The 127,299-nt window shown below is 49.7% G+C and overlaps 3 protein-coding genes, 1 non-coding gene and 1 pseudogene across 11 annotated transcripts; 2 read left to right on the top strand and 3 right to left on the bottom strand.

Moving 5' to 3' along the window:
• Positions 1–6,465: 6,465 nt before the first annotated feature.
• Positions 6,466–43,429, top strand: FBXO21 (F-box protein 21). Of its 4 annotated transcripts, none has more exons than XM_043901780.1 (12): positions 6,472–6,779; positions 7,660–7,795; positions 9,695–9,789; positions 16,634–16,755; positions 19,667–19,813; positions 20,100–20,236; positions 21,215–21,351; positions 24,998–25,177; positions 26,656–26,788; positions 32,051–32,241; positions 33,595–33,752; positions 40,958–43,429. In XM_043901780.1, exons 1-12 carry the CDS (start codon positions 6,541–6,543, stop codon positions 41,143–41,145), a joined length of 1,863 nt encoding a protein of 620 aa, XP_043757715.1. In that variant the 5' UTR covers positions 6,472–6,540; the 3' UTR covers positions 41,146–43,429. The 4 variants fall into 4 exon arrangements, with proteins under 4 accessions (XP_043757716.1, XP_043757717.1, XP_043757715.1 ...); XM_043901779.1 differs by having other exon boundaries at positions 32,030–32,241; XM_043901782.1 differs by lacking the exons at positions 32,051–32,241; positions 33,595–33,752; positions 40,958–43,429 and adding exons at positions 28,635–28,762; positions 31,342–31,975 and having other exon boundaries at positions 6,467–6,779.
• Positions 43,430–54,565: 11,136 nt separating this feature from the next.
• LOC122693859 (protein LSM14 homolog A-like) lies at positions 54,566–56,853 on the bottom strand. 2 transcript variants are annotated; one of them, XM_043901777.1, is made up of 2 exons: positions 56,166–56,853; positions 54,566–55,988 (listed from the first exon to the last, which is right to left on the bottom strand). In XM_043901777.1, exons 1-2 carry the CDS (start codon positions 56,701–56,703, stop codon positions 55,312–55,314), a joined length of 1,215 nt encoding a protein of 404 aa, XP_043757712.1. In that variant the 5' UTR covers positions 56,704–56,853; the 3' UTR covers positions 54,566–55,311. The 2 variants fall into 2 exon arrangements, with proteins under 2 accessions (XP_043757712.1, XP_043757711.1); XM_043901776.1 differs by having other exon boundaries at positions 54,566–56,853.
• Positions 56,854–63,554: 6,701 nt separating this feature from the next.
• TESC (tescalcin) lies at positions 63,555–124,261 on the top strand. Of its 4 annotated transcripts, none has more exons than XM_043901772.1 (8): positions 63,555–63,809; positions 91,266–91,335; positions 109,268–109,348; positions 116,001–116,140; positions 117,824–117,885; positions 117,994–118,101; positions 121,775–121,822; positions 123,022–123,238. In XM_043901772.1, the coding sequence occupies exons 1-8, from the start codon at positions 63,752–63,754 to the stop codon at positions 123,211–123,213; spliced, it is 759 nt and encodes a 252-aa protein (XP_043757707.1). In that variant the 5' UTR covers positions 63,555–63,751; the 3' UTR covers positions 123,214–123,238. The 4 variants fall into 4 exon arrangements, with proteins under 4 accessions (XP_043757707.1, XP_043757710.1, XP_043757709.1 ...); XM_043901775.1 differs by lacking the exon at positions 123,022–123,238 and adding an exon at positions 124,010–124,261 and having other exon boundaries at positions 63,593–63,809; XM_043901774.1 differs by lacking the exon at positions 63,555–63,809 and adding an exon at positions 64,181–64,321 and having other exon boundaries at positions 123,022–123,246.
• LOC122695777 lies at positions 80,942–81,048 on the bottom strand. Its single transcript, XR_006341531.1, has one exon. It is a non-coding gene; the product is annotated as a U6 spliceosomal RNA (small nuclear RNA).
• LOC122695643 lies at positions 87,503–88,328 on the bottom strand (annotated as a pseudogene).
• Positions 124,262–127,299: the final 3,038 nt, after the last annotated feature.

Raw genomic sequence — 127,299 nt, 5'->3', positions numbered from 1 at the left:
CAGAGGGAAGGGGGGCTGGAGGTTGAATCAACTGTCAATGCCCAATGATTTAATCAGTCATTCCAATGGAGTGTTGTCGTTTAGTCACTAAGTCGTGTCTGACTCTTTGTGACCCCATGGACTGTAGCCCGCCAGGCTCCTCTGTCTATGGGGATTCTCCAGGCAAGAATACTGGAGCGGGTTGCCGTTTCCTACAGGCAATCTTCCCAACCCAGGGATCTAACCCCTGTCTCTCACATCTCCCATCTGTAGGCAGATTCTGTACCATCTGAGCCACCAAATAGTTGAGCAAATGGGACAGAGCCCCTGCTTACACGGAGGTTACCTTTTATAGGAAGAAATGTTTTCATTATCAAATTAATGATAAACCTTGCGACCCTCACCAAACGCCCCTTCTTCTCTCATTTTACATAAAGTTCCCCCAGTTGACTTACGAGTTTATCCTGTGTGTCCCTTTTCTAAAAGAGGGCCTCCAGGGAATTCCCCGACGGTCCAGTGGTTAGGACTCCGGGCTTTCACTGCCGAGTGCCTGTATTTGATCCCTGGTTCCATGCAGGCTGTGTGATGTGGCCAAAAAAAGAAATAATAATATAGGGCCCGTGGGACGTCCCTCGTGGTCCAGTGGTTAACACTTTGCCTTTCCACTGTAAGGGGTGCAAGCTCAATCCCTGATCAGGGAACTAAGATCCCACATGCCAAGCAGCACGGCCAGAAAAAAAATAAGAAAATAAGTAAAGTAAAATAGGACTCCAGACAATAAAACTTCAGGCTCCTTCTGACTGCAAAAAATGCACAACCTCAAAGCTTCAGTTCAGTTCAGTTGCTCAGTTGCGTCCAACTCTACGACCCCATGCATTGCAGCACGCCAGGCCTCTCTGTCCATCATTAACTCCCGGAGTTTAACTCAAACTCATGTCCATTGAGTCGGTGATGCCATCCAACCATCTCATCCTCTGTCGTCCCCTTCTCCTCCTGCCTTCAATCTTTCCCAGCATCTTTTCAAATGAGTCAGTTCTTTGCATCAGGTGGCCAAAGTATCAACTTACATTTTCTTTGGGGACCTTACTAAGGACTCTAGCCCAGGAAGTCAGCCTCTCAGAAAGCTCTGAGGAACTGTTCCAAAGTAAAAAGGGAGGAGCCAGGATACATAGGAGTTTTTGCTGGGTTGGGGCGGGGGGGGGGTACAAAAATTAGTCCAACATCAAAAGATTGCTGCTAATCACACACACACACACACGCACACACACACACACACACACAAACAACCAAAAACAGACATCTCAAGTTAATGATTTTAGTGCGTTTTTCTGTATGGAAAGATGCAAGAGGCCTGGCTCAAGGAAACCATCCCTTTGATAGGTATCTCTAACGATGTAGGGCCAACACCATGTTTTCTTCCATCCTGAATTCCCCTCAGGGTGCACCATCCAGGTGGTAGCTGGCTTGAGGGTGGCAGCATTCTTTGTTTACTGAAACAGGAGGCAATGTTCTTTGTCCACACCCCACAAAGCCTGAATTAGCTGGCGGGTGAATCCGATATGCCAATGTATGTATTACAGCCATTTAGGAGCACGTGTGTGCTCAGTTGCTCAGTCACATCTGACTCTTTGCAACCCCACAGACTGAAGCCAACCAGGTTCCTCTATCCATTGGGATTCTCCAGGCAAGAATACTGGAGTTGCCATGCCCTCTTCCAGGGGATCTTCTCCACACAGGGGTCACACCTAGATCTCTACCATTACAGGCAGATTCTTTACCGTCTGAGCCACCAGGGAAGCCCAAGAATACTGGAGTGGGTAGCCTGTCCCTTCCCCAGGGAATGTTCCCAACCCAGGAATCGAACCAGGGTTTCCTGCAGTGCAGGCAGATTCTTTACCACCTGAACTAAGTACCGAATGAATGAAAGGGGGTTCTGCGAGGGCAGGAGAGTGAAGCAGGCTTAGTCTGTGATCAGCAGGCTTGTGTTCCTGGAGGCAAGTTCTTGAGTTGGAGCTAAAGGATGAGTAGGAGCTGCAGACAGTCCAGGCAAGTGGCCCTGAATTAGCAGGTAGGAGAGAGAATCTAGGGCCTGGACCAGAAGAGAAAGGATGCGTTTATTTATTTTGAGAACAAGGAAAACCATAGAAGATTTATTTTGAGAACAAGGAAAACCATAGAAGATGTTGAGGGAGGTTGAGATATAGTCTCTCTAGCTGGACTGTGGTGGTCTCACGGGGAAGGAATTTTGAAGTCCTCCAGCCAAAGGTAACCAGAAATACACCTGATGGTCCAGGAAGATATTCTCTTGCTATAGAAGGGGAAGGGCACCCAGGAGGAACTCTGGGGAGCAGGTTAGTCAAGGATTGGGCTTGTGTGAGGGGGTTTTAAATAGGAACTCAGGTAGTGGGGGCGGGGTGTCTTCCCAGGTGGAGCTAATGGTAAAGAACCTGCATGCAATGCAGGAGACATAAGAGACATGGGTTAGATGCTGGGGTCAGAAAGATCCCCTGGAGGAGGGCATGGGAACCTACTCTAGTATTCATGCCTGGAGAATCCCATGGACAGAGGAGCCTGGCGGGTTACTGTCCATAGGGTGGCATAGAGTCAGACACAAGTGAAGTGATAGCATGCTCACCCAGGTAATGGGGATCATCTTTGGGTTAAATACAGTCAGCAGTTCAGCAGAAAGGTACATTAAAAACTTAGAATCTTCCCTGTCAGCAAAATGAAAAGAGACCCATTCCCTCTTTTCTTTCTTAGAGCATTTCCTTGATAAATTCTGTATGTGTAAATCTTTCTGCCATCTTTTTTTTTTTTGGCCACGCTGCAGGATATGTGGGATCTCAGTTCCTTGACCAGGGATCTAACCCGTGCTCCCTGCATTGGAAGCACAGAGTCTTTACCACTGGACCACCAGGGAAGTCCCTCCTCTGTCTCTTTCATAGGGATGTGAATCTTTTCTGTGGGTTCTTTTATTATTTTTAAATACTATGGCACACTATACACAACAGGAAATTTACAATTCAACTATTTTTAAGTATAAATTCAATGGCATGGAGGGCATTCATGCTGTGTAACTGTCAACCACTATCTCTTTCCAGAACTTTTTCATCACCCTAGACAGAAACTCTGTACCCATTCTGCAAGAACTCCCCATTCTCTCCTCCCTCTCAGCCCCTGGTAAACCTCTAATCTACATTCTGTCTCCAAGAATTTGCCTTTTTATATGTTTCATAGAAGTGTGATCATACAATAGCTGTCCTTTTGAGTGTTACTTCTTTTTTAAATTAATTAACTTGGCTGCACCAGGTCTTAGTTGCAGCATATGGGATCTTTAGTTGCGGCACGCGGAATCTAGTTCCCTGGCCAGGGTTTGAACCTGAGCCCCCTACGCATTGAGAGCACAGAGTCTTAGCCACTGGACCACCAGGGAAGTCCCTCACATGCATTCTTCCACTTAGCAGCATGTTCTCAGGGTTTACCCATGTTGTAGCACATACCAGTGCTTCATTCCTTTTTATGGCCGAGTATTACTCCACTGTGTGTCTATACTACGTTTTGCAAATTTTTTCAAAGGCTAAATAAATAAGCCTCTTGGCCAATATCACAACCCAGGACTGTTTCTTTTAAGGGCATGGGAGCCATCTCTTTGAAATGTAAATGTCAAGGAAAGTTGTGTCCTTGTCTCCCTGCCATTTGGGAGTTTGAGCACTTGTATTTATACTGTAACTGCCAGCTTATCACAAAGATGAGAAATTTTATTATTCCTTGAGACAAAGGCAGGTAGTATAATGTGTGCTCCACTTAGCAGGTGACTTTAGCATGACCTGGGCTAGGGAAAGTGTGATCAGACTCTTACCTTTTAGTGCTTTAAAAAAAAAAAACACTTTATTTATTTACGCTGTTCTGGGTCTTATTTGAGGCATGTGGGATCTAGTTCCCCAACCAGGGATCGAACCCAGGTCCCCTGCATTGGGAGCATGGAGTCTTAGCCACTAGGTCAACAGAGAAGTTTCAGATCCTCTTACTTCTTAAGTGAATGGTAATTTACAAGCCACCACTAATCTTGGGAGAGTCCCTTGGACTGCAAGGAGATCCAGACAGTCCATCCTAAATGAGATCAGTCCTGGGTGTTCATTGGAAGGACTGATGTTGAAGCTGAAACTCCCATACTTTGGCCACCTGATGCGAAGAGCTGACTCATTTGAAAAGACCCTGATGCTGGGAAAGATTGAGGTCAGGAAGAGAAGGGGACAACAGAGGATGAGGTGGTTGGATGGCATCACAAACTCGATGGACATGGGTTTGGGTGAACTCCGGGAGTTGGTGATGGACAGGGAGGCCTGGCGTGCTGCGATTCATGGGGTCGCAAAGAGTCAGACACGACTGAGCAACTGAACTGAACTCAACTGAGCTAATCTTGGGAGCATGTACATGACGCAATGTTTGGCTGTCTATAAAAAGGTGGGATTTCTCTCTGTGGTCTCATTAGCAGGTTACCTGTGATGTATATCACCATCTGGTTTAATGCATGTTCAACAATAAAAATGTTCTTCTTTCCTAGGACTTGGGGAGGATTCTCTGGATTGGCAGAGGAAAATTTAATTTTAATTTGTCATTGATCAGAAAGCAAGAGTCATTTGTAAAAAACAGCTTCTGTCTCACAGGCTGGAAACTTTGCCAAGATCTGAGTGTTACCAAGGCTGATGTTAACCTTCTCAGGGCCAGGGCTGGACTGTTAGGAGCCACAGTAGAGATAGGAACAGAGACAGTGGCTGAAGAGAGAGAAGAGACAGATTTGACGGATATTAAGAATGATCATTCAGACAAGAAATTGCTTCCCTATTTCCCCCCAGAAAAGCTTCTTTGAAGTAACTGAGGCACATAAATCTTAACCTGTATTGGGCATCCGAATAGAAATGGTGTATGCTAGCACATAGCTCCGGAGAAGGCAATGGCACCCCACTCCAGTACTCTTGCCTAGAAAATCCCATGGATGGAGGAGCCTGGTAGGCTGCGGTCCATGGGGTCCCTACGAGTCGGACACAATTGAGCGACTTCACTTTCACTTTTCACTTTCACACATTGGAGAAGGAAATGGCAGCCCACTCCAGTGTTCTTGCCTGGAGAATCCCAGGGACGAGGGAGCCTGGTGGGCTGCCGGCTATGGGGTCGCACAGAGTCAGACATGACTGAAGCGACTTAGCAGTAGCATCAGCAGCACACAGCTCAACCCTTTTTCCAGGTTATGGGATCTAACAGCGGTTAGCACGTTTAGTGGTTGAAAGCTTCGAATCTGGAGCCACCACCTGATTCTACCTCAAAGTTGCCCAGCTAAGCCCTTCACCATTTCCTGGCCTACAAAATCAAGAGCCCAGAAACAAGGTTGTTTCCATCTCCTAGGTTTTGGATTTATTTCTTACTCAGCGGCGGGAACTGATGTATATGCATTGTTTCATTTAATAGGAAGACCTATTGTTGTCCCCATTTCATAGATGTGAAAGCAGAGGCTTGGAGATGTTATGCTCTACTGGGCATTTGGACCCAGATGGTGAGGGAGAGAGAAGTAACAAGGATGGCAACAGGTTCCAGTTTTGCAGGAATGCATGGATGGGTAGCCCCTTCCAAGGCAGGAACCACTGGAAAAGAAACAAGGTAAACTTGGGGGGGAGGTGGGGGGGAGGACTCTGAACTCCTGGGAGGCAAGGACACTGTCTTATCCACCTCTGTGTCCCCAAGGCACCCAGTACAGGGCCTGGCACCAAACTGAGCTGAAAAACTGAAACAGGTGCAGGTGTGGAAAAAAGGAGAGTGCCTGCCCGGAGCTGAATGGGAACTCCTGTTTGGAGGATTCAAATCCAGGTTCCACCACTTTTTGTCTCTGTCACTTTTAATGAGTACGCCCACCTTTGTGAACTAGGTCTTCCTTATCTGTAGATCAAATATAAATATGGTACCTATCACAGCCGGGCTCACATAGGCCGCCGTGAAACACGTGCTTAAAATGCTTGGCACAGCACCCACTCATGAGTTTTATTATTACAGCAGTATGCTGTAATACTGGTTTAGCATCCAGTCAAGCAGAGTCAAGCAGATCTGGGTTATAATCTAGGACAAGGAACTCCCAACAAGTCCCTTTATCTCCCTGAACCTCAGTTTCCCCATCTGTAACTTGGGAAGAACAGTTCTTAGGGTTATTGCGGAGGATGGAAGCTACTAATACTGTCCCCTGACAGCTCCCAGGCCTACAGCGCCGTTATTTTCCAAGACGCATTTCCTTCCCTCGGCCAGGGGCGCAGCCCTCCCCGAGCAGTTGGGGCTGAGGGGGTGTGGCCACGGGCCTGAGCGGAGGAGGGGCGGGGGACCCCGGTTCCCGCCCCTCGAGGCGGGTGGGCGGGGCCAAGCGGGGCTGTGGCCACAGGCCTGGGCGGGGCGTGGGGAGCCGGGGGGCGGGGGAGGACCTCGACGCCCGGCCCTCGAACCGGGTGGGCGGGGCCAAGTGGGGCGCCCTGGCGCGAGCGAACGCGCGCGCGCGCGCGGGGCCCCAGGTACGCGGACAAGATGGCGGCGGCAGCGGTCGACAGCGCGATGGAAGTGGTGCCGGCGCTGGTGGAGGAGGCCGCGCCCGAGGCGGCGGGCCTCAGCTGCCTCGTCAACCTGCCGGGAGAGGTGCTAGAGTACATCCTGTGTAGCGGCTCGCTGACGGCCGCCGACATCGGCCGCGTCTCCAGCACCTGCCGGCGGCTGCGCGAGCTGTGCCAGGGTAGCGGGAAGGTGTGGAAGGAGCAGTTCCGGGTGAGGTGAGCCCGCGCTCCCCCGTCTCTCCCCGCGCCCCCCACCCCACCCCGGGGCCCCGGCCTGGCAGCTCCGAGCCGCCGCCGCCTCCCTGCCGGCTCGCGGACCCCACCCCCGGGAGGACCCCTTCCCGCGGACAGACAGACAAAGGCCTCCAGGCCGCTGGCCCCTCCGTCCACGCCAGGCGGACTCGCGGATACCGAGATTGCGTCTCGGGAAGCGCCCAGCTGCCCGGCCCTCCATCAAGGGTGACGACCGTGGTTATCACCGCTGATCCATCCTGCGCGCTTCTTTTGTGCCCGACTCCGTGCTAAAATGTTTACACGGACCCGGTGATGCAGTGATCCTAACGGCCGTTTGAGGGAAACGGGCGCAGCATCCCTTTGGCGGTTGGCCGAGAGCACAGATTTCGGTTAGGACCCGGGATAAAATCTGGCCCTGGCATACTCATCGTGTGACCTTGGGGGTAGCAGCTTCCCTTTTTGGAGCCTCATGTATCGACTTTAAATGGTGTTGTGATGAAGACCTATCTTTTACTGTGGTGGTTAGATGAGCTGATATATAGGGACCCTTACACAGGGCCCCGCTCTTAGGACGCGCACAATTAATGTTAACTGTGATTGCCATCACTGTGATTGTTGTTGCTACGACTGTCCCCATTTTATAAGTGGGGAGTGGAGACACAGTATTGATATTGCTAAGCCAAGGTCACGGTGTGTGGGAGTTCGTGCGCGCCGAGTGAAGATTTGAACTGGGTCCCTCACCAGGGCCGCCCCTGATGCCTAAACCCAACCGCTTTCGCTGTTTTCCAAAGCTGCTTTTGATTCATGTTTAATTCTGCCTTTGCGTCTCTGTTAAGCTGAGGGGGTGTTTTTCTCCTTGTAGGTGGCCTTCCCTTATGAAACACTACAGCCCCACCGACTACGTCAATTGGTTGGAGGAGTACAAAGTTCGACAAAAAGCTGGGTTGGAAGCCCGGAAGATTGTAGCCTCGTTCTCAAAGAGGTTCTTTTCAGAGCACGTAAGAATCTGTTGATGGAGCTCTAAGCATTTGCCTGCTAGCGGTGGTCTGCGTCTGGGTCTGTAGGCATTAGCTCATCCAGCTCTTTTTGCTATCTCCCTTTTCAATGCGCTCACAATCCCTTCCTCACTTAGATGGCTGCAAGAGTCATTGTGTCCTTTCCTCCTGTCCAACAACACGGAGCCATTTGTCCCTGCCAGCTTTACTTTTCTAAAGCCAGAGAGAATGGGGGGAGGGAGAGAGAGGGAGGGACCCGCAGTGCAATGTGGAGGGAATCCAGATCAGCACTATTTCTCTTTAAGGGGGTTGGACAGTATTTTTTGCAGTCTCTGCATGATTGGGGGTATCGTCTATGATCGAACACTACAAATTTCACCCAGTTGTTTTCCCAGAAGGGTTGACAAAATTAATAGGGTTCTCTCTGGCTTTGCAGGTTCAAACCAGTAGTGAATGCATTATTTGTTAAGGTAACAGAGGATTAAAAGCTACCCATAAAGCAAGAATTATTACTCCCTCAGTGATACCATCTCATATTCATTATTTCTGAAAAGTTGTGGGGTTTGTTTGTTTGTTTTTAATGTTGCTGAAATGCATGGGTTTGTTGCTTTCCCTTCCACAAAATGCCTCACAGAAGTTTCTGTATGAGGTCCTGATTCTTAACTTTTTGCACATTCTGGAAAAGAGACAGCACTAAGATTTTATTTCTGATTGGAGGTCCAGAAATGGAACCAGTCTGATTTATCCTGATTTACTGAATATTAATTCCGATTTCTAATTTTTAATTACTATTATTTAATGTTTCACACATTCCCTTTCAAGTTTTGAAAGGGAAAATTCTAACTTGGCACGCATTTGAATGTATCTCCCTATAAAGAATAAAACTAGGTGTTCCCCAGTGTAATTTGTTTCTATAAACAAATTTGTTTGTATAAACAAGTGTTTGTTAACGTCAGAATGACCAGAATTTGTGTCCTGTTTGGGATAAGCCATATGCTGGCTAAAAGCACTCATAGTCTCAGATATTCCACACTGGTTTAAGTATGTTTACACACACACGGGGGTGCTGGGTGTGTTTGATGCACTTGGACACGAGCTACTCGTTTGCAGCCTCTACTTACAGTCCAGCTGGTTTTGTGTGCGTATTTTAACAGCCTCAGCCTTTGTCTAGTAATGGTGCATCGTTGTGTTTCTCCCCCAGCTCCGTCTTTCCCTGTCCCTCTGCATGATTAGAAGTGTGTCAAGGACTTTGAACATAGCAGGACTATACTTAGGATTGATCTGTGGGTAGATGACTTTGGCTCAGGACCCTTGTGCTCCTGTGTTTTCCACATGCACACAGGCTGACAAGAAATTTCCTGCCTACTTTCAGAAAGAAAAGTGGGAAAAGGAATCAAATTTTTAAACCGAGGTCGGCGGGGGTGGGGGGGGGCGGGAATCTTACAGCTCATCGGCACCACCACCTCAGCTGACAGAGGAGAAAACATGCCTGGACCTTCAGAGTCACCTAAACCCCTAGACTTCTCTCTCTGGCCCTGGACTCCTAGTTGAATACAGTGTTGCCAGCACAGAATGGGTACTGTGAAAGATACCGTTTTTATATTTCTAGTTCTCCTTTCAGAGTTGTTTTTCCTTAGGTGAGAACTCTGGGTTATCACTTTCAGAAATTCCAGTCTATAAATTCCAAATATAATTCATTTGCAGCTAATAATATGATTTGAACAAATTACTGTTACCCCACAGGTTCCTTTTCTCCCCTAGTGGGTGGGTGGTGCCAGATAGTGTGGGAGAGGTGTTACCACTTCCTTGGAAGTGAACAGCTTTGCTTGTAACTTGCGTGTGTGAGAGACAACAGCATGGCTACTCCTCACTGAGGCCTCTGTGCATCTGTCTTCTTCGTAGGTCCCTTGTAACGGTTTCAGTGACATTGAGAATCTTGAGGGCCCAGAGATATTTTTTGAGGATGAGCTGGTGTGTATCCTAAATATGGAAGGAAGGTAAGCTGTATTTCCATCAGGAGTTTGTTTTATTAATAACCCCAGGATTAATTGCTGTAATAGGTGTGTGGCTGAACCAAGAGACATGTATTTCAAATGTTTCATGTTACATTCATGTCGCTGTAGTTATGTTTTTGAAATATTCCATGTATACAAGGTAAATATACCAAGACAATTAATATTTAAAGAAATGGTGCAGAAATCCTTGTGGGAGAATTAGTATGTATTCCTTCTGGGGGTCAAATACTGTGCTCTGGGTACTTGTGTCTGTTATGCCATTTGGGTAACATGAATTATCCTTTCTTTGTTGTCAACGCCAAATTTGCCTGTTGTGAGCTGAATTTAAAAAAATATTTTTCTTAGGCATGTCTTACTTAATGGATAATTTTTCATAGTTTCTGAATTCTGGTAAGACGTGATCTTACTTTAGCTGTGGACATTGTAGACATCTGGTAGAGTCGTTCATCGCTCCCGATCAAGAAGAACCCTTTGTCTCTTGGTTGTTACTTAAAGTTTTTTATGCTTTGTATTTTCTGCTGTGAAGGTTAATTTCTAGTTTACCTGAAAGATGACTTGGCTTCCAGCCTGACTTACCTATGAAAAATATTTTCTGCTCTAAAAGTTCTGGAAACTTGACTTGAGATGGAAGATAAGAATGCTATTTTAACATCTTCCTTAAGAGAGCTCATTGTGAAATAGCTCACAAACAAGGTGTAAGACATTGTTCTTTACTGTGGTCAAAGGGGTTTTAGGAGAGCAAAATATCTATCAATGGAACAACTGTGGGGAGAGGTAAAATGTGTCACTATTCTAGGCCTTGGATGAGTCCTGATGCAGAGGTCATTTTTCTGTTTCTATTTTGGTTTATCTATAAATGAATTGAAGTGTGATCTAATAGTCAGTATTGTGCAGCTTTAAAAATAAAAGTTGACCTCTCTTTTTTGCATATATAAACATAGACTTTTAAATACATAAATAGTCAATACATACTGAGTTTATTGGTTGGTTGGGTTTGGTTGGATGTTTAGTGCAGACTTTTTTTTTTTTTTCTTATTTATGTGGCTTTTCCTTCCTCTCTTCTCCCTCCATTTGCATTGGCCTTCCCTGCCCCCACTCCCATAATTTATGATGACAACCTAGATTGTAGGCTTCCATGCTAATATGATATACATGAAGATGAAGGGGGATCATTACTTTACAAAACTGAGATCATATAATAGGTACTTTTCAATAAATATCTTTTTTTTTCCTCATTCAACATTACCTTGTGGAAATCTGTCCTGATCAATTGGTAAAAATCAAATTCACCTTTAATAATGACTGCCTGCTTTTTTGTAGTATATACCATGACTTATTTAACCATCCCTCTATTGATAATAACCACTTTCTTCTCTATTTTGTGTTACTGTGGAGAGTGATGTTTTTAGTGCTTTCATTTCTAAGTGTTAGTTCCTAGGAGTGAGTTTCTTAAGTCAGACTATAGAATGTTATTTGAAAAACATAAGGCAGAGCATAGGAGACATAAGAGATGCAGTTTCTATCCCTGGGTCGGGAAGATCCCCTGGAGGAGGAAATGGCAACCCACTCTGGTATTCCTGCCTGGGAAATCCCATGGACACAGGAGCCTGGTCGGCTACAGTTCACAGGGTTGTAAAGAATTGGACACAGCTGAGTGACTCAGTGCACACGGCAGAGCGTCCTTGAATAAGAAGACTTATTACAAAAATGTCAGTTCTTCCAAAGTTAGTCTATAAACTTAGTACTGTTCCGTTTAGGATCCAACAAGAGTTTGTGTGTCTTAAATGGATATTATTGTCATAAAATATACACAGAAGAATAAATTCACAAGAAGAGCCAGAAAAAAACAGTTTTTAAATAATCACAATGGGAAGCTTCTGGAGTAGGAAACGGCAACCCACTCCAGTACTCTTGCCTGGGAAATCCCATGGACAGAGGAGCCTGGCGGGCTACAGTCCACGGGAATACAAAGAGTTGGGCACAAGTGAGTGACTGAACACATACACACAATAGGAAACTTCCACCACTTGATATTAGAACATATTATAATGCTGCCTGTTATCAAACATTACAAAATTTGAGTAAAAATGGATAGCTCCATCAGTGGCAGAGGATCATTCAAAGCCATGTCCCAGCATAAAAGATAACGTATTTAAACTCAGAGGGGAGAAGATGGATTATTTAATGAATGGTATTGGACATAACTGAATATCCACCTGGAAGAAAGTAAAACTTATATCATGTACAAAAATTAAATTCTAAGATTAAACAACCTAAAATTTTAAATTATCACATGAAAATACTTCAAGAAAACAGGAGACTTCATGTACAATCTACGAATTCCTTCTGAACCATGACTGGTAATGCAAAGGCACTTAAAAAAAAAGACAAATGATTTTGCAGTAAAAAAAATAGATTGGTATGACCAAAGAAACTGTAAACAAAGTCAGTAGAATACTTAAAATTTCTGAAAAGAAAATTTTAAATGTACAAAGGATAGGAGGATAACATTCTCAGGAAAGCAAGTCCAGGCACTGACAGTCTAGTAAAAATACCTTTAAATTCACTCAGATAAATGTTAAATAATAATGAAGTACTGCTTTTTTACTTATCAGATTGGTTACAAAAAGACTAAATATGAATTGCCAGCAAAAAAGTATATTATTATAGTTTTTTTAAGAAATAAGATATCATAAATATGTTACTTTTTAGCCTGACAAATATTTTTAACCTAAAGCAGGGTTGTTTTTTAATAACAGAATACTTGCATGTTTGTAGATATTTTGGGGTGCTGGTTTTCATAAATGACCCTATTTATATTCATTCTTGGCAAATGACTTGATGTTTGGATATGGAAAGCATAGGAAGGAAAAAGTGTAGTTTCCATAAATGCTGAGGCACTGATCCCTGGATATTTGAGAACAGTTTACATTTACATTCTTTGTGGTCTTAAAAAAGAGTAAATAAAGATTTGAAGCAGCATATTAGAAGAGCATACACCATAGCTAAGAAAACTGACCCAGAATGGCCAACACCGAAGCATATTTCAGTAAAACTATTGGACTTTAAAGACAGGAAAGTCCTTTGAGAATCCAAGCAAAAAAGATGAAGCCACTTACAAGGGAAGGTAAGTCAGAATATCATCAGACTTTCCAACAGGAGTAGTCTATGCCAGAGAAAAAGAGTTATACATTTAAGATATCCAAGGATGGAGAAAGACAGCCGAGGATTTTTATATCCAGCCAAATTGATTTCCAAGTGTAAAAGCTGTGGAGAAACCTATCCACTTGCAGTAATTCAGGGACTTTTGAGCTCTACCTGAAAAATGTGCTAGAAAATAAGCTTCAAACAACCGAAATAACCAGAGAGACCCTAATACAAGGACTGGTGGTGAGCATTAAGTAAAGGTTTACTTGTAGAATTAAATCCAAGTGACAGTTGATAGGGATGAAGGTATTGTATGTGGTGGCTGTAAGCTCTGTGTAGATACATACAGCTCTCCAAAAGAAATGAACAGACAGTAGGGGAGAGCATGAGCAAAATGTTTCCCTGTTTTCAGGAACCATCAAGGTGATGAGAGTATTGGTCTTGTTATTCCAAGACTGGTGTGTGTGTGTATGAAAGAGAGATGTGGAATAAGACAAGTAAGTGATCATGTGATATTCTGATTCATCCCTGGTATCCTGAAGAAACAGGATTCTCCTGGAGGAAAAAAGATATATATATATATATATATATATATATATATATATATATATATATAAAATAGAAGGTAAAAACTGTATAGTTGTGAGTTTAAATTAGATGTATCAGTATGAACTCATAAGATACTTGATACTGAAATATGTGTTAGGTATATATGTATGCATATGTACACACACTTACACACTAGACTCACTGAAAAGGTCTGGAAGCAAGAACCAACCCAGTAGAAATGATCATCAGTAGTCCTCAGATTGTGGTCTTCTGTCAGTACTTCCCACAAAAGCAGCCAGGGTTTCTGGAGAAATGGCTGATTCTAGGTCCAGAGCAGAAAATGTAAAAGATGACCCAGAAGCATCTTGGAAGCCTGGAGCCAGGTAGCAAGGAAAGTAACAGTATTTCATGTCAGAAGTATTCATGGACAGGAGGCTTGCTTTAGGCAAGTAAACTGTTTCACGTCAGAAGTGTTCATGGGCCAGCGTGAGGAGGCTTCCTTTGGTCCAAGATGTGATGATTCGATCATCCACATGGACAGTAACTAGAATGTGAACTCATAATACTTAACAACAACTAATTGGTCACCTTTGGAGGATAACAACAACCCAAATTATTGTTTTGGGATCTGATAAAAGTAGTGAGCATTTATTCTGCCTTTTCCTACATACGCTGCCCCTGGGGGACCAGGTGATAGATGAGGGGAAATTATTCTTTATAGTAAAATATTCTAACTAGTAATGAAAAGGGATAGTTGAATTAGAATATCACCACTTGAGGGCCTTTGGTGAATGAATGGACCTGGGCCTTTGAGTAGCAGTCATCGCTGACATCACAGAAAGAGACAACCGAGGCACAATTGCCTTCCTAGCTAACTCACTACCACCTGTGAAGGATAAACGGAATCTGAATCTGATCACGCCTCTACATCCAGTTTACAGGGATTTAGAAGACCGCATGTTAAGCTACGCCATGTGGATGCAATCAGCAAATTCCAGACTATGGGAAGGTACAGGTCAAACAACCAGGTTTCTTCAACAAATAAAATACGAGGGGGAAAAAAAAAGATGAAGGGGAAGCCTGTGAATTAAGTGACTTAGGAATCTTACCAGATTCAGTTCAGTTCAGTCGCTCAGTCGTGTCCAACTCTTTGCGACCCCATGAATCGCAGCACGCCAGGCCTCCCTGTCCATCACAAACTCCCGGAGTTTACTCAGACCCATGCCCATCGAGGCGGTGATGCCATCCAGCCATCTCATCCTCTGTCGTCCCTTTCTCCTCCTGCCCTCAATCTCTCCCAGCATCAGGGCTTACCAGATTAGTCTGGAGTTTTTAGGGATGCATGTTTGTGAAAGTTCTGGAGAAAAGCAAAGTAGTGATGACCATAGAACACGCATTGTGATGGTTGTCATGGGGTGGGGGTGGGGCAGGGGGAGAGGGGCCATGGAGGGCTTCCAGGGTTTCTTCAAAGTCCTGTTTCTTGGCCTGAGTGGTGGATCCAGGGGTGTTTCCCTTATAGTAATTAAGTTATTTATTTGATTCATGTGATTTTCTCAATTGCACTATTTTACAACCCAAAGATTAAAAAGCTGGTAAAACCTCTATTGATTTTCATTTACTCCCTGAAGATTGAAGAGTCCTTTATTTGTGAAGCTAGGCAGATAAGATAATCTTTGATTCCCTGTTACTTCCCATAATCCCTGTGTGTATTTGAGAGATCTGGTGGAGAATTCAGTTGCTCAGCAGTTATTTACTGAGCATCTGCTGTGTCAGACATTATTCTGGGTGCTGAGGCTACAGCATTGAGCCACACTTAAAAACCTTGCCCTCGGGGAGCTCACACTCTAGTGGAGAAGAGAGGTGTTGAACAAAGTGAAATACTTTTTAGGAAATGAGAAGTGTTCTAGAGAACTATTAACCGGGGAACAGGGTGAGGGAGTCGGCGGGGTGGGGTGGGGGTCCAGTTTTAAACAGAGTGGTTGGAGAGAGCCTTACTCAAAGTGACATTTGAATCAAAACCTGAAAGGAGATGAGGGCACAGATTGCAGATCTGCAGGGAAAGGATGTTCTAGTCAGGAGGAACCGAGTGCCTAAGGGTGAGGAGGCCTAATGTGAGATCCACCAGCTGTGATGAAGGGTCGGTCAGAAAGCCCCCATGGCCGGTGACTGGACTGAGTTGGGGGGGGTGATACAGGAACTGAGGGGTCAGATAGGTCACTGGGGCACGAGTGTAAAGGCCATTCCTGTCATCATGGGGACGTGGATTTTTACTTTGAGCAAGGTGGAAAACCGTTGGAGAATTTGGGGCAGAGGATTTTTGTGCTGACTTCACATGTCAGCTGGAATCCTCTGGCTACCCTGTTGAAGATTGACTGCGACTGTTCAAAGCAGAAGCTGCTATGAAACAGATGAAAGAGGATGGTGGTTTAGATAAGTTAGTGAGACTTGTTTATGTTTCTGATACATTTGGATGATAAGACTAATAACTATTGGCAGAGGGTTGAACATGACTGTGAGAAAAAGCAAGGAGTCAAGGATGACTCCAAGGGTTTGGCCCACCTGGAATGGTGGAGTTGCCTTCCCTAGGAAGGGAAGAAAGTTAAGGTCTCATCAGATACTGAGGTGGGATGTCATTGTAGCAGTTGGATGTACAGGTGTGGAGTTGAGGGAAGAAATCCATTCTGGAAAATAAATCGGGGGCTGTCGGTATGGATGGTATCTGAAGCCATGAGAATGGACGAGGCAGCAGCAGCCTGAGGCCGAGTTATCCCTGGCAGGTGCCAGGTGGCCAGCAAGCTTCCAAGTGCCTCACGCCTGTCTCCTGAGACTCACCCAATTCCCCTGACTTTTCAGGTTTCTCTTTGATTTCCTGTTAGTAAATCTGAAGCCAAATGGATAATGTTTCTTGAATTTCAGCACAGCTAATTTATTGGTAAATTACAAATTCCAAGTCCTAAATTCTGCTGTCTGTTTCCGTGATAAGTACTCTACGCTTGTGAGCCAGTTGTACTTTTCTTGTTAAGTAGATTCTTAACACAGTATGATTAGTATGACGTAAAGAAATAGGTAATGGAAAGTTTTAATATCTTAATTCTTATTGACTTATTGCTAACTTGTTTGTTTTTTCCAGAAAAGCTTTGACCTGGAAATACTACGCCAAAAAAATTCTTTATTACCTAAGGCAACAGAAAATTTTGAATAATCTTAAGGCTTTTCTTCAGCAGCCTGATGACTATGAATCGTATCTTGAAGGTGAGACTTCAGCCCTGATACTGTGATAGTCAGCTAAGTTGCCCTTAGGAGCAGCGGTGGAAAGTGGCCCTGATGAAGAAGCAGTGGAGGAAGGAAATTGCACTACATGGGCTTCTGGAGGTTGGGATATATGGTCTGATCAGTTAGCTAAGCAAAACGATTGCATTTAGAGCTAAGATCTGGTCAGAATCTTGAGCTGTCTGCTAAAGAGTGTTTTCTGAAGATGCACTGTCAGTTCAAAGTATGAAGCTGATATTTTAGCTAAGGAGGTTAAGTCCCCATTTTTCTAAGTTTTAAAGTCTCATTTCCACATCAGAAACAAATGTGTCCAGTTTTGTGTCCATGTGACCTTGAGCAAATCCCTTAACCTCTCTGGTTGGAGTTTAATGAGGACAAAATGTTCCTGCACATCAGTGAGTCTCTGCTCATCCATAATGAGCAGTGAGTGGAAAGAAGTCCTGTGGACAGGCAAGATGATGGGTAGAACTTTCTGTTCCTGTCCAGCTGGACAAGAACACAATGTGACTTCATTTTTTAAAAACGATTTTAAATTCCTAACATATTACCCAGACACTCCCACAGATTATGGTTATGAAATATAGGTGTGACTCTTCATTCACTTTCATTCCCTACTCCCAGTGATTTACCCAGTACATTAATTTTTTTTTCCTTGCTCAGAATCATGTCTCCATTCTATTCCTGGTCTCACGCAGGCCTCCCTACCTCTCCCAGCAGCAGCTTTCTAAGTAACACTTGCTTTCATGGGCATCACCCCTTCTGACTCCCAAGTCACCAACATACAGTGCTAAGTCTCTGCCTGCTCTCAGTCCCCTCCTTAATTTGGTTAGGCCTTTCTCCATCACTCCCCAAAATGTGCCATTTGCTCCAGCCAGGCCACTCTCCTCACTGGCACCCTACGCACCACTTCCTCATACATGGTATCCCTTTTCTTTAGGATTCAGTTCTAAGTCCTACTCACCCTCCAGGTTCATTCCAGGTTTCATTTGCATGAAGTTTCTCTGATGGCTGCAGCACTTGCAGATTTTGCTGCCTCTGACCTAACACAGCAGTGGCTGGTAAACCCTGTCCATCCTTTCTCCAGTGGTCACTGCATTTCTTGGTTCTTTGGCTTTATAATCAAGGTATACTCTGCAGTGCTGTGTGCAGATTGTTCTTGATCGATCTTGTTGGTTATGCTATCCAGAAGGAATTGAAGTGACTGCTTCAGTTCCTTAACATATCTTCAGTGCCCTGGAGTCTTCACATATGTGTCCTGGAGTTGAGAGTCATCTTCTGTTTATTCCATAGTCAGGAATAACTTGATGAGCTTTATTTATGAAAACAATTACTTCTCTTTCATCTTTATTTATAATATTATAAAGTAACATCATTTTTTTAAGTTCAGTTCAGTCGCTCAGTCCTGTCCAACTCTTTGCAACACCATGCACTGCAGCACGCCAGGCTTCACTGTTGCTCACCAACTCCTGGATCTTGCTCAGACTCATGTCCATTGAGTCTGATGACATCCAACCATCTCATCCTCTGTCATCCCCTTCTCCTCCTGCCCTCAGTCTTTCCCAGCATCAGGGTCTTTTCCACTGAGTCATTTCTTCACATTAGGTGACCAAAGTATTTGAGCTTCAGCATCAGTCCTTCCAGTGAATATTCAGGACTTATTTCCTTTAGGATTGACTGGTTTGATCTTCTTGCAGTCCAAGGGACTCTTAAAAGAGTCTTCTCCAACACCACAGTTCAAAAGCATCAATTCTTCAGTGCTCAACTTTCTTTATGGTCTAACTCTCACATCCATACGTGACTACTAGAAAAACCATAGCTTTGATAGACCTCAGCAAAGGAATGTCTCTGCTTTTTAATATGCCGTCTAGGTTGGTCATAACTTTTTTCCCAAGGAGCAAGCGTCTTTTAATTTCATGACTGGAGTCACCATCTGCAGTGATTATTTTAAGTAGTTGAGTGAATAGAAGTTGGCTCCAGGATTCTGGTTCTGAGTGGCAGACCAGAATCATCTGATGCCATTAATGAAATCTAGGAAGCAGCAGTCAGATACAGCGGATCCCAGAGCCATGCAGCAGAAACCTTGTCACCTGGCTGATGGGGGAACTGAGGCCCGGGAACCAGGCTGGGCTGGTGGAAAAACCAGAACTGGAGTCCAGGTCACTTGATAGCCATTGGGGATCAAGTTAGGGAATCGGAGTCCTGAACTGGTTTGAGACCTCATGGATTTTAAGGGAATCCACAACTTCCCAAGTGAAAATATCCTATGACAAATAAGCAACTTAGCTCTTCAATTCTAGGGTTAAAAAGTGACCTGAGGCAGTGAAGAATAATGATTTTTGACAGTGTCTCTGGTGTGCTCTGTACAGCTTTTTAGCTGTGGGTTTCCTGAGTGTAACTGTTTAATTTCAAAGTCCAGTTATCTCCAAAGTCCATTTACTGGCTCACCTTTCAGGGGAATAGTTTGTGGAAATGGCATATGTGACATTGCGGACTTGCGACGATTTTTTTTTTCCAAGTCAAAATGCTGTTGTATACTATTGAGTTCTCAGAGTTGTTGGATTTTGAATTACAATTAAGAGGGGGAAAGAAGTAGCCTGAAAAGAGCTCCTTTGTGGTGTTTATCTCTCAGCAGTAGACCATGGATATGTGTGTCAGAGTGAGTCCTTGACCTCTGAGAGAGTTTTGGTATATTAATAATAATAATGAAATGTCAGCTCCTTGGTTGTAAGCATGGTGCCCCTTCTCAGTGAATTAGAAGCCAGGCCTGACATCCAGGATAGGAACCGTCTGAGGAGTGGTGTAAAGAGCTATGGCCCCAGGAGTCTAGGATGAATGACCGCTGTTAAGAAAAGGCAAATGTAAGAACTTATCCCGTGATTCTTATTTGTTTCAGGCGCAGTGTATATTGACCAGTACTGCAACCCTCTCTCTGACATCAGTCTCAAGGACATCCAGGCTCAGATTGACAGCATCGTGGAGCTTGTTTGCAAAACCCTCCGGGGCATAAACAGTCGCCACCCCAGCTTGGCCTTCAAGGCAGGTGTGGAATTGCTGTACTTGTAAAAGAAAAACCTAGAGTGATTGGTTAATTTGGAAAATTCTGCAGTGCGTTCGCATTGTGTCCCCCCAAAGCAATTGACAACACAGCCACCTATTCACCCGGATGATGTCAGAGGCTTCAAACACAGTCTCTTTTCCACCCAGCGTTGGCAACACCTGATGAGCCTTCCGAAGACGTTGCCAGTCTGCGCGTCAGGGCTTGTTGGGGACACGCATCACGGTGTAATTTGTGCTTGTGTCCTCAGAGCAGGTCTCTTGTGTTTCAGGCGAATCCTCCATGATCATGGAAATAGAGCTCCAGAGTCAGGTGCTGGATGCCATGAACCATGTCCTATATGACCAGCTGAAGTTCAAGGGGAACCGAATGGATTACTACAACGCCCTGAACTTATACATGCACCAGGTAAATGCGGGGGTGAGAGAAAATAGTTATAATATATGCTGGTGGAGCTTATCTCTGATGGATCGTACAGTATTTGAGGGCAAGTACTAGATTTTGTTGGTCTGTCAGTGCCTGGTGAAACTTATTTTTTGCCTTTCCTATGAGGGTCTTGCTGTGGATTTTATCTGATTCATCATAGAGCACCCTCTTGTCTGAAAACCCTCGAGGTAAATTCCTGGCTCAAAATAGGTACTCCTCTGACTCAGTGTGGTCAGATCACTTCTTGTGAACAGTAAACCGTGAAACTAAGCAGGTCTCCCTTTTTGTACCGGCCTTCAGGAAGACTGGAGGAAATAAGTGACCGACTGCGTCATTGACGCTTACTTTTTGTTTGCTTCCTACTTGTCTCTGTTTTTATATCTGTTCTGTTGCTCTCTCTGAGACCTGTATTTTCTTTTGTCATAACTTACACACTTTTCTTTGAAATACCCTTAAGTTCTTCCTAGAAAAAGGAGGGCCTGAACCATAGGTCTACAGACTTTTGCTGTGAAGGCCAGACTTCTCTTGGCCTGGCTCTGCAGGCCGAATGCCCTGTGTCCTAACTGCTCAGTTCTGCCCTAGTCATGTGAAGGAAAACTTTGCAAATCATCCAGAAACAAAGGAGTGTGGCTGTGTTCCCATAAAACTTTGTGTGTGGACGTGGACATGTGAATTTCACATAGGTTTCACATTTTATGAAATAGTGTTCAGTCAACTTTTTGTAAACATTAAAAATATGCTAAAATTCTTCTTAAGCGGGCAGTCCAAAAACAGCTGGTCGGTCTGATGTGGACTATAGTCTGCAGAGCCCTGATCTAAATAAATAAAATACTCATCCATTTAAGTCTGAAAACCTATCCTTGCACCTGCTGCACAGGGGGCGCTGACTGGGAAGGCGTGTGGAAGAGGCGAGAAGGTGTGGTTCATCTGTGTGAAGCTAAAGCCTGCTTTCTCCTCTAGGTGTTAATCCGCAGAACAGGAATCCCCATCAGCATGTCTCTGCTCTACCTGACAATTGCCCGGCAGTTGGGGGTCCCACTGGAGCCTGTCAACTTCCCCAGCCACTTCTTACTAAGGTGGTGCCAAGGGGCAGAAGGGTGAGCCATCTCCGACGCTGCGTGACTGCCCTGTGCTGAGAGAAGTGTAACAGCGGAGGTTATCAAGGGGGCCAGGGTGGTGAGAGAGCTGGCTTGCTCTTGATTGTATCCAAGTCCATAATCTGCTCAGGGGAGAAGGGCGCTCTGCATTCTTCTACCTTGTTTCTCCTCAGCGGGAGTGTGAATCTCCAGTTATCTCAAAGAAACCAGTTATCTTAAAGAAAACAGTTTACTTTTGAAGGACTAACAGTTCAGGGTCTTGTATGAATCTCAAAGTCCCTTTGTTCCAAAGCAAATCAGTGACAAAGAATTCTTTTTTTTTTTTATGTGTGGATTTTTTTTTCCATTTATTTTTAGTAGTTGGAGGCTAATTACTTTACAATATTGTAGTGGTTTTTGCCACACATTGACATGAATCAGTCATGGATTTACACGTATTCCCCATCCCGATCCCCCCTCCCATCTCCCTCTCCACCCGATCCCTCTGGGTCTTCCCAGTGCACCAGCCCGGAAGAATTCTTAAGCTGTTTCTTCCCAGTCTTCCATAAAACCTCCCACAGAAGGGAAGTGGGGTGGGGTGGGGGATGGAGGAAGAAGCTCGGGAGAGGGAACTGGGCAATCAGGTTCTTCATTCATTTGCAAAAACGAACAGGAATGTTCTCAGCAGGGGAGCTCCTTCAGGCAAGGTTAGTGACCAGTGTGCCTGCTTTGCAGACCAGGTTAAAGCATTCTGGTTTGTTCTCTCTCTCTCTTTTTTAAACCTGGTATCCTATTGGACGTAAAGCTCCTTTATAGCAGTAGTCTAGCTTTTCTGAATGCAGTTCATCAAAAGGGTAGAGATGCCCTCATTTTAAAAGTGCCCTTTAGGGGGAAAAGAAACAAACTTATTTGATTACATCCTGTTTTTTTGAGACTACTTCCTGATGACTGGCTGAGGTTCCCTTTACTGAAGTGATGAGCAGAATGATAGAAAGTAGCTGAGCTCTGAAGTTAGTCTGGGTTCAGATATGAGCTTCCTCTGGGCTTCAGTTTCTTCCTGTGTAAGATGGGGCTGATGTTTTTCATACAGTGGTTTGGAGGGTTCGGTGAGAGAACCTAACGCTTTACACACGTGGCGGATTCCGATGGTGGCCTCTGTGTTTCCACCTCTGGGTTTGGGAAATAAAACACCTCCTTGGTATTCTTCTGCATTCTTTTCTTCCTCCTCTGCTTTCTAGAGGTTAGCTTGAAAGTATTTGTTATTTCCATGAATGTTTTTATATTCTGTTACGTGTGTGTTTCCTTAAATAGCAAGTACAGGCTTCCCTTGTTTCCCAGATACAATCTGTTTCTTAAGATGTATTGGATAGTTTCTCTGTGGGGGGGCAGGCACCCATTTTCCATTATTTTAAATGAAAAGAAAAAAATGCTTTTTCAGCCCATTCCCTCTCCCTGAGTAACTCAACCAATTTCCCCAAATATCTAAAACATCCTTAAATGTTTATATTATATAATGGTCCACCAGGAACTTCTGCATGATACAGAGCATTTAAAACACCAATCACCATGTTATTGACCACAGTGACCTGTTGCTGGGCACGTCTGTGTGTGCCGACAGGACTGTTTTTCCTTCTTTAGGCTGCAGTAAATGTATACCACATTGCAGATGAACAGTGAAATGGTTTGTTAGCACCCCAAGCTCCTGGCAGACACTGAGACCTGTGAGGTCTGGCCCGTGGGGGCGCGCACGCCTGCTGGGCCTTCAGCCTCCGTGTCTGCACCAAGACTGTAGTGCTTGCTGACTGTGACCTTATCGTGAGTCTTAAAGACTAGGAGGCTGAGACCCGCGTGGAGCCCTTTAAAATCACCCTGGCTCCTCTAAGCCTGAAGTCCACGTGCAGCTCTAGAGTCCGTTGGTCAGGCCCCTTGAAGCTCTCATGTGGTAGCTGGCCCCAGAGCGTCTCTGGACTCACGGATTCGTGTGAGGAGCATGCCATGTGTGTCCCTTCTCCGTCTGTCTGTGAGCACATCTGCTTCCACGTTGAATTCATCTCTAATGTCCTTCAAAGGATTTTACTCTTTTCTTTAGCCAGCTCTTTGACATCTTGTTAGTTATTCCTGTGTACCTTCACTTTTTGTTGCTACTGAAAATGGTCATTGTTTAAATGACACTTTTTATGTATTGGTGGTATACAGGGGTATGGCTGATCCTTAAATCTGGGTTGATTGTTGGCCCCTCTGCTGAATCAAGTATTAGTGCTAATAATTGGTTAGGTCTTTCAGCCTTTCTGTGTAGATAATCATATTGTCTGAATCATGACATTTTATTTCTTTTTTTTTTTCTCCAGCTGTTATATGTTTGTGTCTCTTTTGCTTACTATGCTGGCTGGGTCCTCTTGTACACAGTGACTAGAAACAGTGATAGCAGGCACTCTGCCTTGGATGTGACTTTACAATTTCACCTCAGACATGATGTTTGGGAGCAGTACCTTTCATTGAGATGATCAAAACTGCCTTCTAAAATTGTAGTTTCCTGAGAGTTTTATTAATAACTAGGATTTTTATCCCCTCAAATTTCTGTGTCTACAGATAGAATCATATGATTTTGCTCTTATAGTCTGCATGTGTTGAAGTTTTCTAGCATTCAACCCTCGTTTTATTCTTAGGAAACAGTCATACAGATTTAGGTCATACATCACTGTATTTGATTTGGTCATATTGTATTTAGAATTTTTGCCCATAAACTTGTGTCCATTTGTGTGGTTCTCCTAGACTAAAAAGGGATTGAAGAGCATTCCTTATTTCTGGAACATTTATATATGTTTTGCTAAAGCTGGGCTATTGATACGACTCAAGGAAGAAATCTCACAACTTTCTAGCAGTCCAAGAGAAAGTCTCTTGCATGATTTGCAGTCGGCATAAGATCAAAGTGAAATAGTTTCTCAAAGGAGAATACAGCTTTCCCTGAGAGTCCCACCCCAGCCCTTCAGGCATCCTCCTCCGGTAAATGCCGTGTAGTTAGAGGTACTGCAGTAAGAACTCGCCTCCTAGGACCACCTCCCTGCCTGGCTCTGGTGTTGCCGGCCACCCCCCCACCAGTCCCCACCCCCACCCCTACCCCGCCTCGTGCGAGAGCTGGGTTCGTGGAAAGCATTCCAAGGGAGGAGCAGGGGTGGAGGCCAGGGACACAGCTTTCCGTGGTCCGGAGCAGGTTCTCACCTGAGCCGCCTGAGGGTGTCTGCAGAGCTGAGGCCTTGCGGCTCAGACTCCTCTAACTTTCATCACAGTCTCAAGGGGCCCTGGCTCCACACATAGTAACTGCTGCTCTGTGGAATTTATTGACTGCCTCAGGCATTCCAGAAATACTTCTTTCAACTGGATTTTGGATAGATCTACCTGGCAGTGAGTTTTAGGGTTACTGTCTCTAAAAACCTATATTAAATGGCACAAACCAGAGCTGTTTCTTATATACAGGTGTGTCACCATCTTACTTCATCAGAGTATGTATAAAGGTCAGCTTTCAGACTTTGGACAAGGCCTTGATATTTTCAGCAGAAATGCAACTGTGTTAACATTCTGTCTCTGATTTGAGCTGCTTATTAGGGGGTTTTGACTGGTTCAGCTCCAGCCTGAGTGACAACTCACTACATTGCTGCTCTTTGGGCAGGGCGACCCTGGACATCTTTGACTACATCTACATAGATGCTTTTGGGAAAGGCAAGCAACTGACAGTGAAAGAGTGTGAATACCTGATCGGCCAGCATGTGACCGCAGCACTGTACGGGGTGGTGAATGTGAAGAAGGTGTTGCAGCGAATGGTGGGAAACCTGTTAAGTCTAGGAAAGCGGTAAGGTTTTCTCGGTTTTCCCATTCTTTTGTAGAGTGTGCGTCTTTGGAGGTGCAGATTGCCTTATAGAGAATTTTATTTCACACGCCTGCCTGCCATACTGAGAAGCATTGGATGCTCACAGCACCACTGGGACCACAGGGGAGGGACGTAATACTGTCCAGACTGTGGGTGTGCTCAGTGACTCTTACTGAGATCTTTGCAGTGGAATTGGACAAGGGCTCTTTTATAAAAGCTGAAAGCATTCTCCAGTAACAAAAACATTTTAGACTGGCGATTATAAGAACTGATGCTGATGCAGAAGCTCCAATACTTTGGCCACCTGATGCAAAGAGCTGACTCGTTGGAAAAGACTCTGATGATGGGAAAGATTGAGGGCAGGAGAAGGGGGCAACAGAGGATGAGACAGTTAGATGGCATCACCAACTCAATGAACACGAGTTTTGAGCAAACTTTGGGAGATGGTGAAGGGCAGAAAAGCCTGATGTTCTGCAGTCTATGGGGTTGCAAAGAGTTGGACATGACTTAGTGACTGAACAACAATACCAATCACTTAGTTAAGGGAACAAGCGAAAATATGAAACAGTCTGGCTTCTGAGTCCAAAGAAAAGTGTCTTACAGGGAAAAAAGAAATTTATACATTGGAGTCATGGTTTTCTGCCTAATGGTAGAATATTTTTTAAAGTAGACTTTAGTTTTCTTAAAAAAAAAAAAGTTTTAGGGGGACTTCCCATAAAGTCCACTTTTCTAAAGTGGTCCAGTGGTTAAGACTACACCTCCCAATGCAGGAAGTGCAGGTTTGATTCCTGGTCAGGGAGCGAAGATCCCACACGCCACACAGCCAAAAACACTAAAACATTAAAAAAAAAAAAAAAAAAAAAAAAAAGCAGCAGCAATATTTTAACAAATTCAGTAAAGACTAAAAATGGTCTGCATCCAAAAAAAAAAGCAGTTTTAGGTTCACAGCAAAACCCGAGCAAAAAGTCCAGAATGTTCCCGTTTACCCCCAGCCTCCAGACGTGCACAGCCTCCCTCACATCAGCATCCCCTCCAGAGGCGTTTGTTACAGTTGATGAGCCTACCATCCTTTACATTAGGGTTTGTTCTTGATGGTGTCCAGTCCATGGATTTTGACAAATGTGTGATGACACCTGCCCACCACTATAGCATCATCCAGAATAGTTTCACTGTCCTGAAAGACCTCCGTGCACCACCTGTTCAGAATCCACTTCTAATTTATGTACGGTGCTATTGAGGTGACTTCCAAGGAAAGCACTTTTATGATTTTAAATTAGTGGGGTACAAAATTTCTGTCCCTTCCTTTTATTAAGAGCACTGTAACTTTGCTAAACAGAGAGGAAGTATCAGAATCAGAGAACCTGTGGGATTTGTGTCCCATTCATTTTAAAACCTGGTCTTTGAAAAACAGGTCCTAACTCAGAAGCCAACAGGCTTAAATGAAGCTTTCTTCCCCATAGGGAAGGCATCGACCAGTCCTACCAGCTCCTAAGGGACTCTCTGGACCTGTACTTGGCGATGTACCCCGACCAGGTGCAGCTGCTCCTCCTCCAAGCCAGGCTTTACTTCCACCTGGGTATCTGGCCAGAGAAGGTAATTATTTTATCTTGATGCTCTCCCCTTGCTGTAGAGAGGGAAATCCTAATTGAAAGGCGGCACTTAACGGTTTATCCTTGGATTAACCTGGGGGATAAACACAGATTTATTGAAAGTGTCACAGTTTTGACCCATCGATTGAATTTTTTGTCTCCTTTTATTCTCCTGAAATATTGGCTCTCCTGCCAGGAGTTGCCCATTCTCTTTGTGATCAGCACCTTAAACTCCCAGAAGCACAAGGCCTCTGTCCTACTGCTCACCCACTGGTGGCCCAGAGACGTCTTTTCCCCCAAGTCCCCCTCAGGGGGAAGCGGAAGTTTCAAATGTTCATCCTCCAGCTGTGCTGTTAGAGACCAAACCGACCTGGAGGCATAGAAAAAGGAGATATCAGATTTGCTCAGTCTAGCTGCTAGGTGCAGTAAGGTTGGTGCACACCTTTGAAAGCTGTTGGGTTTTGATACCGTTCCATGTGGATCTTGCAGGCTGGTGACGCCCCCTTTGGCCGGCAGAAAGCCCTGTCAGCGCTTCCTGACCATGTTTGAGGTCAGCCCTGCTCCTGGCGAGCTGTGGGTGTAACACATGTGGCTTCCAGCTGCACTGCATGTGCTGGGGCAGCTGCTCATTCCTGTTCCACCCTCGCTTGTCCCTGAGAATATGTTCATAGTCCACTGTGTTTGGGCAGCCTGGTGAGAGAATTGACTTCTGAGCTCTCTCAGGACCGTCATCAAGAAATCGTCAGCCCTGTCACTGGAGAGTGGGAAAGCCTTCCCTAAGAAAGTAAATAGTCTCGGTGACCCAGCACAGCTTAGATTTATGGTGTCTCATCTATTCACAGCGTCTCACATCTGCTGTAGTTCTGAGACAGGATGTGGCAGTAGGAAAAGTCCTGGGCTCCTATCTTAAGATGTTGCCTCCAGCCCAGACAGCAGCCATCTTCCCAGGACCCCCATGGGATCCAAAAGAGGAAAATGAGACTCTCTACCAAGTCACCACCTGCCTCCCAGCACCTTGTTGTCCAGAATTGAACAGCTGACTTTTTATCTTTTTACTTTATTTTTGATACCAGCATATACATAACTAATTCCTGTCACTTTTTACTGTATGTCGGTTAAGGAATTTCATGATAGTTTATGAGACTCAGAGATGCTTTCAAAGTGTGGTTCCTCCCAAGTAGATTCTGTACTGAAATCACATATCAGCCTTAGGAGGAGAGGGGTCAATGTCCCCTCTAGGAGGAGCATCTGCCGAAGTGCTGGCATCCCTCCCTTTAATGCTGGGCTCCATTTAGGGTTCCCCTGCCATTTCCAGGGAGTTTCCTTGGCCTCCTCGTATGGCCAAGATTGCCTTCCTGTCAAGCAGACGTCACTAGAGCAAGTTCCAAAAACTGTCTCACGCAGAACATTTTTCTCCATGACGTGGGCTGCCGGTGTCGGGCACCTAGACCCCCTCGCCCCGCCCCCTCCTCTCCGAGTCTGAGATCAGGAGGGGAAAGTGGCCCTTTCCCTTCCCACAGCTCACCTCCCCTGCTCCGTGAACTGTACTCCAGCTGCAGCAAGAAAGAAGGGCTGGGCCCCCAGTAAGGAAGATCCCCAGGGGTGCAGAGCAGTTAGAAGACAGTCTGCTCCGGAGGAAGGTTTGAGGTGCCCCTGGAAGGCCCAGGAAGGATTTCAGAGCAAGGAGTAGGTTCCTCCAGGGGTAGGGGGGACGACAGCTGGAGAGTTCAAGCTGCATGCCCCCAACACCTGCCAGCCCCTTGGGGTGGATACAAGCTTCTTTGCCCTTTTGTAAATAATGAAACTGAGGCATTGAGAGAAGTTTAGTAATCTGCCAGGGGTTCCCACAGGAGCTGATGGCACCAGGTGTTCAGATTCCAAGCCCACCCACACGCTTCACCCCTGTGGACCGGGGTCAGGCGAGATGGTCTCTAAAGAAGCCAACAGATGGGCACTTTCCACTTCTGCTGCCAAACCTGTATCCTTGTTGTGATCCAGTTATTCCTGCCTCCATTCGCTACATTTCAGTGGAAAAGAAGCCCCTCGGTTTCCCAAGGCACACACCCCTGGGCTCTGGGTCCAACCTTCTGCCTGTCCAAGGACTGCTACGTTTTCTTTTGTTTCTTTTCCTGGATGTGCAGGTCCTTGTCTCTACTTCTGTTGTCAGTGTTAAACACACTCAGGTCTCTCTTCATCTTTGAAAAAAGAAGAGACAAAGCCTCCCATGACAGCCGTCTGCTTTGCCCCGCGGCTCCTCCTCATCTGCTCCCAGCCCGGCCAGGGTCCTGGGGCCAGCCTCCCCATCGCCTCCTCCTGCTGCTCAGAACCCGGGCTCTGTTCCCACCCCTCCTCCACGTGAACTGGAAGCCCATGACCCCTCTTGTTAAACTTTTCTCCTTGTTGCCAAATGCAGTGGATACTTGTCTTTCCTTATCTCTCTTGATCACTCAGAGGCCACTTCCCCACCACTCAGAACACTCTGTTCTTTTGACTCCAGTCCCCTGTTCCCAGGCTCTTGCTAGTTCCTGTCCACCCCCTCTCTGTTAAAGGCTCCACACTGGGGGGATTTGGAGGGGGTGGGGGGTAGTTTCTAGACTTCCTTCTTCTATTCCCCTCCGCGATCTTACCTGCTCTCCAGTCCTCAGTTCCCATCTGTAGGCTGACGGCTCCTGAATCCGTGCCTTCCTGCCTGGACTCTGGGCTCCACGCCAGCAAGTTCAGATGTCCAGCACACATCTGCCGGTGGCTGTGTCCCCTCTGTGACCGCATAGGGCACCTGCACGGTCTCCTTCCTTCTCCTCTTAGACCCCTTGAACGCATTTTAAGCACTGGAGTCAGAGTAACCGTAACCACGTCACTCGTGGCCCTTCCCTGCTCGGGACCCTCCGAGTGGCTGCCCCCTTGCCTGCAAGGCCAGTCTCCCGCTCTCTACCGAAGCCTGCCAGGTTCTTGGTGACCCGATTCCACCAGCCGGTGCCTCCTCACATTCACTCTGCACTGCCCAGGCTGCGTCGTCCTACCACCCCCGTGCTCTTGGGTCCTTCCTCTGCGCACGCTGTAGCTCTACCTGGAGCTTCCTTCCTGTCCCTCAGCTCTGCGGCTCACGCCTGCTGGAGACAGTGCTCTTTAAAGACCGGGACCATCTGTTTTGTTCTTTTATTTGTGCCGGGTCTTAGTTACAGCACACAGGATCTCCAATCTTTGTTGTGGCAGGAGGGATCTTTAGTTGTAGCATGTGAACTCTTAACTGGGACGTGTGGGATCTAATTCTCTGACCAGGGGTCAACAAGAGCCCCCTGCATTGGGTACACAGAGTCTTGAGCCCCTGGACCACCAGGGACACCCTTGTTCAGTCCCTTACTGTAGCTGTTCCCCGGCTCTCAACACAACTCCTCCTACCCCGTAGGTGCTCACAAAATTTTTATTTGAATGAATAAGAAATGACGGAACTTTGTTAGCCTGGACATTTAGCTGGAGATGTCATGGCCCACTGTCTGCACAGGCCTTCGGGACACACTGGGCATGTCTCGTGGCACCTCCGTTTCTGGCCTCCCCCTTCACCCCATCATTCCCCACCCCCAACAAGGAAAGGACGTAGTTATCCCTGAACCTTATCTCCTCCTCTGACACTCTGAGTTTAAGACTTCCTTTGTGCTTTGACGATTCCAAGTTAACATTTCTTTCACTTATCTGGTAGGAAGGGGCTGCCAGGAAGGAGAGGAAGGCTGTGTCTATAGAAAACTTGTCAGAAGTAACTAGTTTGAACTGCAGAGGGGAACACAAGAAGCTTACTGTGAAATCCGATGCTTTTAGCTACAAGGCACAACTGTGGCTAGTGCCCCTGCAGGACAAGGCCACTGCTGGGGGCAGCAGGTGGATGGGATCGGCTCCAAGCTTGGGGTCATGCCATTCTGTCCCCTTGATACGTGTTTAAGAATTTTCCTAACAGTTAATTACAATCCTCCTCTTCCTGCTTTGGTGTGAAGGAGACTGAGACCTGGGGCTGCAAGTCAGCCCCAGGTCCACGTTTTCACTGCATGTCTCCATGACCCCATGACCTCAGGCACCTTGCTTAACTTCTCTAAGCCTGGTTCCTCTTCTGGAAGTTGGCAGTGACTGAACTGCTGACCTCCAGGTTGGGAGGATTAAATGAAGTTTAAAAAGATGTGTGCCAGGTTTAGCACAGTGAACCAGCAGGAGAAGAATATTCAGGAAATATTGAGATCCTGCAAATCTCATTCTAGAAGACAAGACTGGGTTTTAAAATAATACCTTGTGTTGCAGAAAACCACAGTTTTCACAGCACTTGTCCAGGCTCACGGTGTGTCAGGAAATAGGGGAGTTTTTAATCATTACTTGATAAGTAGAAAAACTAATTCAAAGACAAAAGCACTTGAGTTTGGCAGATTTGGGGCTAGAATCCAGCGTCAATAAATAGGAAGAGATCCTTTTCTAAAACAGAAACACATCAGAGACCCTCATCTGAGAGCTGAGACAGTAGGTGCTTGGTACTTGCTCACGTGAGTTAGCTTTCCTTGAACTTGTATTTTTCCATAGTGCCACTGGGTGCCGTAAAGAGAATAGAACCTCAGGCTCAGGCAGTTCTGCTCCGCCAGCTCGTCAGGTAACTTCGAAGGAGCGGGCTTTCTCCCTGTTCTCCTGAACATGAAAGTCCACTGTGAGTTAATGTACTTGACACGACCAGTAGGATCTCTCAGCCCTGTACCTACACATCTTCCTTCTTCACAGAGAGCATCATAAACACGCTGTGCTGACGTGCGTCCATCTCTCCAGTGCCCTCTCTGTGACCCCTCCCCTCTCCTGCAGCCCCGAGGCCACTCTGCACTCAGCCTTCCCATCTTGATTGAAGCAGCTTTGCATTTCTTTTTCCAGTTCATGAGCAGCAGGTTGAATTCCTTTCTGTGTATAAGACATCGAGTTCCCCCCGACTGCCCAGGAATGTGTGGACCTGTTAGGCTTCACCTGGCCCCAGTGCACTCACGGACAGCAGCCCTGGCCTCCCCGTCCCCTCCCACTCAGGCTGGTTGGACTCGGATGCCGGGGTCAGCCCCCAGCACGTGAAGCAACTCCGGCTGTACGTGGCACCAGTGGGGAGAGACCCCCGTGGGTCACAGAGACGCAGGCTGTTAGCCCAGCCCCCCTTGCCGCCTTTTCATCAGGTTATGCAGGTTTAAATCTATCGCCAGGAAACCGAAAAGGCCTAAATGAAAATATTATCTCCTAGTCTTTCTGTCTTGTCTTGAAGGTGCTTGACATCCTCCAGCACATCCAGACGCTGGACCCGGGGCAGCACGGGGCGGTGGGTTACCTGGTGCAACACACGCTGGAGCACATTGAGCGGAAGAAGGAGGAGGTGGGGGTGGAGGTCAAGCTTCGCTCCCATGAGAAGCACAGGGACGTCTGCTACTCCATTGGGCTCATTATGAAGCACAAGAGGTGAGTGCTCCTGGCGCCCGCCCCAACCCCGCGTGGCTGCCGAGGACACAGCGCCGTGACGGCGGGGACCTGACCCGGTGCGGCAGAGACCAAGGCCCATCACAGCGAGGACTGAAGACCAAACCGTATCTTTAACCTTTTTGTTTGTTAAGAAGCAACTGGCTTTCCTAACCAGGAGCTCTTCCAGTGACTGTAGCGTCCCGTCTCTGGGGAGTGGAAGCCCTGTCAGCTGTGTGCTTCCCCTTCTCATCAGCCTCTGTCCCGCGGTCTCGCTCTCTTTGGATCTGAGTTCGGTAGGGACTTACCGGGGGGTCCCGTGGCTGGTGGATAAGGCACAGTTAACCTGCCCCCCAAAGCACCTGTGCTGATTTACATCCCGCCAGCAGGTCAGGCGCTGAAAGGCTTGAGCCTGGCCACCTTGTGTCAGTGAACACCTCGAAAAGTGTACTTCTGTAATAAGTGGCAGATGGCATTTCGTTGTGGTTTTAATTTACATTTTCCTGGTTGCCACGCAGATCGAGGTTCTTTTCCTGTGTTTACTGGCCTTTGAAGTTTCCTTTGATTAAGTGCCTCTTTGGGCATTTTACGTGTTTTTCAATTGAGTTGTTAGTCTTACTGATTTGCAGTTTCTTTATTCTGTGTATTAGTCTCTATGGGCAGATAAATTGCAAATGTCTCTTCTCAGTTTTTGGCTAGTATTTTCTATTTTTTTACTGCATTCTTTCTTTTTTTAACTTTGTTGTGAAATTGTCAAGTGTATGTTAGAGTAGAGAGAGGAGTGTAGTGAACCGGGTGATGTTCCCGTGTCCAGCTTCAAAGGTTATCATTATGAGGTCAGTCTTCGTTCTGCCTCCGTCCCCTGACTCTCCCCCCTCCTCCCTGGAGCAAATACCAGAGGTCATTTCATCTGTAGCTATTTTAGTGGCACTAAAAAGGTAAGGGCTCTCTCTCTCTTTTTTTTTTAAGACACATTTACCATTCTGTTGTCCTAACTCAGAAAAATATCAACAGTTTGTAATCTCATAAAAATTCTAGTGAGACTTTAGTGTTTCCCCAATTGTACTACTCTGTGGGCTAACTCTGGAAGACAGTGAAGGACAGGGAAACCTGGCTTGCTGCAGTCTGCAAAGAGTCGGACACAACTTAGTGACTCAACAACAGCAGCAACAAGATAGAGAGCAAGCTTGTCAATAAGAGGGGTTTATAAAGAGGTCAGGAGTGAAATTGATTCAGCATAGAGTGAAGGCAGGTAGATCTGTAAGAATGTGAGCCTCAGAGAAGCCAAGCTATCGCCTCTGTGTTCCGCTGTCCCGAGACAGGAAGCTGATGTGTGGCTGCTCTTGTGTTGATCAGGTACGGCTATAACTGTGTCATCTACGGCTGGGACCCCACCTGTATGATGGGACACGAGTGGATCCGAAACATGAACGTCCACAGCCTGCCTCACGGCCACCATCAGCCCTTTTACAACGTCCTGGTGGAGGATGGGTCCTGTCGATACGCCGCCCAGGGTGAGTGGCGGGCTCTGTCTGTACCTCAGGCACATGTTTGAGCACTCGGATACTGCAGGCAGAGGTTGTCGGTTTGAGAGTCGGCAGTTGTCACACGGCCATCAACCTCATCAGGGCTGACACTCAGCTAAACGTAGGTGGGTATGTATTTTTGCGGCCATATCACAGGTCACTGCCACGGGGTCTTCCCCCTTAGTCACCACCACACCCCTATTCCAGGCTGTTGCCGACTTGTTCTGATTGGTCATTGCCTCTCCCAGTCCTAGTTCCTGGAAGTCCTGTTTCTTAGCCACTGCCTTTGGCTCCCTCCAGGGAAGGAGGGTCAGTTTTTGCCCTGCTCATACTGCCTACCTGAACTGGAGGGCACGGAATGGGCTCTGTTGGGGGAGCCGCCCTAGCACCCTGAAACTGGCAGCCAGGTAAGTTGTGCTTGTGAGAGAGACGCCCCCAGTGGCCATCGTGGGAACTGCAGGTCACAGCTCTGGCTCTGAGAGCAGCTGGGAGTCAGCAGGTAGGTGTAGGTGCTCTGTAAGTGTTTGGGGCCACTGCCAGCCCTGACAGGTGCTGACCCAGGGCCCTCATCATCTTTGCCTCTCCATTTAATGGGATGAATTTATTGCATGCCTGCCTGTCAAGGCATCCACATTGTTCATTTTATTCATAAAAATGAACACGAATGCTTTGTAGTGCTGCTCTGTGACAGCAGCCTTCTGATGGGTATTAACTTCTCTGAGAACTCTAATTGCCATCATCATCATATGCATTTGATACACTAGGAAATTGAAGCATGTAGAGACGTGTAAATTTTACAGAGTATGAAGCCAGGCAGTTTGGCAAAGAGCCTTCCCCTAACCATCATGCTGAACCTTTTTGCATCTCACCTAAAACAAGGTTTGACCTAAGTCAGTATTATGTTCTGTCTGGTAAATCCAGTAATAGAAATGTTGGATGTGTAAAAATCTCAGAAGTGCCAACAAGACTAGAAAAGAGCTCATGTTAATTACTATTAATTCATCAGAATATGAGAGAGGATCTTATAAAAGAGAACTTCCCTTTATTGAGACCACAGGTCAGCTAACCTCTATCAGCACAAGGGGGGTTATGAGAGGGGGTGGCACACACCCCGTGTCAGATGGAGATACTGACCAGACGGAGATACTGACAGTGATTTTATTTAACCTAAGAAGCTGTGACAGATTAAAAAAAAAATTATCCTACAAATTTTAGCAATCAAGTTATTCGGGAATTGCCGAACGCTTCATGGACGGTTTGCACCCCCACTGATCACTCAATGCGCGTTGCACACTGCGCGTCACGGAGCGCGTCACGAGAATAGAGACTGTCAGCGCTGGGGGCCAGTGTCTCAGCCCCACCTTACCCAGTCGCTGCCTGTTACCCGGGGTTGATATCAAGACTTGTAGTATCTGATACTTGGGTGTCTAGAAACAGGCATGTTAACTTTAAAACGGGCTTTTTAGAGTAGGTAAAGCTGGGTATTTGGTTTCAAGGTGTTCTGAATTTGTCCAATGTGCCAATAATTCAGGAACGCAACCTAATCATATCTGAAGTCAGCATGTGCTGTAAGGTTCACTGCAAGAATACTGTAATGACTTTTTTTTTAAAAATAAATGTAGTATCTGCTTATCAGTTTCACACTCTCTCAAACTGAGGTTGAAGGATCATAGATAAAGGTAGCAAATTGTCCTTTTTAAGTTTAAATTCTGGGACTTACAGGAAATTCTTAGAACTGAGAATGGATATCACTCTGTGATGGCTGCTGGTGGTTTTGTCGGCCCAAGGTCCACATTTCCCCAGCACGTGTGCGCCCAGGGGTGCTGGGCTCTGGGGTTCAGCACTGAAGAAGGGCCCTGTTGTAGCCCCCGGAGGCCGGCCCACCCTGCCCTGGCGGCCCTCTCCTCAGGTTCTTCCCAGGCCTGGCCTTCCCTCCTGTGGCCTCCTTAATGGTTGTGTTTGGTTGTTATGTCTCTTCTCTCTTGGTAAAGAACAGCTCCTTAATTCTCATCTTTTTCCCCCTTTTCACAAGACTTTGACTTTTTGAAGAGTCTGGACCAATTGGCTTATAAATTGCCTTAACAGTCTGGATTTGTCTCACTGTTCCTTTGCATGTCGTCTGTAAACTGGAAGTTAACCTCAGGTTGTATTAGATGGAGCTGGGGCTTTGCCTGGGAACTTGCCCTCGGGTGCTGTATGGTGCCTGTTGCGTCTCGTCCAAAGGCCGTGGGGTTCCACGTCCACTGTCAGTGAGGCGGAGTTTGGTCACTTGGCCAAGACAGTGGCACCCTGTAAGGGATAGTGTTCCGTCTGCAGTTGACAGGAAATCCATGGGGTCAAACTATGACCCAATCCTGGGTATAACCTGTTCCCCAGCGACGACCTTTGTCCTTTTGTTTTAGCTCCTATTGGCTCTTCCTGCCTAAATCATGATATGAGAGTTGCAAAATGGTGATTTTCTGCTGCGAGTGTACCCTTTAGTTCTGTGAAGGATAGCTTTGCCCCCTCTCGCTTTCCTCTCCACCGCCACCTCTCTCTGCTCTCCTCTCCCTTGCTGTCTCTCCCTCTCTCCTTCCCCCCTCTTCCCAAAGATTGCTGGATTTTTTGTATAGTCAATGTGTTACAATCATTTGGAACAATTTTATGCTCAGGTTAGCCCACATTTAGCCAGAGAGCGATCTTGAGAGGCTACATTTTAAAAGCACTTATTTAAATATATTTTTGAATATTTCTGTGCTAATATATTTGCATTAAATTATTTTTAAACTTTCATCTTCTAAATGTTCAACCTTTGGCTGCATTGATCCTAGTAATCTGGGCAGAGCCCATTAATGAATGCCTTTCTCTTCACTCTCCACAGAGTTGAAGAGTGAGTTATAAGCCACATATGTGTGCACCATCCTCAAATAGTTTTAGCCTGCAGCATTAAGAGATGTTTTCCATCAGTATTTTAATAAGCTCTACAGCGTTTTGCGTGTTTATAATTTTTGCTACCACTAGGGGGCGTGCTTTAGTATTTTTCTGATACTAGGAACTCCTGTCTCCGCTTCCCTGCATACTTCTTAGATCTGGAGAAAGTGACTATCACAGATGCTCTGAATGTAAGCCAGGTGCCACATTGCAAAGTCAGGAATTAGGCTGTGCTGTGAAAACCTGGTTTTTGCATGCTTTGTGTGTGATGGTAAAGCACCTGGTTGAATGCTTGGGTCCAAGTGTGCCCTCACCCAGCGTCAGTTTCATTTTCCATGATTTGTCCTCCACTTCCAAACTAGTTTCCTCCATAGCCCCCACCCCACCCCCACACAGACACAGCCTGAGACAGTCTGCACACGCTGTTAACTGTGATGATTCCCTGTGTCAGGGCTGGAGTGTAAATTTGCAGCCACCTCAGAGGGCGGTTTGGTACTGTCTTTTAAGTTGTCAAAATCTCAAGTGCCTGTTTTCCTCTGACCTGGCAGCTACCCCAGTCGGTCCCTCCACTACAGACGCCCTCACAAAGGGGCCTGCGGTCCCCTTGTTACGACAGAGAAACAGTGTCAGGCATGGTACTCGCCTGGTCAGTGGAAGTGTATCCAAACTTGGGAATGCTAAGCTGCAGCCAAATAAACCACCCGCAGGTCAGTGCTTACTGTATGCTTTGTATGAATAAACACGTGAGACAACATGGAGTTACCTTCTGAGTACATGTAGGTATATTTGACTGCATGTATATGTGTTTTTGCAAGGACTGGGAAGCTAGACCTGCAGTCCTAGTGGTTTCCTCTTGGGAGGGCTTGACAGGTGCCCCCAGAGACTCATGGGTACTGCTGCTAGGCTTTTTTTTTTTTTTTTCACATTCCTGTATATTTTATTTACCATAAACACTAAGAGAATACAGCAAACACTGGAGAAAGGCATTTAAATAATTTTGATGTAAAGTTTAATGCTTAAAATGCTTGCTCCCCCCCACCCCAATTGAACATGCAGGCATCATTTATTTCCAGATGCAGTGATTGCAGAGCATTACATTCTCTTGAAAGTTTTATAACAGAGTGTCCTTGCCCTGTAACTTAAAACAGTTTCACAAACTATGTATAATCATGGTATAATACCATCATTCAGAGTTCCCCAAATGTGCTGCTAGGCTTTTACAGGGAGGTATGCTGAAAATGATGTACCTTTGATGTAGGTAGCTGAAAATTTTAAATAAAATCAGAAACATTTCTCAGAAAATATTGGGGGAATCAAATTCTTCCCATGATTTTTCTAGGCATTTTAAGTAGTCCCTGTTTAATACTTTTCTCTCAAGTTTTATTTCACTTAGACTTCTTCCTTAAAATTTTTTTAAAACTTCAAAAGAATTTTTTAAACTCATACAGTGGATTGGGAATCATCTTCCCCTCATAACTCGTAGCTGCCAACTTCAGTGTCTGGTTTTCTCCTAAAAAAGTGTCTTTTGTTAGTAGTTTTCCTGTTTCGCTGGGAGCCCAGGCAGGCAGACACACCACATTCAGTCTGTGCTCCTGGTTGACAGCTTAGAGCAGGGCTGTGAGCACCCCGTGGACTGTCACTGCCCCTTCCTGATTTCCCCGGCCTCCTGTCTGTACTCTTAATGCCTCTTGTTTTGGGCCCGTGTTCAGAATTCCGTGCAATTGCCCAGTCGTGCTGTCCTTAAACAGATGGGTGATCATGACCTGACAGCAACCTTCCTGCCCTCCTGCCAACACTCAGATGCCAAGTGTCAGCCAACACCAAGTTGCTGCTTAGTGATGCTTAGAAAAAGAGGGGTAAAGAAGCGATGCTGAAGCATGTGTCTGACTTTCTTCAGAGCAGGTGCTGGACACATTGTGGTCCAGACAGCTCTGTGTTGGGGGGATGTCCTGTGCATCCTGGCCCCTCCCACGAGATCATGACAGGCCCCGATCGTGACAGCCAGAAATGTCTTCAGACATTGCCAAGCATCCTGTCTGAGGCAGAATGGCCCCCAGATGAGAACAGAAGGGACTTTGATTTCTTGTTGGTGATCCCAGATTCCCTGCCATCCCTTGAACATCTCTGGGGCAAGAAAAGCCAACAGGGAAGCAGCTGGCCAGGTGAGGGCCCATGGCCGTGTCCGCGCCCCCGCGGGCCTCCCCAAGGCAGGTATGCCCGTGACCCCTCACTCACTGCAGGAGGGCCATGTAGGCAGGACAGCAGATTTTTTTTAGCCAGCAACGTTTTAGAAAGTCCAAGTTTGTTTTAATGTCGAAAATAAGTGTAAAGAAGGAAGTGAAGTCATCTCCACACTCTGGTGGTCACACCAGTGAGAAACCAGAGTTAGCAAAGCCCCTAGTTTTCTCTTGGATTCCCCGGGCGCCTGTTTGCAGAGCACCATCCCGCAGCCTGCCTTCTGAGGCAGCCTGTCCGGGCCCTGCGGTCTGTCCCAGCCCCTCCTCCCTGGCCGCTGCCGGCGGGACAGTACACGGGGACCCCACTCAAGGTCTGCTTCCCCAGCCCCGGCTGCTGTCGGCTCGGCCGCTAGAGGGCGGAGCCTCTCGCGGAGCCCCGTGAGGGTCGCAGGAGCTGGAGCCCCGGCAGGTCTCGCGGTGCCTGGCGCACCGTACATGCCCAGTTTAAAAGACGTCACTTAAAATGTGCAGCTGTATGGCACGTGTCACGTAGCAGCACAGGTGTTCGGCCTTCCTAGCCTTTTATAAGACATGTTTTCACTCCCGCTTCCCCTGTCGCGTCTGGAACACAGGTGGTTCATTTTCCTGGCTGCCTAGGATGTGCTGAGTTAACGTGCCGCTGTTTATTTACACAGTGACCAGCGGGTGGACGTGTAGACTGTTGCTGCCTTTTTTTTCTTTTGCTCTCCTGAGCAGTGCTGAGGTAGTCTGTGGATATCCGTCTTTGCTTGTGATTGGTATGTGATTTCTCAAACTGGTATGTCCCCACGTAATCGTAAGAATCAGCCTTAAACAGCTATAAGCACAGAAGTTCTCTAAATCTTCCTTCTTGGGTTAAAGAAATATGTTACAGATTGAATTACAAACTCTTTCCCCCTCTCATTAAAGACAAGCATCAGTTACAAGTTACAGGCAGTGCTCCTGGGAGGCACTCGTGTTTATCGCGTGGTGTTTATCCCGTGTTGTCGGGGTGGAGGGCACTGAAGGGCCTGCAGGTGTGTTGCAGGATGTTTAACGAGCTATGGAAGGGAGAACCTGCTGCACCACTGATGTGAGTTAGCCTGTCGACTGGGCGTGCGCAGGGACTCCCTGAATTGATTGTGGCGCATGTTGATCAGAGCCAAGAGCACCCTGGGACGCGGTCAGAGCACGCAGGCCTGCCCGGCCAGCTGCTGTCCGGTCCGGGCCATGGAGGACGGGGCTGGGCCCTCCTGGCTGGGGGCCCACAAGCAGTCCAGGCCAGGCCTCCACGGCCAGCGGGGAAGGGCCCGCAGCCCTCTCCCTGGGCCCACGGGGGAGCCGATTCTCAGATAGCTTGGGGAGGGGAAGCCATCTGCAAGGATGCCGGCCTGTAAAATACCTCAGGTGTGCTGTCACCTCTTTTTTCTTGTTTCCATTTTAAAGGAGTCACTTTCCATTGCTGTCTCTAGTGGCAAAACATGGAGCGGGGAAGGGAGGGGGCATGGTGCTCCTAAGAGCTGATACAGATGGCATAACCCCTGCCCTCTAGGGTCTAGAGGCACAAGCCACTTTCCATTCCTCCCCGGACCCCACATCAGCCCTGGGGTCTGGGCCCTCACCCTCGGAAGCAGAAGCCAGCGCTGCAGGGTGTTCAGGGGTGGCGGGGGCGGGGGAGACCTGTGACCTGGTGCTGTGAAGGCTTCAGAAGCTTCACCGGAGACAACAGAGCGGGCTAGGACACCCTCGGCCCGCTGTGTGTGTGTTGGATCAGGTGAGACAAGCCCTCTGCACCTCCAGCGTGCAGACCCCGGGGGGCTGCTGGAGTTCCGCTCAGAGAGGAGGAAAACATTGGTGTTCTGTGCAGAGCTGGCAGGGGCTCTGTACCCCCTGCCTCCACCCTCCCGTGCCCCATCCCCCCACCTTCTACCTCTTCCCTCCCAACTTCCAAAAACATCTCTTTCTTCCCAACCGCCCCCCCCAACCTCAAAAAATGCACTCAGAGATTTCTCCAGAGGCTCTCTGGATAAAAGATGCTGCAGGAAAACCAGTTTTAATGCGAATGTCCTTGTGCCTCTCTGCCAACAGAGAACTTGGAGTATAATGTGGAGCCTCAGGAGATCTCCCACCCCGATGTTGGACGCTACTTCTCAGAGTTCACGGGCACTCACTACATCCCGAACGCAGAGCTGGAGATCCGGTACCCAGAGGACCTGGAGTCTGTGTATGAGACGGTGCAGAACATTTACAGTGCGAAGAAAGAGAATGTGGAGTAAAGTCTCGGGGGACATCGGACCTTTGCTGCTGCTGCTCTTTTCCAAGACGATGGGGTTCAGGGTGGAGACGTCCCCTTGGATCCCTCTGGACTCACACCACCGGGAAGGCCACTCAACCGGTCGTGCTGGTTGTCTCCTACCAAGTGGAAATCACGTGTGCTCTCTCCGCCAGCTGCAAAGACAATGTTGCTCTCCGCCTACACTAGTGATTCATTTGAAAGGCACTGTCTCAGTGGCATGGCTTGTATGCTTGTCCTGTGGTGACCATTTGTGACATGCTGTCTTCATGACGTCTCACCGTTGACACTTAACAACCGTTCTTTTCCCTCACACCCCCCTCCCCACCCCGCATCGCATCTGTCTACATCGTCTCAGAGCGTTTCGCTTGCTGGACAGGTGGGGTTGTCCGTTTGCAGTCGTTTCACTCTGATCTCTCTGTGAACCGTGTGTGCTCCTCGGTCAGGATTGTCTGTCTTTTTACCCATGGCTGAAGCTCTAAGTGATCTTGGCCACATAGTGGATCTGGAGTCATTAACAAACTAACAGTAATCAGAATCATTCGAATTTTTTTCCCCAATTTTTGAAACAGATTTCCGGCATTTTATCTTTTTCTTTATATGAATTGAGCACATAACACAGTTTTGCTTTCCCAGATTTATCTCTCGGATTTACGCTCATTTAAGAATCATTAGGTTTTTTTATTTTATTACATAAAATTATGTGAAAAAATGCATAGTAATAATCTTTGTGAATGGGTTTTCCCACTTTCATCTACTATTCCTCCCTTAAAAATAAGTGGGTTTTTTGTAATCTATTCCAGTATCACAAGTAGATCTTAAATCAGCAATGAGTTCTCTTTGTAGTAGGAAAATACTGCTGTTAAGATGTCTGCTTTTTAGAAACCGTGCTCCGTGGTCTCCAAAGACCTGAAATTGAGGTTTTACTTTTATAACCAGAAACAAGAAGAAATAATGAAGCTTAGAAATTAAAAAGGGAAGGGGAGGTCTCATGCTCCCTGTTCTCCCTTAGAATCATTTCAAGACCTTTTTGAATGTGGCAGGGTAGAAGTAAGTGAAATATCTCCGGTTTGAGAGCATGAGCTCAGTGGGAAAGGAGACAGCGTGGCCAGCATTCTCGAGTCACCGTTGCCATGACAGCACCAGGAAGAAGTCTGCTCAGGCCCCCGGGAGTCCGGCTTCATAGCCAGATGCTGCTGGCACCCATCTTTTCCACGATCATGGTACCCAAGCAGGAAGGTTCCTTGTCCTAACGCAGCTCTGGACTCCCACCTTTCTCCACCCACCCCTTCTCCAGTGGGCCAGCCTTGTACTTAACCTGTAGTAGCTAACTTCTGAAGTTAGGACCTAGTTACTCTGCTCTCTTAAGTTGAAAAGATTTCCAGTTGCTCTAGTGAATAAAGCTCTGGGGGCCGTGATCCAGCCACGCCTTGCTGCCCGTCTGTCCCTTTGCATGCAGTATTTCCACACTACGTTTGATGACTGCCTCTCGTTTACCCTTCGGAAACCCTAGGATGACTGAGGTTTGGAGAAGCCACCTGAGACCACTTCCCAGCTAGTGACAGTTCCTGAGCAGTTACTAGAAAGAGATGGGGATTTGGCTAACCAGCTCCTTCCCGCCCCAATTAGCTCTGGTCCAGGGCCCATGTTCCTCATGGTCCAATCCAGAGTTAGATGGTCTGGACGCACATTGGAAATCGTGACCACTCACAACACCCAGCCTACCCAAGGTTGAGGGCGTTTTACACTACTCTCATTTAAAGGTGAAAATTAGATACTATGGCATTAATATTAATGAGATGCATTACTAAGAATCTGTGGCGCATGCTGAGAGTTAAAATTGTTGGTTTTCTGGTTTGATTTCCTTTTTTTCTTAAGAGTAACATCGAAGCCAAGAAAGATGGTTTTACCTTTATTGACCCGATGTAAATATGTATCTAGACTGTTTCTAAATGTGTTTCTTCATGAATGCTTCATTTGGCTCCAGGAAGCCTGTGTCACCTGTGTAAGTTGGTCTTTGGGCACTTTATATTTTTCTAAAAACGTGTTTTGGATCCTGTACTCTAATAAATCATAAGTTTCTTTTTAAAATTTTTCCAAATGTTTTCTCCACTTAAAAAAAAAAAAGCCCTGTTATAAAAGTAGAACTTTCACAATGTTGAAATACTCACTCTTTGGATATAGTAACTTCTTTTCTCTTCCAATGAATGCCAAGATTTTTTGTACAATAATTAATAAATGGAACTTATCCAGAGAAACCACACAAATGGCTTGCTGGGTTTCGTTCCAGGTAGACAACCCAGCCATGAGAACAGCAGAGTCTTGCTTGGTTCTCATTGAAATGGGCGAGAATTGACCCTCCTGCCTTTTTCTAACGTCCGCGAGTAAACAGAGTACCTTTATACTGTGATTTCCCTGCCAAACGTTAACCTTGTGAGCTGGCTGGTCACCTTGAGAGTGGTTGTAACGCAAGGATTGCAGCTTTTTAATGACATCGAGTCACATGTCTTGAAGCAAGAGCTGTGGACACCTTGTGAGGGAAACCCAGGTTCTCGGGGTGTCGTTGTTGCTGACCCCACAGCTGCACACCCACGGCACGTCCACAGCGTCGCACTGAGCACCGTGTTCCCCCTGTGGTCACATGCTGCTCACACTCGTCGCGGCTGAGCAGCCCCCAGTCTCACACACTCGGAACCTTTCACATGCTGTTGTTCATTGTAACTCCCCAGGAGGGGAGTGTAATGGTGTCTTCCCAACTGCTCAGGCCCTAGAGTGTTCCTGCCCCGACACACTTGCGTACTCACAGCAACCCTCCCTGCCCACCCCGAGGCCCAAGGTTTGCAGGCGTGCTTTGGGAAACACTGTTTCAGCAAGGTGTCAGTTACTCCCAAACCTAGTCCACGTCGTCAGCAGACCAGTCTGGCCAAGCGTCTCATTTGAAAACACAATCCATCTAATCGCATTTTGAGAGGCTGGCTTTGTGGCCTGTCTGCCGGAGTCTCACAGAAGACCTCCACTGGAAGTGACGTTCACACTGCAAAGTCGTGTTATTTCAAAAACCTGTGTTAATACTCTCCCTCAATCAGCTTTACGTTTTCGAATATCCGCTTAAAGTCTCGTTTCTACTTTTAAAACCTCCGAGTCTTTCTTAACGTGTTAAACTGAGTCGTGCTTTAGTGTCCTGAGCTCTGGTCTGCTAGCACCAGGCCCATCTGCTGTAGGGGGGAAGTGGGGGATGTGTCTTTCCTTCCTCTGTGAAGCCAGACTGCCAGAAGCCTTTTCTGTGGGAAGTGTCTCATGGTCATAATGATCAAGCCTTTGTTGCTCTTTGTGGTTTTTGTTTGGTTGGTTTTTTTTTTGAAGGGAAGGAGAGACTGTTCACCTAGAAGAAATGCAAAATTTGGTTCCGTGACGGTTTGGTTTTGGAGAAATCAACAGCTGTATTGCATGTATCACCTTGTATTATGTCAAGTCGGGCACCAGGCCCAACTGTTTATAACCCTCACGGCAAGCAACCCTTTAGGACGTGGGCCAGGCGGTGAATATTTTTGCGGGCTGCATAAAGTCTCTGTCACATATTCTTCTTGGTTGGAAAAATATAAGGGAAAAAAGCATTCTTAGCTTGAGGGCCGTGAGGCTGGAGGCTGGATGGGGCCAGAAGGCCGTGGGCTGTAGTTCGCTGACCCCCGCTGAGGCGTGGGCCCGCCGAGCTCCCCGGGTGGACCAATCCCAGGTGGAGAGCCCGGCCTCTGCACTCCAGCTCCCCACAGCCATGCTGCCGACAACCTCAGCAGCTACCTCACAGACGTCTTGACCCTCTACCTTGCCGCACCCTTAACTTCCCATGTTTCAGTTCTGAAAATTTAGAGAGCCCTGAGAGAAAAGAACATTCCTTTGGTGAATAAAATTTATGTGCAAATACAGAAGAGATGTATTACTGCCATTTAGCAATGATTGTATTAGGGTCATGCTAGTTCTGTAATAAACAGACCCAGAAATGTACAATGGCTTGAACACAGAAGAACTTTCTTGGCTGACGTAACACGGGGCAGGAGGAGCGGGTTGGCGGGCGGCCCTCACGCCATCACCTAAGGACCCAGGGCCACCACACGTGGCTTCCCGAAGCCCCCAGGCCCCCTGCCATCCAGTGGGAGTGGGGAGCATGGAGGGATTTGTCTGGAAGGGCCCTGGAACACAGGCCCTGGGACGCAGGGCCCTTGAGCTGAGGCGGGCAGTAGCGCTCACTGCTTCCCCTCTCCTTCCTGCAGGGAGGCCAGGACGGAGGTGAGGGGACAGAGGTGGCCAGCTGGTTGTCACTCTGGGTGTGCCCGTCCCCTGTAGGACCCGCTGCCGCCCAAGGAGCCGGCCACTGCAGTCAGGTGGCTCAGTCCAGAATTGCCTTGCTGGCTCCTGGCCCAGCGCGACCACCGGCAGCGGGCGTTCCTGCCGGCCACGCTGCCACTTGGGACCCGTCGTCCCCCGCGACAGATGGCCTCAGGGGGAGGAGTGCAGACCTCACGAGGTGAGTCACACCCAGAACTGCTGCCTCCGTAGCCAGGACTCAGGTCACGACACAGCCTAATTCCAGAGGAGGCGGGCAATGGCCACCGTGGGGAGGGTGGGGACAGTGAAGGGTGTGGGGTCCCCGCCTTATCTGTGCTTCTCACCCTCTTCCTGCCCAGCTCTCGGTTCTCTTGGAGCTCAGCTGTCCTCCCCACCAGTCCACACCCCACTCCCAGTGCCCATTCACTGGTGAAGCAGGGACAGGACAACTGCAGTGGAAACTGCCACTTGGGAAAAGAATGAGACAGCAGGCCCTGGGCCCTGGATGATGAAATTCTGCGGGGCAGGGGGTGAGGCCCCCTCCCTGCTGGGCGTGTGTCGGGGGTTGATGGCGCCCTCTGGGAGGGACTCCCTTCGTCCACTGCTCCCCGCGCCCCATCCTGCCTTCTGGGGCCCATCCTCTCTGGTCACTTCACTGGTGGGTGCTGGGGGTGCCCCCTTCCTGCAAGCTGTGTATTCTTCACAACTCCAGTCCAAGACGTCCATTTGTTTCTACAAGCTTTTGATACCTCCAGCAACAATTCCCTCAAAAACTTGGCAGGCTACCTGTGCCGGTCAGGTTCTTTTCCAGAAATCCACTTTCTTTCCTCGCTTCTCGGCCCGGTGCCTGTCCTCCTTCCTGACCTAGATGGCAGCCGCCTGACCCTGCTACTGGCCGGAGCTGAGTCTCCTTGTAACAGGCAAGTGTCTAAGGGGTCTTCGTGGCTCAGACTGATTTCCATCCTCTTCTTTTGCCGCGGTGTCCTGAAACAGTGCCATTCCCAACAAAGGGAGCCTGGGAGTTCTGACTCTTCTGTTTTGGGTCTAAACCAGCATGTTTTGGCCTGAGCATCCCTCTGGTACCTTGCTATCAGCTGCAAAGAGCAACCAGCACCCTGTATTCAAGTGTCTTTGACGACTTCCCCTAGACCTGCTGCAGTGCCCGCGGCTCCACCTTGCCAGTTGTAAGCAGCAATTTAACCAAATATAACCCCCAGCACAGCGCTCCAGCCTCCCAGGCACCCAGCTGCTGACACCGTATAGTGTGGGGTTTGGCACAGCAGTTCTTTCAAGTGTTGGTTTCTGGGGGGTTGGGGGAGGTTTCTTTGTTTTGGTTTTGGTTTTCAGTTCAAAGTGGGCTAATTTTTCCAGAGGAAGCTCTATTTCCTGTTTGGCTGTGGGGAAAAAAAAAAAAAAGACAAACTAAAGACAGTGATGTCAGTGTCTTCTGGGGAGTAGAAAGAGCTAAAGGACATTGTTTTGTGAACTTAGGAAAAGAAGTTGTATAGAAAAAAGAAAAATGTAGAGGGGAAGAGCCAGTTCATTCTAGACTCCTCATGTGGTTAGATCAAATTTCCATCTACTTCTAAAAATGACAGAATTCTTAATGGAAATGTTGATATTTAAGTTGTTGAATCTGGGAGAAATTTGAGAGCACTTTGAGAGTTCTGAGTTTTCCCTGTTTGCAGAACACCACTGTCTTCTCACAGTGGTAAAGGTCTTTCATCATCTACCATCACGATGGTCATTCCTGGCTGTTCCTTCACGGATGGCTTTTCCCTCTGTGTCTCTTACCTGTCTCCACCCCAGTGCTTCTCATCCTTGTTTTCCCAGTAATTCCTCCCCGCCCCACTCCAGGACCCTTTCTACTTAATTTTTTCCTAATCACCCTCACCCCATAAAATAGTTTTGACCTCTTTTTGAAAAATTGAGGTGAAATTCATAGAACAGAAAATTCAGCACTTTATTTCAATATTTTAAATTTATTTTTTATCTTTTGGCCATGCCACACAGCATGTGGGATCTTAATTCCCCAACCTGGGATCAAACCCACACACCCTGCATTGGAAGCATAAAGTCTTAACCACTAGACCGCCAGGGCAGTCCCTCAACATTTTGAAGTATACGGTCAGTGGCATTTAGCACATTCACAATATTGGGCAGCCACCACCTTTATCTAGATGTAAACATTTGACTGCCTCAAAACAAAACCTTGACCCCGTGAAACAACCACTCCCTATTTCTCCTCCCTGTCCCCCCCGCCCCATCCCAGTCTGCTTTCTCTTTCTATGGGCTTGTCTATTCTAGACATTTCATATAAGGGGACTCATATAATGGACCTTTGGGGACTGATTTATTTCTCGTAGCATCATGTTTTCAAAGTCCACCCACTCTGTAGCATGAAGCAGTATTTCTTTCTATGGCCAAGTAATATTTATGCATAGACCACACTTTGTTTATCCATTCAGCTGATGCTGGACATTTGGGTTGTTTTCACCTTTTAACCCTTGTGAATAGAGCCGCTGCAAACTGCTGTGACATTTTAATACCAGACTGTATATCCACTGAGGTGTCGTATGTGTATCTGTCCTGTACACATCAAAAGTAATTGTTGTTTCACTCCCACCTGGGAGGCAGCATTGGGAAAAGCCCATCTGTCCCTTCCTACTTGACCACTGCTGTCTTGTCTTGGAGTGTCTTTTAGAGTGCCCACCTTTGCGCCAGGAGCTGTAGTGAATACAGAAGTAAATTTATGTCACCTGCAAGTGCCAAAATGTGTATTCCAGAGAACTTTCTTGATATGTATTGCATAATAGTCTTTGCTTAGTATATTGACTTGACCCCAGAATCTCCTGGTGGCTCAGACAGTAAAGAATCTGCCTGTAGTACAGGAGATGGGGGTTCAATCCCCAGGCCAGGAAGATCCCCTAGAGAAGGGAATGGCAACCCGCTCCAGCATTCTTGTCTGGAGAATCCCAGTGAACCAGAGGAACCTAGCAGACAACAGTCCATGGAGTCACAAAGAGTCAGACATGACTGAGCAACTAACACTTTAACCAGTGTCTCTTAAAACCTGTTCCTTAAAAAAAAAAAAAAAAAAACCAACCATTAGAGTTATTTGCCTCTTATAAAAGTAGGATTTTTTTTAAGTGTAGTTATAAAGCTTTCTGAGTAATGGCCGCCTTTGTTCGAGACTGTGTCCTAAATTGCCTCCTCAGAGAATTTGAAAGCTAAAGGACCCCTGAAGAGTCAGCTGTCAGAACCCTGGTTCCTGGGATTTTACAGAGAGAAGTAATGAGGCCCACTGGGGTCCAAGTGACTTGGTCTGGTGTGGGTCTTGGAGCAGGGACTAGAGCCTGGACTTTCGGACTTGACCTCAGAAACTACCATACTAGTAACACCATCCCTCATTATTTGGGATTCAGAACCTTGCTATTTCTTCACCGACTGTGCTGTGACAACCCACCTGGCCACCTTCAGTCACTCTGTTTCACTCGCATTGACTCTTGTTGAGGGAAAATGAGGATGTGTTATTGTCCCTCCCCATCCCAACAATGGGATGAAGTTGGGGATACCCTATTCCAAGGCGGTAGAGACTTTTGCAAGGAAGCTGCTTTTCACTCCTCCAGCCTTTTTGAGGTCTATAACAGGTATGCTAAAAACTGCATATAATTCATGTGCACAATTTGCTGAGTTTGGATATATGCATCCACTTGTGTTCCCATCACCACAATCCCCGTGATAAAAAGACTCATCATTTCCAAAAGTTTCCCTGTATCCCTCTGGGTTCTGGGGTTTTCATTCCCCAAAACTTCAGCTTTGCCCATGTGCATGTTACTGAACCAAATCGTCTGCTGGCTTATGCGCAGTAAAGCCCATCTACTGCCACCAGGTGGTGGTGAAGGGAAGTGCAGCGTTTATTGTAGGCGCCAAGCAAGGACTTCCAGGACAGCTACCGCCCCCAAACCCCAAACTCTCTGATAGGGTTCAAGACAGCATTTTTGAAGGCCAGGTGACACAGGGGCATCCCAGGGTCTGTGATCAGCTCGTGCACAGTTCTCTGACTGGGTGATGGTGAGGTAATGGGGTGATGTCACAGGTGTTAACTGTCCATCCCTAGACACCTGTAGGTCTGGGGAGCTCCTTGTTCGTGGTCATGATGTAGTTAATTAACATGTTCCATTTGGTGGGAGTTTTAGGAGGTAGGGCCTCTGGGAGGTGATTAGGTCATGAGGGTGGAGCCCTCATGATAGAATTAGCACCCTTATAAAAAGGGACCTCAGACTGTTCCCTCACCCCCTCCATCATATGAGGACACAGCAAGAAGCTTGCTACCTCAGAACCAGGACACGTGCTCTTCACCAGACACCAAATCTGCCGGCACCTTGGCTTCCTCGTCTCCAGAACAGTAAGTGTTTGTTGTTGAAGCCACCCAGTCTGTTGGTGTTTTTGCTAAAGCAGCCCAAACTAAAATAACAGCTCTCCCAGAAGCAGAAAAAAGGCAACCCTCCCATTAAAGATGTCGACGGCTTTCAGTGACGTTCCCTGTGAGAAAGTTTCAGCGAGAACAGGTGGATGGAGTTGGTGAATGAAGGTCAGAAGGGTAGCCTCAGGGCACACACTGTGTGACCTCCTGGCAAGTGTGATTTCCTTGTGCGTTCAACATTTTTTGCCTTTCAAGGGATTAGCAGCTGCCAGCCAAAGATGTTTAGAGGCCTGCCTGTTGAGTCCTTGGTTTCTCAAGATGGTGACTTGGTCACACGTTTATATGGGTGTGTTATGTATCAACAGCTAAATTTCCTCCTTGCATATTAAGTCTTCCATGTAACTTTTCTCTAAATTAGAAATCATCCAAGCACCATTTATCATGGGTTGCTGATTCTGGATTGCTTTGCCCACTGCTTGGAGCTTGAGGGTGGGGGTGAGAGGGGGGACAGAGGGCTGGTTCCGGGGCTGACGTGCACATGTCTGATGTGTGAAGCTGTGGTTCCCCACAGTGAGCCCCACTGGAGGGAGGGGAGGCAGAAGTCTCCCTCCCAGCAGCATCGTCCTGGGGTAACAGAGACCAACAGATGGTTCTGGGGTGAGGGGGGCTGGGGCATGTGTTTTGTAGTTTTGCTCTGAGAGTGACAGATTCTGCGAAGTGTCACTGTCTGGGCGAGGTGCATCCAGCGTGTCACCCCCAATCAGGAGGCACAGCTCCCCAAGGCCAACTGTACCCCTAGCCTTAGAAGCGCATTGAGCTCCAGCACTGTGTGACCTGCCAGGAGAAGACACAGAGCAGGCGCACGGAGACACTCAGGACGGAGCGGCCACCACGCAGGATGGCCCAGGGATCCTGCCAGCTGGTCGCACACCCCAGGCTCCGCTGTCCTCTCCGAATAACTCGTGTTCCCACAGAGAGAGAGAGAGTGGTAATTTTCCATTTTCCTTCCCTGGGTGACTCAGAAGAAAGCAAAATCTGTTCCCGGCTTGTTTTACTACTTCTGTCGTTTCTCTTGCTGAGCAGCGCAGATTGAAGGCCGAGGGAGACTTCTCCACACCCACTCCACCTCCTGATCCGTCCTCTCTGCGATCTGCCCTCCTCTCCACCTCGCATCTGCCGGGGCCCTGCTTGTTTGCCTGGAGACACTGCCTCTCTGTGGTCCTTTCATTTTAAATGAAAGTACCCCTCCCTTAGCAGTCCAGGGATGGGCAGGTCTCGGGGGTGAGGTTTCAGCCACACATCGCTGCCTTGTGGAACCTGCCACAATTCCACAAGAACACAACAGGCTGGGAAAAGTCACAGGAGAGGGGCGGTAGCTTCCAAACCACTCTCTTTGGGGACATGTTTGCTGAGCAAACCTGGCCTTCCTTGGCTCCAGTGACTCAGGGAACCAGCACTCAGTTCCTTGTCCCCACAGCCCCAAGGACCAGGACAGGCTATGTCTCCCTGGGGCATAGAACCATCCGCGCTTTGGGAGTGCCCTGCCATCTCCCCATCGGTGGCTGTGGGAAGCATGAAGAGGAGACAGTGGTCTCACAGGATGAATCAGAGGGGTCTTAGGAAGGAAACCAGCTGTGTGGTGTCCCACCCTGTGTCAGGGAAGTGCAGACAAGGAAATGAGGACTGCCTCCCGTCTCAGGAGGGGTCTGCTGAGTCCTGATTGTTGGATGAAGGGCTCACCCCTTCTTTCACTCACGTTTCAACCTTCATCAGGTCAGAAATGGAGTGAGGAACCCCCTTGATAACTGGAACCCACCAGACTGGAGGGGCCTGGAAGAGACCCTGGGGCTCATGTCACTGTGCTTTCTCTGCTCCGCTCTCCCTCCTGGAGCCGGCAGGAGGTGCTGGCCCTGCAGTGAGTTCAGCAAGCGTGGTGTCCCTCGCAGATGTGAAAAAATGTGGGAAATGCCTGGATCAAGTCCCCAGATGGAGCCTCACCACGCTGGGTAGATTGCTCCGTAATGCCTGTGGGGCTGGGGATGAAGGGAGCAGATGGAGACCAGCATCATTCTGATCCTCCTGGACACCTGCTCCTGCGAGGTCATCGCCAAGCCTCAGTGTCTATCGAGGGAGACAGTCACACAGCCTAACAACAGAACAGTACGGATCCCTAGAGGATCTGAGCCGAAGAGGACACCCAGAGGTCTGTGAGGAGATCAGGGAGAAGACCTGAGTGTTCCCAGCCTTAGCACATCTCGGAGATCAGTTGGTCTTGTGGGGTGAGGGCTGGGGGGCTGCCTCATCCAGGAGGCTGACGATGCCCCCCAAGGGCCAAGAGGAGAAGACGGGGGACTGTGCCTTCAGAAAAGCCGCATCATTTAGTCCTCGTCTACTCTGCAGCGTGGATGCTGTTATTACCAACCCACTCTACAGATGAAGAAACTGAGGCTCAGTGACAGGCCACTGCAGATCTCAGAGGGGGAAAGAACCACATGGTGGAGGAGGATGGCTTCCCCAGGGGACAGAGTGGAGCTGATTTTCCTTTGGTTACAGGTTCAGAGAGGCTGGGAGCCCCGCAATGGTGTCTGATTCCCCCCAGGCCCTAGGGGGCAGCAGAGTGTCATAACGGACCTTGCTTTGCAGTGGACCAGACTCAAGTTCCAGAGAAGTTTCTGTTACTACCTAGCATGGGCTGGTCATTTAGCCTGCAGCAGGGTCTCCGTTTCCCCTGGGCTGGCAGAGAGACGAGGACCTCCATGGAGCGTGCTACTCATCTTCCCGTCAGGATCAGCAGACCCTCAAGGGCTCACCTAGCTCCAAGACTCGGTGTTTAAGGTCTAGCCATCTTCACTTTGGGCTTCCGAGGTGGCACTAGTGATAAAGAATCCACCTGCCAATGCAGGGAGATGCAGGAGACTCGGGTTCGATCCCCTGGGGAGGGAAGATCCCCTGGAGTAGGAAATGGCTACCCACTCCAGTATTCTTGCCTGGAAAATCCCACGGCCAGAGAAGCCAGGCGGGCTACAGTCCGTGGGGTCACAATGAGTCAGACACAACTGAGCAGCAGCATTAGTAGTAGCACCTTCACAGCATCCCAGCACCCTCGCGATGGTGAGTGTCCGGGGTCCCCAGAGGCAAAGACACGCAAAGTGAACTCCTCTTGGTCACATGACCAGCAGGCTGGATTTGAACCAGGTCTTCCAGTGGCTCTGTAATAATCACCACACTGTACCTGCCCCTGAAATCACTCACACGCAGCTCCACACACAGAACACACCCTCTGTTTGCTGCTAGTACTGAAGGGCTTCGTGCAAGTTCAGTCGCTGGAAGTGATCACTGCTGATGTAACGACGTTGTCTGCAAGGTTCCCGGGGGAGGGAGGGGGCTGGGTGCGCCCACCCCTGAGATGGTCGAACATCCTGCGTACAAGAAAGAAGTACTTAACCAGCACCCCCTGCAGGCTGCAAGTTTCTGAGTGATTTATAAAAAGCCTGCTCAAGTCTAGAGACTTCTAGCAGGCAGAGGTGTGTTCTCCAGACTAAGAATAGCTGCCCAGGCCTGACGGGAGATGTTTTCTGATGACGTCAGAGCAGAGCAGCAGCATCTTGAGGGGCGGGGGGTGGGTAACAGCTGCTGGAACAGCCTCACTGCCCACCCCCGCCACCTCCCAGAGGGATGCGCTGAGCCTGGGGAATTCAATGAAGGTGTTGGAACAGGGCCAGGTGATTCCCAAGGTGGGATTTGTTCTTGACTTTTGAATGTCAAGAAGCCGATCTAACCTGTCACTTTCCCACCTCACCACCCCACTGCTGGCTGCATGCTGGCCACCAGACTAGTAGACTGGGGATGGACAGCAGAGGGGAGAGGTGGGTGGTGCCTGGCCCCTTTGGATTTAGATGCTTCCTGGGCAGCAAGAGGGCTTAGGGGCCTCTATCCTGCCACCCCCACCTCCACCCCCCCACCTCAGGGGTGATGCCTGAGGGGCCTCTAACACGGGCACACCCCAGGCCCCCAGCCCAGCCCACTGCTGTGGGATTCTCATTCACACCCGAGTGTGGGAACTCCTGCTGTTTAAGGAAAGGAGGACTCCAGTCCAGAACTTGCTCCAAGCCCCAGCAGGTAACCGCTGACTTTTTCTGAAGTTCATAAATTCTGGGTAGAGAGAAAGTACAAAGATTAAGTCAAACTGAGGTTAAACTATGGCTCCCCGCCAGCAGCTGTGAGCTTTCAGTGGAAGTACTAGAGGGGAGGAGAGAGAAAAGGGAAGTTCCAACTTAAAATATACTCTTGAAAACTATGTCTTGACGGCACTCCTGTGCGGTATGTTACTGGACGTTTGCTTGTATACATTTTGCATATTTACCGCACCAGGCCATGTGCATGAAACTGTAAGGTTCATACTTTATGTCCACTGGGGGATCTTTGGGGGTTATCGTGCATGTGTTGTTGACCTTGCACCCTGGCTCCCCAAAACTTAGCCCCCACCCCAAGCCTCAGTTTCCCCCTTTCTAAGGTTCAGTTTTTGTCTTCTAACATCTAGGAGGGGCTGGAGAAACCATCTTTTAAAAACTCATTGCACCTGACCCTCAGAGAGCCCCAAGCATTCACCCTCGGCCTTCAAGGAGGGGCAAAGGGTGAGTCAGTCTTTTTTTTTTTTTTTTTTTGCTGACTTTAAAATGTTTATTCTTTAAAAAATTAGTTGCATTTTATACAGCTATACAAAGTTCTTAATGTTTCTTTGGCAATGGGATATAATGGAATTTTACAACTATATAAAAAAGTTACCTTTGCCTAAGAAACAGTATTTACTGTGTATACATAGTTTACTGACAAAATTCTCTACCATCCAGCACCCTAATTAATTGACAAAATAAGCTACCTCAAAAGGGATATTACAGGATTTCCAAAAAAAAAAAGAAAGAAAAAAAAGAAAAAAGGAAAGAAAAGATATAGACAGACAGACAGACAGACAGACACACACACACACACACACACACACCCTTCTGTGGCTCAAAACACAGTATCACGGCCCTATCTGCAGGCAACTTGCAGGAATTGCCAAATACAATTTAGTGATAAGAAAAATCCTTTCAGTGATGAAAAAATACTTATAAGTTTCACTGGAGTACTGCTTTAGTTTAACTATACATAAGAAATTACTTAACCTTCTGCTATTCCAAATATAATTAATGCTCATTTTTTAAGATGAGCCTTCCCCCCACCCCCAAAAGTAACTGCATTGTATCTCTGAAATTAAGCAGAAAAACAAACAAACAAAAACCCAGTGCTGGTGACAAATATACAGCAAATTCACTTCTTCATTCTTCTCAAAGACTGAAACCAATTATCAGGACCATGAAGAACTAGAAATCCATCTATTGTTAAAGACTTGTTTGTAGACTATGCAGCAACTTTGTTGTCTTTCCTATACTCAAAATCTGCAAACTCCCTGCCCCCACGGCCTCCTCTGAATCCACCACGAAATCCTCGAGGAGTGGTGAAGGTACCACCTCGGCCACTACCACGTCCTCGGCCACCACGGAAACCAAGACCCCCTCTGCCTCTGTACCCTCCACGGCCACGGTTTGGACGAAGCGGGATTCCAAATGTTTCTGCATTTAATCTTCTCTCTTCAGCCCAGGTTGGTCTCCGTTCTCTATTATCATCACAAGAAATATTATCAAAGAAGGATTTAGTTTTGTCATAATAGCAATTAGGTCCAAGTGGATCTTCTTCGTCTGCATTTCCTTCACTGTTTTGGGTATCAACTCCTGAGTCTCCTTTATCTTCACCATTGACAGGCTTCTCCTGTTTCTCAAGTTTATCTTCTTTCAATTTAAGTTTATTATGAAACTCTCTGTCGATTTCCTCCTTGTTAAATTGTGCATTTGCACTTTCAAAGTCAAAGTCTTTCTCAAATTTCATTGGACCATCTCGTCGAATACCAAATCTTCCTCTGCCACCTCGATGACCCCCACGCCCTCTCCTTGGAGCTGAAGGAGCACCTGGAACTATTTGTCTCTTGCTATCATTTCTGAGTTGCTCATTTTCTGGTCTTGAGACTTTATGTACTTCAACTCGCCTGTGCTCTTGATTCTCTATTGGTTTTTGGCTGGTAGATGGTAAAGGCCTGGTTGATACAGGGCTCCTTCTCCCAACAGGTGCTGGAGCAGGTAAGTGGGCCGAGGCGGTCTGTACTGCTTGTTCCATGGTTGGGCTTTTTCTCAAAGGGTCTAACTGAGGGCTTGAACGACCTTGAGATAGCTGTGTTTTTAGAGCTCTTGTATCCTGTGTAAAGGCAGAACCAACCGCACTACTTTGGGAGAGGGCACTGCTGCTTGATGCTTCTGTTCCAAAGGATGTCAAGGAGCTTCCGGCAACACCAACAGCCCCAAACTGCTGCCCAACTAATGAACTTGGACTGAACTGACTGTACGTCAGCATCCTGCCAAAAGGTCCATAGGAGCCCACCGACTGGAATGAAGAAGTAGATGAACCTAGTGAAGACTGAACAATAGCTGGGTCCTGAGGCAAAGAACATTGTGGTTTTGGTGGCTCACAAACAGTAAGGTCTTTAATATCACTCCCACGGAATATTATGTATTCAAAGACTTCATCTCGAGGTGGTATTGGACGATCTGTTGGTCTGTCTTCTGTACCAAAGGACCGAACTTTGGCGAGAGCTACGGTAGAGTTCTCGGTGTCGATAGTGTAGAGGATGCCCTCGTAGCGGATCTCCGCCTTGGAGATAAGGCTGATCTTGCTGCCGATGTAAGGGGTGCCCCCGCTCATGGCGCCGCCGCTCCCGGCCGCTCGCAGAGAGGCAGATCCCACGCCGCTGTGGCCGCTCCGCTCGCCCACTTGCTCCGTCGGCGCCTACAGCAGCCGCCTCAGACCCAACATGGCGGCGGCGCCGGCTCCGCTACCCTCCCCCAGCCTCCCGCCCTCCGAGTCAGTCTTTTTAAAAAACAAAGGAATCACTGAAGCCAGAGAGGACTTGCCTGAGGGCACCCTGATGTTCTCCCCAAGTTCCTGAGGCTTCCCTAACCAGAACTGTCCCTACAGAGAGAGGCTCTCCCTGGGAGGCCCCAGATGCTCCCTGGGTTTAAAGAGGCGGAGGTTAGGTGACTGGCCCTGAAGAAGGGCTAACACAGTGCCACCTGTGAGCCGTCCCTGGGTGCACTGGTGTTACAGCCCTCAAGGCTCTCATCTCTGGACGTGGAGTTAATGAGCTGCGTCTTTCCGCACAGCTGCCAAGCGACGGGTCTCAGCCGAAGGTCGTGCTACCAGGACTCTCCAAGAAAACACTGTGCACCAGGTGGCCCAGGAGTCACACCGCCCTGTCCATTTGCTTCATCGTACTCCACCCTTTATAAAAACACCAACACCTGGGCACCCCTGCCCCCACCCCAGGGATGCTGACTGCAGGCTATAACCTCCCCAGCTGTTTGTCACCACAGCCAGGATGGAGACAGTGCGCCTGGAGCTTGGTAATATCTTGGAATCACCTGGGGGATTAAATTTCAGATCCCCACCCCCAGCCTGCTTTAATTGGGATCTGGGGTGTGGCTTGAGCATTGAGGGTTTTCAACACTTGCCTCGTGGCTGGGTGAAGAACCCAGCCTCCCTTGTAGGAGATGTAGGTTCGATTCCTGGGTCAGGAAGATCCCCTGGAAGAGGAAATGGCTACCTACTTCAGTATTCTTGCCTGGGAAATCCCATGGACAGAGGAACCTGGCGGGCTACAGCCCACGGGATTGCAAAAGAGTCGGACACGACTAAGCAACTAAACACGCACGCACACTGGTGGTTCAGAGGTGCGGCCGCATCTGAGGACGCTGCGCCGGTTCATCCTGCACCTGGTCTCTTGGCTGCCCGATCCCCAGCAGCCAGGGCCGCCCTGCAGGTCCCAAGTCCTCCTCAGAGGGACTGTAGCCTCGCATTGCTGTTTCTAAATCTGTATCTCTGCATCTCAAGAAAATTCTGCTCTTGACTTTTGAATGTCAAGAAGACGATCTAAAGCAATGCGTCCTCTGACTGCACCTTCTTGAAGAGGAAATAAAGGCTCAGTCTGTAGAGCGTGAAGACAGAGATGGGGGAGGGGGCTTCTGTTGTCAGTCAACCCCCCAGGCCTCACCCTAAGCCCGTGGAGGGTCCTGGCTCCTCAGCCCCGAGTGCACACAGTTGTATCTGAGCCCCCCGCAGGTTTCGGGGCAGCCCCAGTGCTGTCTGCCCTGGCCTCAGGGTGACCAAGTTCTCCCAGGAAGGATGGCTTTTTCCAGAAGCCCCTCTCCTGGACCCCCGCCCAGCACTTGCTCTCCTGTTCTGCTGACCGGCAAGCCCAGGGGCTCCACGGAGGTGAGTTCCCTGCTGTCGGCGCTGGCCGCCCCCTCCCCAGGATCCCCAGGCCTCCCCTCACTCTGTGACATCTGGAGGTTGGGCCTGAGGCCCGTGGTCCTCTCTGCACGCCCTCCCTCTTTGGACCTTAGACCCCAGTGACCTTGACCTCTCTGAGCTTCCTCCCTGGTGAAAATGAAAGGGTCGAGCTAGTCAATTCCAGGGGCCTTTTGATCCCTCCTGGAGCCCCTCGCAACTTGGCTCCCTCTGTTGTAGGAGAAGGAGGAGGGGCTCCTTCTCTCGGCATTTCTTCACGCAGCAGCCCCTAGGCCAGGTCAGAACACTCAACCCTGCCCAGGATTTTCACCTGCCTCTACTACATGCAGCGAGGAACCCAGAGCACCTTTCTCTCCCAGCCATCCCTGACGCCACCCTGGAGTCTCTCAGGCAGAGGGGATGCCTCCTCTGCTTAAGGAGTCTCAAAAGGACAGCCGGGGAGCCGCCTGTCTCTGCTTCACATCCACGTCATCGTTCTCCACGAAGGGTAGAGCTGGATGCGGTTCCCGTCCCTGCTGCCGCAGCCTGAGGACACTGCCGGGTGGACATCTGGGAAGCGTGCCCAGTCAGCGGGAGCGCCCAGGGTGCTGCCAAGTCAGCACAGCCTGGGGAGGGGCACGCGGGGCGGGGCACCTGGGCCCACCTCTCACCTCCACCTTCAACCCCGCCCGCCCCGGCCTGTCTCTGCCCTCCGTCTGGCCCAGATGGGAGGTACCTGCTCCATCCTGTCCCAAATCAGCCCCAAATTATCGACTGCACCCGGCTCTGCACCCCAGCATATATTTATCACCCTGCCTCCCGGGCACTCAGGCGGGTACTTTCAGCCACCCCAGGAGTGAGGGGATGGAGGGAGAGAGGGAAGGGATGTCTGTGCCTGCCCCCACACCCTCCCCTTGGCTGAGGAGGTGCTAAGACGAGCCAGGTGGTAGGATCCCAGCCAGTGGTACTGCCCGGCTGGTCAAGTTCATGGTCGCCAGGGTGGCCTGCTCAGCATCCACCCCCAGTCCTGTCACCTCCTAGCCATGAAACACCCTTGCTGAGTCCTATTTATAGAGATGGGATTGTGGACCCATTATACAGATGAGGACATCAAGGTTCAGTGCTGCTAAGGAACCAACCCAAGGCCACACTCTACCTGGGGAGTGGCAGAGTCTGGATGCAACTCAGATCTGAATCCATCTCCTACAGGGCACTGTCATCCAAGGTTAGCTTCAAAGATTAAGGTGCCTTGGGTGAGAAAGAATTGTTTAAAAGATAATCAAAAGGACAAGTTTAATTCAAAATGCAAATTGGGGTTGATTCTTCTCTCATTCCATTCACACTGAAACCGAGAGGCCCAGACCAGCGTAAGGGGCTTAAATGAGGGTAAGAAGACACTTGTTTCAGAGTCGAGATGCTGCTGTAGCCATTTCTGGGGTTTCCTTCCCTGGATGTATTTTATGAGAGCATGACTTCCTTCCTTGTTTGAAGTGACTTAGGTGTGGTGTTCTCTAAGTCAAAGGCCTGGCAAGATGGCTCTTGGAATCCCCATAGCTTTCCTAGGGTCAGTGGTCCCCAAGTTAAGAAAAGTGATTTGTTGCTCCCAGAACATTGCCAAGCTTTGGGAGATCCCCCAAGTTAAGTGACGAGAGGGACAGGAGGGCAGTACAGGTGAATTATAGGAATTGCCGTTTACACAGCTTCATATATGTGCTCATATATATGGGTGTTTACCACCCATGCTGAACACCCTGGTTTTCCCATCAATAAAATGGGCATGTATTGGATACCCACCAGTGATGATCTGTTCCTATCTCTTTCCTTCCAGCCTCAGAGACCAATGACCTCGCTCTAGTATCGGAATCCCCAGCACTCAGTAGTGAATGAATGAATGGGTGGATGAATGAATGAACGGACAGATGAACATATGAGTCATAACAACAGCCGACTGTGTAGTGGTGTACCAAGTTATCTCAGACCAGCTTGTGAGAATAAATGATTAGACATCCAAGAGTTTTGCAAGCCCATTGTTCAATTACTGGTAGCTTGAAATCCACCGTGGTGGGAGTATTTATCCATGAGGGAAATCAACAAGGTTGTAAAGTAGAGCTTCCCCTCTGCCTCCTCAGAGCCTGTTCACGGGCACCCTGCTGGATGGCACTTCCTGTGTCAGGCACTCCTCACATGTATGAATCCAGGCAAGCATCATAAGATGGCACCATTATTATCCCACTCTACAGATGGGAAGCCGAGGCCCAGGGAAGCAAAGCCACCTGCCCACGAGTGGTTTGATGGTCTGCTTCACTTACACGAACGAGGACGGCCCTCGCCATCTCTGGGCTCGGCTGCCCTCCGCGGGCTCACAGGTACCAGCTGTTCTCACCGCCACCGCTGTTTTTAATCAGCTCCTCTGGGAGAAGAGAGGCAGTTGCCTGGTGACCAAAGTGTTTTCCTGGCCCTCCGAAGAAGGTCACGCTGAGTGAGGGGGAGGATAAAGGTCCCCACAGGGGGCGCCCCCCACTTGCAGGGCTCCAGACAACAGATCCAGTCAGCCCAGCCAGACCCCATGCAGCACTCCAGGCCTCCTGGATGCTCTGACGCCATTAGCTGGATTGAATTAAAGGCCTGACGTCCTAGAGCAGTGACCGCAGGCTTCTGTGCAGAGAGCCTGCAGTGTGTGGGCATCACTGCCAGAGAGCAAGGCAAAGCCCAGGCAGAGGGTGGGTGACCGCAGGGTCCCCAAACCTGTCCAGCCAGGTGTGCCTCTGACGTGTCCCTTTGGGAGCACAGTTAGGGACAGTCACAGACCCCCCAAAGCTCAGCTTAGGGTATTACAGAATCTATCCAGGGGCCATTCTGGTTGGATCAATCCCGATCTCCAGGGGCCTTGTTTACCCCGCTGCATTGTCACCTCCTGTCTGTCTGTCTCCCACTCCTTCAGGACTCTCAGGAGCAGACGTGAGGCTCCCACTTATTCCTGGTTGTGGCTCCAGGACCCACGCAGGCCCCTATACACAGCAGGCCCTGGATAAACAGGCAGTGAATAAATGAATGAACAAGTAAACCTGCACAATGTGCCTCCCTGGTGCCTGGAGTTCTTGACTCCTCCAAGCCCTGCCATCAGGAATAAATTTCCCATGGTCATCACAGCCCAGCCTCCCAGCTCCTGCTGGCTGGTGAAGGTGGCATGTTTGGCAGTGAACCCAGAACAGTGGATGGGGGCCCTGAGAAGGACTCTCCAAGGAGGTGAGGTTTATACTGAGATCCAGGAGCCCCTGCCATGGGAGGAGGGAAGGGAGGGGAGTTTCAGGCAGAAGGGACCAGCACAAATGCTTGTCTAGGAGCTGACAGTGGCCAGCAGGCCTTGAGATGAAGTTGACCGTGTAGATGGGTGATGGAATAAAGACCACCTCCCTTCACCCCATACACTGGGGGGTCTCTGGGCGATCACCCAAGGGCCAGAGCAAAGCCAGGTGACCCTCCCTGCCCCTGGGCACTGTTCCAGGGCTTTCACCCCCACCCAGCTGCACTGTACCAGCTCTGAGAGCAGCCGTGCCAAGGGGAGGAGATGCATGAGAACATCGTTTTCTCTCTCCCCAGCAAAAAGCCCCAGCATGTAATCACTGGATAATTTAATAGAATAAAGTTCCAGGAACAAATATTTTAAGTCAGAACAAAACTTGTGTCCGGCAGCTTTGGGTAATTCCCAAGGGTCCCCGGGACCCCTTTCCTGTTCCAGAGGACAGCCTGGGTTTCTGGATTCCTTCTGACCTGAAGTGCAGCCTCCCAGGCGACTTTCCAGTTTGCTTGGACCAGCTAATGCCCGGCAGCCAACATTTCCCCAGCTTGGCGAGGTGTCAGCCCTGCCGAGCTTTTGCAAATTCGCATTCCAGGTGCAGCCCCTGCTCTGTGAGTAACAAGAGTGTGAAGGGGATTTTCAACCAGGAGGGGGCTGATTCCCTGCTCTGGTAGGTTTCAGGAAGCTCCTTGGTGACTCTGAACAGCTCCTCTACTCTGAAAGGGCTGTGACCCTCAACTTGGACCTGTGGTCTGCAGGTATGAGCAGTTGGTTCTCAGCACCCCCTCCCCAGCCTCCTGTGACATAGACATAAGTGGGCCTGCTGAAGTCTCCCCCAGCCAGCACTATCAACGGAGCCTGGCACCCAGGACAGCCCCCAAATACATGCTAATAACACATCACCAGGCACCGTGGAGCGCAGTGGTCTGGGCTTGAGACAGGGAATATGTTGACTTTGAATTTCTGCCCTGGCTGTGTGACCTTTCTGAGAACCAGTTGCTTTGTTGTAAAGTGGACGTGACTCCACAGCGACTGCCTTTGCACTGTGTCCCAGCCCAGGCCCTTCTGATGGAAAGTGGTGGAGTTGCTCAGTCGTGTCCAACTCTTTGCAACCCCACGGACTGTAGCCTACCAGGCTCCTCTGTCCATGGGATTTCCCAGGCAAAACTACTGGAGCGGGCTGCCATTTCCTTCTCCAGAGGACATTCCCAACCCAGGGTTTGAATCCGGGTCTCCTGCATTGCAGACAGGCGCTTTACCATCTGAGCCACCAGGGAAGCCCCTTCTGATGGAGGTTCTCATGACTATTATCATCCCCATCTTAAGGAGAAGGAGTCACAGTTAGACAGCTGGTGGGACTGGCTGGGGTCACCCATCCTGGTTAACAGAACCCAACCCCCTACAGCCGGCCTAAGTCAGAACTTCTCCCAGAAGGACTGCATTCTCTGACAGGTTGAAATGCAGCCTCCTGGGCCCTGCCTGAGTCCCTGAACCTCAAGTTTGAGAAGGTCTCCGTCCTAAGCTACTAGGCTGAGCAACTAGGACCGGATAGTCTTGTCTGTGGGTGTGTCCACTTCATCATGTTGGGCTCTCCTGGAATAAGCTAAGCAGAGCACCCCCTCCGTGTGCATTCAAGCTGAATTGCTATTATTATTATCATATTATCTTTATTGCTGTTCACCGTAGAGCTAATTAACGCTGTCCTTCTTCACTGTTCCCAGGGAGTTTCCTTTCTGAGAATTGGGAGGAGGTGTAGTGGAACCGGGGTGGGGGCGGGCGTGGGCGTGGAACCTCCGTTTGTTCTGATCCCTCCTACCTGTATACCCCAACCCTGCTCACACCTGCTTCTTCCCAGGGCCGGCAGGGGTGCAGAAGGGATGATTACGGCTGCTGCTGCGAGGGCTGAGGAACCTGGGTCCCCCGCCCGGGGCTGGGCGCTGCCCACTCCCGGCCGTGCGCGAAGCCGGCGCGCGCTAGGACCGTGGCGCTCCGCCCGCCGCCTCTATAAGAGGCTGCGCTCGCGCCCCACGCGGAACCCGCGGCTCAGACCCGTTCCTGGCGTCCCGACCGGCGTTGGACCCGAGGCCGGTGCGGCCGCGGCGCAGCTGACGCCAGCCCAGGGCCTGGGACAGACGAACGCCCCGGGGCCCCCACCCCGCCGCGGGCACCATGGGCGCTGCCCACTCCGCGTCCGAGGAGGTGCGGGAGCTGGAGGGCAAGACCGGCTGTGAGTATCCCGCGGGGGGCGCGCGCGGGGACGGGGGCGGGGACCGCCGGCCGGCTGGCCCTGGGGCTCCCAGCCCACGGCCGGCCGCTCGGCTCTGAACCCCCGCGCTGTGTGACCTTGAGCTAGTAGCTGGCTCTCTGGGCGCCTCAGTCTCCCCTTCCTTCAAATGGGTTCCCCGCCGGCCGCTTTGCAGGCTGCGACGATGCTGAGTAAGTGCCGGGGCCGCTGAGCCCCGGCGCCCTCGGAGTTGGCCGGGAAGCCCCGCCTGCGACTGCAGACCCGGGAGGGAGCAGGGTCCTGGCTCCCCCCTCCGGGGGCAGAGCAGGCTCCCGGGAGAGCGAGTGCCTGGGCGCGCTCAGCTGTTGTGCGCGTCCCGCACCTGAAAGTCGTTGGCTTCGCGTTGCGCCGGGGAGGAAAGTTTTGAAATCGGCGGCAGCTGGGTGCGAGCAGGGCTGCGTGACCTTTGGCGGCTGCGCGGGTCTCTGCGCCTCCGGTCTGTGAAATGGGCTCAGGTGGGTCTGACTCCATGGGTAACTGGGAGAATTAAGCGAGGCAGCGCCCGAGGAGCACTTTGCGGGAGCCCGGCGACCTTCCTCGAGCTCGCCCGGACTCCAGGGCCCCGCAGAGGCTGCGCGCCCAGCGTCCGCCCGGGCAGGGCGCACGGGAGGCCGGGCTGCGGGTCGAGTTGACCGCAGGGAAGTGATGGCGGAAGCGCCTGACCGCCCAAGTCCTGCCGGGCTGGGAACTTGACCGTGGACCATGACCTCTGGGCCCCCTGTTTCTGTTACGGGGCTGTGAAGGGGGGTGTGGACTGAGGACCACGAAAGGCTAGGTGAGTGGGCAGACTGGCTTTGACAGTGGGCAGATGGTGTGTGATCCCTGCCAGCTCCACTTCCTGGCTGTGTGACCTTGGGCTAGTCACTTTACCTCTCTGAGTCTCCGTTGCTTTCTAGCATGGGATTTCTGCTAGTATCTGGTAGACTATAGATGGTCATGAAAATGGGAGACAGAGATGTTATTTCCAGGCAGCAGGCCCCTGGTGCCTGCTTGGAGTTTAAGGCAGACAGAGTCCATGATTGATCCGCTGGAGGGAGCCGCCCAGCCATTTGTGCCTGGGCTGAAAAATGACCCCTCCTGACCCCCAATCTAAATACCTCTTTCCAGGAGAATTGGGTGAAAATTACAGAAAGCCCTTAATTAGTTGTGTGTGTGTGTGTCTGTGTGTGTACAGGTGCATACATACACAGATATGTATACAGACACCTTCCTGTGTACAAATATAAAGCTGTCTTCTAGGGGAGGGGAAAAAAAAGTGTGGTGCATATACATAATATGGAACCCCCCCCTTTTTTTTTTTTTAAGAGAAGTAAGAGTATATTTTTGTAACTGTTTCATTTGCATCAAGGAAGAGTAATGAATACTTACCAGGGGATTTGGTAGGAGAGATAAAGGAGGAGTGAGCCTTTCACTATTAACTTTTTTATATTTTCATTTTGAATCATGTGTGACTATTTATTTCTTCAGAAAGTTTTACAAAGTCTAGTTCAGCCCCAAGGCTCCCGTGAGAGAGGAGGTAGGACCATGACCTGACTTTCTTGGGCTTCCCCTGTTTCTATTATATTTCTTGAGTGCCCGCTGGCTGCCTGGAGTCTGGATGGACAGAAGTGGGATTCTCTGAGGCTGGGATCTCTGCAGGAAGTGTGGGCTCTACTGGCTGTAGTCTCTCAGGCAGCCCCCACGCCAGGCAGTCTGGGGGAATTCCATCTGCTTGTGCAGTTTGACAGGTGATGGGGCTGCAGAGCATGCTGGGAATCTTGTCAGTTTCCTGGGTCCAGCCTCCTATAGGGATGACAGACGCTGAGTATTCCATGCTCTGTTGCTTTCCCAGATATGGCTTCCCTTCTTGCTGCTCAGAACTCGGATTTCACACTCCAAAGAGAGAGGGGAGACAGAAGAGAGCTGGGAAGAGGTTTCTGAAATCAGACTAGAGGGATGGATGAACGCCTGCCTTCTGTTATCTTAACTTTAAGTAGGTGGAAAGCTCCCCTAGGGTTTGCATGGTCTGAGCTCTTTTACCCATTCGGACCCGAGAGACTGATATTGCAGAGGGGAGACGCACAGTATGAACAAATCAACCCGTAGTTCTGGGAAGAAGATACAACCCAATGGCATGAGAGCTGGGATGGGGCAAGGAAACGTTTCTTTAGGGTCAACCTGGAGGGCTTCTCAGAGGAGGTGATAATGGAACAGACCCAAATAAGAAGGAGAAAGCTGTGTGAAGACCAGTGGGAAATGCATTGGGGGCAGAGGGCACAGCAAATGCAAAGGTCCTTTGACAAGAACAGAGTGAAGACAATGAGTGAGGTTTGTTTGAGATGAGGACATGGACATAGGGCTCAAGTTGGGCCAGGGGCCTGATCTAAGGTGTCTTGCTAGGTATGTGACCTTCGGCAAGTCATTCATGCCCTGAGTGCCTCAGTTTCATGCACTGTGAAGTCAGGATAGAAGTCATACCTTCTTCTGAGCTGTTAGGAAGGATTAAATGAGAGATGTATGCAAAGTATTTAGAACAAGCAGCTTGCCAGGTGGCACAGTGGTAAAGAATCCGCCTGCCAGTGTAGAAGACTCGGGAGACTTGGGTTCAATCCTTGGGTTTGGGAAGATTCCCTGGAAGAGGGCATGACAACCTACTTCAGTATTCTTGCCTGGGGAATTCCATGGACAAAGGAGCCTAGCAGGCTACAGTCCATGAGGTCACAGAGAGACACTACTGAGTGACTACGCATGCATTTAGAACAAGCACAAGTATTTAATAGTCTCAGCCTTGCTTTAAAAACATTGATAAGATCCTGGTCTCTCTGAGCCACAAGTAAGAGTTAAGTCTTGGTCCCACTTTTTCAGAGCTGTGTGACCTTAAGCAAGTTGTTTTACCTCTTCGAGTGTTAGTGCACCCACCTGGATCCTGGGGTGGAGGTGTAGACTGAACCAGATGATGTATGTATGTGTGGCGATGCCTGACTTGGTGTGGGGACATCAGCTCCCAGGATCCTGCAGGCTGGGTCCTGAGACGGGAGCAGAGTCTCAGACCAGGGCAGCCAGAGGACAGGCGGTTCCCACGGGGTTGCTAGGTTCCCCCTGCCTCTCTGAGCACCAAGATGGTCCCTGATTGGAAGAATCAGCCTGACCCCTTTGCATGCACCCTCAAGGAATCCTCATAGTAATCCTCCAGGGAAGGTGGTGCTGTGGCCATTTCAGATGAGGAAACCGAGGCTCAGAGGGCTCAAGCAACTTGCCTGCCATCCCACAGTGCATAGCAGAGGAGTAGGGGATCCCAGCGTCCCTGGGGTTCACTGTCCTGCCACTACTGTGCTTTCACTGTGTTTCATCGCCTTGCAGATTTCTAGGAACCCAGAAAGGGTAGGAACAGGCTGCCATACGTTTTTCTCACCTCCAGGCCTTTGCACAATCTGTTCCTCGTGGCCCGGAGCACTCTTTCCATTTCAGGTAATTTGGCATTTGCTTGTGGCAGTAACCCTCACCCAGGAGAAGATGGAGCCTGGCTCCTCTTCTCCTCATCTCCTTATGAAACTCATGCTGTTAGTTCAGAGCTCAGCTCAGCTATTGTTTCCTTCCAGAGAGCCTTCCCTGGCTACCCTCCTTCCAACCTTGGTGTGTTAAATGCCAGTCCCCAGCACTCCCGCAGCTCCTGCACCGCCTCCCATAATAGCATCACAGCCTGTTGTAATTGTCAGCTTTGTCACCTGCCACCCCCTCGAAACTTGGAGCTCCCCGAGAGTGAGGAGGATGTGTCTTGTTCACCTTTGTGCTCACTGGGAACACAAGAGGGTCACGTTGAGGGGGTGAGGGCCCTGAGGACTTTATAACCCAAGCAGTATTGCCCAGGAGCGTGTGTCCGGTATAAAATCTAGCACCACCCCAGCAGCGGCCCAGGCCATGCCAGCCCCACCAAAAATAGGCCTGAGCCCAAGCTCGCCCACAGAGGGCATCCTCAAGTCTGCACACCCACCTCTTCTTTCCTCTAAGAGCCTCGTCGATCGATTTAAAACACAAGCAAATATTCCCAAACATCTTTGCTGTGCCAGCAAAGCCAACTACCTAGATGGTTAACATTCCTATTAAAAAACCCCAGCAAAGGCGTCCTGGTTGTGTGTCTGAGTGGTGAGCTTGCCTTTCTCCACGGCAGTTGTGGGGTCAAGCCCAGCGTGTGTGTCCGGGGTGTGACATGGGCCCTGGACGGGAGGAAAAGCTCCTTAGGAGACACTCACTGGAGTGTGTCCCCCATCACCACCTGGAGCTGGCGTGGAGGTGGCCCCGCTTCCCGTCCCCCCGCCTGGTGTCTGCTCCTGGAGTTGGAAAGGAAACAGTAAGAGTAGGCTTCTGGGAAAGGTGGAAGGGTCTGTTGTGTTTTTTTTTTTCCTTCAGGCTCCAAAACAGCTCCACAGGCATGTCTATGTAGATGCCAAGAAGCTGCCAGAAGGAAGGAAGAAGAAAAAACAATCTCTCAGATTGGGAGTTCAGACCTCATGATGGTTGGAGCTAGTGTTTATCAGGCGCCCGTCATCTGCCAGACACCGGGCTGAGCCGGGATGTTCCCCCGCGGTGGCTCACGGAATCCTCCCAGGGATGCTTTGGCCTCCCCGTTCCGTAGATGGGCAAGTCGAGGCCGAGGAGAGGACGTGACAGACCAGGGCCACAGGCCACTGAGAAGCAGAGGCAGGATTCAGTTTCTGGTCTGACCCCCGGACCTCATCCTTTGGGGAGGGAGCCAGAGATGAGGGAGTCCTGTGTGGCCTGGGCTGGCTTCTAGGAGTGACATAATACATTTTCCACTGGAATGTCTCTACTGGGCGATACTCCTGGGTTATAAAGCCTTCAAGCAGCCCCAGGCTGTGGCCTCAGCCCCTTTACCACCTCCCGTGCAAGAGACTCCTCCTCTGCCCTCCTGAAGGGGCCTTGAGGGGTAAGGGCAGGCCAGCGGGTACCACTGTGTTCTTCCTGTTGTCATCAAGGCTTGTGAAGCTAAATGGCCAAACAAGATGCACCCAGCTTCCTTTCCATTTTCTCCGGGGTAGATTTTAGTTTGTTTTCATTAAAAAAAAAAAATAGTGTATTTATTTCATTTATTTTTGGCTGGGCAGAGTCCTCGTTGCTCTGTGGGCTTTTTCTTTAGTTGTGATGCACAGGCTTCTCACTGTGGCGACTTCTCTTGTTGCAGAGCATGGGCCCTAGGGCTCTCAGACTTCAGTGTTTTGGCTCCCAAGCTCTTGAGCACAGGCTCAATAGTCATGGCACGTGGGCTTAGTTGCTCTACACCATGTGGGATTTTCCTGGACCAGGGATCGTACCTGTGTCTGCTGCATTGGCAGGCGGATTCTTTACTACTGAGCCACCAGGGAAGTCCTAGACTATGGTTTTAACTTGGAATCCTTGAGGAGTCTCTGAACCCCATAAAATGGGGTGCAGAATTGTGTCCAGGGAGCCCTGGGAGACACCCTCAGCTTTCATGAGATCCTTAAAACAGTGACAATGCAGTCCACTGTACGTAAATAAGACCCCAAAAGGAAAGTGAAGATAAATTGAGCACTAAATAATTTTTTTTAGAAAAATGAAAAAGGGTGGCTCCCTGCTGAGGGAGGAACAGACATGTCTGGGAGGACTGGTCCCCGACGTCTGAGCTCTCAGGGGCCCTGGGTGCAGTGGTCTAGACCACACGAGGGAGGGCCGAGGGGCTCCAACTCTCAGCAGCCTCCTCTCCCTTGGTCAGGCAGGGGTGTCCAGACCTCTGCCCAGCCCGGGTGCTCACAGTGTGGAAACATGCAAGAAAGGGCTGGGTACAAGGGAACTAATTCCTGGGCACCCACAAGCACCCCTGCCCTGGCCCGCTCGTCCTGGGTCAGTGGCAGCTCGTGGAGCAGGGCCAGGTGATCGTGGGGTCTGCCCCGTGCGGTAGTGCTGAGACACCCTCTCCACGCCACCAGTTCCACACCTTTGAAGATGTGGCAGTTGACCAGATGGTCTTGGGCTGCAGCCGAGGTCACAGCTGCTCCTCCTGGGGCCCTTTCCACCCATCGTCCTCCCATCCTCCCAGGAGCCCAGTGGGGCTTTCGTTACCCGTTTACAGATGAGGACCCTGGGGCTCAGACATGCAGCTGATGGCTCAAGCTTACTTAGATGCATATGTGTAACTGAATTGATGTGCTATACACCTGAAACTAACATGATCTTGATACTATGAATCAATTATACTTCTATAAAAAGGGAAAACACAATCTACAAAAGACGATTTAGATGCTGTGTGTAGAACCCAAATCCAAAACCAGACCTTTTTTTTTTTCGGGGGTAAGGAGAAACTCCCACATGACACAATATAGACAGAGAGTGCGAGGGTCCCTGAGTCTGTCTGATGTGGGAGACGTGATGCTGCTGACCCATGACCTTGTTTCATTTTATTTTGTTTTTGGATATTGCTTATTTGGCTGTTCCAGGTCTTAGTTGTGGCATGCAAACTCTTAGCTGAGGCACGTGTGATCTAGTTGCCTGACCATGGATTGAACTCATGGATTGAACCCTTGAAGTGCAGAGTCTTAGCCACTGGACTACCAGGGAACTGTGCCCCTCACCACAACCTTGTCAATAGTGTTCTTTACTAAGTTTGGCAAGGGGAAAATGGGACCTCGAGATGGATAGGATTAGCTCTGGGTGATGTGGAACGTTCTAGAGCTGTGGGCTACCCATCCTCCGGGGAGGGCAGGCTTGGTGGTGGGCACTGTGAGGGGTGTGGAAAAGGCTAAGAAAGTGGAGGCCCTCTCAGCTCCTGTGGAATCAGACCTCACAGGTCTGACTCTGAGGCTCACGCCGGTTTCAGAAGAAATAGTTGTGTTTTCTCTGCGTGAGAGCAGCTGGCGATCCGCTCCAGCACTTCCCAACTCCGCGAACTAGTAGTAATTACATCCCTTATGCATCTTTCCTTCTCGCCTCCCCCACCCTCACGCTGGCAGGATAATTTTTTTGTGAGTTAATGGTCCCCAGAAGGCAGCATGGAATTTAATCACTGATCAGATATGCCATACGGCCCAATCCTACAGACAAAATGCCTCGTGTGTTGATAAGATGCTTCTTCTTTTACAAAGCACCTTAATATCTATTATCTCAAGCCCAGGGAACACAGTGTTTTCAGCTCCAGGGTACCCACTGCTTTGGGGAGATAAGATAGGGCCTCCTTTTCCCAGGCTGGAGAGGCCAGGCAAGGTGATGGAAAGGAACCTGGCACCCGGGTCCTGCCAGCCATCCTGTCGCCAGCGCCAGCTTTATTATTAATTCATAAAACCAGAAGGTCAAGTGGGTGATTTCCGCTGGTGGTGGTGGCCACCTTAAGGGCCAGGACAAAAAGGCCCTTTGTTGTCCCAGCCCTGTGACCTTCGTGGACCGGTAGCCTGCCAGAAGTGGACCTGCAGTTCTCTGCACAGCTCCCTGGGAGGTGAGAGAGCGCAGTTTCAGGGCTCAGGTCCTTCTCGGAGGGAGGGCAGGTGGCCAGGCAGGAGACATCAGCAGAATTGGTATGGCTGAGTCATACAACAGTGTAAAAAGAAGGGCAGGGGGGATCCCTTCCACCTCTTGAGTACCAATACCAGGGTCCCAGTGATCAAAGAACCCTGGGTGAGCACCCAGCACTTCCCAGATCTCACCCACCTGGTGGCTCTCAGGGTTTTCCTGATCTTATCCTCTGCTGCATCTCTGAGACCTCAGCCAGAGTCCCGGGTGGGCATAGACTAGCCTCCCATCATATTCACCTTTACCAGCAGATAGATGTGGCTTTGAATCACAGCACTACCTCTTAACTGTCCAAGCAAGAAAATTTGCCTCCCTGAGTCTCAGTTTCCTCATCCGTAAAATGGAAATGTGTCCTAAGCCTGCTGTGAGGATTAAGTGAGAATTTGAATAACACTCTTCACACATGATCTGTGTTGAGTAGTTGTTGGCAGGTGCAAATCATTTTGATTTTTGTAAACCTTTTAGAAGCTGGCCATGTATACCCCTTTTAAGGGTATTCTGTAACTTCCTTCAGCAATTTGTATCATCATTGACATGTCTGCCGTCTTTGACATGGCTCAAGTTAGTCATTATCTTGCCCGTGTGCTGATGATCAGGGGCCTTCAGATCAGTTCAGTCGCTCAGTCGTGTCCGACTCTTTGCAATCCCATGAACCCCAGCACACCAGGCTTCCCTGTCTGTCACCAACTCCTGGAGTTTACTCAAACTCATGTGCATTGAGTCGATGATGCCATCCAACCATCTCATCCTCTGTCATCCCCTTCTCCTCCTGCCCTTAATCTTTCCCAGCATCAGGGTCTTTTCAAATGAGTTAGCTCTTTGCATGAAGTGGCCAAAGTGGAGTTTCAGCTTCAACATTAGTCCTTCCAATGAACACCCAGGACTGATCTCCTTTAGGATGGACTGGTTGAATCTCCTTGCAGTCCAAGGGACTCTCAAGAGTCTTCTCCAACCCCACAGTTCAAAAAAGCATCGATTCTTTGGCGCTCAGCTTTCTTTATAGTCCAACTCTCACATCCATGCATAACTACTGGAAAAACCATAGCCTTGACTAGACAGACCTTTGTTGGCAAAGTGATGTCTCTGCTTTTTAATATGCTATCTAAGTTGGTCATAACTTTCCTTCCAAGGAGTAAGCATCTTTTAATTTCAGGAACCTTAGCATGCTTGAATCTGTATCACTCTGTAGTATTTTTTCTTTATTTTTAAAACCTATATTTTTATTGTTTTATGCAGACTCTATTAATTCTTGCAACCATTCTTCCTTACAGATTCAGTTTTCTTCCTCTGTAACACACCTTTCCATAGAGTTTTCAGTGAGTCTCTGAGTTGTCAGCTTTGTCTGAAAATGTCTTTTTTTTTTTTTTTTTGCCAGCCTATGGGGTTTCCCTGGTGACTCAGACAGTAAAGAATTTGCCTGCAGTGCAGGAGACCCAGGTTCAATCCCCAGGTCAGGAAGATCCCCTGGAGAAGGGAATGGCAACCCTCTCCAGTATTCTTGCCTGGAGAATGCCATGCACAGAGGAGCCTGGCAGACTATAGTCCATGGGGTCGCAAAGAGTCAGACACAACTGAGAGACTAACATTTCACTTCATTTCATGGGAATGGTCATTTGCCTAGGTATAAAATTTGAGATTGCTCCATGTTTTCTCTCAGGACTGAAGTTTTTGGTCTCTTTCTGTTGAAAAGTCAACTCTTTTGTCTGATTGATATTTCTTTGTGGAAATCTGTTTTTTCCCCTGTGTTTTAAAAATATCTGTTGTGGGTGTTTGTTTGTTTTGGGTTTTTTTTTTTTTTTAAATATATACGATGCTTTTGTCTAGGTGTGGCTTTCATTTATTCTTCTGGGGAATGGTTGATGCTATATTATTTTAAAAGCAACTCATGTCTTCCATCATGAAAATATTCTCTCTCCCCTTTCTCCTTATCTTCTTCCTTTAGAAAGGTGATGAACCCTGTCATTCTGTCCTGATGCCTCTCTACCTTTCTTTCATATTTCATATCTTTTTGTTTCTCTGTGCTGTATTTTAAGTTGTTTACCTAAGTCTGTCTTCTGATTGACTAATTCACTCTTTATCTATTACAGCTTTGCTGCCTTAGCTTTTTTTTTTTAAAGTCTATGGAATTTAAAAACTATTTTGTAAGTTCTGTATGGTTTTCAGAGTCACCACTTTTGTCATAGGGCACTGTTCTTACATTATTTGAAATAATTTATAGTTTCTGCTGTCTCATCTTCTTGGGGTTCCATTCCATTTATTAATTGTGTCTGCTGATTCTCCTAAATGCTGACCATTTGCTTGTGTAGTTTGGTTTTTTATTCTGAGCTCATCTTTGGGCTGTCTGCCCCTGGTTTTCACATCTTTCTGTGTACCTTCATCTCTACATTCATGCCAAGGCCAAACCAAGTGGAGATGAGCTTAGCTGAAGTGCCTCCCTGATGCGAGTACCCTGTGCTCAGGGCTACAGAAGTGGCTTGCACCGTGCCTTGCATTTGTTGTTCTGGATACCTTATTAGGGGTTTCACTGGTCTGGAAACACTATTTACATTAATTCCTCAGTCTGGTTTTCCTTCACCACAGAGGTTTGGGTTTTTCTCTCATGCATGACACAGGCCCAAAGCTTTGATTCGTCACAGAATCCTCCTCCCACCTCTGCACCATCCCACCTCTTCAGCAGAGTCAGCTTCCCTGCTGATTCTCTGGGCCAGTGGGAAGGTTTTTCTGTCCCACCTTACATGGAGAGGCAGCCCTTTGTGCTCTAGCCTTTGTTAGGAGCCTCACTTCTAACTCATGCAGACCCAAGGCCACTGCCGCTACCCATTGGCCAGAAGCCGCACACTTAGCTGTTATAGCCTGAACTTGTCCTGGTACCCCTGGGTGCCTCTCTCACTGTGACTGAGTCCCCTCCTTGCTTCTAGTACCTGAAGATTTCCCAGCTTAGTGATACCTTAAATTTTTTTCCAATTTAATCCAGTGCTTCATGGGTTTGTAATGGAATAGAGTCTGTGTTAGCTCTTTGTAGAAGGAACTGGAGTTCTTTTTTTTTTTTTCCTTTTATATATTTTAGAATTTTTTTTGGCTGTGGCATGTGGGATCTTAGTTCCCCAACCAGCATCAAACCTGTGCCCCCTGCATTGGAAGCATCGAGTCTTAACCATTGGACCAGTTCCAATGGAACTGGAATTCTTTACTTAAATGTCCTACCATAATAAACCCTTGTACTTTTGTTAAATCTGGAACTGAAAATAGATCTGGAAAGATCTGAAAACCAGTTCCCTGTAGGCTCTGAAAAGTGCCCAAATCTCCCCCGATTAACTGTTGTTTTTCTTCTTTAGCTTTAGCCTTTTTTAAAAAATATAATTTTTATTTATTCATTTTTGGCTGTGCTGAATCTTTGCTGCTGTGCGGGCCTCTCTCCAGTTGCAGCAAGTGGGGCCCACTCTCTAGTTGTGGTTCACAGGCTTCTCATTGTGGTGGCTTCTCTTGTTGCAGAGCACCGACTGCAGGCTTTCGAGCTTCGGTAGTCATGGCGCTGAGCTCGAGAGCACAGGCTGAGTAATTGTAGTGCCCAGGTTTAGTTGCTCCGCGGCATGTGGGATCTTCCTGGATCAGGGATTGATGTCTCTTCTGCTTTGGTGGGAGGATTCTTTCCCACTGAGCCACCAGGGAAGCCCTAGTCTTTTTATTAAAATGGAGACATCTTTCTCTCTTTAGCGAGGTAAGTGATAATGTGTTTGTTGTTCTAGTCATTTCTTCACTTCGGCAGACAGCGCAGCAGATGGTCCTGAGAGCAGACTCTGGAGTCACAGACCCCAGTGCAGATCCCGGTTCTGCCACTCATATCTGTGTGACCTTCAGGGAGTGACTTAACCTCTCAGTTTCCTTACCTGTAAAATGGGTGTGATAATCGTGAGAGACAGTGTGTTGAGGATCAAATAAGATAATGTGTGTCAAGCATTTGGCTTCGGTCCTGCCTCCGCATAAAGCAGTTACTACGGCTGCTGTAAGGCAAACGGGAAAGGCCAGACCCCAGCCGTGGGAAGATGAGCGTGGATGAGCAGAGCGTGGTCTGTGTGATTTTGAGAATCGTCTCGTCTCTCCTGGGAGGAGAATGTTTTCTAAACTCATGTCACTTTACTCTCTCCCAGCATCCCCTCCAGTTCTGAGATTTGGAGGATTCTTTCTGTGCAGGGGGGGAAAAAAAAAAAACACAACCCCAAATATCTAACAAGACCTTTGGTACCTAAAATAAATGCCATTTTGCAGGCTGATGCAGGGCTGGGGCAACCTTTTCCTGGGAACTCCTCAGCCTTTGCGTTTACAAAGTGGGTTGAAGTTTGTGTAGAAAGGATTTAAAGGTCCTGGAGGAAGGCCAGCAATCAATCTTCTTGTGGCTGCGTCAGCTGTGGAGAATAGAATGGAGGCTGATAACTTCCTTCTCCAGGCCACGTGTTCGCAGGTGCATTTTTGTTGTTTTATTTTTTTAAATTCCCAGCAGCGAGGTGTGGTCTGTAACACGCCTAGCACGTGGCTTCCAAGTGGCCGGCAGGTGGAGGACAGAAGCAGGGCATCTCACACTGCGAAGCATCTTGTGTGTGCCAGGCGTGTGAGGGTGGGTCCCTTCCAGGCTGTGAAGGCCGGCCCCTCATTCTCCCTCCCCAGGCCCTAGCTTAGTCATTGCTTTGGCTGTAGCCCCAGGCGGCTCACAGCATGTTCCTTCTTCCCTGGGAGCCTGGAGGCAGCTGAAGAGCTGAGTAGGTACCGCAAGATGATTGCTTTGGGGGCATAATAATAACAATCGTGGCAACTCCAGGGTCTCATGCTCCTCCTACCAGATCCAGTGCTGAGTGTGTAATATAATTTCTTTTTCAATTGGGGCAAAATTCATTTAACATGAAATTTATCATCTTAACCATTTAATTTTATTTATATTATTTCTTTTTGGTTGTGCCCTGTGGCATGTGGGATCTTAGTTCCCCTATCAGGGATCAAACCTGTACCCCCTTGCAGTGGGAGCATGGAGTCTTAACCTCTGGAGTGCCAGGGAATTCTCTTAAACTATTTAAAAAATTTTTAAAATTTTGTGTTTATTTATTTTGGCTGCACCATGCAGCTTGCAGGCTCTTAGTTGCCCAACCAGGGATTGAACCCAGGTCCCCAGAGTAGAAGCACAAAGTCCCAACCACTGGACTGCTGGGGAATTCCTCCATCTTAACCATTTTAAAGCATACAATTCAGTGGCATTAAGTTCTTTCACATGTGCCGCCACCACCTCTATATTTCCCAACCATCTTCGTCACCCCCAAAAGAAACTTCATGCCCATCAGCAGACACTCTCATCTCCCATCTAACTAGCAGCCCCTGGCAACCACTAACCTACTTTCTGTCTCTATGGGTCTGCTTGCTTTGGGTGATTCATGTAAAAGGGAGGGTGCAGTAGTGGCCTTGCGTGTCTGGCTTCTCTCACTTAACGTCACGTTTACAAGGTTCATCCGGGCTTAGCAAGTGTCAGTACTTCGTTGGTCTTGTGGTGGAGTAATATGCCATCAGGTGGAGATGCCTCATTTTGCTCATCCATCTACCGGTGGATGGATGTTGGGGTTCCCACGTTCTGACGATTATGCCTATTGTGTATGGGGTTTGATTGTTTTTCATGGTATGAACAGCCTCCTGTGGGCGGTGCTATTATTATCTTCATATGGAGGAGGAAGTTACAGTCTCGGGAGGCGGTTTCCTAGGACGTGAAGCTGGGGTGGAACCGGCAGCTCTTGGCAGCAATGGGTTTAGCTCCGCTTTCTGTCTGGTCGGGCACACCTCTGTGTTTTAGGACTTCGGCTGATGCCAGGGGTTGAGTCCTGGTCAGTCTGTCAGGATTCAGCAGGCCCTGGGAGGCACTAAGACCTTCCCGGTGATGCCACTTGGCATCCTGGCACGTGCATCCAGGCTGGCACTGTTGGGGGGACCTGAAGGAGGCAGGGTGGTTCAAGGGTGCCCCCCGCAAAAGCAGCCAGCATGCTCTCTCGGTCACCCCTACTTCTCCCAGCTGAGTCTTGAGCTCCCTTCCCTGCCAGGAGCACTACACCTGTGGGCCTCTCAGCAGGTACCCCGCTCCATCGTCTGCATCACCTTCCATTCGGTTGCCAGGTGCCTGGGCTCTTGTTTTGTGGCTTAGCATCCTCTGGAAACTCAGGGTGAAGTCTGAATGCCGTAGTCTGTTGTGTGTGCCCGCCCCCCACACCTCTGTTCTTAGTCTGCCTTCTGCCCATGCTCAAGGGCTTGGGGCTCCTTGAGTTCCTCCCGTTCTGCCTCCACCAGCCCCGCCTCCCCCACCGGGCCCGCCGCCTCTGGGATCCCAATGGCGTCACCTCCCAGCCCACCCCCGTGGACTAGCAGCCCCACTCCAGCCCTGATGCTCCTTGGCCAGCAGCCGCCCCATTAGGGTCCTGATCACAGCGAGGTGAGGGCTCTGCCTTCTGTGTCTGTGTCCTCAGCGTCCGGCGGGTGCCCAGCAAACCAGAGGCGCTCGGTACATGTCTCTCAATGAGCGGCAGGGGCACCGGTCAGGGGATGAAGCAGACACAGCTGTACCCCGGGGGCGTCTGTCAGGCCCCCACCCCCCTGAGACCAGCACAGGTTCTGGAAGGAAGGAGCAAGTGGTATTTTGTACGCCTGCCACCAGGCTCGAATGGTCCTGACCACCCATAGTGGACGCGGGTGAATGCGGACCTCCCATCTCCTCCCGAGTCATGTAGGGGAGGCTGGACCCTGCAGGGGATTTGGGGCTGCCTTCTCTCTCCTAGTCTTCTCCTTCCCTCCTTCCTGAGTGTTGTCTCTGACCTCCTAGTCTATGCGATTCTCCTTCCCCCGGTGAGCAGAACCCCTCCTAGCGTAGCAGAGAGGCAGGCTGAGTGGCGGGGCCAGGGCCAGGCAGAGACCCCATGTCCATTGGCAGCCACTCCTCACTGCTCTACATCCCCTGCCCCTGCCCAGCACTCATCCAGTCTGTGTCTGTCGATTTGCCTACTCTGGCCTTTTCACATAAACAGAATCACACCTGTGGGCTTTTGTGTCTGGTTCCTTTCCTTCAGCAGGATGTGTTCAGGGTTCGTCCACGTTGTAGCTGGTGTCAGTACGTCGTCCTTTTTTATGGCCGAATAATAGTCCACTATATGGATAGAGCACACAGTTATTAAATCAATTCTAATCAAATATTCTTTGTTTCCTTAAATATGTAGGTTTTTTTTTTTTCAGTAAACAAGCAAACTGATTAATGGGAGGAAAGAAAAGATTTGTGTTCCTGGCCTTTTTCCTCCTTCAGTTTTATTGAGATATAGTTGATATACAGCACTATATAAGTTTAAGGTGTACAGCATAAAGATTTGGTTTACATATATCATGAAGTGATTATCGTAATAAGCTTAGTGAACAGCCATCATTTCTATAGATTCAATTAAAGAAGAAACAAAACATTTTTCTTGTGATGAGAACTCTTAGGATTTGCTCTCAATAACTTTCAGGTATAACATACAGTGGTGTTAATTTTATTTATCATGTACTATCATCCCTCGTACTTATTTTAATTTTTATATTAGAGTATGGTTGGTTTACAATGTTGTGTTAGTTTCAGGCATACAGCAGCGTGACTCAGTTATCCGTATACATATATACATTCTTTTTCAGATTCTTTTCCCATGTAGGTTATTATAGAAGATTGAGTAGTTCCCTGTGCTATACATTGGGTATAGGACCTATATAGTAGATCCTTGATGATTATTTTATATATAATGGTGTGTATATCTTCGTCCCTAGCTCCTAATTTATCCCTCCCCTCCACCTTTCCCTTCTGGTAACCATATCTTTGTTTTCAATATCTGCAAGTCTGTTTGTTTTGTAAATAAGTTCATTTGTATCATTTTTTTAGGATTCCACATGTAACTGATACCTGTGGTATTTGTCTTTCTCTTTCTGATTTCACTTAGTATGAAGGTGCATCCTTGTTGCTGTAAATGGCATTATTTCATTCTTTTTTTATGACTGATGAATATTCCATTATATGTACCACACCTTTTTTATCCATTCCTCTGGCAATGGACATTTAGGTTGCTTCCATGTCTAGGCTATTGTCAATAGTGCTGCAATGAACTTTGGAGTGTATATGTTTGGTTTTCTTCAGAAATATGCCCAGGGGTGGCCTTGCTGGATCATATGGTAGTTCTGTTTTTAGATTTGTAAGGAACCCCATACTGTTCTCCATAGTAGCTGTGCCAACTTACGTTCCCACCAGCACTGTAGGCGGGTTCCTTTTTCTCCACACCCTCTCCAGCATTTATTGTTTGTAGACTTTCTGATGATGGCCATTCTGACTGGTGTGAGGTGATAACCTCACTGTAGTTTTTATTTGCATTTCTATGATAATTAGCAATGTTGAGCATCTTTTCATGGGCTTATTTGGCCATCTGTATGTTGTCTTTGCAGAAGTGTCTGTTTAGATCTTCTGCCCACTCTTTAATTGAGTTGTTTGTTGTTTCTTTTTTATATTGAGCTGCATGAGCTGTTTTTTTTAATCCACTCACCTGTTGAAGGACATCTGGGTTGTTCCTACGTTTTGGCTGTTGTGCATAGGGCTGCTGTGAGCCTTTGTTTATGGGTTTTTGTGTGGATGTACATTTTCATTTATTGTGGGTACATGCTTAGGAGCAGAATTTCTGGATTCGGTGTAAATCTATGTTTGATTTGAGGAGGAATCACCAGACTGTTTTCCATAGTTGCTGGATCATTTTCCATTCCCATCTGCAATGTCTGAGGGATCCACATTCTCCATAGTATCACCAGTGCTTGGTATTCTCTATTCTATTTTCATTATAGCCATTGAAGGAAAAAAATTTAAATAAGATTACACAAGTAATCCCTATTAATTGCAGGAAAGTTAAAGGACAGATAAGCAAAAATAAGGAGCTAGAGGAGACAAATGTCCTGTCATTCTACCATCTGGAACAATCTACTGTTTTGTTGTAGCCTTTTCCTAATTTTTCCTTTGTACACACTTGTATATCAATGTGTTAATGAGATCTTTCCTGTAAATAAGATCTTTGTTGCCTGTTGGTTTTCCTATATATTGATATTCCATGAACATTTTTCTGTGTCCCACAATATTAAAAAAATTTCCAGCATTTATTTAACCAGTTTTCTGTGGCCCAGCATTTACCCAATTTTTTTTTTACTGTTCGGAATAGGCAATGGTGATTACTCTTATGTATTTATCTTTGAATATTTGTCTCTATTCTTTAGGATTCATTCCTAGGGATAAGTTGCTGGTTCAGAGCACATATGCCAGGCACTGTTCAGCACAAATATCATGTGAGGTAGAGTAATTCTAAATTTTCATTGAGCTATAGATGGAACATAATTCTAGATTTTCTAGTAGCCACATTAAAAACTAATGAAACCAGTGAAGTTAATTTTAATAATGTATTTAATCTAACTAAAATATTTCAAATATAACTAATAGAAAAATTGTTAAGACAATTGCCACGTGTTTTGTAATAAGTCTTTTTTTTTTTTTAAATATGGAACGCTTCACGAATTTGCGTGTCATCCTTGCGCAGGGGCCATGCTAATCTTCTCTGTATCGTTCCAACTTTAGTACATGTGCTGCCGAAGCGAGCACTGTAATAAGTCTTTGAAAGCTGGTATGTTTTTTCACACATCAGCCCATGTTCATAGCCACTTGTGGCTGGCGGCTCTGTATTGGGCCATGCAGATGTATACTTTGCAATTTAAGCTTTTGATACAAAAGTGACAGGTCACCCCCAAGTCCCCCCTTCCCCCCCAACCCTGCCAGCCCTGGATGAGGCAGATTAAACTCCCACCAGTCCCATGGAAGGGTATGTGTTTCCCTCAGGTTGAAATCTAAAACCCCAAATAACCAGGTCCAGATGCCGGCACCGACGTGTCTCCGCCTCCCGTTCCCATGGCAGCTGTGAGCTCACAGTGGGGGTGGGGGGAGCTGAGAGGGGGCTCCGAGTGAGGAGCAGGGAGACATCCCTCAGACAGGGCCTTCCAGGGTGTGACGTGGGCACATGTGTATCGGGGACCCCGTGTAACAGGATCAACCTGGGAGGCTGGTACTGAGGGCGCAGGGAGCCTTGTTAAGGACTGAGCTCTTGGCTCTGCAGGTTTGGGTGTCAAAAAGAGGGAACCCGAGCTGGGGAAGTTTTCCTCCTAATTCCTCTGCTCTCTGCAGCAGGATGGAAAGGTATGTGGGTGCACACGTGTGCGTGCATTCTGGATGCCGTTAGCTGCAAACTCTTCATTAGAGAAATCTGGTCCACGATGGTTTATAGTTTATACACCGTTTCCTGTCTGTGTGGCCCTGGACAGGTCTCAGTGATCCCATCTCTAGGTTGGGGGAAAAGCTGTGCCTACCTGATAGGACTGATTGAGGCTTATGTGAGCCAAGGCTCGTCAAGAACAGAGTCGGGCGCCGTGCCCAGGACACAGCTTGATGAATGCCTCTTGTTAATTAACAGCTATGGTTGTTGTCATGATGATGCACTAACTTTTTAGAAATTTTTATTTCTTTATTTTTGTCTGTACTGGGTCTTTGTTGCTGCGCCCTGCGGGCTTTCTTTAGTTGCGTCGAGTGGGGGCTCCTCTCTGGTTGCTGTGTTTGGGCTTCTCATTGCGGTGGCTTCCCTTGTTGCGGAACACGGGCTCTAGGCGTGCAGGCTTCAGTATTCGCGGCACATGGGCTCGGGAGCTGCGGCTCCCAGGCTGTAGAGCCTGGGCTCGGGAGCTGCAGCTCAGGGGCTTAGTTGCCCTTGGGCAGGTGGAACCAGCCCAAACCCGCGTCCCCTGAGTTGGCAGGCAGGTTCGCCTGGGACCACCAGGCTCGCTTGGACCACCAGGGACGTCCTAACTTACTTTTCGGCGTCTTTACTGAACTGTCACTCATCCCTGCATCTCACCCATTTAAAGTGTGCTCAGCTTTCAGTATAATCAAGGGGTTGTGTAACAATCTAATTCTAGAACATTGTCATCCCCCTCCGAAGAAACTCTTTTGCTATTATCAGTGATTCCTTCTCTTCTTCCTCAGCCCCAGGCAACCACTGGTCTACTTTCTGTGTCTGTGGCTCTGCCTCTCGAAGCGTTTTGTGTAAATGGGATTCTGCCAGGCATGGGCTCTGTGATCGGCCTCTCTCACTTAGCACAGTGTCTTCAAGGGAACTCATCTTTCTTGGAGGTGGTTTAGCAGCATGTGTTTGGCTATGATTTCTGATCATTATTTCTCAACAAATCAGTATATTTTTGAATTTTCTATTGAAATATAGTTGAGTTATAATGTTGTATTAGTTTCAGGTGTACAGCAAAGTGATTTAGTTACATGTTACTCTCTTTTAGATGCTTTTCCATTACGGGTTATTACAAGCTACTGAGTATAGTTCCCTGTGCTATACAGTAGGACCTTGTTTTTCTATTTCATATGTAGTGTGTGTTTATGTTAATTCCAAGCTCCTAATTTATTCTTCCCTCCCCACTTTCCCCTTTGGTTAACCATAAGTTTGTTTTCTATGTCTGTAAGTCTACTTATGCTTTGTAAATTCATTTGTATCATTTTTTAAGATTTCACACATGAGCAATATCATATGAGAATTTCTTTCTTGGTCTGATTTATTTTATTTAGAATGATAATCTCTAGGCCCATCCATGTTGCTGCAAATGGCATCCGTGTATTCTTTTTTTTTTTTTACTCTGTGGGGACTCTAATTGGCCAGTATAATCTGATCACCCAGGCTTCCCAGGTGGCACAGTGCTAAAGAGTCTGCCTGCCGATGCAAGGAACACAAGAGATGTGGGTTCAATCCCTGTGTTGGGAAGATCTCCTGGAGTGGGAAATGGCAAAGCACTCCAGTATTCTGGCCTGGGAAATCCCACAGACAGAAGAGCCTGGTGGACTACAGTCCGTGGGGTCCAAAAGAGTCAGACACAGCTGAGTTACTGAGCATGCACACACACACAGTCTCATCACCCAGAGGGAGACCGTGTGGGGTGTCAGTTACAAACAAAACAAGCGAACTAAATCACACACGTTCTGTCAGACAAACTAAGTTCATATCCTGGGTCTGCCTCTTTTCAAGTGTAGTGACCTTGAGCAAATTCCTGATCCCCTCAGGACCTCCATGTTCTTGTCTGTAAAATGGGAATTGTCTGTCAGTCATAGGGTCATGGAAAGGATTCAATAGTACATGTGTGCCCGGGATGTGTACCTGCCAATGATTGATTCACCATTAACACTATTTGTGAGATCACTCAGCTGTCCCATATGGGACCTACTTAAATCCTTATATGACTAATAAGTATACATTGTATATTATGGAAGATTTGCAAACTATAGATAAGTGGAAGCAAAGCAAACAAGAGTCTTTAATTCCAGTGTTGAGAGATAATTGCTATTATTATTTTGGGAAAACAAGTTGACTTTCATTACTTACATGCATTTATGTTTATTTAGATGTTCCCCCCAATATGGAGTCTTGCTGTCCTTGTAGCAGGTTGTTTTTAGACAACATTATGTTAGAATGTATGTTCCTATTAAATACACAGCTGTCACTTTTAAAGTCAACATCCTTTTTAAAATCTTTTTTTTTTTTTTTGGCTGCACTGCCTGGCATGTAAGATCTTAGTCCCCTGAGCAGGGATTGAACCTTCACCCCCTGCAGTGGAAGTACAGAGTCTTAATCACTGGACCACCAGGGAATTCTCAGCATCCTTCTTTATTGTCTTAATTGGCTAAACATACCATAAAGTGGGGGCTTCCTGGATGGCTCTGTGGGTAAAGAACTAACCTGCAATGCAGAAGACACAGGAGACACGAGTTCGATCTCTGGGTTGGGAAGATCCCCTGGAGTAGGAGATGACAACCCACTCCAGTATTCTTGCCTGGAAAATCCCATGAACAGAGGAGCCTGATGGGCTATAGTCCATGGGGCCACAAAGAGTCAGACATGACTGAACAACTGAGTCCTGAACACCCACTTTATTTATTCTGCTGCTGTGGGGTATTCAGGTAATTTCCAGTTTGTTGTTGTTGTTCAGTTGCTAAGTTGTATCCAACTCTTTGCAACCCCTTGGAGGGAAGCACGCCAGGCTTCCCTGCCCTTCACTGTCTCCCAGAGTTTGCTTAAACTGGTGTCCATTGAGTCAGTGATGTCATCCAACCATCTCATCCTCTGATGCCCCCTTCTCCTCCTACCTTCAGTCTTTCCCAGCATCAGGGTCTCTTCCAGTGAGCTGACTCTTCACATCAGATGCCCGCCAAAATATCAGAGCATCAGTATTCAGCATCAGTCCTTCTAAGAATATTCAGGGTTGATTTCCTTTAGGGTTGACTGGTTTGATCTCCTTGTAGTCTAAGGGACTCTCTAGAGTTTTCTCCAGCACCACAATTTGAAGGCTTCAGTTCTTCAGCTCTCGGCCTTCTTTATGGTCCACCTGTCACATCTATACATGAATACTAGAAAAACCACAGCTTTGACTATACAGACCTTTGTTGGCAAAGTGATGTCTTTGCTTTTTAATACACTAAGTTTGTCATAGCTTTTCTTTCAAGGAGCAAGTGTCTTTTAATTTCATGGCTATAGTCTTGTGTTAGTATGTGCTAAGTCGCTTCAACTCTTTGCAACCCTATGGACAGTAGCCTGCGAGGCTACTCTGTCCATGGGATTTCCCAGGCAAGAATACTGGAGTGGGTTGCCATTTCTTCCTCCAGGGGATCTTCCTGATTCAGGGATCGAACCTGCATCACTTACATCTCCTGCATTAATAGGCGGGTTTTTTACCACTAGCACCACATGGCTGCAGTCCAGGGCTCTTCAAATCATACTGCCATGAAATCCTTGTACGTGTCCTCTGATAGAGTGCAAGTATGCTTTTTTTTTTTTTTTTTTAATTTGGCTGTACTGGGTCTTAGTTGTGGCATGTGGGATCTAGTTTCCTGACCAGGGATGGAACCTGAGTGCCCTGCATTGCAAGCACAGAAATGCATATTTGGGACCACCAGGGAAGTCCCAGCAAATATGCATCCCTGTTGGGTGCACGGGCCAGACCACGGAATATGTGAATGTCTCTGCTAACATACATGTCATGTGAATGGCTATATTTTCCCCCGGAAAAGTAGTGACTGTCCCCAGGGCTTACCTAACCTTTCTGAGCATCAGTTTCTACATCTGTACTATGGGATGCGGCCCCCTCCCACAGTTTCCTGAGAACAGATGAGCTAATACGTGGAGATATGTCCCACTCCCCCAGCACATGGCAGGCCTTCAGGATGGCTTGGTCATTGTAGTGATACTTTCTAGCCAACTACAGCTTCTCAAGAAGCTTGAGAACTCTGAGTTGTAGATTCTTGAAGAGATGACAGCTCGAGCCTGAGGCCAAAAAAAAAGAACATGAAGTAACGTGACCACTTGGCCCCAAATATTAGCAGCCTTGAACAGGAAGAGAAAAGGTGCTTGAGGGATGAGAGATGTCAAGAGGATGGTGGGAGGAGCGAGCCCTGCCCAGGCCAGCGGTTGTTTCAGAAATTTTTGCCTAAACTGTACACAGTCCCCCGGGCTCCTCAGGTGGCGCAGTGGTAAAGAATCCAGCTGCCAATGCAGGAGACACAGGTTTGATCCCTGGGTCAGGAAGATCCCCTGGACGAGGAAGTGGCAACCCACTCCAATATTCTTGCTTAGGAAATCCCATGGAGAGGAGCCTGGCGAGCTGCAGTCCATGAAGTCGCAGGGTTGGGCACAACTTAGCGACTGAACACATACATAGTCCCCAGACACCAGACTTGAGGGCCTCGAACACCTGGATGTTCTGGGAAAAGAGGCAATGTTGCGTAGCGGTTAAAGGTGGGGGTCTTTGAAGTTGGGGAGACTTGGGGTTGAATCCCAACTCTGCCAATCACAGTTGTGTAAGCACAGCACCCTCCAAGCTGCACTTTTCAAACGATGCAACAGAGGAGAACAGTATCTGTTCACAGGATGTTTTGAGGAGGAAGTGAGAAGGTACACAGAAGAGTCTAATATTGTGCATTTCACAAAACAAGCATGTGGGTGGAAACCCTCTAAATCCTGGAAACCATCAGGTCCAGTCTCAGCTGTGGAAGAAAACAGGGCCCATCCACTAAAAATGGTAATTAAAAAAAAGCAAACCTGTGTGTGGGTTTTCTGAAAAAATTGGGGATGGGGAGAGGAGGAATTGGATGAAGACAATTCAGTTGGTAAAGAATCTGCCTGTAATACAGGAGACCCGGGTTCGATCCCTGGGTTGGGAAGAACCCCCAGAGAAGGGAATGGCAAACCACTGCAGTATTCTCCCCTGGAGAATTCCATGGACAGAGGAGCCTGGCAGGCTACAGTCCTTGGGATTGCAAAGAATCAGACATATAGACACCTGTGTGTTCTTTAGGGGCTTCTCAGGTGGCGCTAGTGGTAAAGAACCTGCCTGCTAATGTAGGAGATGTAAGAGATGTGGGCTTGATCCCTGGGGCGGGAACATCCCCTGAAGGAGGAAATGGCAACCTACTCCAGTATTCTTGCCTGGAGAATCCCATGGACAGAGGAGCCTGACAGGCTACAGTCCACAGGGTCGCAAAGAGTCAGACATGACTGAAGTGACTTAGCTTCAAAAAGTAGTCTTCCATTTATTTATTTATGTTTCAGGTGTGATGGGTTTATTTTATTTTATTCTCATGCAAAACCAAAGATTCCACTACTGCACAGAGACCAGTATGTTACAAGGTCATGAAAAAGTGGTGTGGGAATTGCAGGACATGATGGACAACCAGAGGGTCAGGTCATCTCCTTTGTACATGACTACACTGTCCTGAGGAACACGTTGAAGGTAACACTGCGGAACTGACAGGTGGCATGAACGTGGAACCTCTGGGCATGCCTTCAAACACGCCTCCCCTTAGGATGGGCTCAGAACCTAGGCTTCAGTGTGGGGAGAGCCAGAATTCTTTGGAAGAATAAAAAGTTCATGCTTTTGAAATTTCACAGAAGAATTTTAAGGCCCAAACACATTTCTCTTCACCTCCAGGGACAAAGCTGATGCTTTACTCCCAAACCACATTAAGCTTCCAGTTCCAATCCCAGCCCGACTTTGTGTCCTCCTGGATTGATGTTCTTTCCATCAGTTAGAGCTGACAGGGTCAGTTTCCCTCCAGGTTGAAGGGTCTGAGTGTAACCCAGTCAGGCTGGTATTATTTATTCTAGCAGAGAGAGAAGTTCTAGAGTCCAGCATGTACTCAGCAGAGATGCCAAAGTGGATGTTGTTCCTCTCACCCATCCACGTGACATTTATTAACATTTCAGTCTTGTTGCTCACCTTCTGATAGATGGACCCTCCAGATTTGTGCTGTCGTTCACGTGAACGTGCAGCTGGAAGTCTGCGGCCTTGTAACCCAAGGCAAAATTATTCTGTGACAGTTTGGAATCAGCCGTGTCAGAACTCATCTGATAGCAAGTCAACCTTCAAAGGCAAGCACAGCCCAGCCATAGATGGTTGGTCCAGAAAATTCTATATCAACATGACTGCCAAGACTGAGACAATCCCATTTATAGGAGGCCTTCAATTTCCCACTTTTCTTTCCTGTGTTCGGTACAAATATGGTATTAAGAGTCAGTTTCAGTCCTTCAGCCAACTTACTCTCCCAGGCGATTTCTGTCCCAGGAGTATTGTCTGTGTTTCACTCTTGGGTGAAGGTCAGTCCTTGGTTACCAACCTTGTATTTGCCTCTAGGTTGCCTGACGCTTTCCCTGTATCCGTGTAAGCATTAGCAGAAGTAGAAAATTCCACTCCACTATGTGACTTGGTTCCCAGATCTATTTTGACCATGCCAAATCCATATCCTTTGTTGAAGACATCTTTAGCAGTCTCTCCTAGGTCACAGTAAGTCGGTTACCCCATCTCCGACCAGAGGGCCTATCCGCTCTGCCCGGGGCACCACTGAAGGTCTTCCGATCCGAGAATGTAGGATACCTTTCCGTCTGTTTGTGGCATCTTCGATTGCTTTCAGCAGTGTCTTGTAGTTTTTCAGATTACAGTTCTTCTGCCTCCTTGGGTAGGCTTATTCCTTAGGTATTCTTTCTGGTACAGTGGGATTATTTCCTGAATTTCTCTTTCTGCCCTTACGTTGTTGGTGTATAGGAATGCAAATGATTTCTGTGTAACTAATATTGTATCCTGCAGTTTTACCAAATTCATTGAGCTTTAGCAGTTTTCTGGTAGCATCTTTAGGATTTTCTGTCTATAGTATCATGTCATCTGCAAGCAGTGACAGTTTTACTTCTTTTTCCAATTTGTGTTCCTTTTGTTTCTTTTTCTTCTCTGATTGCTATAGCTAGGACTTCCAAAACTGTGTTGAATTTAAGTGGCAACAGTGGACATCGTTGTCTTGTTCCTAATGTTAGAGGGAATACTTTCAGCTTTTCATCATGGAGAATGATGTTAGCTCTGGGTTTGTCATATATGGGCTTTTTAATGTTGGGGTAAGTCCCCTCTATGCCCACTTTCAGGAGAATTTTTATCATAAATGGGTGTTCAATTTTGTCAAAAGCTTTTTCTGCATCTATTGAGATGATTATATGGTTTTTATTCTTCAGTTTGTTAATGTGGTATATCACCAATTGATTTGAGGATATTGAAGAATCCTTGCATCCCTGGGATAAATCCCACTTGATCATGGGGTGTATTCTTTTTAATGTATTGTTGGATTCAATTTGCTAGTATTTTGTTGAGAATTTTTTTTAATATTTATATACTTATTTATTGGCCCTGGTGGGTCTTCATTGCTGCACACAGACTTTCTCTTGTTGCGTCAAGCGGGGGTCACCCTTCATTGGTGTGGGGACTTCGCATCATTGCAGAGCACAGGCTTTAGGCATGCCGGCTTCAGTAGTTGCAGTGTGTGTGCTCAATAGTTGCGGCTCCTGGGCTCTAGAGAGCAGGCTCAGTAGTTGTGGCACATGGGCTTAACTGCTCCGAGGCATGTGGGATCTTCCAGGACCAGGGCTCGAACTGATAGGCTTTGTGTTACAAGGCAGGTTCTTAAGCACTGGACCACAGGGAAGCACTGGACCACAGGGAAGCCCTGTTGAGGATTTTTACATTTATGTTCATCAGTGATGCTGACCTACAATTTTCTTTTTTTGTGTGGTGTGTTTGTCTGATTTTGGTATCGGGGTGATGGTGGCCTTGTGGAATGAGCTTGGGAGTGTTCCTTCCTCTGCAATTTTTTGGAAGGGTTTCAAAAGTATAGGTGGTAACTCTTCTCTAAACATTTGATAGAATTTTCCTGTGAAGCCATCTAGTATTGGACTTTCGTTTGTTGGAAGATTTTTAATCACAGTTTCAATTTCAGCACTTGTAATTTGTCTGTTCATATTTTATATTTCTCCACGGTTCAGTCTTGGAAGGTTGTACCTTTCTAAGAATTTGTCCAGGAGAGTTCTTTGGCATTCCAGTGGTTAAGACTCCACACTTCCACGGCAGAGTGTGCAGGTGTTCAGTCCCTGGTCAGGGAACTAAGATCCCACATGCCATTCGGGGCCACACAGCTGAAACAAAACCAATAAATAAATAAATAATCTTTTTTTTTTTTTTTAAGAATTTGTTTCTTCTAGGTTGTCTGTTTTATTGACTTACAGTTGTTAGAGTAATCTCTTATGATGCTTTGTATTTCTGTGATGTCTGTTGTAACTTCTCATTTTTTATTTTATTTGAGGCCTTTCCCTTTTTTTCTTGATGAGTCTGGCTAAAGGTGTGTCAATTTTCTTTATCTTTGCAAAGAACCAGTTTTGAGTTTCATTGATCTTTTCTTTGGTTTTCTTGGTTTGAAACAGAGGTTTCATTTATTGCTGCTCTGATCCTTATGATTTCTTCTACTAACTTTGGGTTTTGTCTGTTCTTTCTCTGGTTGCTCCAGGTGTAAGGTTAGGGTGTTTATTTGAGGTTTTTCCTGTTTCCTGAGGTACCATTGTATTGCTATAAACTTCGTTCTTAGAATTGCTTTTGCTGCATCCCATAGGTTTTGGATCATTGTGTTTTCATGGTCATCTATCTCTAGGTGTTTTTTAATTTTGTCTTTGGTTCCTTTGGTGATTTATTTAATTTTGCATATGAGGTGGATATTCACTAAACTTAAACGTGGTCACTGTTTCACTCATTGTGTGAGTCAAATCATTATGCAGTACACCTTAAACGTCTACAGTGCTGGGCTGTACATCAATTATATCTCAAACCGGAAGGGAAAAAAAAATGAAACAGTTGAGGTTATGTAAATACCTCGCCCACAGCGGCAATGATCAAAAGTCTGTTTCTTTTCCTTCCACTTCCCTGCTTTCACCAGATTCTCTGTACTCTTCTGACTACAGGTCTCCCCCGAATCACTCCCGGCACCAGCCTGAACCATCTCGCCCTCCGCTCTTCCTCTATTTCTTAATACGTGACACATGAAGCCCCTTTCTCACCGGGGAAGACACCCATCTTCAGGAGTGAGAGGGGAGAAAGCCAGACAAGCTGATACGATCTCTTTTAACGAGCTGAGGAAGGAGAGGGTGACCTGGTTCACGTTCGTCCTGTTCGCCAGGAGCTGTTATTAGTAGTAATTGTCCTGTTGCTGAGGGGGTCAGAGCCAGTAACCCCAGAGCGGTGTTACCAGGAGGAATGGCAGACCCTGTCTGCTCCTGCATCCCGCGCTCAGTTTTGCCTTGGTGGGGCATGGCCCGAGAATGAGCCAAACAGGTGGGGGGGGATGAGGGTGCAGCCTGCCTCCGGCAGCTCTGAGTTCAGAGGTCAGTGATGTCTTTTCTTTCCTTTTTTATCCCCCCACAGTCTCATCAGACCAGATCGAGCAGCTCCACCGGAGGTTTAAGCAGCTGAGCGGAGACCAGCCCACCATCCGGTAAGACCGGCAGTTGGGTGTAGGCGTCGGGCGGGGCCGTGGTCCTTGGGGAGGTCCCTCTCCATACATCTCTTACCCTGAGTGCTAGCTGGCTCTGCCGAAGCCCCTGGGTGGCCCCATTTCCTGAGACAAACTTGTAGTTCCCTCAGTGCTTTGGGTCCCTTCTAGACAAGCTGTCCTCAACTTGGGGGGAAGGAACCCCGACTGGTTCTAACTGGGGTCAGAAGATTATAACTGGAGGGAAGACAAGGGGGATGAAAAGCTGGTTGTTCAGCCACTTTACCCCGACTTCCCTGGAACCCCAGGCACACAGGGCCGGCCTGTCGAAGGCCAGGCACCAGTGCCAGGCACCCTGGGGCGAATCGGTTGCGGTGTGCCTCAGTTCAAGAGTTGGATGCCGTCACGAGGGCCTCTTGACTCTGCTTCCTCTGGTTGGTAGTTCCAGCCCCAGACAAGAGGGTGGACGGCAGCTGTGGATTTCTGTCTCGGAAAACCACCATTTTACGTCGCGTTGTTTCATGGGAATCTCTTAGAAGGTGTGTGGTTTAACTTTTTTCTGAGAAGGAATGCCTCGGACCGTGTGTCTCCTCCTGGGAGAGAGTGGCGGCCGTGTCATTTCCAACCAGGCTGTGAGAGGTCCTCATCAGTGAGTTGATCTGACTTGGTGAGGAAGATGCTTCAAGCTGACCTGTTTCCAACATAAAGTGAATGCTGTCCTGCCACAAACTATCTAACAGATGTAGTCTCCTAAAATAGGCATGCAGAGTCTCAAGGTTACAGACTTGGAACTTTAAACCTTTTAGTAGTCCAGGAAAGCGTCTTGTTTTCTTAGTAAGTGGATTTAAAATTGACCCAAGTTTTAATGGAAAACAACATGTAAATACTGTCCACTTTGTCTCATCTGTCTCAACAAAGGCATGTTGGTAATCCAGTGCGTCCAGTCTTAAGAGCATCTGTTTCGAGAGCTCAGAGTCTGGTGGTCTCAAGGTTCTGGGGGCCATCGGTCTTGATTTGATTGTATCCAAGTAAATTAAATCAGGACTGACTTTTTATTTTGTAAGGTTTGTTTATTTATTCACTTATGATTCTGCTGGGTCTTTGTAGCTGTGTGTGGGCCTTCTCTGGGGCCTCTGGTTGCACCAGTCGGGGACTCCTCTTTGTTGCAGTGCTCGGGCTGCTCACTGCGGTGGCTTCTCTGGTTGCAGACCTCAGGCTCCGGGCGTGCGCGCTTCAGTAGTTGAGTCTTGTGAGCTCTTGTGCTCTGGCTCAGTACTTGTGCCACACGGGCTCAGATGCCACACAGCATTTGGTATCTTCCCAGACCGAGGATCGAACCTGTGTCCCCTGCATTGGCAGGCAGGCAGATTCTTAGACCACCAGGGAAGCCTAGGACTGGCTTCTTGAATTCTACACGGGAGACAGTAAAGCGTCTGCCTGCAATGCGGGAGACCTGGGTTTGATCCCTGAGTCAGGAAGATCCCCTGGAGAAGGAAACTGCAACCCACTCCAGTACTCTTGCCTAGAAAATCCCATGGACCGAGGAGCCTGGTGGTCCATGGGGTCGCAGAGAGTCGGACACGACTGAGCTTTCCTTTCCTTTATTCACTCAGCCCAGTGAAGAGCCCACCAGAGGATCCCCTGGCTTCCTATGGGGTCACATGCCCAAGGCTGAGCCAATCACTGTTGCCGAGGGTTGGAAATGCAAACTTTTTTCCCCAGAGCTGTGAGTGAGTGGGGCGGGGTCACCTGCCAAGGGCAGGGGTAGAGTGTGGGGAGGTTTCTCAGGGCAAGGTGGGCTTCCTTGGAACAGGGGCTGAGGAATGGATGCAGGTGAGAACGTTGGATGTTGGAACATGGAAGTGTAAAGGGCATCCTCCGTTTCTTTAGAAGTTCATGGGCACATGTGCTGAGCCAGGCGGGCAGTACCTGTGCTTGGGGGACAGGACCATCATGCAGCTCTTGATCGGGGGTGTAATGGCGGAGCCCTCTTTCTCAAGATGATTTTCCAGCATGCTGTGCCCCCAGCCTGTCACACGCTGCCCTGGGCTTCTCGTTGTCATGTGTCTTGGGTCCATGGGCCTTGGCTTGGTGAGAGGCCTCAGGTTCCAGTTCCACATGTGTATGCTTTTCAGACTAGAGGGAAGCAGAGGCAAAAACCCAGCCTTGGGAAACAGATCATATTTGAAACATCTGTGTCTCTGGTTGGTTGACTTTTGGGTTAGTTGCTGTGTTTCTCTGAGCCTGTATCCTCTGTAAAGTGAGTGTGGTCACTTGGGATTTGATGTGAGCATTAAAGATGAGCAGACATACATGGTCTGTTTCTGTTCTGAACTGGGTTCCTTGGCATTTGGCAAACGGGACTGTCATTCCAGCCGTTGGTGAGGTCAGGAGGATGCACCCTGAGATGCCCAAGCAGTGGCCCTTGATCCTCAGGCTGGAGTGGAGGTGGGGAGGGAAGGTGCTGTGAGCAGGAAGCCCCTCCCACTTTGAGGCTCCAGCTTTGGGGCTCAGACCGTGTGGCCCAACAACCCCTCATGGGCTTTTCCAAGGATATACTGACACATTGAGCTCTACACGGCTTCCTTTTTTTTTAAAATTTTATTATAGTATAGTCAATTTACAATGTTGTATTAATTTCTACTGTACAGAAAGTGATTCCGTTTTACCTGTATATACTCGTTTTTACCCGTGATGGTTTATTTCAGGATATTGAATATAGTTCCCTGTGCTATACAGTAGGATGTTGTTTATCCATTATTCTTTTGTTGAAGTATGGTTGGCATACAGTATTGTGCTAATTTCTGCTGTACAGAAGAGTGACTCCATTATACACATGTATAGATTCTTTTTTATATTCTTCTCCATTATGGTTTATCCCAGGAGATTGGATGTAGTTCCTTGTGCTATGTAGTAGGCCTTGTCCTTTATCCATTCTAAATGTAATAGTTTCCATCTACTAACCCCAAACTCTGACTCCATCCCTCCCCCAACCCTCTGCCCCTTGGCACCCACGAGTCTGTTCTCTATGTCTGTGAGTCTGTTTCTATTTTGTAGGTAGGTTAATGTGTGCCATGCTTTGGATTCCACGTTTAAGTGGTATCATATGGTATTTGTCTTTCTCTTTCTAACTTCACTTACTGTGAGAATCTCTAGTTGCATCCATGTTGCTGCACATGTGGTTATTTCATTCTTTTTTATGGCTGAGTTTCCATTATGTATATGTACCACATCTTTAGCCGTCCCTTTGGCAGTGGGCACTGAGTTTGCTTCTGTGTCTTGGCTATTGTAAACAGTGCTGCAATGAACATCGGGGTGCATGTATCTTTTTGAATTATGGTTTTCTCCAGACATATGCCCAGGAGTTGGGATTGCTGGATCATATGGTAGTTTTGTTTTTAGTTTAAGGAATCTCAGTGTTGTTTTCCATAGTGGCTGCACCAATTTACATTCCCAGCAACACTGTAGGAGGGTTCCCTTTTCTCCTCACCCTCTCCAGCATTTGTTATTTGTAGACTTTTTAATGACAACATTCTGACTGGTGTGAGGTGATACCTCATTGTAGTTTTGATTTGCATTTCCCTCATTAGTAATGCTGAGCCTCTTCTCATGTGCCTGCTGGCCATCTGTATATCTTCTTTGGAGAAATGTCTGTTTAGGCTTTCTGCCCCTTTTTAATTGGGTTGTTTTGTTGTTGTTGAATTGTATGAACTGTTTGTATATATAAGCCCTCGTCAGTCACATCATTTGCAAAATTTTCTCCTATTCCATAGATTGTCTTTTCGTTTTTATAAAATAGTTTCCTTTGCTGTATAAAAGCTTGTCAGTTTAAATATTTCCTATTTGTTTGCTTTCATTTATATTGACTTGGGAGACAAAAAAAAAAGTTGATATGATTTTATGTCAGAGAATATTTTGCCTGTGCTCTCTTCTAGGAGTTTTATGATGTCTTATGATTATGTCTTCAAGTCATCTTTTAGTTTATTTTTGTGTAGAATGTGAGGATGTGTTCCAACTTCATTGATTTACATGCAGCTGTTTAATTTTCCCAACACCACTTGCTGAAGATTGTCTTCTTCCCATTTTATATTCTTACCTCCTTTGTCAAAGATTAATTGACCACAGGTGTGTGGGTTTATTTCCGGGTTCTCTATTCTGTTCTGTTGATCCATGTGTCTGTTTTTGTGATAATACCACACTGTTTTAATTATTATATTTTTGTAGTGTAGTCTGAAGTCTGGGAGAGTTATGCCTCATGCTTTATTTTTTTTCCTTAGAATTGCTTTGGCAATTCTATGTCTTTTATGGTTCCATGTAAATTTTTGGATTATTCTAGTTCTATGAACAATGTCATGGGTAATTTAATACGGATCACATTAAATTTATAGATTGCTTTGAGTAGTATTGGCATTTTAACAATATTCTTCCAATTCAAGAGCATAGGATATCATTCCATTTCTTTGAATCTTCTTTAATAATGTTTTATAGTTCTCAGCCTTTAAGTCTTTTCACCTCCCTAGTGAGGTTTATTCCTGAGGGTTTTCAGTTGTTGCTGTTGTTGTTTGGGGGGGGGTGTAATCTTAAAAGGTATTTTTTTACATTTTCTTTCTGATGATATTTCATTATTAGTGTAAAGAAACGAAACTGCTTTCTGAATGTTAATCTTGTATCCTGCTACTTTGCTGAATTCATTTATCAGATCTAGTAGTTTTTTTTGTGGAGTCCTTAGGATTTTATATATATATAGTATCATGTCATCTGCATATAGTGACAGTTTTGCCTCTTCCCTTACAATCATTCTATATGTAACAGTTTGCATCTGTTAACCCCAAACTCCCAATCCCTGTCTCCCCCGACCTCTCCCTTCCTCCTTGGCAACCAGGAGCCTGAGCTGTATGTCTGTGAGTCTGTTTATGTTTCATAGATAAGTATATTTCATATTTTAGATTCCACATATAAGTGATATCATATGATACTTCTCTTTCTGACTTACTTAATGTAGTAAATGACTCTGGGCTCATCCATGTTGCTGCAAATAGCATTATTTCATTCTTTTTATGGCTGAGCATTACTCCATTGAGTATACATGTTCCACATCTTCTTATCCATTCCTCTGTTAATGGACATTTAGGCTGTTTCCTCATCTTGGTTATAGTGAGCAGTCTACACTGGTTCTTTCCCACCATGAGTGTATGTGCAAATCACCTGGGGAATTTTGCTAAAACGTGGGTTTTGGTTCACAAGACTGGAGTGGGGCCTAGGACTCTGCATTTATAACTATCATAGGCCATCTTGGTGAGGTTGGCCTTGCCTAGCACCTGGGAATGCACCCAGTTTGCCCTCCAGGCTTGAATAGGTGGAGGCTGCACCCCTCCCCCAAGTGCTGAGCGGTCCAAGTGCAGCCTCCTACTTCCCACGCCTTGTAGGTCAAGCCAGGACGTAGGAAAGTTTGAGCTGGTGGCTCTGCCTGCCACCCTGCCCCCCACTTACCCATCTCTTGCACAGCCACCCCCAGGAGCACGATATGCATTGCCCTTCCCAGCCCTGCCCTCAAGTAAGCCCTGAGTATGTCTACCTGGACCCAGCAGGTAGCCACTGCTCCCTAGCCGAGGGCTCCCCAGTCAACGTCACGTCCATGCTGTTTAGCCGGGATCCACCATGGTCTTCAGCTGCTGGGTTTTGCTTTGTTGAGGTCTCAGTGTGGAGACCACCTCCTCCAAGACACTCTCCTGCCCCCTGCATCCCCACAGACCCCTCCTGGGGGTGTCTCAAGCCCACAGATCCTTCCTGGCGGTGCCCCCCAGCCCACAGATCCCCCCTGGGGGGTGCCCCAGCCTAGCATTTGCAGCACAGGATAGTAACTGTAATAGCCCCTCTCCAGCCACCCCCACCCCTTCTAACTGATGGTCGGCCCCTTGGGGGACAGAAACTGGATCCTTTGGTTCTGTTGCTGAGTCTGGGGCTCATAACAGGATAGATGCTCTGGGAGTAGCTGACTGACTGAACGGATGAATGAGAGAGCAGTGAAGTGAGGAACAAGTGAATGAGCACACTGGTATACACGAGATCTGCTGTTATTTACAGCCCTGCCTTCACAGGGTTCACATATTTGTGATGAAAGGATTTATCTGGGGGCCTGGCACGTGGAGACGGTTCACAGATAGTAAGCTCTTATTGTTTCCAGCATGCTTTGTGCAGCCCAAGTCTTTAACATGCACCTTATCCGACCCCATAGGTAGGGGGAGGAACACCTGCTCTCCCCATCTGAGACATGGGAAAGTGAGGCTCAGAGAGGTCACATACCTGGCCCCTGGTCACACGGCTCACAAGTGGAGGAGCTGGGACTCAAGCCTGGTGCTGAGATCCCTCTGTAAGGAAGCTGGGAGCCTGTGCTGTGACTTGCGAGTGTCCAGTAAGGACTCAGTCTCCCTGCCCCGCTCTCTGAGGACCCTCCCCCCTGACGTGCTGGGATGGGGGCATCGTTACTGACACCGCGGCCCCTCTCCAGCGTCTGCAGCCTCTGCTGGGCAGGAAGTGTCAGCTGCACACGGTGACAGGCCAGCCCGGCCTGCAGGAAGGAGGTGACACCCCCCAACCGTAGCGCTAGTGCAAACAGGCCTGCATGAAGGGCCCCCTGCCAGCCCCTGGAGCTGCTTTGCCTGATCCTCATCCACCCTCCAGGGCTGGAGAAGGGCGTGGGGGCAGCTTTTCCGGTCCTCCTAGGCTTTCCTGCACATCCTCCCTGGGCAGTAGGGGTGAGCGGCCCCAGACAGTGTTCTGGCCCCCAGTCTGCCACGGGTTTCCTGTGTGACCCCAGGCTGAGCCTTCAACCTCTCTGATCCCTGGGCACGTTCAGGAGGCCTTGCTGGGATTTCAGAGCATGGAAAGAAGCTTCATTTCTTTAGTGTCAAGATTTGTGAAAGTCGTCGACCAGGGTCCCCTGAGGGTGGCCCCCAGCACCCCAGTCTGGGAGGGGTGTGGGTTGCAGGCCCCTCCGCCCCCTCCTCTGAGAGAGTGAAGGGGCCTGGACTTTTGAATACCGCAGTGCAGAAGGCCCCATTCACACCTGCAGCTTTTATACATAGACTTGTAAGTTACATCTAAAATCTTAACGAAGAATTGTGTCTCTGAATTTATGACTTTAGCAAGTTGAGGGTAGCTTTTAAAAAAATTCCAGAGGGTAAAAACTGCCAAAGTTGATTTTAATTTTGTTGTTGTTTATTTATTTGGCTATACCGAGTCTTATTTGTGGCATGTGGGATCTAGTTCAGTGACCAGGGATGGAACCTAGGCTCCCTGCATTGGGAGCACAGAATCCCAACCGCTGGAGCACCAAGGAAGTCCCAAAAATTGATTTTAATTTTAACCCCCCACTTCCTACCATGTCTGGTCATGTTCCCTCTTTTGCTCAAGATCATGTAAGGACATCCAGCAGTGGGTTTACCCTGAGGCTTTCCAAGTCAGGGCCCCACTCCGTATGGGTTCCACTTTGCATGGGTTCCTTACAAGGACCAGCACTTAATTTTTTTTTTTCAATTCCTAATGCTGCATTCTTTTTCTCTAAGAAGCCCCCCCGCCAGGTTATATATGTTTCAGGATCCCCCAAACCTGCGTCCACCTTGATCACAAAGCACTTTGTTCTAAGGGCTCTTGGTGAAAAATGCGTGATAGAAAATGTTCCTCTGACTCATTAATCGAGCACCTACTATGCAGAGACTTCTGTCCTCGAAAGCTGTGGAGGAGCTTGTGGAGGGAACACCCTCCACAAGCAAGCTCATTAAACAATACTGATTTTATACAATATAAGAATGACTTCTTTCACTTTTTCTCTCTTTAGTAGGGTCCCTTAGGTGTCAGATGTTTTAAACAGCAGCCTTCTACTTCCCGATAGCACTCTGGCAGGCTCTCCAACCCCCAGAAATAGATGCGATAGAATCCTTCAAATGTAGTGATGCAGGCCAGGAGGGCGCCTGATTAGATAGACCTGCACAAAAATATTTTTAGATGCATGTTGGACATATCACATGTGCAGTGATTCCTGGGATGAACGCGACCACAGACGTACATGAGGAAGAGAAAGGATGCGGTTGCCCACTGCCAGCACCACCAGGGGCCCAAGCAGCGTTTTGATGGGCTTGATCCCCGGAGCCAGCAAAGTCCCAACTCTAGGGCTTGTTTTAGACCCCTCGGCAGTGCCTCCCATCGCTTTGTCAAGTGAGAGGTTAGCTTGGTGTTAGGAGTTGCTGTTAGCTGTGTGGTCTTAAGGGTCTTGGGGACCCTCTAAAGTTCACATCATTACCCTATTTGATAGGTCAAGAAACTGAGGCTAAGAAGGTTAAGATCCCACAGCTTAACGTGCGGGAAGGTTAAGGGCTGGCTGTTGGAATAACCAGAGCCCTGGAGCACTGTGATCATATCACTTTTCTCCAAATTAAGTCACTTATTTTTCATTTTCTAGATTTTACACACAAGTCATAACATATAGGATTTATCTTTCTCTGTCTGACTTATTTCACAAAGCATATCCTTCAGGCCCATCCATGTTGTTGAAAACGGCAAAGTTTCATCTTCTTATGGTTGAGTAATATTCCATTTTTTATATGTATATATATATACATACACACACCACATCTTCTTTATCCATGTATCTGTCTACAATTAGGTGGCTGCCATATCTTGGTTATTGTAAATAATGGTGCTGTAAACATGGGGGTGCATGTGTCTTTCTAAGTCACTTTTTAACCCGGTTACTTTGCTTTTTAACCTGTCAAGTAGCTAAAGATTTACTTTAAAAAAAAAAAAAAAAAGCACACATGACAGTGAAAGAATTGAGACTCTGCTTAGATCACGAGGCTGTTTCATGGTGAGAATTGACCATATTCCAGGAGGTAACCAGGCTTCCCTGACAGTTCATTTGGTAAAGAATCCACCTGCAATGCAGGGACCCTGGTTCAATTCCTGGGTAGGAAAGATCTGCTGGAGAAGGGATAGGCTACCCACTTCAGTATTCTTGGGCTTCCCTGGTGGCTCAGCTGGTAAAGAATCTGCCCCCAGTGCGGGAGACGTGGGTTTGATCCCTGGATTGGGAAGATCCCCTGGAGGAGGGTAAGGCTACCCACTCCAGTATTCTGGCCTGGAGAATCCATGGACAGTATAATCCATGGGATCACAAAGAGTCGGACACGACTGAGCACCTTTCACTCAGGAGGTAACTAGACCTCCCTTTAAAGCCTCAGCTGAGATGATGCACATTCACTTAGAAAGAAAGACCTGCAGTTACTTGTCAAACTGCCCAGGAAATATCGGGTGGGGGTGGCCTCGGGGCTTCCACACCTGCTCAGGTGAGCGGGTGAGGGCAGATATGAGAACGGGAGCCATGAAGGTGTCAGCTTGGTGTGAAAGGTGCCCAGGTGTCCGGGAAGAAGCTTTCTAAGTGGTCTTAGATATATTAGTGGGGACTTAGATATATATTAGTGGGGTCTTAGATACATAGGTGGTGACTCACATAACAAGTTTTTTTTAAAAAAGAGATTCTTTTCCCAGGATGATAAATACTTGACCCAGTCATTGCTTTACAGAAGCAGGTGTTAGGACCTTCTGTGATGGGTTCTAGTCCTGAGGAGCCCGAATGAGAAGTGAGGCTCCCCTGCCCCGGGGGACTAGAGGGGAGCTCTGTTAAGGTGTGAGTGTGAGTGAGGTAACTAGCATATAAGCTCATGATATACAATGATGGAGGAAGGAGACAGGGCAGAGGGTGTATCCTTGGGACCGCCATGGGGAGAAGGGCCTCGGGACAGGTGGTTGGTGCAGGCCCCTCTGAGGTGGCTTCTCTGGGGACCAGAGAAGGGGCCAGCGTGTGGAGGGAAGGATGCTCCAGGCAGAGGTGGGACCAAGCTTCATCAACCCGAGTGATAAGAGGCCTGGCCAGTTGGGGCAGATCACAGAGGCCCAACTTGGCTGTAGGAAGGACCTGAAATAGAAGACTCAGCCTAGGCTCGAAATACCACGTGGATGCTAACTGCCCAGTTTGTATCTGTGGCTGGGCCATCTCTTCTGAACCGCAGCCCCTGCCCATCCCCTAGATGTTCTTGGGGCATCTCACACTTAACGTGTCCCAAGGAGTGCCCCCATCATCCTCCCAGATTGCCTTCATCTCACACCGTCCCCCTGACTTCCTGGATCTGCTGCTTCTATTCACTGCCCTGCCCTCATAGAGACCCACAGTGATGCATGGGGGGGTGGCAGGGGGAGCCTTTGAAAATGGCACCTCTCTGCTCCGAAGGTTCCACTTTCCCAAGTAAAAATAAAGTAACAGCCGCCTGGTCAGCAGGGGTCCTGCAGATCCTCGCATCCCACCACCCCTCCCACCCCCTGCCTTTTTTTTACTCCTGTTCCAGCTGCGTGGACGTTCTTACTGTTCCCGCCTCAGGGCTCTAGCACACACTGTTCCTTCTCTCTAGAACACTCTTCCTCAGAGCAGAGTTTCCATTGGCGGGGTCCTTTTTTTTTTCCTTTTAATTTTAGTGTGTACTTAAAAAAAATTTTTTTAGCTTTATTTATTTTTGGCTGTGCTGGATCTGGGTTGCTCTGTCCGGGCTTTTTTCCAGTTGCCTTGAGCAGGGGCTACTCTAGTTGCAAAACATGAGCTGCTCATCGCGGCAGCTTCTCTCGTTGTGGGGCACAGGCTCTAGGCACTCAGGCTTCAGTAGTTGTGGTTCCTGGGCTCTAGAGCACAGACTCAGTAGCTGTGGTAGACGGGCTTAGTTGCTCCGAGGCATGTGGGATTTTCCCAGATCAGGGACAGAACCCGTGTCTGCTGCATTGGCAGATGGATTCGTTACCACTGAGCCCCCAGGGATGCCCAGAGCTTGGATCCGCCTTGCTAGGGGCAGGGTGGGGTTAGGACATATCATTGCAGGATGTTGGGCAGCGTCCCTGGCTTCCTGGAGCGCCTTTTCCCGGTGTGACAACCCGAAATGTCTCCAGACGTCACCAGGAGTCCCCTGGGGTGGAGCGGTCACCTCCTGCAGGTCTTTGCCCACGTGTCCCCTTCACTCCGAGGCCTTCCCTGAGCAGCCCACGGGGGCTTCACCGACTCCCTGCGGTCTCGTCCATTCCCACTGCTCGGTGCTGCCTTGAAAGTTCCATTTTCTGTCTCTGTTGTTTCCCCTGCTGAAATGCCAGGAGGAATCGTGTCTGTCCCATCACCGCTGAAGCCAGCACCCAGAACAGGGCCTGGCACCTGGAAGGTGCTGGAATACCTGTCACTCCCGCTGGAATGAGTACGTGACAGGTGTTGAGGGGTGGCCGGTCCCAGGTGTGAAGCAGGCAGGAGGAGGCGGGAAGCCTGTGGGGGAGGAATCACTTTGCTGATGCTGCCTCAGCATTTGAAAGACACATTTGCCTGGGGCCAGGGGGCCAGGGCCTTCTGGCCAGAATCTTTCGTGCAAAGACATCGGCAAAGAACCCACCTGCAGTACAGGAGACGCAGGTTCGATACCCGGGTCGGGAAGATCCCCTGGTGGAGGGCATGGTAGCCCACTCTGGTATTCTTGCCTGGGAAATCCCATGGACAGAGGAGCCTGGCGGGCTACAGGCCGTGGGGTCACAAAGAGTCAGACACGACTGAGTGACTCAGCCCTACTGTGTGCCAGGCGGACATCGACGTGTGGATAGGAGAACCACTCAGTCTGTGTTGGGAATTCTTGGCGCTTCTCAAACTTGAACTTGCAAGGGAATGCTGGCAATCGTGGTGACGTGGGGGTTCTGATTCAGGGGGTCTGAGCCCGGCCAAGACTCTGCGTTTCTCACAAGCTCCCAAGTGCTGCTGCTGCTAGTGAGGGTGCTGTGTCTGAGTGGCTCAGCGTTTCCCAGGAAGACACGTGCTGGATGGGGCGTGCCTGCTTCTGCACAAGCCCCGTGGGGCCCCCATTTCCCCGCTGTTTAACCAGCACAAGTTAATACTGAGTACAGGGGGTTGGGTCTGGGAGTGTGGGGCCGGCGGCCCACGGAGGAGAGATTCCCGCAGCCTGCCTTGATGCAGGAAGCCCTGGACCAGCACAGAGCAGGGAGGCCGGGGTCTCAGGTCAGGAAGCCTCCCCAGACCGGCAGAGAGAACTTTGCACTTGAGCTGAGCCTCAACGCCACCGGAAACCAAGCCACACCACGAGGCAGGAGGAAGTGCCCCGCCCACCCTCCTCTGTGGTTTTCGGTCTTTCCTTCCCCTGTGGGTGCTTGCCTTGCTCTCTTTTGGGTCCCGGATGGGGCCTCTCAGGGCTGGGTGGGAGCAGATGCCCCAGGAAGGTCTCTCGTTCTCTCTTTGAAGTAAAAACATAACCGAACTGGAAGGAAGTAGTGGGTGTGAGGAGGTGCATGGTGGTGAGTGCCGGATTCAAAGCACTTCTTCTAGCTGTGTGACTATAGCTTGGTCAGTTCACCTCTCTGGGCCTCATTTTCTCACCTGTAAATTGGGGGTCATTGATATCTCCCATCACTGGGATACGGGGGTGATTGAACATGCCTGAACTCACAGAGCGCTCAGCCTGGCCCAGGAAGATACAAGGGGGCCTCAAGGGGGAGAGTTTGAAACCCACCAGAAGTGTGAGCCCCGGGGCCCCTCATGGGCAGACCCTTCTCGCTGGTCACTGGGGCAGCATCGCTGGACCACTGGCCACGGTGTATCAGCTCCTGCCCCCGGAGCAGTGCTCCGCCCCCAGTCTGGGTGATACAGGGCAGTTCCCATAGGTGGTGAGGAGGCCTTGGGCTGAGCTGGTTTAACCAGCCCGATGGACACCTCAGGGCTTGAGGGAGAAAAGGAAATGAGACCGAAACTGGCCTTTACAGGACTGTAGAGTCAGAACCCGCTTTTTACCACGATCCCCAGGATTTGTTTGCAAGTTTATGTTTGAGAAGTGCCAAAATTCCCTAGTTTGGGGGGCAGAGGGGTTGCACCACACGGCTTGCAGAATCTTCTTAGTTCTTTGACCAGGAATTGAACCTGAGGCCATGAAAGGGAAAGCACTGAGTCCTAACCACTGGACTGCCAGGGAACTCCCAAGAATTCTCTGCTTGCATCAGGCAGTTCGCCTGCCCACATACCTTTGTGCAAAAGATCCTTGCAGGAAAGTCCTGGTTTTGTCCTCTTCCTTGCCCTCAGATAAAAGCCTCTTTCAATGTCCTAAACTGAAGTTGGCCTTTCCCTGCCTCTGGGTTCAAGGCCTGCAAACCAACTTGTTGAAGAAGGAGGTTGGCAGATAGCCCAGAATTGCTCACAGCCTCCCCAGGACCAGAGAGAACTCAGGAGAAGTTGCTCCAGGGCTGGGCATCCATATTCTAAGTCAGGGCATTTTTTCTCAGCAATAAGATGTTTCTTCACCTCTCTGCCTTTGTTTCCTCATCTTTAAGGTGGGAATATGTTCCTACTTTCATAATGTAAAGCTCTCAATAGTACCTGACACCTGGGGTGTCTGTAGGTTAGCTGCTGCTATTATCACCATCATTGTTTTAAAATGAACTCACTGCATGTCACACGTTATGCTAATAGCATCTCGTGTACGTGTGTTAAATTGCTTTAGTCATGTCCAACTCTTTGTGACCCCATGGTCTGTAACCCACCAGGCTCCTCTGTTCATGGGATTCTCCAGGCAGGAATACTGGAGTGTGTTGCCATACCCTCCTCCCCAGGATCTTCTCAACTCAGGGATCGAACCCCCATCTCTTATGTCTCCTGCATTGGTAGGCAGGTTCTTTACCACTAGTGCCGCCTGGGGAGCCCAATAGCACCTTACGTGTGTTTATCTCACCTAATCATCTCATTAACCCCATGATACTGCCTGGATATGTCCATGATCCCCATTTTATAAATGAGAAATTAAGACTCTGGGATCTGCAGTGCCTCAACCAGGGCATGTGCCTGGTCAGGGGCAGAGCCTGGACTGGCCCCAGGTGTGCTTAACTTCACTTCTGCTTTGATATATGTGTGTGTGTGTGGGGGGGGGGGTGCTGCTTGGTGTGTATCCAGTTCACAGATGAGGAAACTGAGGCTGGGAGCGTCAGTAAGGTGCCCATGGTGAGGGAGAGTGATTCTGGCTTACAGAGAAAGGCAGCTAGGGTTCAAAGACACCTGCACAGACCTGCCAGGGTCTGTGAGGCCAGGACCCGGCAACACTGTGTCCCCAGCTCGCTTCCTAGCATCTGCCTCCCCTCTGTCAGTGGGAGGCCAGACCTCTCTTCGGTTGTTAACTTTCTTCTCTAGACATTCAGTCAGGTTCTTCGAGGTCCTCCTGCCTCTGTCCTCCTCCTGAGACACTGCCCTCCCATGTCAGCCCGGGGCCCCGCCACCCTTGTGGGATCTCCTGGTGCCAGGGGTGCTGCTGGTGTGTCCCTCCTTGCCACCTTAACAAGCACGTGGACCTGTTTTCTCCCAGTCCCTTTAGAACCTGCAGCATCCTGTTTTGGCCTCTGTTCCCTCCTGGGGAAGCAGCCAGACCCACTTCCCCAGTATATCCCTGAATGCAGTCCTTCCAGCAGCCCCGGGACAAAGCTCCACTGAGAGCCCCTGCCTGGGCTCCGCAGGGCAGAGCAGGGTTGTGATGCTCTGCAAAGATCTGCGAACCGGGAGCGCCTCGGGACTGGACGCTGAAGAGCTAGGACGCTGGAGGAAGGGGCGGGGCCTGGGGCCAACGCCCCGCCCACACCCAACGCCCCGCCCACGCCAACCCTCCCTTCCGCTCCGCTGTGCATGCTCCATGCGTGCGCTGCCTCAGGTACGAGGCCTTGAGGATGTGGTGCTGCGGAAATGCGAGGCCCGTCCCCATGCTCTTGGGCACCTGAAAGCCTCCATCCGTGGAGCCCTCGCTCCTCACAGGACACCGTGCGTGCTGTGTTCCAGACTTCCTCCCAGGCATGCTCACCACAACCCTCTGAGGCTCCTGAGTGCAGAGGAGCAAGCCCGAGCCTCAGAGAAGCCAAGTCGCTTGTCCCAAGTGGCAGAGCTGGTAGAACCCTGATGTGAGTCCAGAGGCTGCGCCCACTTCGTAGATGAGGAGACTGAGGCTGAGGAGGGGTTGACAGGCACCACGACCGGACAAGAAAAGTCAGAGAGGGCTTGGGGTCTCCTGCTGACTAGCCATGCCGCAGCTGCTGGGTTCCTCCCCTTTCTCCCCACGTCCCCTCCCAAACTCCACGTAGTCCCTTTGACTTGAGCTGTTCCCATCCCGGGGGCTCTGGGTTTTCCCTACGTTTCCTCCCGTCACTGCATCTCTCTCACGGGTGCCGTGCCAGAGCAGTGCGGACTGCCAGGTGTGTGACGAGCGGTGACAGGGACAGTGAGACGATCTTTCACAAGCTGAAACACACCCATGACCCCAATCCCAGAGCAAGGGCAGAGCATCCTTGGCCCCAGGCCTCATGCTGTCTCATAGGGACCAACCCTGGAGGTAGTTGGCCGTGGACCTGACTCCGAGCTGCACAGGTTGGCGCCTCACTTTTTGAGCTCTGTAGTGATGAAGCCATGGTGCAGTGGTTCTTTGTGTTCTAGTTTTTAAAAAATATTTTAGGAATGTTTTACAACAGGCTTGCTCATGCTTGTGCTCAGTCGTGTCTGACTCTTTGCAGCCCCATAGACTGCAACCCGCCAGACTCCTCTGTCCATGGGGTTTCCCAGGCAAGAACACTGGAGTGGGTTGCCATGCCCTCCCCTGGGACCGGGGTGAGGTCTTCCTGACCCAGGGATTGAACCTGTGCCTCCTGCATTGCAGGCAGGTTCTTCAACCACTGAGCCCCCTGGGAAGCCCTTAGAACAGCCTGATTGATATATAATTCACATGTTACACAATTCATCCACTTAAAGTCTACAGTCCACATAAGAACATTTTCATCACTGCCAAGAGAAACCCTGTGTCAACTCCTAGCTGTCAACTGTCCCCCAGTCCCTGGCACCCACCAGTCTGCTTTCTGTCTCTCTGGATTTGCTTATTCTGGACATCTCATATATTCATACGTAGAATCATACACCGTGTGGCCTTTTGTGTCTGGCTGCTTTCACTTAGCATCTTGCTCTCAAAGTTCATCTCTGTTGTAGCATGGGTCAACACTGCAGTCCTTTTTATGGCTGAATAATATTCCACGACCAGCTGCTCTGGTCAGCTGCTCTGAGTGGGTTGCCTTCAGAATTGGGCCCTCAGGAATCTTTTAAATGTTGGCATCCATTGATACTGGCTCCTGAGTTTGGCCAGATGCTGCAAGGAAACGAAGCTAGGAGTGCTGAGTGGTGGGGAGAGGCGGGAGACAGCTTGGAGAAGGAGAGAACACGGAGGCGTCCGGGCCCCGGGTAGGTCCTGCTTCTCCTGTCTGAGCCTCAGCCTCCCCACCTGTTTGATGGGGGCAGGACAGGGCTCAGCTGTGTTTACAGAACCTTCCAGCTCTGATGGTGCGGAATGCCCCTTGTATGTGGCACTTCTCCTTCCCAGCGTGGGTTGGTTCTAACTTCAAGTTGTAAATCTGAGGGTCCCTGGACATTTCTCCTTTTAAGTGGCTAATATCCTCCCAGCTTCCCCAAGCTGGGTCTGCCTCTTTATTCCCCGGGATTACCAGCCTGTGTTCTGGGTCCCTTCCAAGGCCACTGGCTGGTGAAAGCCACAGAGCAGAAGAAGAGGCGAGCAGGAAGCAGGTCCGAGAACAAAGGACAGCCTTATGTGGGAAGGTTAGTCAGGTGGGGACTTACCTGACTCCACGCCTGCAAACTCACAGCCTCTGGGACCCAGCGACACCCGGCCCCAGCTACAGGGTGGCTGTGTTTGAAATTCACCATCTAATACGAACATTTCTCTCTCTCTTTAAACAGCTTTACTGAAATAGAATTCGCATATCCTACGATTCACCCACTAAAACGTGCAATGCAGTGGCTTTCAGTATGCTTCCAGAGTACTGTATCTATCACCACAGTCAGTATGACAACGTTTTCATCACCCCCTAAAGAGTCCTCATACCCTCAGTACCATTCCCCAGCATGGCTCCCAATTCCCCAGCCTCTGGCAACCACTAATACCCTTTCTGTCTCTATGGACTGATTTATTCTGGACTTTTCATATAAATGAAATCATACACTGTGTGGCCCAGCTTATTTCACTTAGCACCGTGTCTGTACGGTCCATCTGTATTGTAGCCTGTTGTCTGTATTTCATTCCTTTTAATGGCTGAATGTGCTTAGCCATTCAGTCGTGTCTGACTCTTTGTGACCCTATGGACTGTAGCCCACCAGGCTTCTCTGTCCCTGGGGACTCTCCAGGCAAGAATACTGGCGTGGGTTGCCATGCTTTCCTCCAGGGGATCTTCCCAACCCACGGATTGAACCTAGGTCTTCTGCATTGCAGACATTCTTTACCAGCTGAGCTACCCAGGAAGCCCACTTCTATCACTATTCACGGGCAAATTTCTATGTGGATGAATGTTTTCATTTCTCTGGGGACATATCCAGGTATATACCTAGCAGTGGAATCACTGGGTCATGTGATAACCCCAGGTTTTTAACCTGCTGTGGACACTGTTTTTGAAATCTCCAAGCAAGCAGGTTGCTGCTCTGATTCCAGGACAGCTAACTCAGGGTTTCCCTACCTGGGGTATCTGACTGCTCAGAATGAGATGCAGGTCTTGTGTCTGCATCTTTCTGGGGGATCGGCAGGGTGGATGTCCAGGACATCTATCAGATTCCCAAAGGCGTCTCTGAGCCTCCAGGCCCTCTGTGGTCCCGCTGGTCCAAGGGTTAGAGGAGGAGGTATGCCAATGCAGCATATTCCAGTCCTGACTCATGAATTCTGGACCATTCTCGTAGGGCCTGCTCAGGGTGAAAAACACAATGTGAGGAGTGATGAACATGCTCTCTGACATCATTCTTTTCTCCTTCATTTGCCGGTGTGCCTCCTCCTTGGAAACCCAGGAAGGAGAACTTCAACAATGTCCCTGACCTGGAGCTCAACCCAATCCGGTCCAAAATCGTCCGTGCCTTCTTTGACAACAGGTGAGCCCTTCTCCTGGAATGCTGATGGTGGGTGACTTTGTGGGGAGTGTTTTGCCTTTGTGACCTCTGTCATAACTCGTGTGCTCAAAAGGCATGTGATGTGTTGGGTAGGAGTTGTGAGCATGGGTCAGAGGTCTAGCAGTTCTGGATTCATGGATAGGTGACTTAGGACAGCTCACTCAATCTCTCTTGACCTCTGTATTAGTCAGCTATGGCTGCATAACAAGTTACCCCCTGCCCCCAAACTTAGCAGTTTAAGACAATACATACTTATTAGCTCACTATTTCTGTGGATCAGGGATTTGGGTTTTCTGGCTCAGGGAGGGTCAACTGGGGCTGCAGTCACCTGAAGGCATGACTGGGTGAGGCTCTGCTTCCGAGCTCACCCACCTGGATGTTGGCAGCTCATGAACCAATCCCCAGAGCTACCACACCTGGCAGCTGGCTTCCCTCAGAGTAAGGCATTCCAGTAAGAGAGGGAGGGAGAAGAGAGAGACTGGGCACTTGAGATGGAAAACACCATCCACTGGTAACTTCATCTTGCAGATAACATTCCATCACCTTTTCTATATTGTTTTCATCAGAAGTGAGTCCCTGGGTCTCCCCGCATTTGGAGTCTGGACCTCATGGGGCATGGATACCAGGAGGCAGGCTCACTGGCGCCCTCCTGGAGGCTGCCTCACTTTCCTTATAGATAGAAGGACGGTAATAATAGCACCTGCCTTGTGGTGTTACTGTGAGGCTGTGCTGAGATGATGTGTGTTGAAGAGTCAGAGTATGCTCAATGCCCTGGCTTACAGATGGAGAAACTGAGGCAGAGAGAGGCACCATGGACAGTGTCCCAAAGCTGAGGCTAAGGCCAGAGCTCATGTCCTCAAATGTCCAGTGTCGTCAGAGTTGAAAGACTCATGTATCAGGAGGGACATCTCTGTGTCTGAGGCTTAGTGAAGAGGTAGGGGATGGACATGGGGGGTGGGCATGCCCTCACCAGGCTGCCAGAGCCTGTGGACAAACACCCCGGTCCCAGGCCTGACACCCTGTGTCTGCAGAGATGGCTGAGGAGCAGGGGAGCGGGCATAAAGACAAAGGAAGGGAACTGGCGTGTTGAGATCATGTAATAGGTGGGGTCTCCCTGGACGGGCTTCAAGTTGTGCAAGCCTGAACCGCCCAGCTCAGTTCTGCCAGGACTGTGGGGCCCTGAGCCAGAAGTGGGGCCTCACTGTTCACAAGGGGGGCTGGGAAGTCCTCGGGCTGCCCCGAAAAATACAGCAACCTTCCTCCAGGGCCTGTGGGGTGAGACCTGAGGAGAAAGTGCCCAGGAGTTAGCCAGGCAAAGCAGAGAGAGACCAGAACTGCATGTGCAAAGGCCCTGTGGCATAAAGTCCAGGTATACGAGTGACAGAGAGGGGACTCAGCTGGAACACAGAGAGGCTGAGCGTAGTGAGAGGTGTGGGGTGGGCAGGGTGCATAATGCAGACCCTAGGCCAGCAAGAGGTGTCTTGACTTCAACCCAGGAGCAGCATCAGGGGCTGGGGGCAAAGACAGGCTTTAAGGGGAGTGTGTGGAGCATGAAGCAGGTTGGCATCTTGCAGAGGTCACTCTGGCTGCCAGTGGGTTGTCGATGACTGAGGCCAGGGTCCCTTGGGCTGGAGCCGAGACTCCTGAGTGCAGAGGGATGGCAATGGGTGGCTTTGAGATACCTGGGAGGGGGTGACTGAGGGCAGAGGAAAGTGAGGGAGCTGGTACCTGAGGAATCACCCCCAGCAAATTCTCACACGGTCCCTTCAGAGAAGGAAGGTTTGAAGTCACGTGGTCAGTGGTAAAGATGGGAGTAGAATTCTGCACCCCCACTTTCTTTTTAACCCTGATTCTGCCGGCGGAATCCCAGGGCGAGGCCTGGGTGGGTGGGCAATGAGCAGAACAGGATTGGGGGGCGTTGCTGACAGGTGGTGGAGTGGGGGTGCAGATGATGTGGCCCCCAACGTGGAGACAACATGGCCCTTGGGGTCTAGGGCTGGAGGTGTCAGAGGAAGATGATGAGGGGTGACCAGAGTGTCGTGGCGGCTGACATGAGAAGGGGGCGGCATGCAGATGTGTGTGTCTGTATATACCGGCCCATGAGCACCTGCCTGTGAGGCTTGTTTCTGAAAGACTGGATAAGACCGGGGCAGCTGTGAGGTTGGTAGAGCTCCGGGGACCCAGCCTTCTGTGGTTGGAGCTGGAGGGGCTGGTGTCTTCCATGGTACCAGGTGGGCCAGGATGGGGAGAGGGGCATGCCCCGGAGGTCCTGGTTACCCTGCTGCCCCCGGGCCTGTGGAGCCCACCTGGTTCTTCTGTCCTCACCGCCGGCCCAGGAGGAGAGTGGTGGGGCTGGAGGGGGACCTGAGGAAACCTCTACTGTCCTGATGGGTGGGGGTGAGGCCGTGGACACCCGGAGGCTGCCTCACTTTGCTCACATACAGCACGATGACTGTAATAACAGCACCTGCCTTATGGGGTTGCTGTGAGGCTGCGCTGAGATGACGTGTGTTCAAGAGCCACGGTATGCTGAGTGCTCAGTCGTGTCCAACTCTGCCACCCAGTGGGCTGTACCCACCTTCCCCCGCTGCCCCCAGGCTCCTCTGTCCATGGGATTATCCAGGCAGGAATACTGGAGTGGGTCGCCATTTCATTCTCCAGGAGATCTTCCCAACGCAGGAATTGAACCCAGGTCTCCCGCATTGCAGGTGGATTCTTTAACATCTGAGCCACCAGGGAAGCTGTTTCTTTCTTTCTTTTTTTTTTTGGAAGCTGTTTCTTAAAGCAAGGCTGGCCGGAGGTCACTTGGCCCTCCGCTGTCCCCTGGGGAACAGGCTGCAGGAGTTGTGTTTTCAGGTGAGGGTGGAACTTGAGTGTGGCCAGGCTGCTCTCCGGGACTGATATGCTGCCCGCCGAGGGGACTGGGCCTGGGCAGGAGCCGGAGCGGAAACCTCCCTCCGGCCAGAGGACAGGCAGGCGCGGCCCTGAATCCAGAGTCAGAGGCGGGAGAGACACCCGCCTTGCTTGGAGCGTCCAATGTTAGGACAAAGCCCTGAGCGCGGGCGCAGGCAGGTGCCTCCCGAGGGATGGAGGGAGGCCTCAGTCAGTCAAGGAACGTTGAGTGTCTTGAGGTGGACATTGAAACAGGCTTTCAGGCCCCTGATGAGAGGTGTGTGGTGGGAAATGGGGGCAAAGGCTGGGCTGAGACCTGGGAGACCAGGTGGAGGCTTGTGGTGGGGGGAGTCACCCCAAGAGCTGGAGAAGCTTCCAGAGAGCATTGAGCAAGGGAGTGACAGAGTCTCATTTGCTTTTTTAAAATATTTATTTATTTGGTTGCATTGGGTCTTAGTTGCAGCATGTGGGATCTAGTTCTGTGACCTGGGAGGGAACCCGGGCCCCCTGCACTGGGAGTGCAGAGTCTTAACCACTGGACCACCAGGGAAGTCTCTGACTTGCTTTTTGCAGAGCTCCTTCTGGCCTCTGCCCATTGGGATGGTGGAGGGTGGACCAGGCTGTCCTAGGAGAGAAGAGGATCAGATATGATAGGGAGGGAGTCGAGGGGTCCCTAGGCCTACAGTGCGGGCGGCTCACGAGACACCTGCTTTAGAGAATGACCATCAGAAGACGATGCAGCATGGTGAGCAGGAGACAGGGAGGACAGTGGCCCATAGCGGGAGGTGAGAGCCCACTCCCACCCCCATCCCCCCGTGGGTTCTGGGACCTCAGCCTTGGGCACCTGCTTAGAGACACGGTCTGGAGAAAGGGAGGCCCCTTGTGAGTTGGTGGACTGCCCAGAGGTCACCAAGAAGAGGAGGATTGAAGAAAGGCTTCCCCAGCCGGGACCTGGAGCAGCTCAGCGCCCGTGCGTCCTTTACATTTCTGTCGTGTAAGCTCTGCCAAGGAGTGAGGGAGGAGTCAGAGGACAGGCTGGAGGCGGTTTCAAAAAGTACCAGCATCTGCCTTGCATCCTAAGGTGTTTTGGGAACAAGACAGTGAAGCAGAAAGCTGGTTGGAAGGCAGTTTGAGCCAGGTCTGTCCCCACCTCCATGGGCTCTGGTCCTCACAGAGTCATTGGAGAGTTAAGGAAGTGAAAATACTGCACTCAATCGGGCTTTCTTGCAAAAAGAGTGCTGTGATGCAGGGCTGCAGATGTGGATGTAGCCCCCATTCTTTTAGGGTTTCCCAGGTGGCACTAGTGGTAAAGAACCCGCCTGCCAATGCAGGTGACTTGGGAGACGTAAGTTAGGTTCCTTAGGTTGGGAAGATCCCCTGGAGGAGGGTATGGCAACCGGCTCCATTATTCTTGCCTAGAGAATCCCATGGACAGAGGAGCCTGGTGGGCTATAGTCTATAGGGTCTCGTAGAGTGGGACACGACTGAAGCGCCTTAGCGCACACACCCATTCTTCTATCCACTGACCCTGACCTCGGGGTGCCCCACTGTGGAAATTGGAGTGGAGTACAGGTTGGCCTGGCTCCAGGGGCTGTGTCTGGGTTTCCTCGGCCTCTGCCCTCTGGTCGCCTTGAGAGACCAGGATGCTGGCCCACATGGACCTCCCGGGGACATTAGGATGGGAAGGAACCCCCTGCCCCTGAACTGGGTCCTGATGCCGAAGCAGCCAGGTCACAGCCTTCCCTGAGAAGCAGACACACATGGCCTGCCTGCCCCGGGGCCCATCACATGTCCCCGAGCTCATCTCCATCCCTCTCGCTGCAGCCGGAACCCCCTGAGAAGGAGGTGTAAACTAACCCACTGAACCATGCCTCCTAGGAGCCTGATGACTCCTGGGGCTGTTTTTACACCTTGTAAGTCTGGTCTGTGCCCCTGACAGCAGGAACTCTGAGGTTATTAAAAATCTGTCCAGAGGAACAGTGGGAAACCTTTGTAAGAGATGATTTCAGAGAAAATTGAAAAAAAAAAAAAAAACCACCACACACACTCAAAGACTAGGCTTACTGAGTCCTGGGGAGATCCCCTCTCATCTCTCCAGTTGTTGTTTCACAATCCACCTTTCGTGATCTAGGCTCGGGAGCCACTTCTTTCTGGAAAATCCTGGAATGGAAGCTTGGGGATAGTGAGATCTCTGAACGGTGGAGTGTGGTGCACGCTGCAGGGGCAGGATTTGAAAGGGAACAACTGGGCCCCTGCTTCCGTGGTGGCGCAGCGGTAAAGAACCTGTCTGCCAATGCAGGAGATGCAGGTTCGATCTCCAGTTGGGAAGATCCCCTGGAGAAGGAAATGGCAAGCCACTCCAGTAGTCTTGCCTGGGAAATCCCATGGGAAAAAGAGCCTGGAGGGCTATAGTCTGTGGGGATCACAAAGAGTCAGATACAACTTAGCAACAAAATCACAACAGACGGGCCCCTGGGGAGAGAACCTTGAATGTGTTCCTTTAAGCTGAGATGTGGTCCTGACCCCAGGAGGCACCCAAGTGCATTTGAGAAGCACCATCATCCCAGGCCAGCTGAGAACTGTCCCTTTGCAAGGAGGCACAGGGAGGGTAGGGGGACCATCAGACAGATGGCGGCCTGCCCCAGTAGAAGTCGATCAGCGGTGAGAGTAGGGCAGTGGTGGGTCAGGAGCCCGTGTTTGGTTGGCGTCGGCTCCAGGCTGACTCTTTCCCGACCCCTCTGCCAGGACCTGGACTTGGTGGCTTGTTAGTGCCCTCGCATGCATTTGCTGGGTACCCGCAGTGTGCTCGGCACGAGACGGACCCAGCCTTGGGTTCGCTCCCCGAGCCCCGCCTGGAACTCAAGCCCTTTCCCACCCCTTCGGAAAAGCATCCACAGGGACATCTCAAACCGGCCCTCATCTGTTCGAAAACCTGCAGTTCTTTGGTGCAGTTCACACTTTGGTAGGAAACAGATTACTCAGAACTGCCTGCCCACAGATCACTGTGCCCGAGTTTCAGACGGCTGACAGAGAGCAAGAACTGGCAAACTTTCTCTAAAAGGCCAGAGAGTAAATATTTTAGGCTTCACGGGCCACATCATCTCTGTTGCAACTGTTCAGCTCTGCCTTTGTAGCCTGAAAGCAGCCGCGGATACCATGTAAATGAGCAGGCATGGTCGTGTGCCAATAAAACTTTATTTCTGGACGCTCAGATTTGAATTTCATGTAATCTTCACTTGTCATGCGATGCTATTCTTTTTTTCCCCCCTTAACATTATTTTTTCAACCATATCAAAACATACAAACCCTTCTTAGCTCATGGGCTATAAAAAAGCAGGCGGCAGGCAGGATTTGGCCCCTGGGCTGCAGTTTGTGACCCCCTAACCCTTTTGATCTAAAGGAAAGGGTCAGGAGACGTACCTGGTGAATTACCACCTAACTCTGTCCCCCGTGCATGCCTGGCAAGCCCCCCGCCCCAGCAGAGGTGCAGCTGCCTGTGTCTGCCCCAGACCCCCGGATGGTGGTTTCTGGGTGGAGGAGTGCAGCACAGGGCTGGACTAACCCCCCAGGGGGGCCCCGGGACCCTCACGAGCTGGTCGCTGGGTAGCAGAACCCAAGGCTGGGATAGCCATTATAGGTGAAGTGAGTGCCTAGAGGGGCCGGGTTCTCTGGAGCTGTGGGCGGCAGTGAGATGAGGTTCTGTTTTGAATGCATTTCTGACACCCCCTCGTTGCTCCCACAGGAACCTGCGCAAGGGATCCAGTGGCCTGGCCGACGAGATCAACTTCGAGGACTTTCTGACCATCATGTCCTACTTCCGGCCCATCGACACCACCATGGATGAGGAGCAGGTGCAGCTGTGCCGGAAAGAGAAGCTGAGATGTGGGTGTCCCCGAGGCCTGCTGTGCCCCCTGCCGGGGGTGGGGAGGGCCAGGGAGCCCCAACTCTGGGCCTTGGGGAGGGGGGTTTCACAGCATAGAGGGTGCTCCCTCTCCTAGGCTGCTCTGAGACAGCCTCCTTGTTGACACTCCTCAGCAGCTGGTGATTTTCTGGAAATAGAAGGGTCTGTTGGTGATGGGAAATTGGTTCGGACAGACCTGGTTCAATCCAGCCCTTCCGCCAAGCAGCTGTTGACCTTGAACCTGACACTGGGAACAAGGGCTGGACACGTGCGTGGTTCTGAGGCTGGATGAGACCTCAGGGGTGCTTTCATCGCTTGCCCTGGTCCACAGCCCGCCACCAGACTCAGCTTCACGGGGCACCCTCCACGGGCCCATGCCTCCCACCCTCGGGGCCCCTCTGGCCCTGGGTCTGAGTTCAGGGCGGGCAGCACCCCTCCCTCCCTGTGCACTTTCCCAGGACTCCAGCATCCTTCTGCACCCTGCTCCCAAGGCAGCAGCGTCTGCAGGGAAATGTAAACAGGGCCCAGGCTATACTTAGCTCGGGATGTGTCCTGAGGACTGCTGGGGGCAGGGGGATGGCGCCTGGTGTCGGCCCAGCTTCCAGATGGTTCCAAGGGCTGGGTCAGGGGTCATGGGGCCTGTGGGATGGGACAGACTCTGGTTCAAACCCCTGGCTGCCCCTCTGTTAATGAAGTGAAGTGAAAATCACTCAGTCGTGTCCCAACTCTTTGCAACCCCATGGACTGTAGCCCGCCAGGCTCCTCTGTCCATGGAATTCTCCAGGCAAGAATACTGGAGTGGGTAGGCCCCTCTCTCCAGGGGATCTTCCCAACCCAGGGATCGAACCCAGCTCTCCTGCATGGCAGGCGGATTCTTTACCATCTGAGCCACCAGGAAAGCCCCCGTTAATAGGGCAGCTGTGGGCAAATGCCTTCGCTTCTCTGAGCTTGTCAGCCCCGTCTGTGACACGGGCTCGGGGCAGGGTCGTGTGAGGATGAGGGGCAGAGATGTTTGCAGAGCGCCAGGCAGGGTAAATGCCGGGACGAGGCCTTCGAGAGCTTGAGGCTCCCTGAGGCTGAGCCAGGGGTGGAGAGGTCACCTCCCCTTCAGTTCCTGGCTCTGCTGGGATGCAGGCTGCTGAGTCATGTCAGCAAAGGGACCAGGTGACCTCACTGAGACAGAAGCAAGCCAAGCAGGTGTGAATGCCCCTCGGGGGCCGGCTTGGATCAGCCAGGGGCGGGAGGGAAGCAGCAGGGTCCATGACCTGCCCCAAGCCCAGGATGGCAGCCACCCTCTTTGGGTCTGTCAGGAGTGACACCTTGAAGTCACGCTGAGCTGACTTCCTCTTGATGAGACTGTGGCGTGATCCACCGGCCTTGGCTCACCTGACACCACCACAATGAGGCAGAGGTGTAGTGACTCCCATTTTACAGATGGGAAAGCTGAGGCTCAGAGAAGTGAGGTCGCTTGCCCAAGGTCACCCACCAGAAGTGGTCCGTCTGGCCCCATGCCCTTTCCCTTGCACCCTACAGCTTTGGCATTCGGGTTGCATTGCTGGGGGTGCTTTGCTCAGTTTGAGGGAGGGGGAGGTTGGAGGAGCAGGGAACCCAGGGCTCCCTTCTCATCCTCGCCTGACTCATTCTCCTCTCCCCGCCACCCCCAGTTCTGTTCCACATGTACGACTCGGACAGCGACGGCCGCATCACCCTGGAAGAGTATCGAAATGTAAAGTATGCTCCCGCGCCCACCCAGCGGGCCCTGGCGCCTCCACACACCGCGCTCAGCGGCCTGGCCTGAGGCCCGAGCTCACGGTGTGTCTGCCCCGCCCGGCAGGTGGTAGAGGAGCTGCTGTCGGGGAACCCGCACATCGAGAAGGAGTCGGCGCGCTCCATCGCCGACGGCGCCATGATGGAGGCGGCCAGCGTCTGCGTGGGGCAGATGGTGAGGGCCCGGGGCCCCTGTCCCCACCCTCCACTCTCCGCCCGCCGAGCCCTGCCCGCTCTGAGTCTGCGCTGCTGGAAGGCCTGGAGGGCAGAGACCGCCCGTGGCCTGCTCGCCACTCCAACTGGGCCTGGCGCAGAGCTCCGCTCAGAGACCTCGCTGCTTTCCTGTCCCACCAGAAAACTAGGACTGAGGTCCCAGTCCTGGGGGGTCGGGCCGGGCAGGGGAGGCTGGGCTTGGGGGGCCGCAGACCCTACTGGGTGGCCTCCCTGGGCCCACAGTAGCGCCTGGCACAGCGCCAGGCCCGGTGGGTGTACCGCATGGGCTCGCTCTCGTTAATTTTATTCTTAATGAGGCGATTTGTGGCCTGGAGGGCAGGGGTCTCCTGAGGGCCCACGATCTGGTGTCCAGGGAGGAGCTGGGAGCCGCGGGGGTGACGTGTAGATGAGACAGGCTCGGCCATCGGGGCGTGTGGCTGATGAGGGTGGGAGGCCTCCCGCTGGTGTCAGAAGTGGTAAGTCATCTCTCAGAGCCGGGCTCTGGAGCCTGGGGTTTCTCCGCCCCACGATGTTGACACAGGGCCCTCTGGGGTTGCAGTGTTGAGCAGCGTCCCTGGCTTCTACCTACTGGGCCAGTCACACCCTCCAAGTCATGACAGCCAAACGTGTCTCCAGACACAGCTGCTGTCCCTGGGTTGGTGGGGGGTGGGGGGGTGTGAAGTCACCCCCAGTGCAGAACAGATGGAGCAGAGGGCACCGGGAGGAAGGCCAGGGGACCAGCGCGTCCTGTGAGCGGTCACTGCCGGCGTTCACAGGCTCGGGTGGTGCTGTTGCGGGGAGAGGGGGTTGCAGGTTCCCTTGGGAGGTTCCAGGCAACCAGGCACCCCCCAGGGTCCTCCGAAGGGTGAGCACAGGCACCGTGCTAGGTTCTCCATGGGCATCACTTCATGGATTTGTAGCCTTGGTTCACTGGTTCCAAGTGAACCAAGGCTCAGAGACAAAGGAGTCTTCTGGGCTTCCTGGACAGTGACCTTGGACTCGGTCTTACAGGGGCTCTGAGCCCCTGGGGGGCTGTGTGGGCAGGCACGTGATCACCTCCGTGATGAGGTGTTCACCTCATCATGTTCCTTGATCCTTGTGGTGGGTCTCAGGTGGTCCCCTGGAGACCACCCCCTCTGGCTCCTACGTATTCACCATGGCTGCCGTCCCAGACAAAACCACCACGGCTTTGGGGTCACCCCAACCCAGGTGGAGGGGTGTTTTTTTCCTGCTGGAACATGCTGTTTGTGCCCAGGCCCGTCGTCTGGAGATGATGGGCCTGGGCCTGCCCCCAGGAGCAAGGGAGCTGTGGTCACTTTATTGACCTGCATTTTATCTGTCTGCTTCAGGGGCCCTGGGGAGGCTTCTGGGTTTGGTGAACCCACCCTCCTCAGCAGATTAAGCTGCTGCAGAAAGGGCTGGCAGCCTCGTTGGGGAGCGCGGGGATCCCTGGCCAGGCTGCGCGAGCCGAATCCCCACTTGATTTAATTACACTCTCCTCCGATAAATTGCTCCCTGTCGTACTCTAGTTTCAATTGGCGAGTTTTCTTAATTTGCTGTCGTGAAATCGCTGGCAGCTGGCAGCTGCTGATCTGCATAGAATCCACGCATCCTTGGAGCCCGTGCAGGCTTCCCAGGGTGGGTATCCCGCCACCGTGGGCATCATCTTCCTTAACTTACCACTCTTCTGTGTGCTTGTAAAATATTTTCTCTTGTGATCATCGACCAGATAAACACAGAGGCGTGGGGCAAGGGGCGACCATGTCCTTTCATACTGTGCGGCCTCTGAGGACACCTGACGTTTCTGCCAGAGACAGATGAGGCATCGCCCACCGTCGTGGACTTCCAGGGCTGGCTGTCCACTGCGGTTGGGATCTTTCCAGGGTGCGTCTCTGGGAAGCCTTCCTGTGGCTGGAGGGCGGGCCGGTTTTCCTGGGATCTCGGCCCCGGTGCTGCCCCAAGCCCCCGGCCCCTCCGCCTGCCTTGCTTCCACTGGGCGTCACCCTCCAGGCTGGGTCTCGGGCCCAAGGGGCCTCATCTATAGTTCACTCCCCTTGGCTGCCCCCAGGGACCTGGGGTGGGCAGCAGGCAGAGGGCAGCGCTTCTTCTGTCTGTTGACCCTGGTCACGAAGAGCAAGCAGCCGTAGGGACAGGGCTGGTCCAGGCCTTCTAAAAATCTGGCATTTTTCATAAAATTAAAAAGTATATCCCAAATTAGATTAAGAGCAAAGCCCACTTGAGGGGGCTGTTGGGAGATTCGCATCAGCTCATGGTAATCACGTTGGTGAAACACTTGTAGCAGACACATGGAGAGTGCTGGTGTCTTCTTCCTTCTTTTTTTAAATGAATTATTTACGTATTTATTTTTAGCTGCGCTGGGTCTTCGTTGCTGCACGCGGGCTTTCTCTCGCTGCGGCGAGCAGGCGTTACTCTCTGGTTGCGGTGTGCTGGCTTCTCACTTGTGGCTTCTCTTCTCGGGGCTCCAGAGCACTGGCTCGGTCGTCGTGATGCATGGGCTTAGTTGCTCTGTGGCACGTGGGCTCTTCCTGGGCCAGGGATTGAACTGGTGTCCCCTGCATTGCAAGGCGACTCTTAACCACTGGACCACCAGGGAAGTCCCTGGTGTTTTCTTAACTACGCGTCAGAACGAATCTCAGAGCGGTACATAAAGAGAAGTGTCTCTCTCCTGGTCCTCCTCCCTAAAGAGACCTGCCTTTGATGGATTTTTCCTGACACAGATCAACGCGCACACTGGGTCTTCTAGTTCTGAGTTACACAACACAGCGTTCAAGTCCCCCGGCTTTCTCGTCCCCGTGCTGACCCCTCACGTCCCTGGGGCAGGTGGCAGCCATCTGTGGCGTAGGGAACAGCCTGCAAACGTCTTTCTGCTCCTTGTTTTTTTTTTTCCCACCGGGCGCGTATCTTGGAGCCTGTTCCGTATCAGCCCATCTGGGATCGACCCCTTCTTCGTGGTAATCCAGAGCCTGGATGACCACGCTTTCTTTGGCTGATCTCATGTTCACAGGCGGTGGGATGTCCGCCCGGTTGTCACGGGCACGGAGGGTGCTGTGGGTGGGGGTCGTGGGGACTTGGTCGCAGCGGCATCAGGGACAGGAGCCTCGCTTATCATGTTGTGCGTCCCTGGGTGCACAGGTGACTCCGCAGGAGGGGAGGCTCCTGGACCCCATGCCATCAGGCTGACTCACGGGCGAGAGGGGTGGGCTGTGCTGGCTGGCCCTTCATTCCCTTGGCCCTTTGCCCAGTGTCTGGAGTGCCGGTCAGCCCAGAGCTGCTCTCAGCCAAGCCTGGTTTGAGAAGGCAGGACGGAGAAATGACAGGGAGTGTCTGTTGGTGGCCGCCCCAGCCTCTGTGCCCACCCCACCCGCCTTCTTTTCCCATCCTTGTCAGCCCTGTCCTCCCCAGGGACATAGGTAGGGGGTGGGCCTGCACCAGCTCCCACCCCACCATCAAGGGGATGCCAGAGTTCAAGGTGACTAGCCCTGAGCTAGAGCCAAACAGTCCAGAATGTTCTTATGGTCCTACCTACATGCCCCATCCCCCTTTCTGTGTCGGAGGGTGGAGGTGGAGGGTCTCTGGGCAGAAACCACTTACTGCGCCCCGTTCTCTGTCCCCAGGAGCCTGATCAAGTGTACGAGGGGATCACCTTCGATGACTTCCTAAAGGTGGGTGCCTGGGAATTGGGGGTGGACATGGGGGCTGCACTGGGGGCTTGCGGGGGACCCTGCTGGTCAGGAAGAGACGGGCGTCTCAAGGGAACAGGGTCTAGCCTGAATGTGGCCTTTACAGTGGTTTAAACTGGTTTTACTTATGTTTATTGAAAGGGTAATGTTAGTCACAGACGGTCAAAACAACTTAGCAAGTGCGAAAGGGCCTCTGAGGGAGGCTCCGTTTTTCTCCCTATCAAGTCCCTGGTCCCCTTTCTCAGAAGCACCCTGTTGACAGCTGGAACCAGGGTCTGGAATGTTCCATGCCTGTGAGCCCAGCTCTTCTCAGCACGCACTGGTGCTGCCCACGTGCGGCCCTGCTGCCCTCCCGGGCCTCACAGACAGTGCTGTGTGCCCAGCTGCCCACCTTCCACCCTGGTTAGTGGACGTTCAGGCCTCGCCCAGCCTTCATGGCTGCAAATGTGCCTGCACACTGGGAATCTGGGTGCTCTGACTGGCAAGGAGTCAAGCCTGCCGGTGCTCTGCCCACTCTCTGGCCCTGAGCATCCCAACAGCGGTGCCCCCGCACCCCTTCAAGGAGCTGAGGAAGATGGGAGGTTAGGGCAATGATAGCCAGGGGCTCCTGGGCCAGCTGCCAGCACTCCCAGGCGGCCCTTTGGGAACAGGCCTGTGCCCAGGACAGGGCTGGGGACCCCCACCCTATGGCTGAAGCTCTAGGAAGCCGAGGGGCAGCCTGTCCAAGGGGTAAGAGGAGGGACGTGAGGAGGGGCGTGGGTGGTACAGACCCGGCCTGAAGGAGAGACGGGAAGGGCCTGCTGAGCTGGAGGAGGTCAGCCTCCCTCTCAGACGTGCCCTGCCCACTCCCCCAGGGCGGGTAGACGGGGAGAAGTTGAGCTGGCATTTGTGCCATGGGTGACCTTGGCATGCGGAAAAGTGGTAACACCCAGGCAAGAGCCAGAATGAGAGGTGAGAAGACAGGGAGGGCAAGGGCAGGTTAGGGAGGAAGGATGCTGCTTTAAGCCAGAAGACGAGATGAAATCCTTTTTGGCCTCAGAAAACCAGCAGTCTGTTCCCAGCCCTGCCCCGCCCGCCTCCAGCGCCCCCAGTCCGTGGCTGCTGGGCTTTTCCCGACCAGCCGGCCGCTCCTGTTCTCTGAGCGCCCCCCGCGACCCTCTCATCACCTTGGCATTTGGCAGAAACCACCCTGCGCATCCAGACCTCTCTTCCTGGGAACACCCTGCCCACCTAACAAGGAAAGCGCCTGGGACTGTGGGCGCATGACGGTGGCCGAAAGTGTGCCGAGGCCTCCCTGTGGCTTGGGTGCCCACAGGACTGTGCGTACCCGAGCCTTGTGGCTGTCCCTGGAGATGTTGAGGGCGACACTGTGAGAGTCTGAAGTTCTTACATAATCAGGGAGACAGTGACCAGTCACCGCCCACCACACCCCTTGGTTCCTGTCCGCATCCTTCCAGCTGTCTCACCATCCGTGGTCCTCTTGGGCCCGAGTGGCCGAGGAGCAGAGTCCTGGGTGCTGGAGCCCGTAGTGCGGCATTGGGTCTGGTGGCCTGAGTGTCCGCTAGGGCCCTGGCCAGGATGGACCCTGATGGCCGTGCCAGGTATGTGGTGACAGACGTGGTCTTTGGCAGAAACCACCTTTCCTGGGCAGGAGCTTATCTTTCTGGAACACGGTGACCTATCCTTGGGAGGTTATAAAGACCTGTCGCGACCTTTGAATGAATGATGATGGCTTGATGAGATCTTACAGTTGCACAGCCCTTAACAGTTTACAAGCCGCTTCCGTGCAGGATTCCACGGGAGCCCCTACCACGGAGTGGGCAGCACAGGTGGTGGTCTCCACGTCTTTCTGGTGCAAAGGAGGTTTAACAGGGGCTCAGGAATTTGCATGAAAATCACGGAGCCTGAAGTGGTGGTGGGTGGCTCGAGTGACTTCAGCTAGGAGCCTGGATTCAGCACTTAAATAATAACTTGCTGTGACAGTCCAGAAGGAATCTGAATGTCAGAGCCCAGTTAACCAGCAAAGAGGCAGATGGAAGAGGTTCCGCACTTTGCTCTGGATCTCACCTGTGGGGCATCTTGGTGGGTGGCGGAGGTGGGCGGGCAGGGAGTGGCTGGGGGTCTTGGGGGGTGGGGATGCCCACTCATGCTGCTCTGTCCATGCTCCAGATCTGGCAGGGCATCGACATCGAGACCAAGATGCACGTCCGCTTCCTGAACATGGAGACCATCGCCCTGTGCCACTGACCGCCCGCCCCCACGGAGCGTCTGCACTGGGACCTGGGCTGCACGGGGGCCCCGATTGCTGCAGCCCTTATTGTAAATAGCCAACACGCCTTGCTCATCTCGTTTTCCCGCAGGGTATGGTGTGTGGGACTTTGCTGTTTTTATCTCAAATAAAAAAGGAAAAGGGTTTGGTAATGAGAGTGGCTCCTGTCTGTTTCCCACGTCCACGCAGGCGACCTGGCCATCTGGCTGCCCAGAGGTTGACCGCAAGGAGGAAGCAGTAGCAGCTAGTTCTCAAAGGCTGGTTTGCAGGGGAATTTTTTTTCTCCCTTCCTGTCTGGTGTATTTGGGGTTAACAGGTTGCTGTTTTCCCGACACAAGTGCTGGGAACTCATCTGCCTCCTCAGTCTCCAGCTCCTCCATGGCGGCTCAGAGGGTCGGGGGGCTTCCTGGGTGTCATGACCCAATATTCAGGCCCAAGGAGGAGACCTGAGCAGGGCCAGCCAAGGGGATCACCTAAGTTCACCCCATGGTGCTGGGGGGGGGGGTGCGGCCTGAGGACAGGGGAAGCCACACGGCCTGCACCCCGGGGTCCCCAGCACAGCAGCAGCTGGGGAGGCCACCGGCCCAGGTAAGCATCTCCCACACCTCTGGTTGTCACCTGCTGGCAGTGGAGGGTGAGGCAAGGGGGAAACACGGTCGTTCAGCTGGGGCGGTGGCTGTGGCCAGTGAGTCAGCACAGGGCTGGCCTTCGGTGGTGCCCTGGGGACCTGTTGACTCTCTCGGGCAGCGCTGTGGTCTCTGGTCACGTTCTGCTTCCTGGTGGTCCCTGTCACTGACACCCACTGGAAGGTACCTTCCTAGCCTTCTAGGAAAGCTCCCCTGATCATTGGTTACTGCTATTATTCTTTGTGCTCTTAAATTTGCAATTCAGTTTTGGTCTTAAGCATCTTTTATCTATCTTACACTCACATGTTAGGGTTCAGAACGTAACAGGCACGCCCTGGAGCCTTCATCCAACGCCCAGCGCCCGGGTCTACATGCCCCCGGAGCTGTTTCCAGTGAACACAAGCAGATGTGTTGCTTAGGACGAGGTGCATGTTGGTATTTTGAAGCCAAAACAGAGCCACGAGACAATGAAGGGAAGCGTAACCACCTAGCACAGAGTTGAGGAGCCTGTGTCCGAGGGCGGCGGCAGAGCTGGGAAGCCCTCCTTATTCAGACAGTGAGTGCTGACATGGGCATTCCAGTCCTGGGGAGCGCGTGGAGGGGCCAGCTGGGACCTCCGACCCCAGCAGGGTCTGAGGAATGCCGGCTCCATGGACCTCGATGCACAGACCGGCAGCCAGGACAGCACCACCCCATCTCCATCTCTGGTGAGTCGAGAGCCGTGTGGAGTCACTTTTGGAGCTCTGCTATTTTTTGTAATTTTTATTGATTTTTGGTTTTTGAATGTAGTATAGTTGATTGACAAATTACGCTAACTTCTGCTGTACAGCGAAGTGATCCAGTTAGACATACATACGTACATCCTTTTTGTATGTTCCCTCCCACTATGGTTTTTCCCAGGAGACTGGATGTAGTTCCCAGTGCCATACTTTTGGATTTGCTTATTTAGTGCTGAATTCCACAAATGTTTTGACATTTTCAGGAGCAAAGCCCAAGGCCTCTGCTTCTTACCCTCCCGGTGCAAGCATTTGTGTGGGAGACTGGGATGTGATTGCCCCCACCCCTGACTCCAACACCCCTCCCCCCTCCTCCTGTTGCTGGGATCTGGCTGCCAGCAGAAGGAATTTAGAAAGACCTGCAGTCAGGAGAGCTGGTCCCGGGTAAGTGCTAGTTAGCGCTCGTCCAGGACGGGTCTCCAGTGAGACGCCCGCAGCCTGGCCGAAGCATGCATGCCCCTAGCCCCCTAGCCCCTGCTGAGTCCTTCCCCGCCTAGCACAAATACCAAGGGCCCGCGGAGTCTCTGAGCAGCAGGCCTGCTGGTGTGGCCAGTGAGGGCTGGATTTTCTGGGACTCTCCATTTGCTTCAGTCGTCGTCTTCTCAACAAAGGCAGTTCATGAACGTAGTGTTTTTGTAAACAACAGACCTTCCACCTGCCCAGCCTCCATTTGGGAGCATGGCCACTTTGGGCACACAGCGTACGTTTGTACTTGTTCAGACCACCAAGGGCCAGCTGGATGTCTTTGGAGCTTTGGCCACGGCTTACCTAAACTGCTAATGAGAAAGGGATTTATTCATCCCAAGCCTGGTCTGTACTGCCCCAGAGCTCTCCTGTAGGGCTTCCAGGGCACGGTGCGTGAGGTGGTGTTCTCACTTATTTGGTCATTCAGGGAGTGATCCGGGATCCGCTGTTACGGCAGACCTGCTCCTAGGGAGGGTGGTTATTCCCCACAGTCTGCTGGCCTTTGACTGGAAAGGACGAGGGTCACTGCCCTGGGCACGAGTCTTGGCATGGCCCCTGTGACAGGTTGGACCGGTGGGTGTGCCCGGGAGGGGCTTTCTGGCTGCAGAGACCCTGAGTGAGTGTAGCTCTGCCCCCATCTGAAGTGATGCGTCTGTTGATTTCTTAATTTGCCTGTTGTAGAACAAATGCCCTTGTTTTACAGCTTTCCTCTTATTGGGAATTGTACTCATGATTAATCAATGCTAAATCAAATATTTGAAGTCAGTGCTTTGAGGGCCTCAGGCTGTGGGTGGAGGAGATGGAGCAGGGACGTGTCCACAGTGTGCAGGATGAGGGTGAGGTCACCTCTCCACATTCTCCACCCACTTCCCAGGAATTGGGATGAAGGCAGGATCTAGTCCAATGTTGCCATATTACCAAGGAGAAAATGTTACTAGAACTCTGCTTTTGGCTGTTAGAAGAATACAGCAATTTGACACAAACATGGTCATGTGGTAGGTTTACAAAAGGGCTGTGTAATGGAAATCTAATATGAGAAGCTCAAGGGAAACCTGCAGCCACGTTAACATGAATTATGGATAAAGGAATGGAGTAAGATGGCAGGAGCTTCTAGTTTTGGCCGAGTACCCTCTAAAGGAACAAGTTACTGAGTTATGCCTAAACGTCAGCAGTTTGGTTATTTTCTGACCCCAGGGGCTGGGGATGTTCTTTATGTGCTTTGCTAATGGGAGGCAGGTTCATGTATGCATCTGATCCTTGTCACTGAGCAGGTGAACCCGTCTCTGCTGCCCAGGGTTCACCAGGCTGAAGCTCAACCACACA

Source organism: Cervus elaphus, chromosome 5 (assembly GCF_910594005.1).
Source record: "Cervus elaphus chromosome 5, mCerEla1.1, whole genome shotgun sequence".
Classification (NCBI taxonomy): domain Eukaryota; kingdom Metazoa; phylum Chordata; class Mammalia; order Artiodactyla; family Cervidae; genus Cervus; species Cervus elaphus.
Note: the sequence above shows the minus strand (reverse complement) of the source record. Positions and strands in the feature narration are given on the sequence as shown.

Coding starts and splice junctions, on each gene's coding strand:
- FBXO21 (XM_043901779.1), top strand. CDS start 6,541: ATGGCGGCGGCAGCGGTCGACAGCGCGATGGAAGTGGTGCCGGCGCTG. Junction 6,780..7,659: donor AAGGAGCAGTTCCGGGTGAG/GTGAGCCCGCGC, acceptor TTCTCCTTGTAG/GTGGCCTTCCCTTATGAAAC. Junction 26,789..32,029: donor TGGGTATCTGGCCAGAGAAG/GTAATTATTTTA, acceptor ATTATCTCCTAG/TCTTTCTGTCTTGTCTTGAA.
- TESC (XM_043901772.1), top strand. CDS start 63,752: ATGGGCGCTGCCCACTCCGCGTCCGAGGAGGTGCGGGAGCTGGAGGGC. Junction 91,336..109,267: donor GGAGACCAGCCCACCATCCG/GTAAGACCGGCA, acceptor TTGGAAACCCAG/GAAGGAGAACTTCAACAATG. Junction 118,102..121,774: donor GCGTCTGCGTGGGGCAGATG/GTGAGGGCCCGG, acceptor CTCTGTCCCCAG/GAGCCTGATCAAGTGTACGA.
- LOC122693859 (XM_043901776.1), bottom strand. CDS start 56,703: ATGAGCGGGGGCACCCCTTACATCGGCAGCAAGATCAGCCTTATCTCC.